This window comes from Lissotriton helveticus, chromosome 11, assembly GCF_964261635.1.
Source record: "Lissotriton helveticus chromosome 11, aLisHel1.1, whole genome shotgun sequence".
In the NCBI taxonomy this organism is placed as follows: Eukaryota; Metazoa; Chordata; class Amphibia; order Caudata; family Salamandridae; genus Lissotriton; species Lissotriton helveticus.
The window spans coordinates 504,495,795-504,639,973 of NC_136072.1; positions in this window are offsets into that span (position 1 = coordinate 504,495,795).

Consider the following 144,179-nt stretch of genomic DNA (forward strand, 5'->3'; position numbering starts at 1 on the left):
TCAGCAGCTTGGGCTGATCGATGGGGTATTCGGAATGTTTCGACTACTGTTTTTAGAGTGGTAATTGCATACGCAGCTGTCGTTGTGCCATCTGCTAATTTAAAACAAGAACCGTCCACATACAATTCCCCTTGGGGGTCAGATAAGGGAACGTCTGTGAGATCAATTCTTCCCTTCGTTTCCTCTTCTGTCCTGAAGATACAATCATGGACATCCTTCGCCTGTTTCTCTGAAGGGAGAGGTAACAGTATAGCCGGATTTAATGTAGCACAACGCTTAATGGTCACATGTGGGGCAAACAGAGTCAATTCATAACCCGTGAGGCGCGCGCTTGTCAGATGCTGTGTCTTTGTTCTGTTTAATTATGCGTCCACAGCATGCGGCACCATCACGGTCAAATTAGAATTTAGAACAAGCCCTTCTGATTGCCTGATGGCCGCCGCCACAGCCGCAGTGGCCCTCAGGCAACTGGGAAGTGCTCTGGCCTCATTATCCAATGTGGCCGAAAAATAAGCACACGGTCTTTGCCTACCACCAAAACCCTGTGTTAACACTGAAAGTGAGCAACCGTCGACCTCGTGCACATATAGTACAAAAGGTTTACGGTAGTCAGGAGTGCCAAGAACAGGAGCAGAGCACAGAGCAGATTTCAAGGAAGAAAAAGCAGATTGACATTCAGCAGTCAAGGAAGGGGTTCATGCACATCTTTAGTGGTTAAGTGTAGCAAAGGTTTAGCAAGAAGAGAAAAATTAGGGATTCATTGACGACAATAAGAGGTAATGCCAAGGAAAGCACGGACTTCACGTTGAGTACAAGGTACAGGCATGTTAGAAATGGTAGTAATTCGTTCAGGTGATAGACGCCTACCCTCCTTCGATAGTAAGTGGCCGAGGTAGGTCACTTCCTGTCGACAATATTGGAACTTGGATAGAGAAACCTTATTGCCTCTGTCTGCCAGATGGTGCAACAACCTAACCGTGGCCTCTTTACAACCCTCTTCAGTGTCAGATGCTATTAGTAAATCATCAACGTACTGCAAGAGCACGCTACTGTCTGGCAAAGACAGGTCGTCCAGGACCGCCTTAAGGGCTTGGCTGTAGATGCTAGGACTTTCGGTATAACCTTGAGGAGCGCGACAGAATCTGAAGCTTCGGCCAGATTATGAGAATCCGAAGACCTGCCTGCTATCAGGATGGATAGGGATACTGAAGAAGGCATTCTTCAGATCGATGACAGAGAAATATTTAGCAGTGGGAGGTATCATAGTAAGGATTGTAGTGATGTCCGAAACCACCGGGAATTGGGGTACCACTATTTTATTAACCTCCCGTAAATCGATCACAAAATGATAGACCTCAGCCTTTTCAGAGGTCTCTGTCTCAGGAGCCTTTTTCAAAATAGGCAGGATAGGACTATTACAGATGTTCGATGCAGTTTCTTCGACCACCCCTTTATCAATCAAGTCTTGTATTGTAGAAAGCAAAGCTCGTTCTCCCGCTGGGGAGATCTTGTATTGTGGTATGCGAGGCAATCTAGCACCGGGTTTCAATGTAATGCGGACAGGGGGAATGTCTAGCTTCCCGACATCCGCATCTCCTGTCGCCCATAAACTGGGCGATATGTCCGCAAATTCAGGCGGCAATGGGTCATCTTTAGCAAAACATTGTCTCATGCTTACATCGGGATTTTGAATAGTCAAATAAACACCATCAGGAGAGCAATGTATTTTAGCATTCAATCTTTTCAACATATCTAAACCTAAAAGATTCTCTCCACAACTGGAAGTTAAAAGGAATGGAGAATCCATAGTGTACGGGCCAATCGTGAAAGGGAGGGGCTGAGAGATGGGGCTGATTACAGGAACTCCTGAAAATCCCACTGAAACAGTATTATGCCCGGACAGAGCGGCCCCTGGGACCAACGAGCGAGCAACTGAACTATTCATTGCTCCTGTGTCAATCAAGAACTTATCAGTGGTCCCCATCAATTCCCCTGTCACATAGGGTCCCTGCTGATTGACCGGTATCGACACTTGGCCCCCACTCTGTCCTTGGCTGTCCTATACATCTCCGAATTTATCCTGATCCTCAAAACCATAATCTTCATTGTAGTACTGCCTACCTGTGCCTCGTGCTTTATCGAAATGATTTCGCTCGTGTTCTCCCTGCACTGCCTCTTCTCTGTGCATATCACTACGGTCCGTGCCGCTGCGTCCTCTACCCCTTCCTCGGACTGCGCCGCTCTGTGCTAGCAGCCACGGACACTGATCTTTCCAATGGCCTTCCTCTCTACAATACGCGCACTGATTTGGTCCCCATCGGGAGGGCTGGCCCCCTCCTCCCCCCCTGGAGACGTGCCCGCTGGACCCAGGCCCTCTGGTGCCTCTCCCTGTGCCTCGACCCCTCATAACTTGCTGTAACAACACTGGATTTTAAGATCCTTAGTCTTCTTTTCATCTTTATCCTTGCTCTCATTCTCCCTGTGCTCGTAATACTGGGCCATGCTTAATATGATAGAAGGGGAGGACGTGGTCCACGTGCTTTCAGCCGCTTGCAGTCTGGTCGAAACCTCAGGTATCAAATTAGTTACAAATCTATTCACAAATAATCGTATTCCGCCCTCACTGGCGAGGTCCTGACCACTAAAGTCGATGAAAGTTCCCTCGAATCTGGTAAAGAAATCGGAGACACTTTCATCCTTCTTGTGTTTACAAGCAGTCAGTTTATCCCAATCCACTTTTCGTGGAGGGATCAAGGTGTGCATGTAAGCTATAATTTTTGCTTGTAGGGCAATTATTTCAGCCTTCGGCTTATCTCCCGGCTTACGATCTTGATCCCACGCCTTAAGCTCATCCCAGGTACCCCCCAACTCGGCCGAGTGGGGAGTATCATGGACCTGTCGCCATATATCTACGGGAACCAATAATCCGAAAAACAACTCAATATCTGCTAAGGTCATGACAGCGGAAGACGCTGCATCTGTTAATTCCTTATAGTAGGCAGTGGGATTTTTACGGGGGTCAGGAAGTTGTACTTTTAAAGCCAACACTTCACTTCGTTTCCATGGGTGTACACCCATTGTTCTCAAAACCTGGCTTTTACTCGGTCTTGTGTGATTGCATTCTGATCATTGCGCAGTTCGGGAATTTCGGGATGATAGATAGGGTGTACCTCCCTCATGGGATGCTGGGAACCCAACTCAGGGAACCGTAAGAAGAGTCTACCTCGATAACCCACCAGAGTGTCAACATTCTTATAAACTTCCTCCGGACTTAATTCGAATCTATGGGCGCGATCCTTTATGTCATACAGAATTTGTGGGGCTAATCCCCTTTCTCCGAAACTTTGTTCCCAGATTTCAATGAGAAATCGGGACATGTGTTGTAGGGCAGTCTGTTGCATCACCGGTTCAAAATCTTTCATGGTGCTCCATATATCCGTCAAGGTGTATATGTCTTTATACATCCATCTAACTGATTGGTCAGCTATTGCTTCCTTTTCTCCATAGCCTGCAGACCCTCTCGTAAATAACGGTCTAATATACGAGCCCTCTGGATCCCCAATCGAAACCCGACCCCGGCACTCGGGTGTCGTGCTAGCTGACTGGGAAGTTCCTACGGGGCTAGACAAGGGTAATAGCGTTGGGGAGACACCCGCCGCCCCTAAGGGGTGGCGCGTGTCTGGGAGCAGGGTGGCTAAGTTCCGAGCAGAGGAAGCAACGGTGCCTGGCATATTGGTGGGAGCCCGGTGTGGGGTTCCCTCTTGAGCCGATGCCAGAGGGGCTGTGGGCGCCGTTAGAGGCACCGCTGGATATATCCGCTGTGGGGCATATGGCGGAGGGGGGCGAACATCCAGCAGATCCTCTATCTCATCCTCAGCTTCCTTACGGACAACATAACTCTTATCTACCTCTAACCGAAATTGTCTATCTAGGTACTCGATGTTCTGCTCGGTCTGGTTTTTGTCATGCACAATTGCTTTCTGCGTAACGGTCTGTCCTTGCTTCATTTTTACTAATTTCTCGGCCCTCACTCTTCTGCGGGTGGCCTCTTTCTGCCATGTCCTCAGGGTATCGAACATGGACTGTCTGCTGCGTTTTGTGAACAGACGTTCCTGTAAATAATTAATCTTTTTCTCATCGAATGACCCTGTCAAGGGCCACTGCAGTTCTACATTATCCTTGGTGTACTTGTGCCATAAACGATTGAATATCAAGGGGCCAATCCTGTGCTTACAGTATAAATCCTGGCTGGGAGTACCTTCCGGAGGGGCCGGCTGGCTTTCGTCTAATCTAGTACTATTTGGACTGGTACAGCCAAAACATAGCTTACTGAAGCACGGCATTGTTTTACTACTGCTCTGACTGTAGCTGTGGGAAGGAAAAGGCAAGTTATTATTTTACAATACTTTCACGCAATACATGGCCATGTCCAGTTATTCGTTCAGTCACTCATTCATAACCTAAAATCGTAATACAAATAAACGAACACAGAACACAGATCGAACTTCAGACAAGACAAACCAATATGAACCAATGCTAGCCCAAATCAAAAGACGGAGCCCGTCGACTCTCGTCTGTGGAGAACCGGTATGTTCCAAAGTCAAAGAACCAAAGATCAAAACAGCCTCACCATAGGGGCTGCCTAGAGATAGCCACACAGGTTTTTTACAACCACAGACCGACCTACCGACCATCCAATGGCCTTCTTGGTTCACCTCCCGGACTATGCTGGCTTAGTCCGCTTTTTCAAGCACCGCTCCAGATCTGTCCGAGTGCTACCCAAGCATGACCATCGGCGTTTCAGAGGGCGATCCGGCCAGGTGTGAACGTTTCACAATTCACACTTAGGCATGGTAGTCATATCTCTATCAAATACAAATTAGAGGTTTCCGCCCGTGCAGTCTCACTACTGCCCCGTCAGACCACCTCTCAAAATACCGCGATCTCCGTGGTCTATGAACACCAAATTCCAATCCAAATGCAGAAGGATATCCAACATGAAACGAGACAAACACTCACCTGGTGCACTCAGGTCCGGTTGCAGATTTCTCCACTGCCAATCGATCTATTCTTCCGGGTTTCACCCGTAGGACTCCGGCGTGGGGTCACTAGCAGCCAAGGCTCTTCCCGATCGGAAAAGCGGAGCAAACCTTTTTCTTTGGTCAGTCCACCCCCCGATCGAGAATACCCCTCGTAATGTCCCGTTACTTTCCAGATACGGAAGGACGACCCCAACGCGGAGTCCCGGCGGAGTCGCCAACTGAAGTACCGAAATTTACAAACCCCAGCTTATTATATGCACAATTATCAAATCACATTCATCAATAATCAGTCGATTGGCAGTGTAGAAATTTCAAGCGTTTATTAAACAAATAATACTCTGCCAGAGGAGCTCCCAACGACCTCACACCCCGAGGACCGCAGAGAGACTGCTGGCACATTGTCAGGTCTTCACATATATACTATCACAATTTGCAACCGTTACTTAAGATGGAAAAATACAAGTTGGTACAGGAGGTGGCCAAGGATATGCCCATATATGGCACACAAAGCATCTATCTACGTTCAGTATAGCAAGGTCACGCTGGTCGACTCCCTTCTGGTAGTTTCGATGAGAGTCCGCACAGCGCTTGCAAGAATGTGCTTATCTGGCCGGCACCCTCCTACAACCTTGACGGGGCCCATAAGCAGAAGCAGCTGCTCGCTACATGTGTTTAGCTATTTCTCATGAGAACGGGGAGATGCGAAAATGCAGAGCCAAGGAGGTTTCATAAACAGTGCTGTGGGTTGACTAAACAAAATGGCGTCGGTCCTGTGGACCGACGCTAACCTATTTACAAGGAGAGCAAAAAGGGCAGTGATTATAAAGGATGTTACTGAATACAACTAAAAGCGGGTCACATGTCATAGGGGCGTCTCAGTATGGTAATTAGCTACACCACGCTGAACACAGTGGAGAAACTAAAATCTATTTCCCCGTGCGAGGCCTAATCTAATTCTCGTTCCTCAGCAGTTCCCAGTGGATATCACCACTCCTAACACATACTTAAATAAGCACTGTGTGCGCTGCGGGGCTCAGGCTGCAGTTCGACATCATGATAAACTGTTAGGAGTCTGCGGTATATTTAATTAATCAACGCTGATCCTCCCCTCCACCGTGACCGGACCCAACCCCATGGACCGCGGCAGGCGGACTGGAGTCCACAGCACACCACTGAGCTGCTTTTCTGAGGCGAGTCTGAATTCCAGGCGGTGCGACATATTGTTGCGGGAGTCAGTCGGTGAGGCCACGAGGCAGCCTGGTAAACCGAATTAGCAGCGGCTCCCCTCGCAAGTTGAGTCAGACAGTTTGTGCGTGGAATCTCACTCTCAAATAAAAATATGTTTTATTTGAAATTATTTGACCACCTATCACCTATAATGTATGCAGACGCGCCGTACATGCATGGACCGAGTAGTGCGCACACCTTGTCCATTGACTGCAAGATGCGTATGCATTACAGCCACCCGCGTCAGTTCGCATTGAAGACAATGGGCTATGCGTGCGCACTGCTCGGTTCATGCATGTACGACGCGTATGCAATGTGACCCGACGTGGGTGACTACTACAGACACGCGTCGTGCAGTTCTGGACCAAGCCGTGTGCACGGCTTGGCCATTGACCACAATCTGAGCCGACACGGGTGGCTTGTAAGCAGACACGTCGTACAGGCATGGACCGAGACGTGCGCACACATAGCCCATAGAATCGTATTGAGACGGATGCATGTGCTTTTAAAAAATACGCGTCGTATAGTCAGTTTACCGAGCCGTAATGGAGATGGACGCGAATTCAAAAATCGTACGAGTCGTGCGCTGGAAATTCAGTTGGATGCCTACAACAATGTTGCAATCCTAGGGTATACTGAAGGTGAAATTTTGAACGATGCGGAAGACGTGTAGGAGTCTTACATTTCCAAGGATTGGACAAATACATAGAATGCAACTGTGTCAGGCCTATCAGTAAGGAGCAATGCCACAGATTCTGCCTCTGCAGCACTAATTTAAGGCTGGCAGGCAGCCAGGGAGCTCACTTGCCTGCACTACATACTACAGGACCACATCTCTGAGACCACTGCTGCTGTCTATGCTTCCTCTCGATCCTGCAATGTCACATACTCTGGAGAGGGCCCCAGCATTCACAGAGGAGGAGAACCAGGCCCTGCTGGACGGGGTCCTCCCAGAGTACAGCAAGCTGTATGGGAACCCAGGGGAGCAGGTGAGTGTGCAGTCCACTACCTACCAATTCTGCAAGTTGTCTGAGTAGCAGTAATAGAAGTGTGCACAGCAGTGGGAAGCATATGCAACCAATTCATGTGGGTACATGTAATCAACAGGCGTCCTACTGCAAAAGTGCAGTAGTGCTAGCCTTTAATTCCTAGGCAATGTTACCTTGTCAGACCTGCAGCAGAAATGCACATTTCTATGCGTGCACTACCTGTGTACCTCTTTTAGCTTTGTGGTGACTACATGTTTTTTCAACTGTATGCAGCACAATTATGTGGCATGTGTGGTAATGTCCTCTTCACTTTGTCATCCTCACAGGTTGAAGCCCACCAGAAGCAGGAGATCTGGCTGACCATCGCCTGGGCAGTAAGATCAGTGGGGGTCTACAAGCGCCGGATCCGCAACTGCCAGAAGAGGTGGCAGGACCTATGTGGCTGGACCCGGAGGATCGCAAGGGTCCAGCTGAAGCTGTCGCCTCCTCGCCATAGGGGCGGACACTGGACCATGAACCCCCATATGCTCCGGATGCTGGTGGTGGTCTTCCTGGACATGGATGGGCAACTGAAGGCCAGACAGCAGCAAGGAGGGGGTAAGTCCATGCCCAATCTGTGAACTATGTCTGACATGCTATTTGCAGTCTTTTGGCCTGGTCATGCTTCCACATTACGTTGGTCTTGTAGTCATAGACTCATTTCCCTCAATCGTGTAAATCACACTCCTCATCTGATCCACAATTGTGGCCCCTACAGTGTGTGACTTTCTTCACTTGGGCACTGTGTCCCTGCAGTCAGTCATGCTGAAGGTCCTGTACAGCATATGTTACTGGGACTGAGATGTGTGCTTTGCGGGTGGGTCTATTGTTTGCACTATGCCTGGTCTCTGAAATGTGCTCTGTGTGTGTGCCTTTCATATGTGTTCCAATTGCTGGTCTGGCTCACCACATGTGTGTGGGGTTTTTAAAAGACACACATGCAGCAGGTGAGTCCATGTATTGTCCTCAGGAGTATGTATAGCAAGTGTGTCACACTTGCCCAGACACCTGCCTACTGGCCAGGCCTATACACTGTTTCAGGTTTACCTCGGCACTCATGCCCACTGCATGTCATTGGGATACTCTGTACTCACACTACCGTGTATCAACCTACTGGTTGTGCTTCGTGAAATGTGCCTTCAGGTGTCTGACACAATGTCATTGTGGTGTGGGTTCCTTTTTGTGACAACTGATGTGTCGATGATTATAGTGTCAGCAGGACATCTGAGAAGTGACTATGGGGATGATACTTGTGCAAAATATAGGGGTGTGCTCATTTGACTGTGCACAATGTTGTATGCAACAGTGACTTCCACGCAGCTGTGTCACATTCGCAGCAGACTGTGAGGTGCTCATGTTCAGGTAGTTGTGTTTGCAGTCACTTATATGTCTGATTTTAGTGATGTGGGTTCCTCATAGTCCAAAAACAGTTTTTGGCAGGGGACGGACAAGTGCACCTGTCAGCTGCAGAGGTTGCTATGGGCATGACCTATGATTGTGACACAGTGCAGACTGATGTTGTCCGGATGCCCTGCACCTATGACATGTGGCAGTGAAGACTTACTTACCATACATGCCTGTGACAAGGGCATGGACTTGCTAAGAGGGATCCTGCATTGGAGTCAAAGGTGCTCCATGCACCCCATAGTGTCATTGACAATCAGGACATGAAGACATCATTGTGTTTGGTGCTGCTAGGCAACGCAAGATTGTGAAATGTGACTCTGCCCATCCATTCATCCTGACACCTGTACTGAGTGAGTGGCATGTGATGTGATGTGTTTGTGTGTAGTAACAAACTTCTACATGGTCACTTGCATGTCCAACAACTGGGTAGGTGGTGCATGTGTGCATTTTGGGCTATTACCAGCCAAGATGCAACAGACATATGGGTACAGGTCCAGGAGGGATATGGGTGCCATGGTTGATGCTGAGACTGGCTATTGCCTTATGTACTCCAGTGTGGGAAGTTTGAGCAATAATCAGCTGACGATGCCAGTGCATGCCCTGTAATGTGCTGTAATCACTGTTTGTGTTCAGTTAGTGCAGGCGACTAATTCGGGTCTTGTTTTCCTAAACATATGCAGATACATCCATGGGAACAGGAGGAGACAACGCCACGGAACTGGAGGAGCTGCAGAGCCTACCTGGGCCAGAATCCGAGGAGTCGGAGGGACCCAGTGGCAAGGAGGGTGAGGGGAGCCACACTGAGCAGTCCTCAGCACCATCCACCTCAGCTGAGGACCACAGCAGCTCAGAGGATGACTCCCTTGTGGGGGTGGATGTCAGCAGCCAGCAAACCACAGATAGTGAGGCTGTTCCCGCTACCACCACCACCACCCTCCCCTCGGCTCCCATCTCAGAGTTCCGTGGCAGCTCCTGTGTTCAGGAGCAAGTCTCCTTCATGCCAGGCACCGCACCCCCTGCCCCTGTGTCCCCTGCTGCCCTGACTGTGGAGTCTGTGGACTTGCTTAAACAGATCCATGTAGGGCAGACACCAATGCTGAGTGTCCTCCATGAACACACCAGTCTGTTGACACAACTGGTGTCGTTCATGGAGGGCATCTCATCGGGCATGTCTGCCCTATAGAGGACCAATCAGTCCATGGTCTCCTCCCTGACGGCAGCAGCATCCCTCCACCAACAGTCCCTCACTACTTCTGCCTTTGCCCCATCAACAAGTCCTAGCATCCTACCTGCCCCCAGCACACACACACCGGCACAGTCACCCAAACACACACACAAAGACAGCCCACAATCACCCAAACCAAAGTCAAGACGTGCACGCAAGCAAAGTCAGGGAACTGATATCACACTCCCAGGGGATGGTTTGCAAACACAATCACACACAAGCATCCACAACCACTCCGCAGTCCTCTGATCCCCCTCCCTCCAAGAGCCCTTCCCTTACCGCACCTGCAACCCCATTACCAAAGAAGCTCTTCCTGTGTGACCTTGGCCTCTTCCACTCAGATCCAGCAGATCCAGACTACAGGGGGAAGAGGAAATCTCCACACACAGAGGGGAGTGCCCCTCACACCCGGAAACCCTCCCCCAGGTGCAGGCAGACTGAGGACCCCACCCGCAAGTCACCCCGTACCCGGAAGAGCAAGACCCCACCCCCACCGCACAGCTCCACTGCCCAGTCTCCTTCCTCCATCCCCAGGTCAGCACTCCACAGGTTTCCCCACCATTCCCTGTCCCAGGTTCCCCCACCCACAGATACATCATCCCCAAAATGCTCAGGCCCTCCCCAACTCCCACTTGCTCTTCCACTGACACCACCACCAGTCTGCCGGTCGTGCAACTTGTGTGGGGACCGTGGCCCCCCAGCTGTCCTGCCAACCTCACCTGGACTCCTTTCCGCTCCCATGGAGTTAGGCACTGCAGTGGAGTCCACGACCACCCATTCTGAAATGGGCACGGCAGTAGGGACCCTGTCCACTACACCTGACCTGCCCACTGCAGTGGTTCCGGCACCCACCCAACAGAGTTGTGCCCCACAAATGTGATGGCACACACCATGTCAGACACCTCCACTGCAGTTGCCACTGACTCTACTGCACCCACCACCCCTTCACAGCCTCCTTCTGCTGAGCCCTGATCCTGTCCCTGCGGTGCCTGGCCTGCCCCATGTATGCCCCTCAGTTTGGATTTCCCCATTCCTTAGCAGTGCAGGCAAGCAACGGGTGACAGGTGTCACTCACACCCTTTTTGGACTTTGCATTTTGACAGGACATTGGCCGTTGTCTTTTTCTGGCAGTAAGATCAGTGGGGGTCTACAAGCGCTGGATCCGCAACTGCCAGAAGAGGTGGCAGGACCTATATGGCTGGACCCGGAGGATCGCAAGGGTCCAGCTGAAGCTGTCGCCTCCTCGCCGTAGGGGCGGACACTGGACCCTGACCCCCACATGCTCCGGATGCTGATGGTGGTCTTCCTAGACATGGATGGGAAACTGAAGTCTAGACAGCAGCAAGGAGGGGGTAAGTCCATGCCCAATCTGTGAACTATGTCTGACATGCTATTTGCAGTCTTTTGGCCTGGTCATGCTTCCACATTACGTTGGTCTTGTAGTCATGGACTCATTTCCCTCAATCGTGTAAGTCACACTCCTCATCTGATTCACAATTGTGGCCCCTACAGTGTGTGACTTTCTTCACGTGGGCACTGTGTCCCTGTAGTCAGCCATGCTGAAGGTCCTGTACAGCATACGTTACTGGGACTGAGATATGTGCTTTGCGGGTGGGTCTATTGTTTGCACTATGCCTGGTCTCTGACATGTGCTCTGTGTGTGTGCCTTTCATATGTGTTCCAATTGCAGGTCTGGCTCACCACATGTGTGTGGGTTTTTTAAAAGACACACATGCAGCAGGTGAGTCCATGTATTGTCCTCAGGAGTATGTATATCAAGTGTGTCACACTTGCCCAGACACCTGCCTACTGGCCAGGCCTATACACTGTTTCAGGTTTACCTCGGCACTCATGCCCACTGCATGTCATTGGGAGACTCTGTACTCACACTACCGTGTATCTATCTACTGGTTGTGCTTCGTGAAATGTGCCATCAGGTGTCTGAATCAATGTAATTGTGGTGTGGCTTCCTTTTTGTGACAACTGGTGTGTCGATGATTTTAGTGTCAGCAGGACATCTGATCAGTGACTATGGGGATGATACTTGTGCAAAATATAGGGGCATGCTCACTTGACTGCACAATGCTGTATGCGGATGTATGTCAGTACAACGCGATCTAAAAGATCGCGGCACTTGACAACGTGGACATTACAGCGCAAGTCGTTACAACGACTTGCGTTAGAGGGTGCGGATTCTGGAATATTATAATTTTATATTCCAACACCAGTCCACGTAACAGTAGGGAAGGTGTTGGAATATAAAATTACAACATTCCTTGCCCAACAGCGCCATCCAGTACAAGTCGTAGTAACGACTTGCGTTGTAATGGCATCGTTGTAAACACCACGTTCTAAATGATGTTTACCCTGTATGCAACAGTGACTTCCATGCAGATGTGTCACATTCGCAGCAGACTGTGAGGTGCTCATGTTCAGGTAGTTGTGTTTTCAGTCACTCATATTTCTGATTTTAGTGATGTGGGTTCATCATAGTCCAAAAACAGTTTTTGGCAGGGGATGTACAAGTGCACCTGTCAGCTGCAGAGTTTGCTATGGGCATGACCTATGATTGTGACGCAGTGCAGACTGATGTTGTCCGGATGCCCTGCACCTATGACATGTGTCAGTGAAGACTGACTTACCATACATGCCTGTGCCAGGGCATGGACTTGCTAAGAGGGAACCTGCATTGGAGTCAAAGGTGCTCCATGCACCCCATTGTGTCATTGACAATCAGGACATGAGGACATCATTGTTTTGGTGCTGGTAGGCAACGCAAGATTATATAATGTGTCTTTGCCCATCCTTTCATCCTGACACCTGTACTGAGTGAGTGGCATGTGATGTGATGTGTGTGTGTGTAGTAACAAACTTCTACATGGTCACTTGCATGTCCAACAACTGTGTAGGTGGTGCATGTGTGCACTTGGGGTTATTATCAGCCAAGATGCAACAGACATATGGGTACAGGTCCAGGAGGGATATGGGTGCCATGGTTGATGCTGAGACTGGCTATTGCCTTATGTACACCAGTGTGGGCAGTTTGAGCAGTCATCCACTGTCCCAGGTCCCCCCACACACAGATACATCATCCCCAAAATGCTTAGGCCCTCCCCAACTCCCACTTGCTCTTCCACTGACACCACCACCAGTCTGTCTGTTCGTGCAAATGGTGTGGGGACTGTGGCCCCACAGCTGTCCTGCCAAACTCACATGGACCCCTTTCCGCTCCCATGGAGTTAGGCACTGCAGTGGAGTCCACGACCACCCAGTCTGACATGGGCACTGCAGTGGGGACCCTGTCCACTACACCTGACCTGCCCACTGCAGTGGTTCCGGTACCTTCCCCATCAGAGTTGTGCCCCACAGTTATGATGGCACACACCATGTCAGACACCTCCACTGCAGTTGCCACTGACTCTCCTGTACCCACCACCCCTTCACAGCCTCCTTCTGCTGAGCCCTGATCCTGTCCCTGCGGTGCCTGGCCTGCCCCATATATGCCCCTCAGTGTGGATTTCCCAAGTCCTTAGCAGTGCTGGCAAGCAACGGGTGACAGGTGTCTCTCACACCCTATTTGGACTTTGCATTTTGACAGGACATTGGTCTTTGTCTTTTCCTGGACTTTCCCTTTCAGTTTTGAATTTGCTGAATAAAGCATTTTTTGTTATCCTTGTGCATTTGATTTAGCTGTACATTATGTTGATGATGTTTACCATGACCTTGCTGTGATGATGCAGGATTTTCAATGTTGGATACTCAGGTGTTGATGTGATGTACTCCTTGTGGTACATGAGATATGTATTCTGTTCTGTTTGGTATACATGTCATTCTTTGCAGCTAACTGGGTGTGTCATGATTAACTAATTTAGCACAGGGATGTTAACATTTCATTTGTACGGCCACATCTGTGGCTTGTACCCATGCACATATGATGGGCTTCATATTGTACAATTTGTCTATTTCCCTGACCGTGGGCCCATCTCCACTGGACATGCATGTGTGGGCGTCATTGGTGTAGGAGTCAACTGTGTCCTCTGTGAAACTTGGTAGACATATGTATTGTGTATGTGCAGATGACTTAAGGGACAGTACTGTACCCAGGCAGATGTGACCAGTGCCTACATTGGATGGTACATGATGGGTGACTGTACCAGTGTTGTGCTGACATGACTGTAACCTGCTGGAACTGTGTTTGGCACAGATGTGCTTCCACAGGAGTTGAGTCCCATAGAGTTAGTGTGTTGTTCAATGACATTGCCTGTGCCCATGGTGTGGGTTGTGTGAGCATGTCTGTGTGTGTTCCCATCCCTTTTTCTACACAGACTATGTTCCCTTCATAAGTTGGTGTGGGTGATGCTTGCTGAGTTCTCCTGTGTTCATCACACATCTTTGTCTGGGCCTCCCAGATATGTGTGTGCACGACACGCTACAGTTCATCTGTGTGTCATCATTAGGATTTGTCAGTTCTGAGTGGTGATGTTGTGGTCAGACGCAGATGTTACACAGTAAGGGCTTCCCTGAGCACTTGTTTGTTCGCAATATCATGTAGATGCCCATTGGTGGTACCTTTCAGTGATTCAGACGTGTGTATGTGTGTGGCTCTGCTCCCACCCGTCAGGTTCAGAGGTGCAATGTTGGCAGGTTTCTGCATGTGTGCCCTGTGGTTCTCAATTGGCTTCTGCATTGTCCTGGAACTGTGTTAGGGCTTGCTAAGGTCAATGAAGGTCTGACATCATGGCCATGTACTGCATACTGTGCAGTGTGTCTGTCATTCACCGTGTTTGTAGACTGTCCTTTTGTGATGAGTCTGTGCACCTTAGATCCTCACAATATTACTGTGTTTATCACGGGTGCCAGTGCAATGTTACTGGTCCATGTGGGCTTCAGTGATGCACCTCAGTGCAGTTCAGGGTGTGTGGTGTTGAGGGTGGACAGATGTGAATTGTTGCATGTCTAGGGCCCTAGCTCCCTTTTGTCCCTGGCTGACGTGCCATGCAGAGTGATTGGTGCTTGTGTAGGTGTGATGTACATTTGTGTCACAAGACACCAGTCTTTGTTTCCCTGTTTGCACGACATCTCCCTTTGACATCACAGTGGACCTTTCATGCAGGCTTGTGTCACCCCAATATATGGTCCCTGGGGGGTAGTGCTGTTGTGGGTCTTTCTCATGCTGTTTCAGTTGATGTTCATTCCAGCTTGTGTCAAATGTGTCTGTTGGTATCCCTATCATATCACAATGCCTGATTGCCCACTAAGGGGTGCACAATTGATGGCTTACTTTTGTGTGGCACTGTGTCCACATCTGTGTCATTGTGGTTCAGCCACCCTCATGTGTTGTGTAGTTGCCTGGGGATACTGAGACAGACACACACACACATGCTGGGTGAGATGTGCAGTGTGAGGTTGCCTGTTGGTGTTTGTGCATCTGCACAAGTGCATTGGAATTGCTGTTGTGGGCAATTGTCTGGATGTTGTTTAGTTTATTTTCCCTGCTGTCCCTATGAGTCATATGTCATCATTTTGCACATTGTTCCTGGTTGTCCTGTCCCATTGCTGCCATGGAAATGGTGGCATTTCGACAACTAGAGAGATTCGTCGAAACTTCCAATGCCCTCCACCCGGCCCAGTCGGGCTTCAGGGCTGCTTACAGCACCGAGACAGCCCTCCTGGAGATGAGTGAGGCCATCCGGGACTGTTTAGACGGAGGCGGCAGAGCGGTCCTTATCCTTTTGGACCTCTCTGCCGCGTTCGATACCGTCCCCCATGAGCTTCTTCTCGGCCGGCTGGCGGATATAGGCATTGGCGGGGTTGTGTTAGACTGGCTGTCCTCCTTCTTGTCTGACAGGACCCAGCAGGTCTGGCTGCCCCCCTATGCTTCCAAGTCCGAGCCTCTGCTTACAGGTGTCCCGCAAGGTTCCACCCTTAGCCCCTTACTGTTCAACGCCTACATTACACCTTTGGTTTATCTAGCTGAGCAGTTCGGGGCTAAGATCATAGGGTATGCAGACGATACCCAATTGCTGTTTACCTGGCCAGATGACAACCTCGAAACCTCTACAGTTCATCTTTGTTTGTCCGCTGTATTTCGTTGGCTGACGAGGGCCCAGCTGAAGTGCAACGAGGACAAATCTGAGGTTCTCTTTTATGGCTCTTTTCCCTCCTCGTTCATGAGCACACTATGGCCGCCTGACATTCCAGGCCCTAAAGAGATGGGGAGACCTGCCAAGAATTTGGGCATCTGGTTCGGAGAGGACCTGAGATTTGAACACCATATCAAAACACTTACCGGCACCTGTTTTGCGACCTTAAAAATGCTTCGCAAATTCTTTCCCCTGCTTCCTAGAGAGGCAAGGGAGTCTGTTGCGCGAGCGCTTATACTATCCAGGCTGGACTATGCCAATGCCCTGTTCAGCGGAATCCCTTCTTATCTGGTAAAACGCCTGCAAGTCATCCAGAACGCGGCAGTCCGCCTTTTATTTAACATTCCTAGATGGATGAGTGTCCGCGCGGAGTTGCGCTCACTACACTGGCTTCCGGTTGCACAGCGCATCCGGTTTAAGGCGCTAGTTTTGGCGTTTCGTGCTATCCACCAACAAGGCCCCCAGTACCTGAGGAAAAGGTTTGTTAGCTACATTCCCACACGTACTCTGAGATCTTCCACTTTGTTTCAACTATCCCTTCCCCGTTTCAAGCGTGCCAGGCTTGGCGGCCAGTCGATTGCGGTGGTCGTGGCGCGCGCCTGGAATGCTCTTCCTCTTCAATTGCGCTCCACACCCAATGTAGCCGTCTTCAAAAAACACCTAAAAACTCATCTGTTTAACAGTGCTATTTGAGAGTCCGTGTCTGAAAGCACGTGGTTTTGCTGTTCTTTTCCCCGCGCCAGGATACTCCTCAGTAGCAGAGCGCGCTATAAAATGGTTTAATAATAATAATAATGGAAATGGATTTTGTGGACTGACACATACAGTTTACTCAGGATGTATTGCTTTGTGTGTCTAGTTTCAAGATGTGTGTATGCATTATGATGGTCACTTATGCTTTTTTGTCATTGTACACTGTATGCAATGTCAGGCCCCATGGGTGTTGCTTGTCTGCACCTGGCCGAGTGTATGTTGTGTTTTCACTGCACTGTTTGCCTCACCACAACTCTGTGGGTATGTGACACAACCACTACTTTGGCACAGAATGCGTGTCATTTTCTGCCACCAGGACTTACATGCTGTTTGGCATTTGAAGCTATTTGGATGACACTTACCTTTAGGTCACTGTGATGATGGGGGGATTTACACCCTTTCCCAAAATGCTCAACTTTTGCTGTAGTTTGTGCCCACACATTTTACATAGGATCTTCACAGTGATGGGGATTTGGATCACATTGGCACAGTGCTATTGTGAAGCTTGACTTGTGTAGCCCACACTCTGGTGTTGGTCACACATGTGATGGTAGTTACAATGTGTGTTCTAACTCATATTTACTATTGGGGGTATTTGTCATACATTACACACTGTTATCATGATGTTATGGGGAATGTATTTGGCTGACATACCTGAGGTTGATGTATGATGAATGTGGGGCTCATCACCCATCCTATGGGTGGGGGTGTCAATGTTGTTAGACACACAGACCCCTATGGTGGGGGTAGCAGTAGTGATAGGCAACATGCCCCTATGGGTAGGGGTGACAGTAGTGGTGGGAAACATTACACATATGGGTGTGGGTGGCAGTAGTGGTGGGCAACATGCCACTATGGGTAGGGGTGGCAGTAGTGGTGGGCAACATGACACCTATGGGTAGGGGTGGCAGTAGTGATAGGCAACATCCCCCTATGGGTAGGGGTGGCAGTAGTGGTGGGCAACATGACACATATGAATAGGCGTGGCAGTAGTGGGGGGCATCATGCCCCTATGGGTAGGGGTGGCAGTAGTGTTAGGCCACATGCCCCTATGGGTAGGGGTGGCAGTAGTGGTGGGCAACATGACACATATAGGTAGGGGTGGCATTAGTGATAGGCAACATGCCCCTATGGGTAGGGGTGGCAGTAGTGGTGGGCAATATGCCCCTAAGGGTGGAGGTGGCAGGTGTGGTGGCCATGAGACCCCTATGGAGGCCTATTGCTGGTGGACAGGGTCTGGACACCCTGGGTGTGTGTGACATTTGGCAGGTACATGTCGTTGATTTGTATGGTGGGTGTCCAACTTACCGTCTGCACCGTCCACGTCTGTTCCTGATCCGGTCATACATGTACAGGACTGGTATGACCTGCGCGATTGGTTTCAAGACGTGTTTGTGACGTAGCCGTTGCTGGCTGGTCTGTCTCGAAGCTGTGGATTGTGTTCTGGCGCGATTCGTACCTGATATGCAGTTCTACCAGATGCTGTAACGTCCTGTACGTTGCGATCAGTCCGGAACGTAGGAAGTACGCATCGTACTTGACTGGCCGGAAGATGCAGTGTTTATGGTGCCGTATGGCACGAATTGTGTGTTTCCGGGTCAGGCTCGTACGGAAGTTGTGGATGGAGTTGGAGCGTACGTGTCGGTCGGGAATTTGGCACCTTTCCACATCGTACTTTCTCGCCCGGACAGTCACGTTCTGGTACGATTCGGCCGTAAGGTAAGGCTACTGACGTCTCAGAGGGCTGACCGACCGAGATCAGAATCGGCCCCATGGTGTTATGTTAGGCCACTTTCCCATGCAAATCAGAGTTAGTGTTGGAAAGTAAATCCCAACACAACACTTTCCCTGGGTTTGTGTCACTTTTGTGAAGCAAACCTAGAGAAAAGTGTTAGTATATTTCCTCCTAAGTCTTTTTGCACATTTTTTTGCAGCCTTTCATATACCGTGAACAGCCTAATACATTTTCTTTAAACTGACCTATGTATTTACAATGCTTTCTCTCCCAGGCTGGGACATCATAGGTCTATAAACACAAAAGTCAGTAGTCCCTAGTGCATGAACCAGTTATACACACAGATTTCTGAAGTAATCATTGTTAACAACTGAGCTTTCTTACCAGAAGAAAGCACTTTCACTGAATAGTTTATCTTTCATTTATTTTTCACTTAAGGTGTCTGCATTATATTTCACATGCAGTTATCTCCAACCCTCAGGGCCACTGGTGGTATGTGGTAGAGAGGACCAAATTATGTGGTAGGGTTGCCTAAGGTATACAGCTCAGTTCATACGTATTTATTTCGATTTAGTTCATCATAAAAGACAACACATAAAAACATACATTTATAACTAATTACAAAACACTCCATACTGAGTATGAATAGAGGCATGAATAACCATCAATGCCAACACATCACTGCAATACATAAAAACAGCCTTATATACATTTTTTTTAAACTCAGTTAAAATAGATGTTTGAGAAACTTAAAAACAGATTAAATTAATCGAAAAGACGTCCATGAATAAGCACAATAAAATGAATCATTCAGGTGAAAAACTAGCAGGTTTCAATGTCAGTAGGGTACCTAGCTCAGATGACCCATGTCCAGCCTAAAAATGTTGCTACTGCTATGGCCACAGGGACCGATGTTCTCGTCCTCAGCAGCCATAGGGCCTCCTGTCCCACCCTAGTTTTTAGATTTTTACAAGTTGGTATCAACCATTTTCTCCGTGGGGCAGCATATGCTGGGCAGATAAAAAAGACATGACCCATAGACTCTTCCTGGTCCTTACACCACATGCAGATGTTCCTAGACTCACCCCGCCATTTATGTGTAAAAGATCTTAATGGTAAAGACCCTACTCTAAACTGATGGTAGAGCTTCCTGTCACTGCTCTTATTGATGGCATCCCAATAGTTTTCCAACAAGGGGTCCAACTTGTGACTTAAAAAACTACCAGTGAGAGTTAAAAGATTAGTCAACAATAAGCTTATTCTTATATACTGCCCAATAAAGATCCTTAAAGTCCTTCTTAGACGGAAACGCATTATTTTTTTAAAAATTTTTTTGTGTCCTCATTAGCCACCTAATCGTTCCAGGGACGCTCCAGCTGCAGAAACAGCTGTACCATCAAGAAACCAGAAAATGGTTTCATGACCCCCAGAAAGGCGGACCTGATGTCTCAGCAAGAAAGAGCCCCACACATAGTATCTCCATTCGAGCCCATTATTGGCTGATAGTCCAGTAACATTATGGCACGGACATGGATATTATGGACATGGATACTTAGGCTTAATCATCGGACCCGGGGAAAAAAAAAAACCCGGGTACTCTAGCTGTCCCGTCTCCACTCAACTAAGAAGTTCCAGAATCTCACAGTACGGGGGCTACAGGCTCTGGCTAAATCTACTTTCGATGTTGCATAAAGTGAAGACAACCACTCTGCATGGATCGGTGAGTTGATGTTAACCCAATTTTTGCATATTTGTCTTCTTGCTAGTAGAATAGCATAATATAGAAATTCTCTTTCTAGCCCCTTGATGTTATTATTTAGCCCAAAGATGATTAAAGGCCATGAGAAAGGGATGGAGATTCTGAGAATTGATTCAAGTGATATCTTGATTTCTTGCCAGTATGTAGTGATGTTCGGACACACCCAAAACATATGTGGATCTGAGGCTGCTGGGAGGAGGCATTTACTACAACACTTCCCTGGTTGGAACTTAGAGAGCTTTTTTGGGGGAATAATACGCTCAATGTAATGTAAATAGTTGGTTGCGCCTCAGCCAGGCAGGTTTTATAATTTTGTAGAGAAGGCTAAAGGATTCTATCCATTTCTCTTCTGCCTGTGGTTCTCCTTCTCCTCCCCATAGTTTTAACGGAAGGTTAAATTCGCCCTCTGCTTCTTCGATGATATTCCAATAGTAAAAAGCCACCTCTTTACCTCCATAGGGTTTCTCAACTAGATTTTTTTCTAGAGAGCTGTAACTTCCAATTTTGACCTTTTTCTTAATTTGAGTTCGCAACCAACTGGACAATTGTATAAAAATAAACCAGGATAGTGGTGAGGCAAGAAAGTCGGATTACCCTGTCTGAGAATACGTCCCATTCCATTAAGGATCCTCCTGCCACTAACTCTCCCCATTGTTTTATTCCTGCTTCCAATAACACGGTTTTGACAGTCTCAGTGTGTTGCGAGGAGAATCCTGTAAAATCACAGATCGGTGCGTGATTGGAAAAGTATGCTATCCCAGCCTTAGATTTAATTTGAATCCATTCTTTTAGGGAGCTATATAATGTCTTTAGCCTACATTTTTTGAAAAATCTCTGATGGCCAAACTTAAATAAGAAACCGTCCAATGGAAGATCAGAGCCCAGTAGCATTGTTTTGAACATACGGCCATTTGAGTTATCTAGCGGGATCTTTAATAGCATCCTAGAGTGGGTCAGGTGGAAAGCCCAAGCATAGTATTCTAGGTCTGGCAAGGCGAGGCCTCCATTTTCTCTCCTCCTTCTCAACTTCTTCCATGCCAGCCTGGTTGACTAATAGCACCAAATAAATGAATTGATGTTTTGTTGGCATTTGGAGAGTTGCTTGGTATCGAATGTTAATGGGATAGTATTAAAGATAAATGTGAATTTGGGGAGGATGGTCATTTTCACTAAGCTAGTTCTCCCATAGATGGTAAGAGGGAGAAAAGACCAAGATTTCATCAGTGCCTTGGATTCACAGGAGATCCGATCCAGATTAGTCTGGGTCAAAAGGTTTAAGTCTTTTGTGATTTTGATCCCCAGATAGCGGATTGAAGGTTTCACCGGAAGCTGAAGATTTATGATGTTCCAAGCCATTATATCTGTGTTTCCGGCATTTATTTCATAGCCTGAAAATTTTCCAAATTCCTCAGCTCTTTTAATTACCGTAGGAAATGCCTGGACCGGGTCCGTAGTGTAAATGAGAATGTCATCGGCATATAATCCGACTTTCTTCTCCCATCCAGAAAAGGAAAAAGGCAGATTATTAATGTCCTCTCTTATGATCTGAGCAAATGGTTCAACATAAATGTTAAATAAAAGAGGGGAAAGAGGACACCCCTGTCTTGTCCCTCTGCTAATTTCAAAGGAGTTTGTGCGAGTACCATTAATTAACAGGATAGCTCTCAGGTTTTTATATAATAAACCTACCGCTCTACAGAATTTAGGGCCAAATTGAAACTTTTCCATGACCGCAGTTAGATAGGACCAATTGACCCTATCGAATGCTTTTGTTGCATCGAGTGTCATAATAGCGAGAGGCAAAGCAAAGGTTGAGGCAATGTCTATCGCCCCGACTAGATCGTAGGTTAAGTCAGCCAATTGTCGGCCTCTGATAAACCCCTTTTGATCTTGATGGATAATTGTTCCAATCTCGCTTCCCAAACGTGCAGCCAAAACTGTTGAAAAGATCTTATAATCGTTGTTGAGAAGCGAGATTGGACGGTATGATCCACAATCTGCAGGGTCCTTACCTGTTTTTAGGATTAAGGCAATATTTGCCTCTCCCCAGGAGCTAGGTGGTGTCTCCCCCCTAATTAAGATATTATTAAAGAGAACCCTTAGAATCGGGGTGAGAGTTGAATTAAGCACTCTGTATAGTTCCCCCGGAATACCATCCGGTCCTGCAGCCTTTCCCTGTTTTAGTTGTTTAATAACTTTTTCAACTTCCGCCTCGGTTATTTCAGTATCTAGGTTTTCACTCTGTAACCTGGACAGCTTTGGAAGATTCACCTTTTCCAGCCACTCCGTTCTTTCCTCGATGTTAACATTAGTCTCATCTGTATATATGTTTTGGAAAAAGGCACTGAAAGCTTCTCCTATTTCGAGGTCTGTCTTCCTACTATCCATTTCCCCTTCTAGCCTCACTTCTTTTATAAGGTTCCTGGTCTGGTCCGCTTTTATTTTCCAAGCCAGCAGCTTTCCTGCTGACTCACCATATTCAAAGTGGGAAAGCTTACTGGCCTGCCATCGTTTATTCAGTCTCTCTTGCAGTAGTGTATCTAATTTATCTCTTAACTCCCTTTTCTCTTCTAGATTTACCGAAGGCCCTTGATCTACAGATTCTAAGAGGACCAGATCTTGCTCTATTTTTAATATCTCCTCTCTGTATTTCTTTTTTCTGTAGGAAGCCCGGTTAGTGATACAACCCCTTATATATGCTTTCCAGGACTCCCACACACTGACCAAGGAGGCAGACTCTATATTCCACTCCAGAAAGGAGGCAGTTTCGTATATAAGATGTTGTCTTTCCTGTTCCTCCAATAAAATGGAGCGGTCAAAAGACCAGGAAACATAAGTGGGTCCCTGATCTAAGATTATCGAGAAGAGAATAGCTGAATGATCGGAAATATGCTGAGGTAAGTATGTTAAGTTCTTTATGGAGTCTTTTAAGGAGAAGCTAAATAGAGCATAATCGATACGCGATTTATGTTTGTATTTATAATTGTGAAACGAGACACCCAAGGTTTTCCCAGCTCTTTGTCTCCACAGGTCTTCCAATCCCAAGTTGGACATACAGTACAGAAGTGTATCTCTCATTTTATTATGAACTACAGCTCTAGAACTGGGGGATTTATCCAATTTCGGGTCAATCACTAGATTGAAATCTCCCATCCATATTATTGGGTCTGTAATGGTGATCAGGTGATTTTGTAATGTGTTTAAGTAAGAAAGATCATCCTGATTGGGACCATAGTAACCCACCAGGGTGAATTGCCTTACATCAAGCTGAACATTGACTATCAGCCATCTACCACTCGGATCTGTCCTCCAATCCGCAATCGGAGCCCTGGCTCCCTTTTTAAAAATGATTGCTATTCCACGAATATTTTTTTTTTTTACACATAAACAAGGGAACCCAGAAGGTATAGTATAGGGACCTTGGGCAGTAGCATAGTTTATAAAACAGTGGTCCCTATTTTAGAAACGAAATAGTCTGTGAGGACAGACAAAACAATTTTCATACACTTGATAGGTGAAATGACTTTTGTCCAGCCGGACAAGAATTTTTTTTTTATTTGATTTAGAACGATAATTATGAAAATGGAAGAACCATTTAGTATCAAGTGGGCACAGCCGTGACCCATACAATACAAGACAAGACAACAAAACAATAGTGGCCAAGAGGGCAAAGCAAAAATTGCATCTGTATACTATTAATCAGTTGTTACAGATTTTAAATTTCATTATAACACTCCACTGCAAATGATAATATTTCAGTCATATATTGCATTTGGGGGTTCAGAGGTCGACGACGTTTCGATGCCGTATTTTAATCTAGGGCATCATCATCAGGACAGGAAATGACAGTTGTTGTCTTAACCATTATATTTAAACTAAGCCTTTAGTCACAATACTAGGTGGAGGCTTAATGTTATCATTTGCAGTGGAGTGTTATAATGAAATTTAAAATCTGTAACAACTGATTAATAGTATACAGATGCAATTTTTGCTTTGCCCTCTTGGCCACTATTGTTTTGTTGTCTTGTCTTGTCTTGTATTGTATGGGTCACGGCTGTGCCCACTTGATACTAAATGGTTCTTCCATTTTCATAATTATCGTTCTAAATAAAATTAAAATAAAAATTCTTGTCCGGCTGGACAAAAGTCATTTCACCTATCTAGTGTATGAAAATTGTTTTGCCTGTCCTCACAGACTATTTCGTTTCTAAAATAGGGACCACTGTTTTATAAAATATTCCACGAATATTGGCATTATGATCTGTGCTTATGAATTTGTTCACACATTTCAATTTTTTCAGTATATCTGTGATCTCTTGTTTATTTAGATGTGTGTCCTGGATTGTTATGACCTGCGTAGGCGAGTCTCTAAGGTACTGCATGATTTTATGTCTCCTTTCTCATACGCGCAGGCCATTTACATTCCAGGACAAAAATTTAATATCCCTCATATATCTTTATCATCCAGATGTCCCGCTTTTCCCATAGTATTTTTTCTACTGTTATCTGTCTATTATGATTTGTTCCACCAGCCGCTTTATATAACTCTCCCTGGAATCGGCAACATTTAATGATTTGACATTTTGCTTATGAGGACTTTTTTGTGCTTTCACCCCCCCTCCCCCCTCCCTCCCCTAGAAACCCCCCCCCCTACTTACTCTGGCCAGATGACTTGCCAGGTTGCCGTCACAGACCTACCCCCACCTGCCGCCCCATCTATCTCGTTGGTCGATATTAAATAGATGGCATAGTTGTTATTTTAGGAGGTGGACACAGTATCTTCTTAACAAAAAGTAAAGCTAAAGGGAAGGCTAAAGGGAGAAAAAAGGAAAACACTTAAAATGTTAATCCTATAGCCCTGTGTTCCTCCTAGTGTTACCCCTTTTTTTTCTTTCCCGTTATTTCCCCTTTTTTTTAAAGTGCGATTGTTTATAACCCTTTTTTCTTTTGTTTTTCCCCCTTCCGCTTTTTGTGTGATATTATGTCTGTGTAGTTTTAAAAAAAAATTTTTTTATCCCTTTTCTCTTCCTTTATATATTTTTTTTTATTTCCTTTGTCTGTATTTCGACAAACAGCTCAATTAGGTGACTTCCACTGTCGTCTTATGTAAAGAGGCGTTATAGATCCAAGCGTTTTTTATCCCCCTTTCCTTTTTTTTCCCCCCTTTCCTTAAATCCCATCCTGTGTCAAGAGGTTTGAGAAAAATTGCTGATGGAAGCAAGTAGTTCATCTGCCTCAAGAGGAGTCTTGATGTTGTGCATTTTATTATTAAACATAACCTTCAAAAAGGCGGGAAATCGCATCTGTACAGTGGCTCCTAGAACTCTGAACTTTTACATTCGTTGTCCGAGCTCCCATTGTCTTTCCAATGTAGTCTTAGATAGGTCTGATCTTACTTCGAAGGAAAAGTCAGAAGCCTTCAATGTCTTAGCTTTTAGTGCTAGATTAAGTATCTTTTCCTTCATCGCATATGTTAGGAAGTTTACGAGGATCTTTCTGGGTTTGGTTCTGGCTGGGTTGAGTCGAAAGGGGTCACGGTGTATCCTCTGTATATCCGATTCTAGCTCCGTTGTTGACTCCTCTAAGTTAAGAGCACCTTTGAGCAGAGTCACACCGTATTTCTTGATTTCACTTCCTTCTTTGCCTTCTGGAACTTTTAAAATCCTGAGATTGTTCCTCCTTGAATAATTTTCTAAGGACTCAACTCTTTCTTTTACAGCATCTCCCTCTCTGCGCAGAGACTGGATCTTTATTTCTGCATGGTCTAATTTTGCTTTAAGTTCGCCTACCGTATTCTCTAAACTCCCAGTCCTCTCGAAAAGCCCATCCACTTTAGTCTCTAGCTTTTCGCACATAGCCCAAATCTCAGATTGATTTTGCCTTGATTCAGCAAAACTCTTTTTTGACTAGGCAAAACCACATTTGATCTCATCTCTCATATTGAGGAGTATATGCTGGAGAGTGCTTTCACTGTCTTCATTGTTGCCCCCTGAGCATAATTCCAAATCATTTGCTACACTTATAGTTTCTGAACCCTCTAAATTAGCCGCAAGGGGATCTGATAAGATCTTTATGGCTGTGCTCAATTCTACGGTATCATCATCCGTCATTAAAGTGTTTTCCTGCTCCATTTCCTCCACTACTGGAAACTTGGTGCTGCTGGATGCGACTGGCAGGCTTATTGTGACAGGGACTTCAATTGGAGTAGGTATATTTTGTACGGCAGTGGAGTTTTGAGGACCCTGAGGTTCTTGGTTGATGTTTAAAATCTGAGGGAGGGGCTTGAAGTAAGACCTCAGAGAAGGCGTGATCAGTGTAGCCTTGGGTTTTTTGGGTTTACTTTTCTTCTGAGATGACTTCTGAGGTGACTCTTTTACACTGTTGCTAAGTCCCTCGCCTTCTGATTTGGTAGTATGTGGTATTGAGTGACTCCTTACCCTAATCGGCGCTTTATCATGCAGTGATTGTAATGTGTCTAATTCGGGCTCCGTCTCCGTCTCTGTTTCTATTTCTCTCTCAGGACTCCCTTCAGGCACGTATTCCAGTTCTAGCTCTAATTCTGGACCCACAGTTTCACCTCCAAGAGCAATGTCCTTCTTTTTACCCTTTCCCTTCCCCTTCTCCTTTCGCTTCCCCAGGTTGTCGCTGGTGGATCCCTTCCTCGCTTCTGATCCCCTCCTCTTAGTCTGTGCCTTGCTACTTCTTAACACTGCACTAGAAAGGGCGTGCAATTTGCTCTTAATACTAATCAGGTTCGGGACAGGCACAGGTACGGGGCAGAAATCCTTTACGGATATTTGCGCAACGCTTGTACCTTGATTTACGAGCGTCAGGGGTCTTATCAACTTCTGTGTCTACTACTGTGTGCTTGTAGTCACATTTGACACTTGTAATCACTGTTTTTTCATTTAGGTTTCTATTTAATTTTGCGTTCTTTTCTGTACACTGGGCTTCTAATATGACATCCCGAGAAACCCCCTTACTGCTCCGTTTTGCTGTGCTTCCGCCTCTAGCGAAGGAGCAGTGTGTAGCCGCCCTCCGACTTTTCCGCAGCTCCACGGCTGCCTCGTACCAGCGGAAGGGCGCGGGGAGAGAGTCCCGCCCCCAACACATCGGCTGTTTTGCTCGCGGCGTACGGGGCAGCCTGTAAGCCTGGAAGTCTATGAGTCGCTGAGACGCCGCCGAGGAGAAACGCTGGCCCGAGATCCAGATGCTCGGCGTGCAGAACAAAGCCTTCGCAGCTCCACCGCAACACTGGCTTGTCAGGTATTGAGTCCAGGCTGAAAGATGCTGTAATCAACCAAGAAAAAGGAGGTTTTCTATGTAAATTGAGGCATCAGGGCTGGAGTCTCTGCCGGGACGCGCGCGCCACTCTAGCTGACGGCCTCATTATTACCGGGGTCAGACCATAGATGATTAAGGCCCATATCAAACAAGGTTGTTTTTACGGTTTTGAACCATGGGAGGTTCCCACAACCCATTATAAGTCTGAGATCATCAATTTCTCTAGCAAAGGATGCCAATTCAGGTGTTACCCAGATCCTCCTCCACAGGGCAACAATCCTACATTTTACCATTTCTTCAATAGGGTAATAACCCAGATCTAATAGCAGTGGTAACATGGGGGTGGATTGTGGCAAGCCTACCAGACCACGAAAAAATTTATTTTGTATTCCAACAAGTTGGGTCAGATCCGTATAACCCCATAGGTCCGCTCCATATAGTATTGCTCATATTATTTTTGCATTATATATTTTGAGGGCTGGCCCAATTCTTTTTGTAATTGAGGTTCTTTGTTCCTTAATAAGGGTCCCACTCAACTGTGAGAATTTTAAGGAAAGTATGTCAATCTGGGCTTTCCATTTAAGACTATTGTCCAGTACCACCCCCAGATAGGTCATCACTTCCACCTGCTACAACCCAATTCCGTTCATACAGACATGGCCTACTCTTGGTCTGTTTTTAGTTAACACCATGAACTTGGTTTTGCTTACATTCACCTGAGGGTCATTTACAGTACAAAACTCTTCAAATTTGGTTAATGCCACTTGTAGCCCCTTTTGTGATTTAGAGAGGATAAGCGTATCATCTGCAAAGATGAGGAGAGTAAACTTCATACCACCTAAGGTCAGGGCATCAGTTGGTGTATCCTCAAAAAACTGGACAACTCTATTAATAAACAATAAAAACAGAGTCGGCGCGAGTACGCACCCCTGATGAACTCCACGGGTCACCGGGAATCACTCAGTTACCTGGCCCTGCATACCCCATCTAACCCGTGCAAAGTTTTCCTCATGCAGTCTTACAACTAAGTTCAGAAGTTCACTCGGCATACCCATAGCTAGTAAAGTTTCCCATAATTTGGCTCTAGGTACAAGATCAAATGCGGACTTTAAGTCCACGAAAGCCGCATAAATTGTTCCTCCACCCAGGAACACCACCTTCCAATAAATAAGGATGAATCTTAGGACCTGGTCGATCGTACTGACACAGGACCTAAAACCAGCCTGCATGGGCGATAGAATTTTCTCAGCCTCCATCCAGACCAGAATTTTTGACTGCACCATCCTTGATATAATTTTCTGGATTGTGTCAATTAAGCTGATGGGGCGGTAATTTGCCGGGGATGAACGATCCCCCTTTTTAAAAATCGGTAAAATTTCCGCCCCCCGCCAGGAGTCCGGAATTGGAGCTCCATACGCAATGGCATTCGCAAGCTTCGTAATATACGGTACCCAAGCCACAGGGTCATACTTAAAAAGATCCGCCGGGATGCAATCCATTCCAGGAGCTTTCCCGCCTTTTGTCAGGCTTAATGCAAGCTCCACATCTTTGGAATCGAATAAGGGAGTGGAGTCCAGCGATCTTTGTACTGTAGTTCTCATGACTGGGCAACAATTGGCCACTACTTCTGGACTCCTGAACTGGGACTCAAAGTGTTCAACCCAGTCTTCTGCTGCAACATGGTTAGTTGGGGATTGAGAGTCAACTGTACTCCCCCATTTAACAACCTGCCAGAACTTAGATTGATTAGAGGACAAACTGGCCTCGTAAAGTTCCTGCCAATGGCGGTCATCCCAAGCTCGTTTAGCCTCCCTTTGGGTCTTTTTATAATCCAACCTTCCCTTCCTAATAACTTCACTATCACGTGTTTTAAGTGCTGCGATAAGACTACTATGTGCCTGGCGACAAGATTTGTTATACCATTTGCCCCCAGATCGCCTAGACTGATTTTCCACTGACATTATGTTTGTGAAAAAAAGAGTTCTTAAAGTATTAAAAAGATGCTCGTGTAGACCACTTACGTCCATAGGGTTGGTCAATGCCTCAATGGCATATGTTGTGCCTACAACTTTACCAGTGATCGTGTTAAGGACAGCTGGATCCTCCATCACCCTACTCCACCGTACCCTCCTCCTATAATTAGTTAGAAGGACATCTGCCGTGGCACATTCTGTCGGTCTCACCTTTGATAAATCACTTCCAATGTTAAGGGTGAGAACCAATGGGTTATGATCACTCTCTGGACGGGCCAAAACTGACATGTCGACCAGAGATGCCCCACGCTCAACCTTAATAAGGATATAGTCAATACGACTTGTCCTAAGACCATTATCAAATGTGGCCTTGACAGTTTTGTCTGATAGGGAACGCCCATTTACTGCTCTCAGCCCCCATTCTAAGCAAAAACCTAGCCAATGCAGTGCTGCTTTTGTCCCTTTCTTTATAGGTTCCAAATCAAGAGATGGAACCCTCCAAATTTTGTCCACCTCACCCCCCACATAGGGCTCAAAAGTTCAATTTAGATCCCCAGCAACCACTACAAATGTATCCCTCCCTACAAGATTAAGTATAAAATCTAAATCATTTAGAATACTGTCCGGGCTCCGACCTCCAGCGAGGCCACGTGCTTAAACATTAATAATGACAATTTCGTTATGATTAGGCCTAGAGAGCTTTATTGCAAGAATATCAGGATTATTTATAAGCACCTCTGTGGCCCGGTAGTCTAGTGTCTGCCTGACCCAGAAACATAGACCTCCTGCCGGTCTGCCCACTCTTGCTCTTATAGCTGGTTTGTAGAAATTAAGAAACCCAATATGATGAATGGGATCAGTCGCCCAGGTCTCCTGGAAGATTAAAATATCCTGATTGTCCACTAACTCAGACCATTCATCTATTATCACCTTACTTCTCAGCCTTGCTATATTCCAGGAGGCTACCAACTGGGACTGAACTAATACACTCTGACTAGAGCATAAAGACTGCATATTCTCCAGCACAAGTGGCTCTCCTTCTGCTTCCTTTACTAACAAGGCCGAAGATGGACTACTAGCTCCATGGTCCACCTTATCCACCTCTTTTGTTTTACCAAATTCCTCTGTGACAATCCAAGATTCTATACGCCCAACTGTGGGTACTCTATCCTCTGGCTGGCCTTCCTTCAGTGGTAATCTATCTAGTACCTTATACCAAGAACTACCACGGGGTGCAGTATAAAGTCCATCCACCCCATCCAAATTTGTAAGAGGCTCAAACCTTTTATATAGAGGGGGATAATGAGCCACTTGATCTATGCGATTTTGGCCATGGGCTCTACGCCAATGTGGCTGTGCATACAAGTCAAAATTAGAACCACTACAAATCTCTGGATAAAAATATTCCAAGCCCAACGATTGAACATCTCCTTCCCTTCCAAATCTTGGAGTCTTCTTATATGATCTACAACCCAGGGATCCCTAAAATTCACTATAATACAGTCCCCACCCAGATCCTTAGTTGTTTTTCCCAACCAGCTTACTCTTCTTACACCCAATATCTCTGTATTACAGGAATGAGGGAGTCTTCTATTTTTGTTCAGCCAATATATAACCTTATTTTTCAGGTCCCTGTTTGATTCAAATTTCTGCTCCTCCTCCCCTAATGCACGTACACCCACCAATACAATCGTATAAGGTGCGGACTCTGGGGGGAGGTTCACACAAAGGGGACGTACATTAGGAATTTCCTTCTCCACTCTATGGTGACCATTTATCCTGCTGTCAAATGCAGTTGCATGGAGTGTAGGCTGAGGCTTATGTGCCCCCTCTTTTACTCCCTCCCCAATTATAGGAATAACTAGAGATTTTCTACCAACTAAATTCTTCTTTGGGCCTGCTTTAACTGGCTATATCCTAGGTTTAGGTGCAGGCTTCATATTTTCCACCATAGGATCGTTTCCCGGTCCATTGCCCTCTGCATTAATAATGGGTATTGCAGTATTCCCCATACCAGTTAGTATACTATCTAGTTTGAGTGAATTCCCTGAGACCTGCTTCTCAATCTGTTCTAATTTGGAGGCTAACATCCTAGTTCGTTCTAATAGTGGTAACATCAATGTTTTAACTAAATTTTCAATGTTACCCAGGAGCCCTATGTTGCCATCCAAACCGCGGGGAGCTTCATGAAGCGCTCCAATTGGAGCCAAATGAGTACTCGGTGGATGGACAACCGCATGAGCAGATGGAACATTGCCATTTTTCTTAAGTATTTTAGCCCGGCCTCCCTTCAATACACTACCCCCTCTTTTCCTTTTATTATGCAAGCCATCAATCGATGGCCCCTGATTCTGTACCAAATGAGGAGGACTAGGTGCTGCATCTGTGTTGGAGGCTTCAGTATTACTACAGGAATCAGAAACTGTACTTACATTAGAAACATCCCCCAGCTCACCATCCACAATACTATGGTCATCAACAACAACTATTGACTCGGTTTGTGTACCACTACTTATCTGGGAAAGCGGTAGCGGGGAGATTGCGGACCTAATAGCACCCAGCAATGAGCGCATCCCCGTAATTAAGTCCGAAGATAGTCTCTTCTCCGTAAGAGCTATTTCCTTTGCAACAATTGTGGTAGCCCTTTTGAAGAAATCGTCCAATGTGCCAGTAAGCACCCCTCCCAATAAAGAGAGTGTAACATTCCTTTCTTTCCCTGCACGCAACGGCATAATAGCTGCCTTCCCAGACCACTACACTCAGAATAGATATATATACTTTATGGGTAAAGAAATCACACTTAAATTAAATTTAAAATGCAACTAACCTTAGATACTATACATGTGCACTCAAATTAAAAAGGGGGTGGCCCAGCCAGGCCTTGATTGGCCTTGGACGGCCGTAGACGGCCCGCCCTTTGCCCGGGCTTAGCCCAGCGCTTCGTCCCGCGCGCGTCCCGTGGTAGCGTTACGGGCGTACCTCAAATAAGAGGAGGAGGGGGCGGGAAGAGGCACCAGGTGCGCAAGGTTGCAACAGCGCAGAGACCTCTGGGCCTCGCAGTCCCGCACCCCGTGAACGCCCAGATGCTAATTTAATTACGAGCAAAGCAACAGCAGCTCCTGGTCCCCCGGTGCAATGGCGGCTTGTGAATCAGCAGTCCCGGTCCCAGCACGAAAGAGGGCTTTAAAGAAAAAGAACACCAGTCTTTAAAAAACAGAGTCCACGAGTCTACGATTAAATTATACAGCAATATAAGGCAAATGATGTGGTATAATGGTTAAATTTTTTAATATTACTTGTTTTGACATTTTTTACAAATATTAGCACTGGGAAAGGTTTCACATCATTAGTACCAGTTTAAAAGCTAAATACAAGAACAAGCAACTGAAAGGTTGACAGGTCAGCTTGCGAATGGCTTTCCACTGTGCTGCAATTCGTGTTGCTGCAGTTTTAGTAATTTTTCATAAAAAACTATTTTTTGGCAAACTCCGAAGATCATGACGCAGAGGATGGATTATGTGACAAATGCGACAAATTCAGCAGCTGCAGAATTGTATTATTTTGATGGCCCTACTTATGGCGAACTGCTCGACTTGATATTGGTAAAGTCACAAGCTAGCCCACGAACATGTGTACAAATGATTAGCACAACACAGGATGATATTACTTGTCAAGACTGCTTATGCTCAGTCTGATGTGAAAATAAATCACCATTAGGTGACCCAAAATTGATTCCAAAAGCAGCAGATGACATCTTTGAACAGTAAATGTGGAACAGGAAAAAACATTTTGTGGAAAGTAACAAAATGTAAAGTTTCGGGACAGAAGTACTGGAGATCAAACCACTAGAAATTCACATGTACTGTGTTTCAGGGAGAGGGTTCATTCACTCACACCACTCCACCTCTAACAGTGTCATCCTAGCATATGACTGAATCACACACATATCCAGGATCTTGCTTAGGAGGCTCTCATAGGTGCTCCTTGAAAAAAGCCATGCAGAATTGAAATCAGGGATTAACATGATTAATTCAAGGGATTTTGTTTTCGGGTTGAGCTCCATATTGTTTAAATCAGAATATGTTTATTAAATATTTAATAAAACAGAAAAAATACAGAATCTTGACATCAGGGTAAAAAGTCAGCTGGGTCTACAAATAAATCTGTTGGTCAAATGGCAGCAAAATGATTATAAAAGTGTATTTGTTTTCCACATCTCTACCCCCACCTCTATTCTAGTCAGAATCACAGAGTCCATGCTTTTTATGCACTCATAAATGAGTGAAGTTAAAACAGGGACTGCATTACTGTCTCTATTTAAACATCAAACGTTGAAGTAGAGTACATGGTTTCACTCTAACAATATTTTTGTACCTCCTTTTAATTTACCATGTGGTGTGACGCAGGGCTCTTCTCTTAGCCTGCCATGTTACCACTCTGGCACAGTTGATCAAATTCTTTGGATTTGCCATGGTCTCATACTCTGATGAACCCCAAATTATTGACTCAGTTACCAGTAACATTCACCATACTGCAAACAGATTACACAACTGCATGCAACAGATCAGCAAGTGGATGCTGGAAACCTGCCTGAAATTAAACTCAGAGAAGACTGAGGTCTTGCTGTTTGGTTCCAATATCGCCTTTTGGTCGCCCAATTGGTGGCCTCAGGAACTTAGGAATATCCCCTGTCCCTTAACCAAAGTTAAGTAAGAATCTGGAAGTAAATTTTGACACATCCCTCTTCGTCAAACACCAAGTTAATTCTGTTACTTCTGCAACCCTTTTACACACTGAAAATGCACATGAAAATTCTTCCCTATCTAATCTACCTCGGGCTCTTCAGAAAACAGTTGTTGCAGCACTTGTACTTTCGAGTCTGGATAACTGTAATGCTCTCTTCATGGACATTCAGAAAGGTCTTCTTGCCGGGCAGCAGGTCATACAGCACGCTGCTGCCCGTCTTTTGTTAAAACTTCCTATTCAGCAGTCTGAAAAAAATGCCCCTTCCTCCCTCCATTGCTTTCACATGAAGAAAATTATTGATTTTAAAGCCTTGTGCACTGCCTTTAAAGCCCTGCATAGGGTCGGTCCTGCCTTCTGTGAATACCAAAAGTCTTAAAGTTATGATTTTTCTCAGTTTAGGAGTAGTAAAGTTAGGAGTCCTACCTTTAGAACTTCTTTTTTTTTTTTTAAGTTTGAAGTTTATTGAAATAAAAAGAAGCAAAGACAGAAAATGAAGAAACAGTCAAAAGTTATGAGAAACATGAAATCTCTCTTACATAATGGCGAAACGTATTAAGGCTATCTTATACATAAAAAAATAGAATAAGCAATAAATGTCAGGAACATAGGGGAGTGAGGGAACATCTTGAATTATAAAAGTATATAATGATATGATAAACAATAGATGCAATAAAGAACAGTATAAGCAAATAAGAAAATGCATTCACGGTGGTTTACGAACTTCAATATTACGTATTGGAGAAGTGGGAGGAGGCCTGGCAATCTTAGATAAGTATTCAGTAAGGGGGAGCCATAAAAGATCACGTTTGATTGCTAAGGAAATGGGGGAAACAAAATTAGTGTCTAGACGGTGATTAAAGCAAACTGCGTTCCACCAAGCAGTAAAAGAGACATCTTTAGCCTGTTTCCAATGTGATGTAATATGGTGAAAAGCAATTGCTATTAAGAGGTCAATTAATTTATGTTTGTGGTGTGACCCGGTAAAAGCAGGAGAAAGGGAACCTAAGAAAATGTGTATGATGGAAAAAGAAAAAGTAAAGTTGAAAATCTTTTGCAATTGGGACCAAACTAAATGCCAGAAACGTAAAATGTGAGGACATTCGAATAACATATGTTTCAAATCAGCCAAAGGGCATGGGCAGGACCAACAAGTGGAGGGAGTGTCTGGGGAGAATGATGACAGAGTTAGTGGAGTGAATAGTGTACGATTGTAAATAAAGAATAAAGTTTGTGTAGTGTTTGCAGCTCTGGATGTACTGTGAATCTTAGACCAAATTTTATCCCATAAAGTGAAGGACCAAATTTGAGACAAATCTTTTTCCCAAGCCAACTCAACTTTAGATTTAGTACGATCGTTAGAAGACTGCAGAGATTTATAAATAAATGAAGCAGAAAGAGATTGGTCGAAGGCATTAGAAATCGAAAGATGTATGACAGGGATAGAATTGGTGATCGGGAGCGAAGAAAGGTATTGGGTAAGGGATGGAATCAGTGATAAATACTGTTTATGAGAAGAGGAAGGCAGCGAAAATTGCATTTGAAGGTCATGAAAAGGAAGAGGTTGAGTGTCTGAAAGAAGTTGGGAGATCCATTTTAAACCAAGAGAATGCCAGGTATTCCAATATAAGGAGCGGTTACGGATTTTGAGGAGCTTATTATGCCAGATAGGTTGGGTGTGAGTGGAGGAAGCAGAAGGGTATGTGGACAATAAATAGGGACGAAGAAGAGAGCAGGAATGAGAAATGATAGGGGAACGAAGGGATGATACCTTAGAGGAAAAGGATAGGACTTCTTCAAATTCATAAGGATGAAGAAAAGAAGATTCTAACGTGAGCCATAGAGGAGGAATATGAGGAAGATCAGAAGAAAGCCACCGCAGGGCTTGTTTTAAGGAAAAAGCATTATGATATGATTTAAAGTTAGGGAATTTGACGCCGCCGAGGGATTTATCCTTTTTCAAAGAAGAGAGTGCTATTCGAGATTTTTTACCCTTCCACAAAAATTTTAATAAAAGAGAGTCTATCGACTTGAAATAGTGGTCCGGGATATGAATGGGAATCATGGAAATAGAGTAGAGAACTAAAGGTGCTAGCATCATTTTGATGGAGTCCAAACGACCCCACCAGGAAAGGAAGAGAGGGTTCCAACGATTGATCGATGTAGTAATTTTATTAGAGAGAGATTCGAAATTAAATTTAAGAGTGTCGGAAAGACGAGGAGCGAACCAAATACCCAGATATTTAATCTTAGAGGGTTGCCAGGAAAAGCCAGAGGAGTCAAAGAGATGTTTTTGACATAAAGGATTTAAGGGTAAAATTTCGCATTTGTCAGTATTGAGGCGATAACCTGAAACATTTGAGAAAGAAGAAACTTGATTAAGGAAGGAGGGAAGAGTTGTTTGGGGGTTTGAACAATAAAATAAGATATCATCTGCGTAAACCGATAATTTAGCTTGTTTTTGAGAACCATAATGAAAACCAGTAATATTATCATCGAGTCTGATTTTAGTTAAAAAGGGTTCTAAAGCTAGAATAAACAAAAGAGGGGATAGAGGGCATCCTTGACGTACCCCTCTTTGAAGGGGAAAGTAATCGGAAGTCATACCATTTGCAAAGATTGAAGCATGGGGGCTAGAATAAAGTAAGGAAATAAGAGAAATGAATTTAGGGGGGAAACCAAACCAACGAAGTGCCAGAAACATAAAATCCCATCCTATTCTATCAAAGGCCTTTTCAGCGTCTAGGGAGATGGCGGCAAGGGGAGTAGAAAGGGAGGCGGCCTTACTCAAAATGTTAAAGAAGACACGAGAATTGTCTGACGATAAGCGACCTTTAACGAATCCAGACTGCTCAGGGCCAATAAGTTCCGGTAGTAGAGGATCTAATCGAAGGCCTATAATTTTGGCGAAAATTTTATAATCAGTGTTTACTAAGGAGATCGGGCGATAATTTTTACAAAGGGTATGATCTTTATCTGGTTTAGGTATTAAACATATTAATGCTTCTTGGAAAGTACCCTGAGAAGAACCGGAAGCCGCAAAGGATTGAAATAGCAAAAGTAGTTTAGGGAGAAGAAGGGAGGAAAAGTGATTGTAGAACTCAATGGTAAAACCATTGGGGCCAGGTGCTTTACCTCAACGAAGAATAGAGACTGCATGTGAGATTTCAGAAAGGGTAATATCCAAATCTAATGGTTGGAAGTCAAGATGAGATGAGTCCGGAGAAGGGATATCTTGAAAGTATGTAAGAAGATCAATAGGGTCAGGATTAGATTCGGGAGTATAAAGAGTTTGGTAAAAAGAAACAAATTGAGCTAATATGTCTTTGTCTTTAAATAAAGAAACACCAGCCGGGCCTTGTAAGGATTCGATTTTTGTTCTTTCTTTTCGTATCTTGAGATAATTGGCTAGAAGTTTGCCCATCTTGTTCTGTCCACCGTAATAGCGGGAATTGCATTTAAGAAGTGATTTTGAGGCAGCATTGGTGGTATATTTATTAAAATCAAATTTGGCGGCTATAAGTTCACGAAGAGAAGATTCAGAGTTAGAATGATAGTAAGCATATTCTAGCTTCTTAATTTTATCTAAAAGTTGAGTTGATTTAGAGATTGATTGCTTTTTCTTTTGAGAAACGAAATTAATGGTGAATCCCCGTGCAGCTGCTTTAAATGAATCCCATACCATGACAAAGGAAGATTCTGGAAGATGGTTAAGTGTAAAAAATTCAGTGGTAAAATTTTTAAATTGGGTGCAAAAGTTGGAATCAAGAAGTAAGGAGTTATTAAATCTCCAGCGCCCTGAGTGAGGGGAGAAGGGGATAAGGTCAATATCCACAAAAACGGGAGCGTGGTCTGAAATTAAAATGGAGCCTATGTCTGAGTGAATGGCAAGTTGTGCTAAGGATTTGCTGAGGAAGAGGTAATCAATACGTGATTGGGAGTGATGAGTGGGGGAATAGAAAGTATATTCTCTGAGATCCGGGTTACAGAGCCTCCAAATGTCAACTAGAGCATTGTTCTGTATAGATGTGACAAATTGGGAATGCATTTTGGAAGGAACAAATTTAACTTTTGAATTCCTATCTATAAAGGGATCAAAGACTTGGTTGCAATCACCGCCAAGAATAACATATTGTTCATTGAGGGTAACAAGTTTATCAGAAATAGCAGGCCAGAATAATTTATCAACACCTGTAGGAGCATAAATATTGAAAATAACTATAGGTATTTTATCAATAAGAAGATTAATAAGAACCCAACGACCATTAACATCGCATTCTTGAGATATAACTGAAACACTTAACTTTTTATGACATAATATAATCGTACCATTTTTCTTACCTAAAGCAGGAGAGTGAAAAACGTGACCCACCCAACAACGCTTAAGTTTGGTAGCCTCCGATGCTGTAAGGTGGGATTCTTGGAGGAGAGCTACATCTGCTTTAAGTCTGGTCAAATGTGTTAAAACTCTTTGACGTTTAATGGGGTTATTTAACCCCTTAACATTCCAGGTAACTACTCGGAATATAAAGTATCAGGAGAATGATAAAAAAGAGAAGATGTATTAGAAAATAAGTCGAGAAGAAGGGAGAGAAGTAGTAAGAATGCAAAAAAGAATCTGTAAGAGAAATAAAGCAAGAGAAAAAATTGAGAGTAAGGTAAGTGAAAGGTTGAGAAAAGAGTAAAGAAAGAAAATAGTAAGAAGAACATTAGAAAAAATAGATAACATAGAGAAAATAGAAAGGAGTGGGAAGAAGAAAGAAACATACCAACAAATACAGAAGAAGATAGAGGGGTGACGACGCCAGAAGAGGACGACATCGACAACGGAAACTCACGCGACCGAACACTTGAGGAACCAGCATAGGAGCAGTTGAAGAGAGCGAAAATACACCAGGGTGAGGAACATGAGGAGGGGATCTGTAGGAAGAGAAAAATTGAAAAGGGGAGGTTATAGAGACATATGAGAAACGAAATATGTAAATGCACAGTACTAGGCACAATAAATGAGGACTAGATGTAATCACTGGGATGGAGGAAACAAAAACTAGATACGGTAGGATAAGAAAGAGATAAACACTTTAGTCAAACAGGGTAAAAACATAAATAATTAAACAAGTCTTGCAGTGTCCATGTGTTCGGCTTCATGATGACGGAGAAACTCTTCAAGGACGTGTGGTTCTTCGAAAGTCGTGGTCTTATCTTTGAAGGTCACCTTGAAGAGGCACGGATGAAGCAAACCAAACCTGGCACCAAGATCTCGAAGTCGTGGACGTAAATCAAGGAACTGCTTCCGACGGTCAGCTGTTACTTTAGCTACATCTTGAGAAAGATATAAACGGTGACCTTCCCACATAAGTTGTTTTTTAGCTTTTGCTGCTGAAAGTACTTGAAGGAGGTCAGTATATTGCAAGAAGAGCATGATGACTCCGCGGGGCTTGGTGGAAACTTTCGGACCAAGTCTATGTGCGCGTTGAATGTTGAGTGAAGAAGAAGGAGGAAGATCTAGAATTTTCGGTAAGAAGGTTTGGAGGAACGCAGTTGGATTTGACCCTTCTGTGAGTTCCGGAAGATTATAAAGGCGTAGGTTATTTCTACGATTTCTATTTTCCAACTCCTCTGTTTGCCTTCTTAAGAGAGAGACATCCTTCTCCAACACCGAAATTTTTGCACAAGAAGTCTGAAGAGATTCCGTAGATTGTTCCACCAAAAGAACCCTTGATTCAAGAGTAGACCATTTATCATGAAGAAATTGCAGAGTTTTAGTGGTTTCGGCCATGAAGGGTTTAAGCGCACGAAGTTCTTCAAGGATAAGATCCATGGACGCTGAGTGCGACAAGGAACCTGGAGAGGGAGGATCTTTTTTCAGACGTTTCGTAGAGCCAGGTTGTAAAAGCTTACTGGAAGTATTAGTTTTAGGAATTGCCCCATGTGTAACCTCCGGTTTAAGGGGAGCCGGGTCATTCATGGTCTGCGTCGTGGAATCAGAGTCTGAGGAATGACGAGAAATGGTCTTGGAAGCAGTGAGCTTGAGGTTGCGCAGCTTCCCCATATAAAGCAAGGGAAGAGTACAGCAGTGCTACTACAGAATCCAAGAAAAAATATTATGTGAGGAATGCAGTCTTTGAAGTGATATTTTAGAAGAATGAAACAAAGATTGCGTGAATCGAGGAGCAAAAGTCAGTTATATCACATAGCCTCTTATTGTATGAAAATCCTCTTCAAAAAAAATAAAATAGTATAGAATGTGCCAAAAGCATGAATGCCGTGAAAGAAAAGGCGCCAACCAAGTTGAGAAGTCACTGAGGTGAGGAGGCAAGTTAGTAAGAACAGCGTGGAGCCTTGAAAACGTAGAAGACGAAAAATTGCAGCTTTATGGCATGTCGCAGTAATATGAGGCTGATTGAGGAGGAGGATTCATATGACAGTCTTTAGGAAGGGAAAACGAGGCATACATAGGCGAAAACCGCTTGTGAGAGGATCGCGGTAAAAGAAAATGGCGGCCGCCAGAATAGCGGTCCGCGTCATTTGAAAAAAGAGCGCATTCCGGCGGAATTGAGAGACAGGGAATATAGCGTCCTGCTCACCTCACATTCCGACTTCAGATTCTGTGCAGAGGGCCAGGGAAGTCCCGGTGTAGGCTGAGAAAATTGCCGGCGCTCGCGTTCCGTCAGCGGAGCCTCGCCGTCAAGCCGCCATCTTGTGCGGCGCTCAAGCCACGCCCCCTACCTTTAGAACTTCTAAATGCCTTCTGTGAATACCGAAAGTCTTAAAGTTAGGATTTTTCTCAGTTTAGAATTTGTAAAGTTAGGAGTCCTAAATTTAGGACTCCTAAATGCCTTCTGTGAATACCGAAAGTCTTAAAGTTAGGATTTTTCTCAATTTAGGAGTAGTAAAGTTAGGACTCCTAACTTTAGGACTCCTAAATGCCTTCTGTGAATAACGAAAGTCTTAAAGTTAGGATTTTTCTCAGTTTGGGAGTCCTAAAGTTACTTTACTACTCCTGAATTGAGAAAAATCCTAACTTTAAGACTTTCGGTAGTCACAGAAGGCATTTAGGAGTCCTAAAGTTAGGACTCCTAACTTCTGTGAATACCGAAATGAGTAAGTGCCTTCTGTGAATACCAAAATGAGTAAGTGCCTTCTGTGAATACCAAAATGGTAGTAAGTTTAGGATTTTGTCTTAAGTTAGTTCGGTGAATCAGGCCCACTCTATCATCTGGTCTTCAGTTGGTCAGCGCCTAGATGCCCTTTGGGTAATAGCTCGCACTTTATAAATATAAAATCAAATCAGTAATCCCTTACCTGGCAGTAGCAGTCTGCAGGAACTGGGCTAGGTGGCACAAGATAGTCCTCCTTTTCAGCATGAAGCTAAGCTTCAAAGTGGTAAGCGTGGTAGGGAGGCATAGCTAGCAAGTTTCCCAGGTCCATACATGCTTCAGTCGAGGTTTTCTTTAATTTACATTCTGGGACTACAGAGTATAGGGCTGGTTTTATAATAGAATAAAGAAGACTACATGTCCCAGAATTCAAAGAAGTATTACCTGGACTAGAACAGCTCATAATGCCTTGACCTGGGAACCTTGGCAGGGCTGTTGCTGAGGAGGGCCTGTGGCACTAGACGACCTGGAGCCTGGGCCTGCCAGCGAATGAACAGTGTGTGTAGGCTCTGATTCTCATCCCTTGGCAGACTGCAGGCAGTAAACGGTATACAGCAAACAGCTTCCACCTGTTCTTTTGTCATCAGCGGCATAGGACAGTTTGAAACTGTGGGCTAGAAGGTGGATGAACACACAAATAATGGGCAAAGCCCTGAAGTCTAAATAAAAGTGCAGTGGGCTTAGGGTGGAGGGTGGCCTTATGGGGGCTGCCTCCTTTTGTGACCTGCATATTGGTCAAAAGTACTAAGGGTAAGTCAGAAAGTCAAAGGCAAGGTCATCATAATTTAGGGTGACCATATTTTGAAAACCAACAAGCATTAAAAAAACAAAATAGGTCTCATCCATGAGAGAGCTATAGGCTTTGTCAATGACTATTAGCCATGTTGTACAATGCAGCATGACTAAAATTTAGAAAAAAAGTGCTATGACATAGTCAGCACTGGCCTCGTCATAGCACTTCTTTTTCTGGAGGGAAGACGAGGGCAGACAGCACAGTGCCGTCCCTCTGAAAAAATACCAGAATAAAGGCCATCGCATTACCCAAAGAAACAATGTACCGACACTTATAGTATGTTGCAAAAATACAATAAAGACCTTTTAAAATGTTACCTGTTGTCCAATAAGTGGAGAATTGAGCTAGTCAAATTTACAATAAGGTGGATGCGCAGATTTTTCTAAAAAGACCATTATTGGAAGTGGGATTATGAACCACACAACTATAAATCTGTGACTTGAGTTGCAAAACGCAAAATAAATATTTTGAGGTATTTTATTGAAAATGTCAAAAAGGGATAGTAGTGTTTGACCAAAAAGCACAATATAAATAAAAAAAGAAGTAACATTCATTGTAAATAATACCGTCGCTAAGTCCCCATTAAGTTTAAGTTATCAAAAGATCTCACAGGCAACAGTGCACACACTGTCTTAGGCGAGACATAAAAATGGGACCTTAGACGAACAGATATGTAGGACTAGAATGTTGCATCGACTAAGAGCCATAATTTAAAAAAATAGGATTCGGTGAACTAAAGTATTTGCCTAAAACCACACAATTTGGTCAAGCAGGTAAGCTGTGTTTGAGCCCAGATTTTCTAGTTTCACACTGTGCAATTAGCTGCTAGTTAGGTATCTCTTTCTGACATCAAAGCGTAATGCTTTGTCCATAATCCATACAGGATGAGATTAGGGTGTGGGTGACACGCAGAATCCACATTTTATTTTGGATAGTTTTACATAGTACACATCTTGTTCAAGGACTTAAGAGCTCTTCACACGAGGCAGACTGGAAAACACACTCTTTTTCGGCACAGTGAGATTTGCCAGGGTTGACAGGATAAGGACTAAGGCCAGTATTCAAATCCTTTTCCCCATGTTACATGGTCAGCCGTTGTAGCCATGAGGTCACCACCAGTGAAAGCTTGGCTCTTTCTGGATTTAAGGTTCCAAAAGGTCCTCGAGCTGAGCCAGAGCTAGGAATCAGGCGGGAGCCTGACTCTAGCATGTATTGGCTTGTTCCCGTCTACAGTTTGGCTGCATCCTGGGAATTGTAGTTTTGCATCTATAAAAGTTAAGACAGAACAAAAAATTCCTGAAAGCAAATGATAAAACCAGGACTTAATAAGTATAAATATGTGCCTACAAGACAGATGGGAAGGTGGTGGAGAGAGGCACAAGGATACATACACAAAATTGCCTTTTCTACAATATGAAACAAAAAAACATGCATGCCTTTTTTTAAACTTCATAGAATATCATAGTTTTGCTAAATTCTGTTACAATTCGAACGGAAATAGTGCAAATGTGTTTTCATTAAATATCTCTTCGTCTTTTTAAAAGTTTGTTTTGAAGCTGAGGGAAAACCTCATGAGATAAATTAGCAGATGGTCTCCTCCAGGACTTCAAGTGAAATGAAAAAAGTGTGGGGTCGCTGAATGGTCTTGGCCTATGTAGCTAAGGGCTTGGCTTAAACATCTAAAGAATGGATCAGATTCACCAAAGTTTTGTGTTGCCCCTGCGTCATGCACGTTATCATGCAAGTTAACACAAGGGCAACGCATCACTAAAGTCAGATTTACCAAGCCAGGCAATGCCACCTTGCATGGCCCTGTGGGGATTAGTAAATCTGGAGTAATGCTAGGCAGCCCAAGTCACTGCCTTGTATGACCCTGTCCCGGGGAGGCGTTCCGTGGGAGGAGCTTGGGTGTTCTCCCACATCCACCCATGGATTTTGGTGCATTCCCATATTTACCATGAGTGGTAGACCTGGGAATGTCCCAGGGGAGGTGTGACGAGTAGAAATATCTTTATTTCTCCCCTTGTTTTCCTCTTTCTACATGTGTGCTGCATTCTGCAGCACACATAGAAAGAGGAAAATGCCTCATGGGATTGTTTTTGTGCAGGAAGGTATCTTTTCCTGAACAAAAAGAATACTACCTGCAATGCAGGCACCCTACCACTATGATGCAAGGGTGCATGTGTTTGGCACGAGGCAGCCAAAAGTGGGCCTGCGCAAGGAGAGGACAAGAATGAACCATATAATGTTAAATATGACGCATTCCTGCCCTCTTCCTTTCATGCAGCTCAGCGTCTTGCTTTGTTGCATTGCATGAAATATTGACAAATCTGCCCCTAAATTTCTGTGATTCCTATAGTGTTTCACCCAGCCAGTATTTAGGTTCCTCGCTGTGCTTTCTGTTATCACATCCAGATCTATATTGCAACAACTGACATACACCTAAAACCAGCCAGGGCTCTTGACTTTGCCAAAGGGTGTTAGCTCCTTAAGATTACTGAGTAACAACAATGCTTTTGTTTTATATAATTAATATTGAAAATGTCTCAGTTCTGAAATTGTGAGAATGTGAATCAAACATTACTGAGGTCTGTGAATGGGGGTAGTTTAGTTGCCTCTAGCATGTTACATTCACTCCTGTTAGGTTCACTTTATGTTAGACATGTCCACCCTTTTACCATCCATCTGCAAATCATACATCTCATGTTTCCTCTTCCACACTCTCTTCTCCTTCTCTTGAATGCACTCCCTCCCAACTCTTTCACTTCACCACTGCCAAACGCACAAGGTACTCACTCATGTAAGCTCCTCATTTTCTTTTTCTTTTGCCTTGTCAATATTTTGACAATTGTGACCACCCTTCACACTCATTTGTACAGAATCACAATTGCAACTGAAATATGTGACAAGTTCTCTTTTTATTCTGCGAAGATGACAAGGATTGGATGCCCATGTATTTTTAACACCTTTTTGACCCACTGACAGGCATTGTGAGAAACTCTAGGTTCCTTCAGTCTAAACTACAGAGCTCTCTGCTGTGACACAATATAAATACACAGAGGCGACTCAGTTGAAAATATGAACTATATAAATTTAAAATAAACAAAAATAAACCAGAAACATAATGTCCTGGAAGTAGCTAACACATTTAGGGAATGCAATATTAAGTAAAACCAAATCGCCGACATAGATTACCTAAACGTTTTTGACATTTAGGGACCGATTACGATGTCACCTGGAAAGGCTCCGACTGTCAGTCGGAGCCTTTCTGGGCCCCATCTCGGTTTAATTTCCTACCTCTGCATTATAATGATGGTGGTCAGAAATTAAACTGGCCGGTCATTCCAGCTGGCTTCCAGTGGGCTCAAAGAGCTCGTCGGCCAGTCGGAGGATGTTCCATAATCCCAAAGTGAGGCCTTTTCCGCCCTTGGGATTATGATATTTGGTCTCCGTCAGGCTTTCCATGTTTGGCTTTCCAACATGGACTGCCTTTCAGAGAGCAAAAATGGGGGCCGTGCTTCTTGCCTCTGTGGCCTCAAGTCGCCGTGGGGGCACCTATGGTGCTCCCCTGTTCAACCCTGCACCATAAGGCAGGCACCCTAAGGTGCCTGCCACATGGTGCAGGTATGAACACAGACTCCATTCCTCTATGGGAGCTAGTGTCACAGCTGGTTTACAGCCGTAACACAAGTTCCCATAGAGGAATGGGAGTATGTATCCGAACAGTGCTTGGTCGCCTCATAATGAGGTGGTCAGGCCCGCCGACCAGAGGTCGGTCAGTCCAGTTTCCGAGACGGGGTTGGGCGGACATTAGCCTGACATCATAATAGACCCCTTATTGTGATATGATATGATATGAATAGATTTTTATATAGCGCGATAGTTACCCGCAGGCGTCCCAGCGCTCTTAGCCGAATACAGGAGGGTGAGTCGGGCGAGGTTATCTGTTAAAGAAGAAAGTTTTTAATTTTTTCCGGAAAGGCAAGATGTTAGGATCCGACCGGATGGAAAGTGGAAGGGAGTTCCAGATCCTTGCAGCATTCGTTGAGAACATTCTTCCTCCACTTCTTTCTTTTTTGAACCTAGGAATGGTGGCTTGAAAGGCGAGGGTCGATCTCAGCTGCCTGTTGGGGTGGTAGGGGGTAATCAGAGTATGATTAAGAATTGCTCCCTTTCTCCAGTAAGCACGGTGGGCGATGCACATGCTTTTGAAGCTCACTCTGTCTTTTACAGGTAGCCAGTGCAGGGCTCTTAATTCGGTTTTCACTGATTGCCGGCGAGGAATGCTCAGAAGAGTCCGTGCAGCGCAATTTTGGATAACCTGCAGTTTTTTCAGGGTGGATTCTGGGGCTCCTAGATATAGGGCATTTCCGAAGTCCAGCCGGGAAAGAATTAGACCCTGGACCATGATCTGTCTGGCCTTGAAAGGGAGGAGTGGTAGAATCTTACGTATGAGTCTGATGATGCTCATGCAGGTGGCTGCTAATTTGGTTGCCTGGTGGCCAAAGGTTAATGCATTATCCAGCCAGATGCCCAGGCTCTTGATGGTATCTTTGGCTAAGGGAGCAGGGCCTAGTGCTGACGGCCACAGTGAGTCAATAGATTTTTGAGGGGAGCTGCCCAGCACCATTAGCTCAGTTTTATCGCAGTTGAGCTTTAGGTAAGACAGGCTCATCCATGTGTAGACTGCTTCCATACAGCCTCTGAGATCACTGGAGTAGGAGGAGGGATGGGTGAGGGTAACTACCAGTTGCGTGTCGTCGGCGTAAGACACGACTTGAACGCCAAAAGGGCGTATTATCTCTGCAAGGGGGAGCATGTAAATATTAAACAGTGTGGGGCTCAGGGACGAGCCCTGAGGAACCCCACAACTGAGAGTTTTGCTAGGCGATGTGGTCTTGCCCTCGCAGACTCGGAAGGAGCGGTCAGAGAGAAAGGAGTGTAGCCAGGCTGCCGCCGTAGAAGTTATCCCTAGCTCCGACAATCTTTGACATAAAATGTCATGATTCACAGTGTCGAAGGCGGCACTGAGATCCAGTAAAATAATGGCCGCAGTGCCGCCTTCATCCACAATCCTTCTAGCTCCTTCTGTTACTGCTAGTAAGGCAGTTTCAGTTCCATGCATGGGACGGAACCCGGTCTGCGAGGTATCCAGGGAGTTGTTTGTTTCCAGGAACTCAGTGATGCATTTATTTACGTGTTTTTCTGCAATTTGTGCAATCCATGGCAGCAGGGAGATCGGACGGTAGTTTCCTGGGTTCATCTGATCTAAATTCAAAAATCGATCAGTGTTTTTACCACTATGGTTAAGGACATGAATACAGGGCCTGATAGGAACCCATTTCAGTGTCCGTTCTTTAATACTACCAGCTCTGAGACCAGGCAGGGCTGGCCCACTCAAAGGCCTGGTCTGATCTCAAAAGCTGATTTGCCTCTCTTTACATCCTGCTGTGATGCTTCACTGAGACACTGCAGCACAGCAGGAGAAACTATAAAACAATTGTAAAACAATTATTTCTGTCCCCTTTGTGATATCAAGGGAGAGGAACAGAGGAAATAGCCCTGCTAACACTTCAGGTGCTGAGGAGATTTATTTAACCCCTCAGCATCCCCCCACCTTGTCCCAAGCGTACCCCTCATTCCAAAATCTGGAGAGATATATCCCCTGCATCAAACACACTTCATACGCCAATGGGTGGGAGGGCTTATGGTGGGCGGACAGTCTAATAGTGCTACCAAGAAGTGTTTATAAGAGGTAGGGCCTCTGTAACCGAGGGTGCTTCGAAGGATGGGTCCCTGCATGGATCTGGAGAGCAGTATCAGAGTGGGACAGAAAATAGGGTCGGCCACAAAAAATAAATGTGCCCCCAATAGTGGATTCGAAAGCTAAAAAGTGGCACTTGTTTGCAAATTGGGGCTCTTTTAAACTTGTAAAGACATGCGTCTACATGAATTTCAAGGTCTGGAGACATGCACAGATTTGAGTTAGCTACAGGCAATGTTTGGTTTAATGTCAGGGAAATCAACAATAAAAACTGACCCAGCAGACCATAAAACAGGACCACAAACTGCAATAAACAGGCCCACATAGTGACCTGTGAAACCAGCCCATCGATGCACTGCCTGATTGTTCTATAGACAAGCCCTAGCCTGCTGCAGAGCCATCCTATCCCACCTTGAGTTGCTTCCCTGAGGTAGCTGGTGTTTTTCCCTCATGAACCCTGTAATGATGTAAGCCCTCTGCTCTGAAAAATACATATACACATGTAAACACCCTACAGTATTTAAACATGTACATACACATAGATGTATTGATGAGTCCTCTTTTATGTTACTAGGTCCCGGGATGTGTGTGGTTGATTGTTCTTCCTGAGATTACTTAGGGCTTTCTCTGAGCTGGAGTGCCTTTTCTGGACTACGATTGATTGGTTCAGATGCTCCGTCCATCACCACCACCTTTTGTACCGCTTTTTTCTGGACTACATGGCTTGAATAGTAGGTTGTAACCAAAAATATGCCGATCCTTTTTGGTATCACATGCTTCCTACTGCTGTTAGGTGTTAGGGTATCATAAAGAGAAATTGCTGACCTGTGATCAAGTTGGAAAGAGCCATTTCTTGGCTAGCCTTCAGAAGGTCATACGGTTCTCAGTAGCCCTTACCCTTGCTGGAAACAAGTTTCACAGTTTGGCTACTTGGACTGAGAAAGACATGCATCCGTTATTTTTACTTGAAAACTAATATTGTGAGACGAGGTGCTAATATGAAGGTTAGGCTCCTGGGTTGGAAGTATTTTCTTCCCGAGGAACACAGGACCTTTACATCTTAGAGCCTTGTGAATGATAAAAAGCAGATTGAAAGTAGATCTTCTAGCAATGATAGCTAGTTGAGATCCTTCAGGGCAGGGCAAGGCAGGGGATACATGAGCTTAGGCCTTTAAAAGTAGGAGCATTCTAACAGCAGAATTCCGAATGCTATGTAATTTTCTCATGATTGATACAGAAGACTCATGGTATAAGCTGGGACACTGGAATTATATATCAATTCAACACCTAAATAGAGCTATCAGCAACAGAAAGGTGATCTGTCTCTGTGTGACAAAAGGCCTTCTACTGTGCTGCAACTCCTGTGATAGTGTTTTTGGTTACTTTCGCCTTAATTTGGGCGAGAAACGCTTTTTTTTGTTCAAATATGCAAATAATTCAGTAGATGATGGCTATATGAAAAGTGCCTTTTCGGAGGTGACCGTGTTTGTGGGGGTTACTGACTGGCAAGAAGAAAATCTAAAACATTTTATCCATACGCCATATGAGTCTACGTTGAACCAGGTGATAATCAAACATAGTTTACTTTTCAGTTTAGACTTATTCAAGGAAGGTGATTGTATTCCGCTTGCATATACAGGGAAGGGAAAGGGTTCTACAATAGATTTTTGTTGTTCTCCCCTTATAAAGTCCTGTACGTTCAGGACTCATATGTTTTCCCTCTATTATCAGTGACCATAATCCAATTGTTGCTAGTTTAAAATGCCCTTTGTCCAAATCTCAAATGTGTAGTCATGCCCCAGATCTTCAGTTCTTTAACCCCTTCGATGCTCATGACGGAACGGTTCCGTCAAGAGCATCGGTCGAGCTGTGCTTATGACGGAACCGTTCCGTCATGACCACGCCCGTTTTAATTAGGGCTCAGCACCGGGGGGGGGGGGGGAATCGGCGCAGCACGGAAGCGGTTAAAAACCATGATATTCATCTCAAATATGAAAATGTGGATCATGTAAAAAAGTTTGAGAGGAAGTGGTGTTTTGTCTACCTGAGGAGGCATTGGTTGGGGAAGTTCTTGAAAGTTGTGATTGTCTTTGTAAATGTGCTTCCAGCTTGCTGGTTGCCAGGAAAAAGCAAATGGCACCCCCTCCCAGTCAAATGGTTTAACACTGCTTGCAGTGTTGCTATAAAACAGTGAAAAAAGGTTTACAAAGCATCACCTTGCAATGTCGAAGAGGTTAGACATGCCAGGACTGCATTTAATTCCACTATAGGTAAGAGGAAACAGGAGGTAAGGAAGCAGATATGAGAGGATTTGCAAGCCACTTCTGAACTTAGAGAATCCAGGTTCTTTTGGGAAGTGATAAACAGGCCTTTTTTATTGATGACAACCAGCCTAGAATCGAATGTCATATTTCCGCAGTAGAGTGAGTTTGTCACTTCTCTAAAATCTTCATCCAGGACTCTCCACCCCACGATCTAGGTGAGGTTAGGTCCGCTTCTTCTGTTGAAATCCTCCTAAGTGATTCTATTGAAAGATTAGTAACTAGAGCTACATTAAAGTCACCTGCAGTCAAGGTGCCAGGGCCAAAGGGGGTGCCCATTGACATTTTTAGACCTAATCCCACTTTTTGGGCACCCCTGCTAACAAATGTTTATTGTGCTCTGATCAGAGACGATATCCCTAATTTCTGGAACAAGTCCATCATCATCCTAATTTTTACTGAACAATTTGCCACCTGGACTCCTCTATAAAGATCACTGAGAGGGTAATTCTGTGATAATTAGAAGATTGGGTTGTGGAGAAAAAATATTTCTCAGAAGTGAAATATCGTTTTCATCCATGGGTTGGTACGGTTGAACAAACCCTGAACTTGCTCTTGCTTTCTGGGAAAGATTTTCATGCCAGGGGAGGAGCTCTCCACATAGCCTTTATGGACCTCCACAGTGCATTCGACCTAATCGACAGGGATATGTTATGGGTTAGGATGGGTAAAGCAGGGATTGATGAAGCTCTATTTGGCCTATTGAAATTTCTGCACTTTACTACGATGGCTTAGATCTGATTTGGTACCAATGGTGAGTGCTCTCCTGACGTTTCCACAAGCAAGGGAATGAGAACATGTTGTACTCTAGCCCCTTTTAATGTATTTCTTTTTTAATGCTCTTGAGATGGAGCTTTTGGCCAGAGACAAGGCTATTCGCATGGCTGGGCATTGTGCAGTTCCAGTTTTACTTTATGCAGATGATGCAGTTTTAAGAGCCCTCACCGCAAATGGACTGCAGTTGCTATTGGATTCTTTTACTGATTTTATGCGGGAGGTATTTTACATTTGAAAATAAACCATCAGAAAACACATATTATGATCTTTGGTCCCAAAACAAACAGTTCGCAAACACACACCATAGATGGTATCCCAATCACTAAGGTGCTGAGTTTTAATTGCCTTGGGGGTCTTGCTGCCGGATAACTTGAGTTCAAATAAGCTCCTGAGCCAGAGAGTTTTTAAATTCGCCGGGCTAAAGAAGCAATTATTTAATTCTCCAAGAAATTAGGTCAGAAGCCCTATAAGGGGCTAACAACTTTGTTTAAAAGCAAATGGATTTCTCACGGAACTAATGGGGATGGCGTTAGGGGCAACACATCACCTAGAATCTTGCAATCAATTGAGAATACATTTATGTGCAGATTGCTGACTTCTTCCAAGAGTGCCGTCAGTCTTGCTGTCCATTTGGAACTTGATTTCCTTTTTTGGAGGACATCGTTATGGCTGCACCATAGCTTCTTTGTGTTAAGATCTAGCACTTCCCCCACACCACACTTACCTAATTGGTCGTTAAAGGCTGCTTAAGACAAGACTGTTCGGACCTCATCCCATGGGTAGCCTATGTTAAGAGGAACTTACCTGAACATGACCTATCGAAATGTACATTTCTCACCTGATGTAATTGATAACAGCACAAAGAACCTGGTAAAATCTCTTTTTTTAATAAATTTAGAGATCAGGCAAGACTCTCTAAATGTTTATCCATGAGATCGGTTTGTCGCTACCTAGATATAAAATCTGCTGAAGGAATGTAACCAAACTTATTGTGGATCTTGATCCCCAAACATAGATTTTGTTTAACTAATTTTAGATTAAGCTCTTTGCACTTTTTGGTAGCTTATCCTCAGCAGGGCACTTGGTTCTCTACTCTAACCCATTGCCCTTGCAATAACATCTCCAAGCAAATGTTCATCCATTTTATGCTCTTTTGTGGTTTTTATGCTTGCCCCAAACTGCAACTTTTCTGTCCATTTTTGCATTCTTATGGTTTTAGATCACACATTTTAAGCCTGCAATGTTTACAGATTTTAGATTTGAAGCACTTTTGGTTAGATTTTTACGTTGTATTCAACAAGCACTCAGAATTAGAAAAGTAGAGAACTTTAACCTTTCCTGAGAAACCTGAATCTTCTAACTGATGCTAGAACCACTGCCTTTGTTGTAACCTGCTTTTAAAGTCTTTGCCAAATTGAGTCTTGCCTTGACTGGTACCATTTGGTCAGTTGTTTAGTGTTAGAAGATTGCATTATGTACCCTGAGACATGTATGTATCATTTTTTTGTGGATTTTATACTGTTTATCTGTTTGCATGTACGTTTTGTTATCTTTTTATTATGGCAATTATCTGAATGAAGGTATTTGAGTGATTGACTGACAGGTGTGGCAAAACCATATCTATGGAGAAAATGCTATGGCCGCAGACCTGCTTAATTCCAATGGCCCTGCATGTAAGCCATTGATATAATCCAATATTATTTAGTTACAGGATATTGTTGCTTGAAACTTGTGCAGGAATCCCAGGTGTGGGGAAATGATTTGCAATATTTTCATGGTAACGCAGGCTCATTTTGTTAGTTAACCTTCTTGGGTGTTCTTGAACTCTTTGGAATCCATGCTAATTCGAAATTGTTGTACCTCCTTAGATATTGTAGGTGCTGGGCCTAGTTCGTCTTGCCAGGCACCTAAGGGATCATACGTTCACCAATCCCCACAGGTAACTCAGTTTTGGAGGTTTTTAATTTGGGGTGACTCCATGTCTTTCATTAGTAAGTGGCCATGAGGCAGCTGAAGATTTTTGAGAGCCAGATGTCTTGAAGATTTTACACATTATGAAGTATCTGTGCATCAGCATAGCAATTGCAGCTTATGTTAAAAATGTTGAAGACGTCTAGTAATAATTTCATGTAAATGTTGAAAAAGAGATGTGAGACGATACAGCCTTGAGAGACTTCTGCTTTTATCTTGTACGATTTTGATGAGAAAGGAGAAATATTGATCATGATTGTTCTGTTGCATAACTAGGATGTGAGCCAAGTGGTACGCCCAATACTGACTTCTTTAAATGTAAGGAATCATGTATCATGGTCAATAATGTCAAAGCAACTGAGAGGTCAAAGAGTAGTTGTGCAGCATCCCCAATTTTGTCTGCTGTGTTATTATGGTCATCCCATATAAGGGTTAGGGCCAATTCTGTGTTTCTCCCTGGGCGGCATCCCGTTTGGAAGTCTAAATCCAGTTTGGAAGTCTGAATCCAATTCGGAAGCCTGAGAGTAGGGAATTATCTTTAATTAATGTAGAAATTGGGTTAAAACCTGTTCTGTACATAGGTTTACCAAGAAATGTTCCATTTGGTATTAGTCTACTATTGCTGAGGTCTTGAGGGTCTAAAGTCTTTCTTTAGTAATGAGCACAAGTATGACTTATTTTTTAAGTCTTCTGGAAAATATGTTGATAAAGAGTTGCTGAATAGGTTTCGTACTGAGATGACAACTCATGTGAGGAACAAGGGTTGGAGGAGCAGCAGGCCTGTCTCCTAGCTTTCACAAGTTTCTTGAATTTGGTCACTGACAGTTCTTTGAAAGATATCAGAGGTGGAATCTCCATACCACTAGAGTTTTTAAGAAGAGGGTTGAGACAGGTAGTATTCTTGTGTAATAAGTGCAAATCTAGCCCTTTTGCTTTGGCTATATAGTTGGTTGTTTGTTTATTACAAAACTCCAGAGATTGAGAATTGATTCTTTTGATGCTTTTTGGTTTGTAGACTTCTGATGGTACTTTAAAAAGCTCTTTAATTGTGCATTTTGATGTATGGCTTCTGTTTGAGGTATAGCATTTTTTGGCTTTTTTGATTAGTGAACTGCACATTCTATTATGTTCATGTAATTTGGATTTTGTCTTGTGGGTTGCTAGATTTGTTCCAGGTATGTTGAAGTGTTGCAGTTTGTTGTTTAACTTCTTTAGTTCTGCGTTCATCCAAGGACTTCTTTTGCCCTGTTTTGATGTCTTCTGTGGGATTAGAATATCAAACTGTGCATAGAGCAAGCAATATAGTTTCTCTATTGAGTTTCTTGAGTCAAGATCAGCTTAAGAGGTAAGTAGTTATTCTAGATCCTCCATGTTCAGCTTGATCCAAGGTCTGTATGTGGTTGCGGGTAAGTTGAGTATGGCTGAAGTTTGCTGGGAAACCTGTGCTGGAAGACAACCATGTGATGATCTAATCAAGTGATTGAGGTGGTCCTTTAAAGGGAGACTAATGGATAGCCAAAGATGACATTTAGATGGCAGTTAGGATGTGTCCTTGCAATGTAGGAGAGGTTGAGACAAGTTGCTGCAGGCCCTGGGTGCCCAAGTATGAAAGGATGGGTCTTGGGTGAAGCATATTTGGTTTGTCAAACTAGATCTTTTAGGTCAGCGAAGATACATACATTAAAGCAGGGATCTTCAAAGTGTGGGGCGCGACCCCCAGGGGGGCCTTGGAGAGATGGAAAGGGGGTCGCGCATTCCCGGTCACACTTCTGCCCAGGCCCATAGGACTACAAGGGATTCAGGCCCCCTCCTCCCCCATAGTATGTCTCAGCTCGAGCTGCTGTGGGCTCCGCTGGGCTGTGTCTGTAGTCTTATCTCCAGCACAGCACTGCATGCCAGAGTCGTTCACAGGTCATTAAAGATCATTTGCATGTCGTGTTCCAGGGCCGGCTTCAGGCGGAGGGTTTGCTTTTGAAAATATGCTTCTCTGTACAGAGTCATCCACTCCCGAGGATGGCAGTGGGCTGGCGAGAGACTGTGAAGGAAACAAGCTCAACTCTAGCAGGGCCTGTGTTACTTCCCTGCTGCAAGCACTGCACATTTAGCTGAACTCTCAACTTCTCATGAATACTCTTGGAGGTGTTTGGGCATTAGAGGCACTTCTGCAAGCACTGCTCACCGAGCTGAACTGTGACAACCTCTATCATGAGTTTTGTTGCGGGTCTGCTGTAAACAATGCAGAGCCAGCTGAACTTCTTCAGTTCCTGTGTTGAGTTCTTTGTGGCAGGGGATTGGGGGCTTGCTGTATGGTTCACACTGTGAGCTGAGTGGGGTCAACCTATGACTATCTGGGCGGTGGTTATGTGCAAGCACTTGACAGCAAGCTGTACTGTGTCAAACTCTAGCAAGAGTTCTGTCGTGAGTCTGCTTCAGGCACCGCATAGCACAGTAATAACTTCATTTGGGTTCCGTGCTCAGAGCAGCCCTGGTGTTCGACCTAAAGACTGGAGGCCCCCACACATTGCAAGCTCGCCCCACTGCTGTCTCCCTCTACAGTAGGGGTTTATCTAAAAAAAGATACATTTAACAAGACAACTTACTGCGGCCCATGAGCATCTATCACAAACCCTTCTTAGGTGTGCATGTTGGAAACACCTCATTGGTTCATCAAAGGTCGTGCTCAAGAGACTATTGGGAGATGGAGGTAGGGCCTGTCTGTGAATGGATGTGCAGGGAGGAGGCCCTATATAGTCTCACAATGCACCCCTTACATGCATCCTGAGACTGGTGATCCTTCTTTTACTCCTACACTCACTCACACACAGAGGGCCACAGACAGGAGCATTGCTCTGGCTTCCCACTTCTGATTCCGAATGCCCTCCCGTCTTATCATTTTGCACCAGAGTGACAACTACAAGATGCACTTCACTTTAAGCATGCACTGGCAACCTTACTCACCCACACTAATGGTGAAGGAAGGGGACTAAGGGCCATATGTAGGTAACTTGGAAATTCCGATTCCTAAATATTGAATGTTACCGATTCAGTATTTAGGAATTGGTATTTCATATGTAGGGAATAATTCGGTAAAAAATACTGAATCGTTAATATTCCTTATTACCGAATCGGTAATACCAATTCGGTAATAAGGAATCACCTACCCATTCATTCCTATGGGCTTGGAGGCCCATAGGCATGAATGAGAAGAAATTCGGTATTACCGAATTGGTATTACCGATTCGGTAATCGTGGGAGGTATTTCAAGGGTGCCATGGTGTCCAAAGGACACCCTCTGGCCCCCTGAAATGTGCATGTGTGCACATGTGGTGCACATACATGCCCTAAGGGCATGGATGTGTGCCACATGGCACACTTCAAAAAGCAAAAAAGGGCTTTCTGAAAGGAAATCGCTATTTACCACCAAGTAGGAGTTGGTGGTAAATAGCGATTCCTTAAAGCTGAGGTGCACTGTTTTAAGTGCTACCTACATTGCATTTAAGGAATTGGTATTATCGATTCCTTAAATGCAAGGCCATAAGGAATAGGTATTAAGAAATCGGTATTTACCGATTCCTTAATACCGAATCCTCCCTACATCTCAAATGCCTAAATACCGGTCGGTAACGGTGAAATTTGACGAATTTCACCCTTACCAACCGGTATTGGGCCACCTACATATGGCCCTAATACCCTAATAGGTGCCGCTCAGCATGCCTGCCTCATTATCAACACAGCTGTCAATATACAGTGAATACTTCACTCTTTAAGCACAGATTTCCTACATACTTGGTACAGCTTTCCTGTTTATTCCACTCCAACAACTTCAATAATCATTGCACAACCTGTGGCCCCAGTTTACCCATCACACATATCAGGTTAGCATAAGGAGGGTTCAATAGTTAGCCTATAATGCACTTACTGTATGATTTTAATGCTTGGCTATATATATATGGAGGGATCAAGCAAAATATCCAAATATGGTTTTCATGTGTACTGTGGCAGACATGCTAATAAAATCTCTTTGTGTGATGGAGGTCATAGGCGTACATAGTTCCTATATAGAACTTATGCAATGTGGATGGTCACCTATATCAGTAAGGGGCTGTAGAAAAAGATGTTGCTGTGAATCGATTGTGGGGGCCTGATCAGTACAGGGGGCTGGGATGATGTCTTCTGGCATCAAAGAATCTTCACCTGGCAGAACAGCGGAACTTGGCCTCTACACAGCTGGGAAGGCATGGGGGAGTTTAGGTACTGGGCTCAATTAACTACTTACCTTCCCAGTGCTTCTATGAGACGTGGCAGATGGAGGCTCTGAAAGTACTTGACCAATAGGATTATAGAAGCATCTGGAGGCTGCATACTCTCTTCAGGGACTAATGAAAGAAGAAAATCACACTGTGCATCATTGGTTGCCACATTTTACCGCTGGATGGCCACACAACACTAACATAAAGGGACAAACTCATGCTGTGAGATGTAACTATCTTTCAGGCCACTTAAAGCGACCTGTGTCTTGTACATGGTTGAGTTCTTCTGATCAACTTACTCAATGAGTGTTTTTGCACTTTGGTGTGACAGAACGTTCACAATTCAGGGGCCAAGCGGTTGTATTCCATCGATCCTCAAAACATTAATCATATACAGGTGTACTGGCAATAGGTCTCGCCTTTAATTAAGTTAAAGCAATTTGCTTTGCTATACAATACCATCAGCAAAGCAAATGGCTTTAACTTAATTAAAGGCGAGATCCATTCCATTTTCAATGCTTGTTTTTTCTAGTTCCAGTACCCCCTGGGCCCCACTCTGCCTATTCCTTACATTTATATTTTACATTTACTGCTGTACTGTGAGAATGCATTTCATGAAAATAAATATAAAGTAGGGCTTCCAAAAGAAAAATACTACCCATTTGATGTTTAAAGAGCCTGCTTAGGCCTCCTCTTGACACTAAATAGGATTATAAATAAAATCATATACATTCATTCCTAATGTGACTTTTCTGTCTTTTTCCCCTTTAATTATCAGTCATGGATCATTGAGGCAGCCCTACAACACAATTAAAAGTGCCATCTATGTATATTTGCTGTTAGAAGTATGCACAGATGAGTGCTGAAATATACAGCTTTAGGTGAATGTTTATTTGTGTACTGTCCAGGCCATCAAAATAATGAGCAGGCAACCCTAACCCTATGACTGGAAGTGTGTTGCAGGATCAGCACCTTATTTATTTCCTCCACCCTCGGTCCCTGATTAATGCCATATTAGCAATAGTTTAACTTAAATATGAAACCCTACGCCTCGTCAATAACATGCTGAGTTACTTCATGTGTCTGGGAATACACCCTGCATTCAGACTACTCTCCCTTCACTTTCACACTCACCCTGCACTCACAATGCACTCAAACCGATCACCCTGCACTCACACCATTCACCCGCTCACCCTGCACTCACAGCGATCACTCTGCACTCACAATACACTTACGCTGTTCACCCTGTACCTCACCCTGCAGTCATACAAGCACACCTGTCCCCCTCACTGCTCAATCTGCAATCTCAGTGAAACAAGCCCATCACTAACCGTGCATTCATTCGTCCCACTCTGCACTTACATCTGCACGCAAATTCTTATGGTCACCTCACTCACCCTGCAGTCACTCCTCTTTCCCTACTCTCGCACTGTTGCATCGCTCACTGTGCACTCACATGGGCACTCTTGTCATCCACAGAGTGCAGAGGGTTAATGTGCCTGCTACAAAGAATATGTACCATGCAGATCACAGAAATGAGTGTGAGTAAACTATGAGTAGCGCTATAAAAAAATGAAATGTTTGTCAGAGAGGTGCTCTAGAGAGATGAAGTGCATTATTGGTGAGTGGTAGTGATGGAATTTATGGAGAAGGAGGAAACTGGGGAGGGGGCACAAAAAAAGGCTGTTGCACCATGTGTGACCAGTGCTAGGGCCAGCCCTGCCTGGGAGTGTAGGCCCTCCGCGAAGTTTGGGTTTTGTGGCTCCAATGCTTCTGCCTATTACTATTATTATTTACATTTGTAGTGCGCTACTGTTACCAAAATGTGTCCTGGGGCTAATAGCCATCTGCTACCTGAAGGCAAAGGAGAAACACACAGAAGGGGAAGGAGAACCAGACAAATGGGGTGACCTCCAGAGCATAGAGCCAGGTTTTGTGCAAAAAATGTAAAAATAATGAAGCAATTCTATCCCAAAATAACGCAGCATCACGTAACATTATTTACATTTTCTTCCCACACAATGTAGTCACGCCTGTCATGTAATTTGGTCCTCACCTGCCTCATAATTACAGTAGCCCTGCCTAGAGGTTTAGAAATGTTTGTCAGGAGGGGGCCCTTACGACTGAAAATTTTGACAGGGGGGTCTCGGCACCCAAAAGTTTGAGGACCTCTGCATTAGAGTATTTATCTAATACTGTGTCTAGAAAGCTAACCGAAAGTATTCCAATGCAGTGCGGTGGCTTGTAGAAGATGAGAAATTTGCACAAGAAGGTGGGGAAGGTTGCATTGGGGTTACATCTGACAAGGAGAGATTCACAACCTTGTAAGGAGACATCCTAGGCTTTGATGACAGTAATGCCTTCCTTACATACAGTGGCAAAGCCACCTCCTCTTTTACCTATGGTTCAGCATAATGGTGTGATAGCCTGGTAAGATATTTTTATGTAGTATTGGGGCCATGTATTTCCACAGCCATGATTCCATTATAAGGGGGATGTTGCTTTTCTATCTCTGTCAGAAGGTTGGAGATATTGAACTTGTCCTTGGTCATTGAGCAAGCATTTATTAGTTAACGGTTTAAACAAGCTGGTTTGTTATTGCTGATAGACTTAGTTAAATCTGCAAAAGAGTAAGTGGGGTCCTGTGAGGTAATTGGTGATGTGGTAGCGTAGATTAGCTTTGTATTGCCTTGAGTGCTAAGTGAGAGGTTTGTTGGAGGTATGACAGATCTGTTGGGACTGGTACTATCCTTCTTTAGGAGGCTTAAATGGGATTTTATGGAGGTATTATATATGGGAGGCGTGTGAACTGGTTGTGATTGTAGGAAAGGGTGGTTTGCTGTCTTTGAACGGGTAATGGGAAGACCAAGGATGTTCCATTGTTGTGCAGTAGCAGAGGGGATACACAGTTAGAAGTGTTGTGAAGTGTATTTCATTTGTGTTTCACAAATGTGGGAGTAGTGTGTGTTTCAACAAGGGGTGGAGCATGAGGGTCTATTTTCAAGGCACTGAATTCTTAAAATGGATGTGGATGAGAGATGGTGTGTGGGAACTGTTGCTGTGGCTTTGAGAGCGATTGGTTGGCCTGTTTGGTGACTAGGGGGTGTAGGTAGAAGGAAGGGAAGTGTAAGAATCCCTTTCTTAAGAATTACATTTTTGTGCACTGGCGTTAGTTGTTGAGTTATTACAAGTTGGCATTGTGGAATGAGGGGGAGTCTCGCAACGTCTGAAATGCCTTGCAGGTCATGATCTACCAGTGAAGCAAATTGCATTGGAGGGATACTAAGCTCTGAAGAGTTGGGAGGGAGGAGGGGTGGAATAAATGGAGCAAAGAGGAAAAAAGAGTGCAATATCAGGTAGCGGACGAGAGGTGAGGGCAGTGCCAGTAAGCAGAGGAAAGAGGGAGAAAGAGTGCAAGATCAGACAGTGGAGGAGAAAGAGAAGCAATACAAGAACAGGGCCAGTAAGTGAGGAAAGAGGAAGAAAGAGTGCAAGATCAGACAGTGGAGGAGAAAGAGAGACAAGAGGAGAGTGGTGCCAGTAATTGGAGGGAAGAGGGAGAAAGAGTGCAAGACCAGGCAACTGAGGAGGAGAGGCAAGAGGTGAACAGTGCTAGTCAAAGAAAGAAAGAGGGAGAATAAGTGCCATATCAGATAGTGGAGGGGAAGGAGAGGTGAGAGGGGAGTGGGGCCAATAAGTGGAAGAAAGAGGGAGAAAAAGTCCAAGATTGGACAGGAGAGGAAAAGGCACATAATGGCACAAGCCATGAGGTGAGAGGAGAGTGGCGACAGTTAGCAGAAGAAAAACTACAAAATCAGACACTGATGGAGAAGGAGAGGCGAGAGAGGAGAGTGTTGCCAGTAGGCAGTTGGCCAGGAAGTAGGAGGCAGTGGTGTTGGAAAATAGAAAGCAGAGGAGAAGCAATCAAGTGAAATGTTAGGGTGTAGTTGCAAGCTGATTAATGCAGTTGATTTTTCAATGCTAATTCACAGAGAAAACAATTGATTTTTGTGAGCGCCATCAGAAAGCAAGAAGAGGATTGAATAAAAGGTGGAATACTTTTAATTATGCATTCAAGTCAGGAAAATAAAATTTTATTTACCTTGTCTAGCTGTCTGTGTGACATGATTCACACCGTTCATGACAAAGTGTAAAGGATGATCTTGATCCCCAGGAGGCAAGGTTAATGCATGGATAGTGTTATGTTTTAGAGTCCCTAACAGGGAAGACACTGTTGTCCTCTCTGTCGTTTGCAGCAACACCTGAACTGAGAGGCCCCAGGAAGAGGAGTTTTATAGGCGTCTGTCTGTTTGGTAAGCGGTGGAGGAGAGTGGAGAATGAAGAGCAGGTAGGGAGAAATAATATATATCTGCAGCAGAGGCCTAAAAACTAGCTGCAGATTTGGATCTGCTTTATTTGCTTAAGGGGTTAGTTGCCCTGACCTGTATATTTCCATATTAAACTGTCCCAAAGTACCAACGTCTTCCTCTTTAGCAGGATTCAGGCCGTCACTGTAATGGGTAAGTAAAATTATTTACAAGTGTGTGCAGCTCTGAGAAAGACCGTGACTAGAGGAGGCTGTGAAGAGATGAGAGAGATCATGGCAGAACAAGAGGGAGAAAGAGTGCAAGATCAGATAGTAGAGGAGAAGAAGATGCAATAAATAGGAGATCACAGTTGTTCTTCTGGATCAGGTTGTAAGGCCATCAACCATAGAAGTAACCATGGTTCTTACCAGAAAGCACCCAGCTCCCCCCCATCTTCGTGCCTTAGTCAGTAAAGGATCTGACTCCCCTGACTGGAGTGTATAAACATTGTTTCTGCACCAGCTGAAACGGATCCAGTCGAAGGTACAATTGATCATGACCTATGGATGCACAATCATGCAGTTACATGCCTTCTAGGATTGGAGGACCTCTGTGCCTGAATCAAAAGGTTGAAGAATAGTTCATTGATTAGTTAAGACCATAAATACAAGGTCTCTTTACCACTATGTTGCTCTAGGATTTCCAAACACCCAAAGCTGAGCATCACACCAATGTAGCAGAGAAGACTGAGGGGCATATTATCAAGGGGGTTTATCTCCGCTTTTTTGGCTTTAAAAGCCAAGAAAGTGGAGATAAAATTATCTCCCTATTACCTAGCTATCGCTAACACCAGTTAGCGACAGCTAGTAGGAGATAACGACCATCTTGGGCCCCACTGTGCATGTCAGTGATATTTATCACTAATGACATGCAAAGTGGGCGTGCCAAGATGTTAGCGAGTGGAAACAGTCGCTAACATCGCTATCTCCTATTACCAACTTTTGGAGATATTTGCGCTAAGCGCGAATATCTCCAAAAGCTAAAACCTGCCCTGAGCAGTTCTTAGCCATGTTATCCAATGGGAGGTGGATAACATGGCTAAGAGCATTAGCTCGGTAATGCATGAATATCGCTGACTTTACAGCGATATTCATGCATTGCGGCCGTTTTTTATCGTATTTGCGATAAACCTTGGTAATACCAAGGTTTATCTGCGATAAAAATCGCCGCAGCTCAGCGGTAAAATTTTGTCTCTAACCAAGCAATAGCGATAATTATCGCTATTGCTTGGTAATATGCCCCTGTGTTCGGGTGGTAGCCCACTCCTTTTGATTATGTTACTTTCAGTCTGGGTACAAGTATGGACCAAATGAGGAAGTACTGCTGAGATGCTCTGTGACATCTGTCTTTGGCAGAAGACATTGAACTGCAAGATGCAGGAGAAATGCATACCTGTAACGGCTGTTCAGAGCCCAGTTGAAATTAAGATGTGTGACAGGTGCTATGAGATAGCAAGAGTCCCAGGACATGAGTTTCCCTCCAGCAAGCTGCTTACATTTGTCAAACATTACTAACTGCTGCTGCACATCATCACTAGATCTCAGTAAAAGAGTTGGACCCGGTGCAGAAGTGAGAAAGGCCAGCTTCACCCCAATGCCACCAGTGCAGCAGGAAAGGCTGTGTGCATCTTGCAGTTGGTTCCAGAGACCTAGAGGAATTCCTCTGCTTCAACACCTGCCCTTTGGGCTCAGAGAGGTAGCAGATCCATTGACTGTATCTTTAGACTAAGGAGTTACTGAAACACCTCAATTTTAGCCCACAGCCTCAATCCCAGGTAACACATTGTCTGCAGCCTTCTTTTTGCTGGTAATTGTCCTTTTAGGTATACACAGGGATGTGTAGATGCCACTGCCTCTGGAATAACAAGACTGCCACGAGTAGGCACAGAGGTACAGGCCCCTGAATGGTTTCTGTGCCATTATGTGGCTATTCTGGTGAACTGGCAGCAGAACCAACTAAATGCACCCTATGGTCCATCCTCACAGCTTGCAGCACTCTAGTGGCCTGTATCCCGTCTTGTGGGATATGGACACTTCCTTTGTCTTCTCTTCAGATATTGCTGGTGCACGTCAAGACTAGGTGGACACTTTGCCTTCTTTTAAGCGGTGGTTCACAAGCTGTCTTTGGATCTGGGAAGGGTTTATGGCAGGTACATCAAACCTCATTACATTTACAATACCAGCACCTGAAAATGAAATCTGAGGAGTACACACATTAAGGATATGGTTCCCTTTTGACAAGTAGCAAATTGAATATCTACCATACTTGAACCAACACTAAAATGTATTGTGCTTTTTTAGTTACACAGTTGCTTGGAGTAAAGTCAGATGCTGGCTATGAAGTTCGGTGCTTGTGAATGTGCTCATGATCTCATTCTTTGTGAATAAAATTGGCCAATGGTCTACAAGTTAACTTGGATTTTAGTGACAGATGTATAGAGATTTTTCCAGGTCTGAAACAAATCAGGCCATTTGCGACCGGAAAAATGCCTTTTTCTATGTACCTAACCTCATCAGGAATAAAATCACCAAATACATTCAACAGAGGAACCTCCGCTCCAGATTTGCACCTCGCCTCAAAATCCCACCATACAAGAAAAAAAACATAGGTGACATTATTTTCAATATAAGATTCATGGATAGCTATCTTATCTTCATAAGACTACTCAAGAGTTGGCTTTTTCCGACATACCCAACATACTCAAACACAAATGTACATCATATCCCTGTGCACATAAGCATTTAATTTGATTATATGCATGTATCTAGATATGTGTATTTCGTTGTATAGATATATATATAATAATTATATTTATAACTATATGAATATTCTCTAGGTCTGCTCTACATATATAAATATTACTTATGGTTATATTATTCTATGCTTGACATGTATATAGGTCACTGCATAGTTTCATATAAATAATTTGACTGGATACTTATGGTTCTCTGTTTATCCCAATATGTAAATTCTATCATAACTATTTATCTACAGATGCTTCCCTATTGAATTATTAAAACAAAAAACACGCACACAAATAAATTAGTTTTAAGTACAGCAACACTTAAAAGACTGAGTTTATTAAATACAACTTAAATCTTGACATATTACCTTCTTATACATGTATACTTTCCATGTACATATGTGTCTATATATTTATTTCTTTACTCCTAATGTTGAAAAACATGTTTGTGTCTTGCCAATACAGTACCTATGTTTTCACCCTCTACCTCTCTCAGTATATCCTCTAATACATGTGGATGTTTGTTATTTATTTGCACACTCATGAAATATTCATGTGACCTATGTAATCCTCAATTGTTTCATTATTTTGTGTTTTCCTTGCTATTTGACATGATTTGAATGCATTTAACTTTTCTGAAAAAAGTTTAGGAAAAGTGGAATAAGTTACACAAGCTTGTGAATTCAATACATTGGCTCGTCATTTGAGTAAGATTGACTAAGGTGTCATCGTTGAAACACATAAAAAACTTGCCTTCCTCTGCTTTCCATCAAACCTCTGAAGTACAGGAAGTGCTATTTTTTCCAGAATTCTGCAGGGAAGGGAACTGGTTTGGTGTGGCTTCTCTTTCAAGTACCTCTCTACACAGTTCTGTAGACACAGCCTTTGTGTAGTGTGATGCTCTTCACAGCAGGACAGTCTCCAGCCTGGAGCACCCACAACACAGGCACTAGGAGGTGTGAACTATCTGCACCTGACTATGAACAGCCCCAAAGACAGTGATCAGGAAAGAGACAACAGAGTAGTTTTACCTTAAAGTCCCTTCTCAAGCTGAACAACAGACTGCAGCCTCATCATCCCCTCCATCTACCAAGTTGCAATGCTACAGGAAGCACCTAATCAAATTTCTATAGGAAGCTTGTCTCCTTAGTTCTCACTTCTCTGTCTAGGTCTCCTCCCTCCTGAATCGTGGTACACTTCCACTGTCTGGGAAAAGTACATCACCCCCAACTTGTGAACAGGAACAGGCCCGAAACGTTCAAAATGAAACACAGAGGCTTTCATTACCGTGCTTGGCTTATACATAAAAGTTCATATATTACAATAGCCACATACACAGACATGCACACATCAATCAGCCTGCAAAACACTTAGCCAGTGCCGAATAATTTTTTTTTAGTGAGTGTGTGAAAAAAACTTTAGCTTACAGAAAGATCTGTCCTAGACTTGGCACACAACAGGCTAGGACTCTTAATGTTTTAATGAAGTGTATACTCTGAATCATATGTTTAAGCTGTCTGGTCCGGATATGCAGCACTAAGTACAATGTTGTTTCTTTGTACAGCTTACATTCTCTGATTGCTTGCTATCTCAGAACGTCTTCTCTCAGCAAACTCAGAGGTTCCCTCTTCTCCTCTTCTTACCTTCCATCCTCTGCATACCTTCGATTTCTGAGTATAACCTCCTCTCAGTCTCATGTCTGCCTGCACTCCTTCTTATTGTAATTCAGGAATTATTTCATATCTCATTTCAAATATAACCTCTGCTATTTAGAACTCTATTCCTGTAATCTAACAGAAATTAATCTCAGCCAATCTATCTATCTCATCAACTATTCACCTGAAATCACATTGCCCCGACTAAGGATCACACCTACCCGGTATTTATATATCGCAAACTAAATGCAGAAAATGTTTTCTTGTGAGCACATGACAATCACAATAACCACTAGATTAGCCACTAATCTTGGTTTAAAGAGGAGCATGCTACTCACCCTAAAGCACTTTAATGCCTCGTCAGGGTAGTAAGGGCTATATAGATTCAATTACAATTGTTTGCGGTCGCTTCAGAGGCCGAGGTACGCTGGTCTGCACTCAGTTCCAAGTACACTAGTCTGGGTGGATAGTCTCCATCAGCATGTTCTAGTTCTTAATTGATCCTGCACGCCCATCACCGGTCTATGGCTATCATGCCATATGCGCCTAGTACCCTCATTTATCTGCGCATTGGATAGCGTCAAACACCTTGTTCCAGCTAGGCTGGATTATTAGTTTGTTATTCTGAACAGAAGCCAAGCTATAACTTGAGCTCAAGATAATTCTTCCAACCAAATTGGGTGTCGCCTTAAATCAACATTGCCCTGAAGAAGTCCTATGTAAAAAGGACGAAATGCGTTGGGTGATGGTTTTGTACAAATTAAAAAATAAAGAAGAGAAGCATCATACAATTTGCATTAGCAGCGACTTTCTTCTTTGAATTAGGATTCCGTAATATTTATAGATAATGGTTTATGGACTTTGTTGATAAGTGGTGATGCAGTTCCAATCTGGCTTTTACATTACAATTGCAGACTTCTTTGCATCCCTCAGTGACTTATGCACCTTCTTCCTCCTCAGAAACCTAAATTTCCACCTAGATTACCACACCCATCCGAACACAACCGTACTTCTCGAAGCCCTTGAAAACCAAGGACTCACCCAATGAGTGAAATTACCCACTCACGATGCCAGATACCTTTTGGATCTGATCTTTACCAATTTCAATAACACCTCAGTCAATAAGACCACGTCAGTCACCTAGACCGAACATACCCTCATCAAACTCACCATTCCATCCCACATAAACACAGAATCTCCACCGCCAAGCCAGCCCGCTGTGACTAATACAGAATCCCAAGGAAGAATGGGCAGCCAAACACGCGGAACACTGGCCCTCTTACAGCAGCAGCCTACCAAATGTCTTCACAAGCTTCAACAACTGAATTACCTCTTACGCTGACACCCTAGCTCTCATCAAACCTACTAAAGTCACAAGATCAAGGCAGCATGGTGGTACACTGAGTAACTCAGGATGACAAGGCACTGTTGCACACAACTGGAGTGCAGCTGGAGAATGAAACAGGATAATGTGGACAAAAACACCTGTGAATCCCTCTCTGATGCTACAATGAACAGAGCTGTTGCACCAAATGTTCTGTGCTTACCAAGCGTATCGCCATCAGCACAAAAGCAGCAAGGAGATCTTCACTATCATGAAAAATATCACCTTTTCAGCAATCTGCTATGCCAACATCACCCCCTCACTGGACTTCGGCAGAAGCTCTCCTAGTTCTTCTGGTGCAAGATAACAAGTATATATTACAATTTCGACCCCAAACTGGAACTGGACCAGGACCAGACTGACTTTTCTTAATAATACCCCATTTCATTCAAGGAAACCACACTGGACATATGGCCCACCATCTCCACGGATGCCACCACCTCCACCATGGAGTCCAGCTACTCCAGGGCACAATCGGATTCCTGCCCCATCACAGAATCACCAAAGGCCGTAAACTCATTAGCTAAGCACTTACCCTGATCCTGAACACCTCCATCTCTACCACCACCTTCCTGGATGGATGGAAACATGCCACATTACCCTCCCTGCTCAAGAAGCCTTCTGAGGACCCAAAGACTCTAGCCAACTACAGATCCATCTAATTATTTCTGTATATCGCAAAGTCCTGAAGAAACTAATCAAAATGCACCTAATCAACCATCTCAATGCACAACAACTCTTTGATGCCACCCAATACAGTTTCAGACCCAACCACAGCCCTCATTGTCACCATCTATCTACGATACTGGACAGAGGAGAAATAGCAGCCCACATCATACTGGACCTCTCCACAGCATTTAACACAGTATCCTACCCCAACCTCTGACTACGCTTGCATGAGATTGGATTCCAAGAATCCGCTCTCTGCTGAATAAGCTTCTTTCTGATGGAAGGAACACAGACAGCCAGTCTGATTTACTACTTCTAGGACACCTGCAACCTCATCTGTGGGGTACTGCAAGAACCCATCCTCTGCATGACCCTCTTTAATGTATACACAATCCCACTCACCAGCATCATCCTGTCCTAAGACTTCATTATTCTATGCTGACGACACTCATCTCATATTCTCCATCTTGGGCAACATTCACAACATCCGGGCAAAGTTTGGTGCCTGCCTGACCTAAGTCGCTGACAGGATGAAGCTGACAGGATGAAGTCTTGATCTTTGGGAAAGAACTGAGCCTCATGGGATTCCACCTCATGGCTGGCTGATCCCGGACCCACTCCCACCCCCGCCACCCAGTCCAAGAACCTCAGGATTGTTATCGACAATCAACTCAACATGATATCTCAAGTCAATGCTGTCACTGTTTCCTGCATCCACACCTTGAAGTTGCTGAGGAAAGTATTCAAATGGCTCACAGCCAGCACCCATAAAACCATCACCCACACCCTCGCCACTAGGAAGCTGGACTGTCGGAATACCCTCTATACTGTCATCAGCAAGCAACTCACAAAACAACTCCAAACCATTTGTAACTCAGCAGCCAGGGTCACAGTCAATGTACTATGCCATATGCACATCACACTGCACCTAAGAGAACTTCACTGGCTCCCAGTACACATACAAGTCAAATTCAAACTCATCACACACTTTCGAAGCCCTACACAAAATGGGGCTGGCCTACCTCAACAACCAAATCTCTTCCATAAACCCACAAGACACCTCTGCTCATCCTGGACTACTACAAGCGCACATGTCATGCATACGCAGAGCCGGTGATCATGCTTTCTCCTACATCATTCACAAAGCCTGGAACTACCCACTAATACACATGAGAGCTGCTTCATTCATCCTTGACTTTCAAGAAGCTGATGACTTGGCTCTTCGAATAGATCAACTCGCCATCCCTTAGTCAGGCTAGATTTGCACTTGCTTTCAGGATAACCTCGGGGTGATAGTGCTTTTTACAAATACAACAAACAAAAAATAACAGAATATAGAATAACATGGAATAACATAGCATAGCATAGAATAGCACAACATAACGCAGCATACCATACCATAATATATAACATAACATAACAAAATAACATAAAATAGTTAGGGGAAGCAACAGGGAGAGCGGAGTGAATTCGATTGGGAGGGAAGTAGCACATGAAAGAGAGCAACAAAACACATGCATTTTCATTGAGCATTTAATGAAAAGAAAAATGGAGTGCTTAATAGGTGAGCAGTGGAAGGATACAAGCAAGTCAATCAAACATATGGTAAATAGGCTATGCTCCAGGGGAGGACCAACAAAACAAAAGAAAGGCAAGCCCGCAAATGAGAGTACAAATAAAGTCAACCAATCGTAAACAATGGGTGGGCTCTAAGCCGATTGTAAGTTTTTTTATATGGCTTACAAGAGGAATTTGCCTACAGACAGCTGAAAGGTATCTGGTAGGTGAGATTTAAAAACGGCTGTGGTCCCTGTATTTATTTATTTTAATTTGTATAGCGCGAACATGACCCAGGTGGGTATCAGAGCGCTTTACATACGGTATAGGTAGACAAAGGAAAATAGCTAGGGGAGAGAAATCATGGAAACAGTGGCATACTATACAACAGGGAGATGATGAAATTGAGGTGTGCATAGGAAGCAAGTTGGGTGAGAACGACAAGTAGGGCAATATGCATCAAGAGCAATATAAGCGAATTAGACACTAGACAGAGTGAAATAAACAATAGAGCTTCCAAAAGACGTCATAGTGGAAGACGTGTAGTCCTAACACATATATATGTGTTTGATTCTGTCATAGAAAATACAACTTTGCTCTTGCACCAACGCTCTAAATTTTTTTCTCCATTTTTAGATAACTTTGAAAGCCAGGTTTAAAAAGACAAATGTCATAGTATAACATAAATATAGTACTGAAAGATAATCATTTGGAACCTATTTATAGAAAAAGTATGAAAAACCATTTTCAATATAATATCTAGTTCTCTACTCATCAATTATAGGCCTCTCTGCTATGGTTGGAATATAAAAGTGCGCGGTGATACCTTAAGGGGCGCGAGGACAGAAATAATCGCTTTTGTTGGCCTGACACTTCTCTCTCCTGTTAGAGTGCGTCTCGCTTGAGGATTCTAAGTGTTCACAAAGCATCACCAGTGAACACATATTTAGATAGTTTTCCTGTCTCTTGGCATCGAGAACAAAGTCATTTCACTTGTACTCCGGATGTCAAAGGAGACAGCTGAAGACAACATGTAATTAACCAACGGGCTGACTTCAAAGGCACCCAGAACAGCGACAGCGACTGCAGGTTTCACAGGAAACAAGTCAGGATGACATGTGAGAGCGATGGCGGATGTTGAAAGCAATAAACACAACCTGGCACTGACTACAGGAAGCTCTGTGTCGAGAGGCAAGGTTAGTGGTGACATTCCTTAAAAACACTGTGATTAAGCCAATCGGATTCATATCTGCATAGTAAAACAGTTCACCAACTTCAGCAACACATACTTGAGATGCAATATATGGGAAGCAGCATTTCAGCCATCCCACCCCCAGATCAGGCACAGCGCGGGCAACAGCATAGTATCTCCATCGGTACGCCGCCACCCACAGCCCCCAGAACCAAATAACACACAGACAAGTTATTGGAGTAAAGAAGCTGCAGGTTTATTTGTTGGACAAATAAAAGGTGGGTTAACTTACAGGCGACCCCGTCCGCCCCGCAACCCCTCGTTACAGGATACCTGAAGATGAGCCAAAGAAACACCAGCGGCCATAGCCCGGTGTAGAACCTGGGAGAATAACTCCTCCCACCGGTAGACCTATCGTCCACCCACTCCACCCTCTGAACAAGGGAGAGTTAACTCACACCTTCCCCAGGCGGGCGGAGCGCTATATGGCAAGTCCCCGGTCGCTCAGGCTTACAACAGCCCTAAGGACTAACGGGGCGCCGTCGTACCCCAAGTCCCCAAGAAGGACCCCTTGGAGTATGTATGACTCTGTGCGGTGCGCTTAGCACTGGAGGCTTCAGGTCCATTTCCTGCGCCTGTCTTGTATAGGGATCGCCCTGTAACTCCTCCTGCAACAAGAGACAAACATGAGTACATCACTACTGTCCCCCTCCCCTCTTCCCCCCTTTTCAGCGGGTGAGCGGTAAGGAGGGGAGATGAAAACACGATCTACGATCCGGGAGGGGAAGGGGGCAGCCTACGGCCGGACCGCGACGGGAAGCATGTGGCGGACGACCTATCTAAGGGGGTGGGCAGCAGCAAAGAGGGCGCGTGGAGGGAGGACGACCCATATAAACCCTCCCTTGGTCCCACCCCTTATCCCGCCCCCCTTGGCTTGCAGCTGCCCACGGACATACTACGGGGTCTCCCCTCCTATGGGGTCCCCTGCAGGGACCACGGGTATTCTGAAAAGCAACAGTTTGCTCTTCACATAGCAGGGTCAGAATGAGAGGCAGTTGTGCACACATTTCTGTCTCTCAGAACAGGTATAACATGCACCAGTGCAAGCTTTGCTCAGTCACAGAACACACAGAGCTCGGGTAGCAGCACTTCGAGCTTCTCTCCATCACAGAACAGGTAAAGAATGGTCCCAGCAGTGCAAGCTGCCTGCCATGATCGAAAAGGTGCAGATTAAGCAACATTGACATTGGGGGTTTCGGACAGGGGGAGTGAGGGGCAGCTGATATGTGAGTTATGCCATCGGGGAAATTTGGGCGATTGGTACAGTCGAAAAAGGATTGACGTCGCTTTGGACTCTTTTTTGGTAGAAGGGTGGGGGAGCATAAAAGGATTAGGGTTTGATTTACCAGCCACCATTTTAGATAAAAGGTATACAGGATGAAGACCAGTTGTCTCAAACTAAACACCGACAAGACAGAAGACGTGATCTTTGGGCTGGCTGATCCCGGACCCTCTCCCACCCCCACCACCCAGTCCAAAAACCTCATCGTTATCGATAATCAACTGAACATGATGGGGCATATGTACAAGGAGTTAATGCCGCCCAAGCTGCACTTTTTTCACTACGCCCTTCTTGCGACACCATGGATGCCATGTATTCACTGGACAGCGCTCCATGTTGCAAGTAATGACAGATACGTCTGGAATCCTGCCATATTAGTCAGCGCTACAGTCACGCATTGCTGCAGTTGTGTCACAAGCATGTTGCAACTCCAGCAATGCATGGGACCGGCCTATCCCTGTGGCACTGCGTCACCCTTACACCTGGCATCAGGCAGGCATAAGGTACTGACATAGTCACAGTGAAATCTGATGGATTTCACTGTGAACTCTCCTATGAGGCCTTGTCGCGTGGGAATGCACATCCTGCATACATCATACCTGATGCAGGTATGATGTGGCACAGGGCATCACAAGGCCACGCATATGCCTACATGCGTCACTTTGCAAATACAGCGCAATGTGGTGCTAGATTTTGTCTGGTCTTTTCATGAGGGGTGCCAGGGTGTCGGTGCAGTTGGAGATCCATTGGTGGTGTTTGTGCGCTGCGGTTTGTCTGTAATCGTTGGCGGAGTGGTGGTGCTGAGGGAGTTGACGAGAAGTTCTTTGGTGGCCTTGATCCAGCTGTGAGGGCGGGGCGCTGATGGTGGTGGTGTACGGCGGGCATGGTGAAGTCGTGATGTATACAATGATGGTCGGTTCAGGAGAGTCCGGTGGTGTGGCTGTAGTTGAAGTTCCCGCTGGCGGAGGAGACGTGCTCAACCGCGTGTCCTGCTATATAACTGGGTGCGATGACTAGCTGCTTGAGTCTGATGTTGGCGAGATTCCCCAGGAAGGGGTGGAGTTCTGGTCACTGGGATTGTCCAGGTGGAACTGGAGTTCACCGAGTAGGACTTTGTCAGTGGATGGAAGAGCCGAGGGTGCAATGAGTTCTACAATGATATCAGCGAATGGGGGCCCATGGCTCAGGGGCCTGCAGATGAGGGTGAGTCAGAGGATGGGCTTGGGGTCGGTCCAGATCTGGAAGTTGAGCTGCTCCATGGTCACCGTTGGTTCATTAGAGTGCGTAGTCAGTTGGAGTGTACTTTTGTAGGTGATGGCAATGCCTCCTCCTGGAAGGTCGGGGTGGTCCTTGCTGATGATTTAGTAGCCGTCAGTGATGGCGAAGTCCGGTCCGGAGCAGATGTTGACCCTGGCAGGCGACTGAGGTGGAGTGTCCCAAAGTAAGGGTCCTTGGTGCTGAGATCGGTCCAGGGGCAGACGGACGCAGACGGCCTTGCCTATGGCTTACCTTTGGCACAGGAGACATTCATTACAATGCAGGCATTATATCGTAATGCCTGTACAACGCATCTCCAACAACTCAGGTGCCTTTACATCGCATGCCATTCCAACGCATTGTGAGGTTAGTAATGGAGATTTTTAAGTTTCATGGTGAGTGTGGGTTTCTGGGGTAAGAGATTGAATTTGGGGTGTGTTATGGGATCAAATATGACATTTTGGGTGTGTTTTGGGGGGGTCAAAGAAGATTTTTAGGGTTCAGGGTGTGTTGGTTTGGGGTGCAAGGGTTAGTTTTAGGGATGAACTCACTGAAGTGGGAATAGTAATTTTTTCTTCACCGCTATCCAGCACTTTCCGTACTGTTGCAATATGCTTGGTATTAGTATGCATTATAATGGAATGCGATGTAATGGTATGCGTTTTAACGTCATATATACCTTTGGCACACCAGTGGTACACCCGCTGCACATGGGCACACAGCGGCCGCCATTGAGAAGTGCTGCGGGAGGTACTGGACAGCTGGGAGGTGGGAAACGCGGGAAAGGACACTGGATGGGGTGGAGTTGTGTATGTGAGCGGGTGTTGTAAATATTTTAATGAATGAAATCTTACCTCACGGCTGGGTCCTGTGTCTTCGTTGCTCCTGCTCTCCAGAGTCTGCTTCCAGGAACAGGCAGCAGGCAGCCAGGCTCCCTCCCCTAAGCCAAATTACAACGCTGCAATGCGGCGTTGGGATTGTTCTTGAGCGCCGTAACAAGGCTTTCAGCCAGGGGCTGGAGTGGGCATGTTCTCCTTGCAGGCTGTAATGCAGCCTGCATTGAGAATAGGGAAGTGCGCATAACTGCTTTGGGCAGCCTGAGCGGGCAGATCAAACAGTCATTATGCACATGAGTGGGCATATCACTCCACGCCAGTCCTGTTCCGTGAGTGGGGCAGCCCTACCCACCCTTCAGCCCGCAAAAGAAACATAGCACGATTACATCAGAAAGTTATCATCATGTGATAATATTTCCTCTTGTTGCACTGCTTTAAAGCAGTGTGGTGATGCTCTTCCGTCATTGCGGATGAGCTGCCACAGGGGGTGCGTCACACCAGGTGCTAGGCCTGGGCGTCTTGACCCCCGGGCTTCCTCTGCTACGCGTCCCACCTTCTCCTTACCTAGAGATTGACACTGTGGCACATTCAGCTGCACTCTCTCCAAATCTGTGACTCAGCCAGCAGGAGCCTCAGCCAGGTGGGATTTCACAAGCCTGGGTAGAGCAGTCGCCGCCAAGTCCGCTCAGGAACCTCCTGATGCAGGTGATGCAGCAGGGCCCCCTTAGGCATGAAGTTGCAGCTCTCCCACCACACAAGTTCGGCGCAGCTCAGGAGCATCACCCTCCACAGCGTCTGGCCAGCGCAACTTCATCCGGCCTGTGATACAAAGAGGGGCTACCTACTATTGGTACTCCACTCTGTGGTGGATCATAGCATGCGATGCAGACCTCCCTACGCTGGTGCGCAGGAGCACCTCTACCATTCAGAGCTCCAAGGGGCTCAAGGTGGTCTTCTCACACAGGTCAGCAATGTGTCTCCATACAACCTGCCAGACTTCACCACCAGGTAAGGGTGATCGCTACGCCTCAATGTCTACTGCCGTGGCTCATGGACTCCACAACACCTCCGCATCCCGCTCCAGGCTCTAGACGCAGGTCCAGCGAGGCATCCAGGCTCCAGATCCATGTCCAGCCAGGCATCCAGGATCCAGATGCAGGACCAGAGAGGCATCCAGGCTCCAGGTGCAGGACCAGCGAGGGCTCCGGGCCCCGGGGACTGTCCAAGCTTTCAAAGTTTTGGATGCTATGGTTTTGCGAAGAGTGCTCAATGAGAAGTGATGCATCACTGGTGTTGCACCGCAATGTGCATCTTTTCATGGATGTAGCCCTACATTTCATCTTCCCCTGGACTCTGTCTGGTCATCCTGGATGTTGGAGGGCTGGAGGTGGTTGTTGATCTGTGCTGCACTTGGCCCAGGCTGCTCCATTCTGCATTCCATTAGTTTTTTGCCTATTTTTCATTGGAGGTCGACTGATAGGCTATTTTTGCATATAGAGGCCCTCACGTTGGGCTGACTAACGTGCTTTTTTTTGCCGTTAATGTGCCTTTCATTAGTTTTCGCCAACTAAGGCCGGAATTCCTATTGCAATCTTGCTAATGTTACTGGCAGTTTTCACAGCTGATCCCTGAAACTATCACCATCTAGCAATGTCTTCTAATTTCGTGCTAACAAGGCGATAGTTTTTAGCTGCACACGGTGGGGAGAAAACTGCTGCTATCTAGCTTTAGCGGTAGTTGTCGCCAGTCCTTGTACATAAGGTGCTATATATTAAGTCAATGCTGTAACTGTTTCCTGCTTCCACACCCTGAAGTTGCTGAGGAATGTCTTCAAATGGCTCCCAGCCAGCACCCATAAAACCATCACCCACATTCTCGCCACAAGGACGGCAGTGGCACAGCAAGCTTGCTATATGCCCTAGGGCATGTGGGGAAAACAAAACCACTGATTACGGGTTGGACAGTAAATTACAGCAAGAATCATAATTCTGGCCTCTCTCCCCAGTTTTGGGTTCCAGTGCTGCTGAACCTGCTGTCCCATGCATAGCTATGCCTCTGCAAGGCACATGAAACAGGGAATACATTGCAGCAATTGAATTCCTGTGGGACTCAAAATGAGAGCCTCAGGGTTTTTAAATAAGATGAGTGATCATAACTCAACTCAATGGCAGCCCTTTTATTGGGAGCAATAAGATGAAACTTTGGGATGTCTTACGGCGAATACATACTTCTACAGACAGCACTCAACCCACAATAGCAATGGCAGAAAACCTGCAGTGTATCATTGCAAGGGGAGGTATAACTGGAGCCACCAAGGGCCAAAACAGTAGCGTATGTTTGAAATGAGTGACTTCAATCAACAACTTGTTCTTCACCCTGGATACTAAGGTGCATTGCAACATGCAGCATAAACTGTTCCTAGTTCCAGATATTTGCCGTCAAAATTCCAGGCTGCCAGTAAAGTACCTGAAACACCTGACTAAGTTGACTTTGTTGACCACTGGATCCAGGCCACACAGCTGACAAGTCGCTGGACACTGAGCGGTCTGAGGTATCAATAGTGGGTCTCTGACTTGTGACCCAGGCGCCTCTCCCGGTACACAGTCCTGATATCATGCCAGGCAGCAAATATGGAGGAGCAAAGTAAGTGATGTCCCATTTACTACTGTTAATTCAGGCAGTGGGCCCAGTCAAGTTGTTTACTCCAGGGAGGGCTCACTGCACTTTTCTTGACCATCAGGGGCAGCCAGTACTGTACTTTTCCATGTTTAAGAAGCCACCGGATACCACGTGGTGATCTGTGGGCGTCCTTTGATGGTCTTCCTCTGCTGGTGGCTGTGTGTACATGTGGGGTCTAATGACATAGAAAGGCAAAGTAGCAAGATCTTCAGAAGAGCTCTTCGGGTTTGGTCCCAGCCTTAGGAATAGGCCAGGACACAGCGCCAAGTTCCAAAAAGCCCCAGCACGAACAACAGTTTAGGAGTGCTGGGATTTTGATTTTATTTATTTATAAAGTTTTATATAGCACGAACAAGATCCCGAAGGATATCAGAGTGCTTTACAAAGGGAGGGAAGGAAGGTAATAATGCAATATTGACATCAAAAAAGCATAATAAACATGAATAATTACAGTACAAAGGGGTCAAAGGAGAAAAATACAACAACCAATACATATTGGGCGAAGAAGGGGGCAAACGATGAGGTAAAGAAGAGTGGCATCAAATGAAGGTCTAACGGTTGTAGGATCAGAGACTTCGAGAGGATTATCATAACCCATTTAAGGTAAGAACTTGTTCATTAGAAATCTTTTGGCTTCCAGTTTGAAAGCAGCCGTGGAGGAGATTTTGCATACTTCCGGTGGAAGAGGGATCCAGATCTACAGGGCAGCGCCGGAGAAGGCTCGTTGGCAGGTTTTCCTTTTGCTATAGATTTGTGGTTTCAGGAGGAAACAGTTTGCACTTCTTGAGGGTCTACCACCCCCAGATAGTTCAAGTTTTTGCGCTAGGTAACTGGGGGTTTTGAAATGTAGGGCTTTGTGTACCAGACAAGCCATCTTTAGCTGAATTCGAGCTTGGTAAGGCAACCATTTAAGGGATTTTAGAACTGGGGATATGTGCGCGTTTCTTTTGGTACCTGTAACTAGCATAGTTGCAGCATTCAGAGAAGCCCTTAGAGGAGCCAAGGTATTTTTGGGGAGTCCACAGAGCCTAGCGCTGCCATAGTCAAGTCTCGGCAATACAAGCGCTTGGACCACCTGCTTGAAATCAGATTGTTGAAGTGGTTAGATATTTCTGAGTGTCCTCATCAAGTGATTAGCTCCCTCACACACATTGCCGATATGAGTCTTCATGTTCAGATGCTTGTCCAGGGTGATTTCATGAGATTTGGCTGAGTCTATAATGAGGGGGGAGCAGTTGAAGGCAGTTAGGTGATTCAACCAAAGGTCTGGCTTGAGGATGTGGTTCAGAGGAGAGATGGGAAGGAATTCAGGGGCATATTATCAAGAAGGGCGTTAAAATTATCGGCGCTTTAGTGACAGGAAACTGCCGCTAAAGCGGCGATAATGGGCTTCATAAGATGCCCTTGAGAATTCCCAAAAGAAGCCCATGTTCACACCAGAACATGGGCTTCTATGGGAATTCACAAGGGCATATTATCAAGCCCATTATCGCCGCTTTAGCAGCAGTTTCCTGCCTCTAAAGCGGCGATAATTATAACGTCGTTTCTTGATAATATGCCGCCCAGTTTTGGAGCTGTTGAGCAGGAGGTAGTTCTCGGTTAACTAGTTTTGAGTAGACGTTAGGATAGAGTTGACTTAGATGATGTTGTCCGAGAAGGAGAGTTTCAAATCGAGATGTGTATCGTCCGCATACATGTGGAAGAGAATGATATGAGGATACGGGGAAACTGGGCCCCATTGTGTATTCAGTTTAGAAAGTAGCTCTACAGAGGGTACAACTTTTTACAGGGCAAGATTAGGATCTAAAGTTTTTGCAGCTGATCTGGAGGAACTGGTTATGGCTGGAGCAAGATTTGGATTACATTTCCAAAGCCAAACATCTGCTCGTGTACTGCATGGACCCAGATAAAAAGAAGAGCCTTTCTTCTAGAAATTGTATGGAGCAGAGTAAAAACCCTGCATTAACTGCCACCGACCAGGCAGCCACCCCATAGCCAGCAGAAGAATAGTATTATTCACTGGAGTAATAACAAGCATTTGCAATGCAATATCACACATTTACATGAGTTTAAGCAATTGGCATTGTAAATGACAATACCTTTTCAGACCAGCAAAGCACAATGCACTTTATGCTCTTTTGCACATTATATAAGGATCTAAGGGCCCACTTTATTTGGCCAATTTTGAAGTAAATTTGTTCTGGTTCTTATCAAGAGGGTTTTAATTATTTGTTATTTCTGTCTTCGGCTGCCAACTGTAGTGCTGTGCTTAATTTCATCAGAACTGCATTATTAATTAGGAAACGTTATGAATTGCGTTAGGGAAACCGGGCAATGTGATTGAAGGGTTAAAATCCATTCTGTTACTTTAGGATAGTCATAGAACATGCTGAAAGTTTAAAATCATGTTTAAAAAAAATTATATTGTGAAATCTATATATTTATCCAGCCCAAATGTTGTATTGAAAATTTTTAAAGATGTTTTAAGTATGATGTTTACTTTTATGATTCAATGAATCAAATAAAGTTATTTGATGAGGACAATGCCTTTTATTTATGTTTCAAAAACTAAAACATAAATAAAAGGCATTGTCATTTACAATGCCAATAACTCAAACTCGCGTAAATGCAAGACCTCTCGCATTGCAAATGCTTGTTTTCTTTGTGTTCAGGCACTCCATATGAATGCTTGTGTTTTCATTTCATTTCCCACATCTCAGTCCTTAAAGCTTCTTTTCTTCTCTCCCCCTACCCTGTGTACTCTACGCCACTGCACTCTATTTAATACCACTGAACTACACCCCACTGCACTCTACTCTGCATCACTCTACGCCACAGCACTTTACACCACTCTACTCTATGCCAGTTCATTCTATTCCACTCTACGTAAAGCTAATGCACTCTTTATGTCACTCTGTTCTTCTCGGCACCACTTTGCCACTTCACTCTATGTCACTGCACTCTACTTCGCACAACTCTATGCCACTGCACTCCATTCCACTGCACCCTACTCTGCACCACTCTATGCCACTGCTCACTATGCCATTGCACTCTGTTACTCTGCTCTTCTCTGCACCACTCCACACCACTGCACTCTACACCACTGCATTCTGTGTCACTGAACTCTATTGTATGCCACTGTCACTACATGCAACTGCACTCTACTCTGCCCCACCCTACACCAAAGCACTCTACTGTGCATCACTCTATGCCACTGCACTCTACTCTGCACCACTCTATGCCACTCTACTCTATGCCAGTCTGCTTCTCTGCACCACCTAACACCACTGCCCTCCACTGCACTCTATGCAACTGCACTCCACACCACTCTGCTCTTTTCTGCACTACTCTACTCTACTGCACTCTATGCCAATCCACTCAACACCACTGCACTCTACGCCACTGCATTCTACGCTGCTGCACTACTCTACACTGCTGCACTACTCCATTCTGCACCATTCTACTCTGTGCCACTGCCCTCTAAAGCACTCTACTTTACAGTACTCTACTCTGCACCACTCTTCACTATGCTTCTGCTCTCTATGCCTCTGCACTCTACTCCACTCTATGCCACTGCACTCTACACTACTGCACTCTATGCCACTACGTTATTTTCTTTGCCACAACACTACACATCACTACTCTCTACTCAGCATCGCTCAACACCACTGCATTCTATGCCATTGCACTCTATGCCACTGCACCACTCTAAGCCGCTACACGTGATGGCACTCTACTCTACAGCATGGCACTCTGTGCCACTCTGCTGTTCTCTGCACAACACTATGCCACTGCAAACCCCACCACTGCACTCCACGCACCTCTTCTCTTCTCTGAACCACTCTATGCCCTGCACTCTATGCCACTGCACTCTACGATGCTGCACCACTCTACTCCACTCTACTCGGTGCTACTGCGCTCTACACCACTCTACTCTATGCTACTCTACTTTACACTACTGCATTCTATGCGAGTCCACTCTTCTCTGCACCACTCTACGCCAATGCACTCTGCACCACTGCACTCTATGCCATTCTACTCTGCACCACTCTGCTACACTGCATTCTACTGTGTACAATGCACTCTACTCTACTCTAATCTCCTCTGCACTACTGCACTCTATGCCACTCTACTCTACTCCTCTGTATTCTACACCAATGCACTCTATGGTGCACCACTCTACGTAGACCATGCTATGCCTCACCACTCTACTCTGCACCACTCTATTTTATGGCGCACCACTCTTCTCTGTGGCACCTCAATCTAGGTCACTGCACTCTTCTCTGAGCCACTCTATACCGCTGTACTCTATGACACTGCACTCCACATCACTCTAATCCACTCTGCACCACTCTACTCTATGCCACTACACTCTGCACCACTCTACTCTGTGCCACTGCACTCTAGCACTCTATGCCACTGCACCATACGCCACTTCACCCAATGCCTCTACACTCTACTCTACGCTACTGAACTCTACACCATTCTATTCTGCACCACTGTACTCCATGCCACTCTACTCTGTGCCAGTGCACTCTCCTCTGCAACATTCTTCTCTGCACCACTGTACTCTATGCCACTGCACTGTACACCACTCTACCCCTCTGCCCTCTGTGCCACTCTACTCTACTGCACTCTACCCCAGTGAACTGTACGCCCCTCTTAATTGCACCACTACACTCTACACTACTGCACTCTACGACACTTCTCTCTATGCCACTCCACTCTATGTCACTCTATGCCACACCACTCCACACAGTGCCACTCTATGCCACACCACTCCAAACAGTGCCACTCTACGCCATTCTACTCTATGCTCCTCTACTGTATGCACCACTACTGTACACCACTCCACTCTGCTCCATGCCACTACGCTTTATTGTAGTCTATTCTTCTACACTTACGTCACGCTACTCTATGCCAATCCACTCTACACCTCTGTTCTCTACACCACTCTAATTTACGCCACCCTGCCACATTGCAAAAACCTATATGTGTTGGCCAAACATATTGGCTTTGCTAATGCTTGTTTGTGTTTTTGGTGAGGGTAGAAGTGGCAGTGCCAGGTTCAAAGCCCCACCTCTTACCATGGCCACACCCCTTCTAAGCCCTCTATGGTTTGGTAGGCAGTGATGGGCACAAAGTACGCTCCCTTCTCCACACTCCTGCTCCTTCAAATATCCTCTCACTATAGGCTCACAAGGTGAATTCAAAACTTCAGGCAAGCCTTCCATAGATTAATCACGGAATCTACATAAGGCTTGACTGAAGTTGTGAATTACTGGATGAATTTCTGCTCTGAGCAGACTGATCAATTCCAGCTCCTGCTAAATTCTAAGAATCCAACCGGACGGTGGATTTTGCATCTTTAATTCTTTTAAGGACCACAAGTCGTACCATACACCACTACTACTATATGTTCACATCTTGTCCTGAAGAAGGCCCGCTGTGACTTTATCGCCTTCATGAACATTCTTTGGTCGAAACGTTGACGTATCCTCACAATCCATATCCTACGGTCTTCACCCCACGACAAATAACATACTCCAAAGGAGGGCTACTGAGGATTTGCGCTCTTAGGGATAGATGTCTATTGATTCAAACATTTTATATGCTGTTTTTATACAATTACACTGTATATATTGCCTTCATGTAAACACCTTGTCACTTTAGGATCACTTATTCACTTGTAAGTCACTTCTTTGTCTTTTCAACTACGAACTTGTGTTGGTGACAGCCTCACATATGCAAAAAGAAAAAAGAAAAATAGTAAAATATCCTAACTTTGATTTATCTCATCTTTTTGTGTTTCTTAATATTTTGCACATCAATGATGGAATGCTAAGAAATTGCTCGCCTGACAGAACCAGCTGTAGTATATTTTCTAGACGCCAGAGTTCTGAGGGAAACTGGGTAAACCCATTATATTTATATCTGCTCATCTGGTACAAGGCACAAAAAAAGAGAAGTCTCCAGAGCTCACATGTCAACATTTCTGTCTATTCAGTAAGCAATCAACATTCCAAAAGTCACCCCTGTAGAGCTAATAACTTGGTTGGGATCCTGCTTCACCGCCCTGGGATATAATCTTCCCTCAACTTTTGCCTACATCCATTGATTGAAGTCTCATGCTTTCTGGAGGGTAATGCTGATCTTTGTTCGATAGTTAGATGGACTGTTGTGCAGTTTATGAGTGACTGATTTCACACTTTTTTGTTTATTGATAATGTAGTCTCATCATTTTGTGCATTACTGCCACAGAACAGATGTAGGACACTTCTGTATGTTAGACTATCAAGAAAGAAGGAGGAGGGACCCCAGCCAATAATGAAGAAAGATTTCAGTAATGGTACCTCACATATATATGCAGATGTGACCCTTAAGGCTTAGAGTGCAGAGAACAGGGTGTATATGTGTTTTCCTGCGAAGTTGAGTGTATGTACACAACTGGTCTGCAGAGCCTTAACGCACATATTGTGTAAGCCTTGCTGGAGAAGGGGCAATGTCACTAAACTTCAGAGTATTAGACACAGCCTTCTCTGAATTTGATTCTATTGCATCGGTTGGGTATGTATTGTTTCCTGGACAACAAGAAGTATATAAAATACTGACTCCCTGAGGCACAAGGCAATCTCACTAATATACAAAGAAATCCTCAATAACACCCCGACCCACTCGTGACATTAAAGACCTGGTGGAAGGGAGAAGGGAGACATAGGGCAGATTGATGATGAAGAATGGACAGAGGCCCATTAGAGCCCCCGCCTGATCCAACTAAAAGTCATACATAAAGTCTACTACCCCAGACCACAACTCCACAAGCTAGGCCGAGTAGGGAATAGCATTTGTCAGAGGGGCTGCGGACAGGAGGGGACCTTCATGCATACACTGTGGGAATGGGCAAAGATACAAAGCTATTGGACTAAAGTAAGAGATGCCATGGCTGGGGTGGTGGGAGTAGGGGTCCCGCTGGAACCCAAATAGTTCCTGTTAATGATTTCAGGAGAAGAGAATGGCCTGGACATACAAGAATTTGGTTAACTCTGGATGCTGTGCTCGCCAAGTGCAATATAGTGAAATATTGGGGAGCAATTCAACCCCCAAACTGTCAGAGTGGAAAACCGACTTGGATTGGTGCCAACAAGCAGAACAGACTGTGTATAAGTCTAGGGGTCATCCACGGAAATGGGAGAAAGTATGGGGTCCTTGGAGGGTTTGTAGGCATGGGATGGGGGAGGGGGGACATTTTATTATTTGTGCTTTGTGTAACTACTGGAATATTCTCCACGTCCACTCAACTTCTTGTAACCAAAGAATGACTCAAACATTTGAAATGCATAATGTATCTACCAAAATATTTATTGAGCACAAAATAAAAAAAAAGAATTTATAAAAAAAAGAATTATATAAGAACCACTAGGGATTTTAATTAGATTTAGAATAGCCTACCTATGGAATACACACAAATCTTGATCCTTGAGTCCTCTAACGATAATACATTTGGAAAATATACAAATCCAATTGGAATAGAGACCATTTCATCCTTTGATCCAATGAAGAATTGATAGAGCCTCGAAGGCTTCAAGGATCCAGGAAATCTGATTGCCTGCCAGCAACTTAAAAGCATGGCCCATTACAGGGTGTCAGCACCCAAGCCTTCACCTTGAAAACAGTGACATAGGGGACATAAGGTGCTGAGAGATTTTTCCCTGATTCTAGAGAGGATGTGTGGAGGGTCACAGAAAAGTTGCTACAGACCCTAATTCGACGTGGCTGCACCAAGATGGCTGCAAACCTGTGAGACTGGCTCAGCTAAGGTATCTGATATATATATTACCTACTGGCGGTCGCCAGTAGGTATATATAGTTAGGATTTTTTCTCTATGGGATTTTTGAAAATTCTATGTCTAATAACTTTGGCGTTTGTGGACGGAATTGGCTGAAATTTTCTGGAAAATGGAACATTTTGTTTCTGAGCAGCCCCTGGAAATTTGGGGGGGGTTCGTCCAGGGGGGGGTCGAGAAAAAAGGGGGGTCCCAAAACGTGTTTTTAACATTGAGTTTTCCATAGGGCGGTTGGCCTCACTTTTAGCCCGAACGGCTGAATGGATTTGCATGAAACTTGGCAAAATTGTAGGGACTGGTAGCCCGATGTGCCTTTTGTAGGTCTCAATATATGTGCTCCAGTGGATTTTGAGAAATTAACGTTTAAAAAAAGATATATATCTGTAAGCGCGCTCTGGGCAGCGCTCCGGTCCGCGGACCTTAAGCGTACCGGAACTTCGCGTAGCTAAGCTGATTGGCTCTCCGGTGTCTGTCAACATTCTAAACAGTCCGGAGCGGCCGCCATCTTGTCTCTCGGTAGGATTGAGAGACAAGAGGAGGCCAAAACAAAGGGGGAAATAACCATAAGGGGGCATACTAGATCCTCCCTGACCCCCTAGGTTTAATGTGGAGGTTTTAAAAGGGCCCCGCGGGGCAAAAAAACCAAAATTTTTTTTTTGTTTTTTTTGCGTGGGGAGCGCCCGGTCCGCGAACCGGGAAGCGTTCTGGGCAGCGTACTGCAATGAAAAATGAATGATAGACTTTTCAAATGCTGTATGTTAATTGATTGTTGGTTTTGTTGATTATTTTTTATTTTCTTTATTTTTTAAGCATTTTTTTTATTGTGATTGTGTTTCATAATTTATTAAACTTTCTAACATTTCATTGTCAGAAATTTCATAATTATCATTGAATATACATTGTAGTCTCTGAGGGTGTAAAATGTCCTCATTTTCAAGGAGGTTATCTACTGCTTGTACACATTGCAGTAGTTCTTTGTCTAAAGTTTCATCGAAAAATTCAATATCATTTTCATCATTGATTTCTTGGCTGCTCTCTTGCAGGACAATTTGAAATTCAACTTTCTGTTCGCCTTCCATTTTGCCTGAAATTTAGATTAAAAAAATATATATTAGTAGAGATAGGGCACTGTTGGGATTAATTTTGGGCAGTGTATAGTATCAGAGTGGAAGTAGGAATATAAAAAAGTGTATGTGATTTAACGTAAGTAAATTCATAATTATACAAGAGAAGCCTAACTCCATCCATAACTATAACAGAGAAGTCTATCTAAATCTATAACTACTACAGAGGGATAGTATATAACTATCAGAAAAAGTTTACCATATTAACTTATAGTGCACAATATACTTCAGTTTTAAAAATAAAAACTTACCTTTAGAAAGAAGTTGAAGGAATTAGTGAAAATCCTATTGAAATGTACACCAAGAAGTAGTAGTCAAAATGGCTGTGTTTTCTTCTCTTCCTTTATATATATTCAGGTATATAACCAATCAAATGTCAGGTAAAAAAATGAAAGTAACATTTTAATTGGTTGTCAATTCCAACACTTCAGATGTGTTTTGTGAAGTAATTTACCTCACGGTATTTAGAGAGGTCTACAGGCTAAATGGCTAAATGGAATTCCAATCAAATTTGTGAAAATGGTAGGGATTGGTATGTAGTATGAGCTAGTCTATATTTGGTGAAATTGTCTCCAGTGGCTTTTCTGTGAACTACTTTCCCACCTTTTTTGATGGTGCGCTTCCCAGGGAGCGACCCGGTACACGAACCGTTGAGCGCCCCGGTTCGCGAACCTTAAGCGTAACGGGAGTCCACCATTTTGTGTTTCGGTCGAATTAAGATACAAGATGGAGGGCAAATAATGTTCAGAATGGGTAGAAAGGGGCACGGTAGACTTATCTTGACCCCCTAGGTTTTGTGAGGGTGGCTGAGGAGGCTTATATGTGCGGAAAAAAAACATTTTTTTTAAAAATTTCGCGAGGTTAGCTCCCGGTTCGCGTACCGGGTAGCGCCCCAGGGAGCGTACTTTGTTGAAAATTAGTGAAAAATGTTAGAGTAAAATAATAATTGTGAGTGATCAGATGTAGGGTAGCTCTGAGAAGAGCTTTTGGGTTTATGGTACATTTAGGTACTTATAAGTAGGTACCAATGCACATTCTTAAATTCAGAGTGAAAATTCTGTTGCCCTCATCTGAGAAGTGAACTCCATCTCCTCTGTAGATATCTTGCATGTAGTAACGCAAGTTATTGTTGTACAGGGAGCCCATTCCATGGTCTCTCATGTAAGCTGAAACAGATTTGTTTACATGCTTCCTCGACTTCTCAATTTGTGGACAAAATTGGTTTGACCACCTCCATTTCTGTCTTTGGCATATATTTGAATATACCAAGGCAGTCTGAGGAAAAAGTGCCATTAATTGCTCAAAGGTGTCCTTTAAAAGCATTTCCAGACCTACACCAGTCAAAGTGCCCAAGTCATTACCTCCACAGTGCACAATTAACAGGTCAGGTTTGGGCAAATGCATAAAGGTTTTCACCAATGGTATCAATTGGTGACATTTTAATCCTCTGTGGCCAAACCACTTAATTTCCACATCTTGTAAATTGAGGTTAGGTAAATTCCTGTTTTCAGCGTACCTTTGAGCCCAGTGAATATAACTATGTCCAACAATCCAGACAGAAAACATGGTGAGAGAAGGTTCTCCTGCAGTCAGATGAAGTGTGGCAATGAAATGGCAGTTGAAAAAATGAGAGTTTAAAATGAAAAAAACTGTGGAGTTTCTGTGTTCATGAAGCAGTAACAGTGATTGGTGGATTTTGATTGCTGAAAACAGAAAGTTAGGGTGCACGGATGAGTTATTTGAAAGATGTATTTTGAATGGTCAATAAAAAATCATTAAATGAAAGAATGCACTGGATATGCAGGTGCACTGAGAGTTCAGAGTTCAATTGCAACATTGTTGTGTGAACTTGCAAACACCAGAAGTCTTCCAAGAGGTGGTTGCCATGCAGAAAAGGCAGAAAGGGCAGAGGGGGGAAGGGTTTTCATTTGAAAAAAAGTGAGGGAAGAGTTTTGATTGGGTGACATGAGAGATATGTGTGAAGAATTACAGCATTTCTGTGATTTTGATAGCTGCAGACTCTGGAGTGCATACCTTTTGCTCTGCTGAAGACAAATTGGTGTGTTTCTGAGACTGTTTTCAAACTCAAAGTATTTGCTAAGGTGAGAAAATATTTCTTTAATTTAGATAGAGAATAGTGTGCTTTAAGGAGAAAATTATGAATTATGTGGCGCAAATTGCTTGTAAATATGCTCCCACCTGTGCATGGAAAATTTAGATTTTGAATGTTTGTGTTACATAGCCATGTTAAAAGTGATACAAACATGCTGCAAAGGCAATTAAAAAACGCTTTTATGTGTCTTAAGGACATTTTAAGTAATTTTCCCATGTGCAGTGTTTTGAAATTATGATTTGAAAATCGTTTTTGGGGAAAAGGAATTGTTTTTAAATTTATGACAAGGACATAATGGTGTATGCTTCTTTATAAGGCAATTGACTGTCCCTGATGTTATTTTTCTCATTTTAATGTAAGACCTTTCTCTGTGGCGCAAATTGCTTGTAAATATGCTCCCACCTGTGCATGGCAAATTTAGATTTTAAATGTTTGTGTTACATAGCCATGTTAAAAGTGACCCAACCATGCTGGAAAGGCAATAAAAAAACACTTTCATGTGTCTTAAGGACATTTTAAGTAATTTCCCTGTGGGCAGTGTTTTCAAATTATGAATTGAAAATCGTTTTTGAGGTAAAGGAATGTTGTTAAAATTTATGTGCGCCATATGCCCCCAAATTTCTTTTTCAAGGGTGCAGCAGGGTGTTATTGAGACACCCCTGCACCTTTGGAAAAATTCCTAATTTGCGATGAGCTAATTGCTAATCGCAAATTGCACCTTCTTTCATATGGGCATCCTGGCGCATGGAAATGAATGGGTAATTTGCAATTAGCAATTTGCTCATCGCAAATTTGGAATGGTAAAGAATCGCTATTTATTCAAAATAGCTCAAAATAGTTATATGATACATATGGCGGTTGATGTCTAACAAGATAAGAAGCTTAGGGATACATTTATGATGACTGGCGCAATGAAGTGGACATCACTTACTTCATTGGTAGAGCTTTACATGTATTATGTCCTCTGTATTCTTCATCAAGCGTAACTTTAATCTGCAATCCTGAGTAGGCCTCACCTTAAACAAACCTCTGGATAGGCCACATCTTATTGTCATCCTGAATTAATCATTTAAAATGCTAGGGACAGATTTATGATAGGTGTATGCCTCTTTTGCGCCACTTACAAAACACTGTCCATGGGGAAATGACTTAAAATGTCCTTAAGACACATGAATGTGTTTTTTTAAAGCGTTTGCATTTTTTTTGGGTCACTTTTAACATGGCTATGTGACTCAAACAGTCAAAATCTAAATTCACCATGCACAGGTGGGAGCATATTTACAAGGAATGTGCTCCATGGGGAAAGGTCTTATAATGTAATATGGGAAAAATGACATCAGAGACACTGAAATGCCTTATAGAGAAGCATACACCATTATGTCCTTGTCATAAATTTGCAAACCATTACTTTTCCCCAAAAACGATTTTCAAATCATAATTTGAAAACACTGCACATGTGGAAATGACTTAAAATGTCCTTAATTCAAAATTTGCTATTCCTTATTTTGCGATTGCACTGAAGGATTTGCAAATTTTGCGATTCCTTAAATGCAATGTATCAAACAAAAAATATGTAAAAAATGACATTAAGGATTTGGAAACTACCACCAACTTCTAGTTTGTGGTAATTTGCGAATTCTTTTCAAAAAGCATTTTTTTCCAAAAAACAAAAGGTGCCATATGACGCCAATACATGTCCTTAGGGCATGTATGTGTGCCATATTTTATTTATTTATTTTATTTATAGGTTTTTATAGCGCTATGAATAAACTCCCGAAGGAGTATCTCCGCGCTTATGACACCTAGAGTGGAGAGCTTAGATGGAGCTGCGGGGAGATATTTTAACACTTTAATACCAAAGGTCTAGTAAAAACCAGCGGATAAATGCTTAGCATAGGCTAAACAGAAAAGTTTTCAGACATTTTCTGAATTCTAGATGACTCCCACACTGTTTTAAAGAAAGCGGGAGGGAATTCCAAAAGCTTGGGCCTACCACAGACAAGGTCCTACCTCCTTGCCTTGCTTTGGTGATTTTCTTTTTCAGGGGTGCAGCAGGGTGTTCTTGAGATACCCCTGCACCCTTGAAAAAATTCCTATTTTGTGATGAGGTAATTGCTAATCGCAAATTGCAACCTTCATTCCTATGAGCCTCCTAGCCCATGGAAATGAATGGGTAATTTGCAATTAGCAATTTGCTCATTGCAAATTAGGAATGGTAAAGAATTGCTATTTATTCCTTAAAATTCGTTATTTAGGAAATGCAAAATAGTTTGATGGTACATATGGTGGTTCATCTGTAACAAGATAAGAAGCTTAGGGATACATTTATGATGACTGGCAAAATAAAGTGCAAATCACTTACTTCATTGGTAGGCCTTTACATGTATTATCTCTTCTGTATTCTTAATCAAGCGTAACTTTAATCTGCAATCCTGAGTAGGCCTCACCTTAAACAAACCTCTGGATAGGCCACACCTTATCGTCATCCTGGATTAATCATTTAAAATGCTAGGGACAGATTTATGATAGGTGTATGCCTCTTTTGCGCCACTGTGCGTCATTTTTATGATGCAGCGGCGGTGCAAAAGATTTGCTATGAGGCGACAAAATTACAAATTGATGCATTTAGGCAGATATGTCATGGTGTAAAAAAAACGTACCACATGAAACCGATGCAGCAGTGATGCAAAAGATGCACCATGTTGCAAGACAGGCCTCACTTGGGGCCATATGTATCAAGCTAATTAGCATTCGCAAATATCAAAATTCTGCGAATTTCGGCCTTTGCGAATGCTAATTAGACAAATGGTATGTATCAAACAAGTTTGATGCAAAATAAGGAATAGCAAAATTTGCTATTCCTTATTTTGCGATTGCACTGAAGGATTTGCAAATTTTGCGATTACTTAAATGCAATGTATCAAACAAAAAATATGTAAAAAAATGACATTAAGGATTTGGAAACTACCACCAACTTCTAGTTGGTGGTAATTTGTGAATTCTTTTCAAAAAGCTTTTTTTCCAAAAAACAAAAGGTGCCATATGACGCCCATACATGCCCTTAGGGCATGTATGTGCGCCATATGCCCCCAAATTTCTTTTTCAGGGGGTGCAGCAGGGTGTTCTTGAGACACCCCTGCACCCTTGGAAAAATTCCTATTTTGTGATGAGCTAATTGCTAATCGCAAATTGCACCTTCATTCCTATGAGCCTCCTAGCCCATGGAAATGAATGGGTAATTTGCAATTAGCAAATTTCTCATTGCAAATTAGGAATGGTAAAGAATTGCTATTTATTCCTTAAAATTCGCTATTTAGGAAATGCAAAATAGTTTGATGGTACATATGGTGGTTCATCTGTAACAAGATAAGAAGCTTAGGGATACATTTATGATGACTGGCGAAATAAAGTGCAAATCACTTACTTCATTGGTAGGGCTTTACATGTATTATCTCCTCTGTATTCTTCATCAAGCGTAACTTTAATCTGCAATCCTGAGTAGGCCTCACCTTAAACAAACCTCACCTTATCGTCATCCTGGATTCATCATTTAAAATGCTAGGGACAGATTTATGATAGGTGTATGCCTCTTTTGCGCCACTGTGCGTCACTTTTATGATGCAGCGGCGGTGCAAAAGATTTGCTATGAGGCGACAAAATTACAAATTGATGCATTTAGGCAGATATGTCATGGTGTAAAAAAAACGTACCACATGAAACCAATGCAGCAGTGATGCAAAAGATGCACCATGTTGCAAGACAGGCCTCACTTGGGGCCATATGTATCAAGCTAATTAGCATTCGCAAAGATCAAAATTCTGCGAATTTCGGCCTTTGCGAATGTTAATTAGACAAATGGTATGTATCAAACAAGTTTGATGCAAAATAAGGAGTAGCAAAATTTGCTATTCCTTATTTTGCGATTGCACTGAAGGATTTGCAAATTTTGCGATTACTTAAATGCAATGTATCAAACAAAAAATATGTAAAAAATGACATTAAGGATTTGGAAACTATTGTGGTAAATTGGTGGTAATTTGTGAATTCTTTTCAAAAAGCTTTTTTTCAAAAAAACAAAAGGTCCCATATGACGCCAACACATGCCCTTAGGGCATGTATGTGTGCCATATGCCCCCAAATTTCTTTTTCAGGGGTGCAGCAGGGTGTTCTTGAGACACCCCTGCACCCTTGGAAAAATTCCTAATTTGTGATGAGCAAATTGCTAATCGCAAATTAAACCTTCATTCCTATGAGGCTCCTAGCCCATGGAAATGAATGGGTAACTTGCAATTAGCAATTTGCTCATTGCAAATTAGGAATGGTAAAGAATTGCTATTTATTCCTTAAAATTCGCTATTTAGGAAATGCAAAATAGTTTGATGGTACATATGGCGGTTCATCTGTAACAAGATAAGAAGCTTAGGGATAGATTTATGATGACTGGTGCATCACCAGGGATGTGTCAGTCATCCTGCGCCGCTGTTCCGGCACCCATGGTGTGCTGCATTTACAATGCGGGGCATCATGGGGCAAATATGGCACAGATGCGTGATGTATCTGTGCTGTAACGGTAGTGATTGCTGGAGTTGTATCGCAAGTGCGATGCAGCTCAAGCAAGGCTCAGGGGTGCCCCATCTCCACAATGTTGCGTCAAGACCTATGCCTGCTTAAAGCAGGCGCAGGGTTTTGACGCAGCTTTCTCCTATCTGATTGTAAATACGGCACACCATGGGTGGCAGAGCAGCGGTGCACGTTAACTGGTGCATGCCTGGGGATGTGCCATTTAACATAAATCTGCCCCTTTACATTTAAGTATGTGCAGGACACACAGAGTCGGTGAGGCTTATCCAAGGTTAAGAAGAGATGAGTCCTGTTCACTGAAAAATTAGACATAGGCTTCACCTGCTCAGCATCGCTGGACATGGCTAAATAATAGCTGCAAAATATTACTCTTGTTAAACAATTTTACTATTATAATCTCTGAGATTTGTCTCTTACTCTGCAACATCTCATTGTTGTTATCTTTCTTTAAAGATAAAGACAACATCAACATGAGCGACAATCTGCAATCAGTTGATTTTGACCTCATCATTGAACTTGTAATTGAAACATCAGTGGATGTTGATCCCTTGGATGATTTAAATCCTGAGGATGAAGAAGAGCGTGATGAGGATGCAGATTTGTCCGAATTATATGACATAGGGTGGGAAGCTGACCTGCTTGAGCCTATGGAACTATAAACATTTATTTTTAAAATTTATAATAAATAAAAAGTAAAAGTGTAAACTGTTTAATTTAAAAATAAAGACACCTTCAAAAATAGGTTATGTGTAGTGTCTTCAATAAAATATTAAAATATGCTCATAAAATTAGATCAGATTCACATATAAAATAGCACAGGTAACATAAATATAAATGTCATTTCTTTTCTGCTATTTCTGTATTGTAATTTTGCCAAGGACTAAAAAATCTTCTATTTAAAATGTCAAGTAGTGTGTTAAGTTTTTGATCACTGTTATTGATTTACTGTTTGGTAATAATGGTTAATAACATTTTTTATTATATTTTACCACAGATTCAACTGCAGATCATTTCAAGATTTCACCATGCCAACAATAGAAAGACAGAGAAAGGCTGCAAAACGTCAAAGACAGCAGGTGAAACAAAATAAGCAGCAGTCCTCTAACAAAAAGATTTGTCAAGTCACGAAGAAAGCACCGGGTAAGAGCACAAAATATTTCATAAGAAATATGTGTAGTAAAAAAAATATTACTACAGAAAATGTTTCAGTCCATAAAAAGAGAACCAATTCAAATGGAAAGGAAAGGCCAATCAAAAATGTTACTGCTAGAGCAAGAGATAACTCTGTGCATGATAGTAGAAGGAAACAACAGTTTAGGGACATTCGTAAACGAATGTTCCGCAACAGGATAATTGGCAATTTGTTAAAAAATATTAAGAAAGGTCAACAGAAAGTGCTTTTTTATAAGAGAAAAAAAAAGTTGAGAAAGTTATTGATCAGGCATTTGAAATTAAACGTAAGTTATTTATTTTGATAATCAATAGAATTAGGAAGCTAAACAAGGCAATTTATGATTTCAAAAGAAATAGTAGATGGAAGAGAATAGTTAATCGTAGTAATTTTTGTGAAGTTTTTTCTGGAGAATGGATGCATAGTTCAAGCTGTGAGGCATTTTTTAATGAGGAGAGTTATTTCCAGGATAATGATTTGGTGCATGCAGTTGACACCAGTGGTCGTGCTTATGAAGTGAAAGATGGTTGTCCAGTTGAAAAAGAAAAACTTGTGACAACAGAGACAGAAGAGGTGTTAGGTAATGAGGTTTTAGGAAGACGTGCTAAGGGTCCTGTGTACACCTGGAAGTGTAGTAGTATTTGCAGTGTGCGACAGGATTCCATCAATTTGCTTTGTGATTTTGTACGGTCATTTAATAAGAAAAGTTTGAAGCAGAAAATAAGGTTGTTGCAAGAATTAGATCCTTGCAGAGTGAGAGAAGTGACAGGTTTGCATGGTCATTCACTGGCTTGTCTTTCCAGGAGAGTATGCCAGAGTGTTTTTCATTATTTCAGGATGCTAGCAGTGCATCATAATAAAGTGAGAAAATTAGTTAGAATGTTGTATTATGCTAAGAGTCCAGCAATTATGCTTAAACAATTATGCGCTGCTCTTTTGCATGGTTCTGAAATAGATGTGAAGAACATATGTGAAGAAATTGAGTTTTGTTACTTTGGAAGTAAAGAGGAGAATGTTGAAATTGACCCAGAAGAAGAGGGTAATGTGGAAGATAGTGTACAGGTTTCCAGTACAGATAATTTCCAGAGGGAAATTGCGACGTTTCAGGTGAAATCAAGTGAGAGGCCTAATTTCACTTGTGTGTGTTGTCGACGCACTTATTATAAGAATCAGACTAAGTTAGTGGATTTATATGCAAAAAGTGAAAGGGAAAATAATAGTGAATGGAAGGATTTTGCAACATACTTGATGGTAGAAAATTGTTTTGATTTGGGATTCGATCAACGTGTGTGTACTTATTGTTGTTGCAAATTAAATCAAAACCAGATGCCTGCTAGAGCAGTTCATAATAATCTGGAATTGGTTGAGATTCCTTCTGAATTGAAGGATTTAAATACTTATGAATCTATTTTGATTCAAAGTATCCATCCCTTTCAGGCTATTGTAAGAATGGAGCCAAAGACAGGGAAATTGCCTCCATCAGATTTACAGAGAGGATTAAAGGGAAGAGTTGTTTATTTGCCTCTAGATTTGAAGAAAAACATTAACACAATTGGAGTAGAAAAAGTGGAAGAGGAACCTCTGGTTATCTTAGTTAATGGGGTTCCGACAAAGAATAAGAAAATATGGCAAGATTTAGTAGATGTTAGGAAAGTTAAAAAGGCAACATTGTATTTGAAAAAAAATAATAAATACTATAAGAATGTATATGTTGCAGAAGAGGAAGTAAGTGAGGAAGAGGATAGCGATTTGTGTGCTGGTCAAATTGAGAAAGTAGAACCCTCTACTAGTGAAGAAATATATGAACATTATAGTGTTCATCCTTTGCATTCCAAGGAAGTCATGGGGAATGCTATTGAGTTGTTTCAAATGAAACAAGCCAAAGGGAGTCCCATTAGTGTTTGGGAGGAAAGTTTGGAAGCTCGGTGTTTCCCACAGCTTTTTCCAACAGGTCAGGGAGGAAGATATGATGAGCGACCTCATCAAATTCCTGCTTCTGAATACCGGACTTTGCGATTGTATGCAGGAGATGCTAGGTTTCGACAATGCAGTCCTTATTTGTTTCATCTCCTGTTTGAAAGCGATCTGTCTGGACTGTCATATGCAGTGAACCACATCTTGAAAAGTGGTATACACATGCAAAACATCTCGGCAAGTGACTTTATGGATAAAGTCAATGTCCAAGACAGTATTTTGGATTCTCACCTGATTAATCTCATGGCGTGTCAGCGTGGTACTAATGAGTACTGGTACCATCGTCATGGTGATTTAAAATGTATGCTGAGGAACTTAGGTACTCCCACATGGTTCCTCACTCTGAGCTGTGCCGAGTATGGCTGGGAAGACTTACTTGAATTTCTACGAGAGGCAAATGCTAACGTAGATAACATCGAATTCAAGACACCCGGAGAACTGTGCTCTTTGGATCCAGTCAATGTATGTAGGTACTTCAATCATAGATTTGAAGCTATGATGTCTTTCATCATGAATAAGAAGAATCCACCTCTTGGAGAGGTGTTGGATTTCTTCTGGAGAAAGGAGTACCAAGCAAGAGGTGCTCCTCATATACATATGTTGCTGTGGATCAAGGATGCACCTAAATTTGGAACGGATCCAGAAGACTCAGTGATGAGTTTCATCCAACAGTATTCTACGTGTGCTGTTCCAAACGCAAAGGAGAAGAAAAGCCTAAGAGAAAAAGTTCTGCGTTTCCAAAGCCATCGATGTGGAAAGTACTGCCGTCGTAAATTCCGAAACAAGGACAAGTTCTACACCAAATGTCGTTTCGGCTTTCCACGACCGGTGATTTCTAAAGGAAGAGTAAACAGTTTGATGTCTTCGCTGCGACACAATGTCATGAAGAAATCACCTAAAAACACATACAATTTGAAGAGGAACGAAGAGTCCAAGAACATCAATGACTACAACCCGGTGATTTTGTCCATGTGGAATGCTAACATGGATATCCAGTTTGTGGCTGATAACTGTATGGCTGTGGCTCGGTATGTGACGTCTTACATCACCAAAAAAGAGAAGACAGAATTGAAGGATATGTGGGAGGACATTTCCCATGAAAAGAGCCTCAGTAAAAAGTTGTACAGTTTCAGTCTGAAGATGTTGTCGCATCGAGAAATCGGAGCGTACGAATGTTCTGACCGGTTGTCTTCAGCAAGTCTCTATGCCAAGTCCAGGAGTATCGTTTGGGCGAGTCTTGGTCTTGCTGCAACGCGTAATCGAGTTCTCAAACCTGTCCGGGAAATTGAGTATTTGGCGGAAAAGGAGCCAAACAGTACCGACATTTTGAAGACCAACATGTTGGATACATATTATCCAAATCGAAGCATTCACCTCGAGAATGTTTGTCTGTATGAGGTTCTTCAAAATTACATATTTAAGAGGAACATCAAAGAAGATACTGAGAAAGGAGTGTATGCTGTAATAGGAAGTGAGGGATGTCTGGTCAAGCAAAGAAAATGCCACTTGATAAACCATCGAAAATTGAGTGGCGAATCTCCTGAAAAAAAGGAGTTTTTCTATTTAGCACTTTTGCAACTTTTCAAGCCTTGGCGTGCAGAAGAGGAACTGCTTGGAGATTTTCTCTGTTACGAAGACTCTTTCAATGCCGCCAAGGAGACCATAGAATGTCCTGCTTTTCCCAAATATGTAGAAATGTTGAATGCGGAAATTGAGCAGGAAGCAACGATTGCAGCCGAGATTGCCAGAGACAGTTCTCAGGACAGTCATAGTTCTGCTTCATTGAGTCAGGATCCACTAGGAGGACCTGTTATTGAAAATGAAGCTGCCACTGCTATGAATGAAGTGGAAAGAGCCATGGCACATGCTCAAGAGGATGCGGTTAACTTAGAAGAGTTGGAAAGACAACTCAACGTTGAGCAGAGGAAAATATATGACGAAGTTACCATGCAAATTGATCATGGATTAAGTCATGATAAGAAAGAGTGCTCATGTACGTCGTTGAAGCCTGTCCGACTGTACGTGAGTGGAGAAGCGGGAACTGGAAAAAGTTTCCTCATTAAAGCAATTTCATGCTATTTGCAGGAAAGGACAGAGTCATCGCTGTCTTGTGTTGTCACTGCTCCAACTGGACTGGCAGCACATAATATTAAAGGGATTACTTTACATCGTTTACTGATGCTGCCAGTGGAGCATGACAACAAATTACAATATCACAAGCTATCTGGAGATGCTTGTTTTGAAGTTTCAAGAATCTTGAGGAAAATGAAACTTCTTATCATTGACGAAGTAAGCATGGTTTCCAATGTCATGCTTGCCTTTGTGCATTTGAGAATGCAAGAAGTTCTCAAAACAGAGTATGATGTGTTATTTGGTGGCAAACACATCATTGTTTTCGGAGATCTTCTGCAGCTGACACCAGTGAAAGGGCAACCTGTGTTCAAAATGCTCACGCATGAAGATACCAGGAAGTGCCTAGGCAGCATTGGCAACGTCAATATATGGTTAAACTTCAATTATGCTGAACTGCATGAAAATATGCGTCAGGCGAAGGATGAAGTTTACAAGACTATTCTACAAGATGTTAGAATTGGAAAAGTGACCGAGCATGGGAAAGAAGCTTTACATGCACGATTACTGTCAAATTTATATCCAGAACAAGATGTTGTGCCTGAGAATATTTTTCAGAAAATTACTGAGAAGAAATCTGGAATATGTTTGATGCCAACTCTTGCAGAATGTGCCAAATTTAACAACAAAATGTTGCATTTAGAAAAGCAAGAGATTGTGAAACTGGAAGCTATTGACAGAGTAGAGCATATGGGATCAACAATTATTTTGTCTGAGAATCTGAAAACAAAATTTGATTCATTAGAGAAGAGTATATCTAAAACTGCAGGTTTTGAAAAGACTCTGAATGTGTGCTTAAACTGCCGTATAATTTTAAGAAGGAATTTACATGTTGAAAGAGGTCTGGTAAATGGATCAATGGGTAATGTTGTTGATTTTGTGAAATACAGAAATAGAGATGGAATTGAATTTTTAAAAATTAAATTTGATGGCATTGAGGAAGTACAGCTAATTGGTCGTTGCTCTGCTAGATTTTTGCTTGTAAAAGACTTATATGTTCGCCGTAAGCAGTTTCCTGTTTGCTTGGCATATGCGGTGACAATCCATAAATCGCAAGGTTTAAGTGTAGACTGTGCATTGGTGAATATTGGCAGTTCTGTGTTCAAGGAGGGTATGGCATATGTGGCATTGTCACGAGTTAGAACTTTATCGGGATTGTACTTGATTGAGTGTGATGTCACAAACATTTGTGCGGATCTAGATTGTGTTAAGGAATACAATAGGTTAAGAAGAGAGTATGCGCCACATTTGCCTCAGTATCCTTTGTTTGAGAAAAGTGTGGTAGGCCGGAAACGAAGAAATGTGACCAATACTGGGGAGGTTGTAGCAAAAAGACGAAAAGTCGATGAACCTAAAATTACAAGCAGAAACAAAAGGATTCTGTTGAAGATGTTGTTGGTTTTCAATTTGAAAACAGTTCTGGTGTCAACTGCTATGCTAATGTAGTGGTTAATGTTTTGTTTTCTCTAGAAAATGTCAAAGAAGAGATTGTGGTCAATTCTGATCAAAGATTTTGCAGTTTGTTAAATTCTGTGTTAGAGAAATGTAGCACTGATAGAAGAAACATAGAAAGTGTGTCTGAAATTCGAAATCTGTTAGACAGATGTTCAGGCCAAACACAATTCTCTCAAAATATTCAGCAAGATTGTCAGGAGTTTTTAATGTATATGCTTGATGTATTGCATGCTGAAGGTGTAGATGTAGATCAGCTGTTTGGGCTTTCTTATCAATGGCAGCATGACTGCGAGAACTGTATGGTATCAAGTACTACTAGTGTAGACTCAGAAAGATTTATATATTTAACTTTGCCAGACAGTAAATCAGTCTCCTTTAATAAGCTAGTAAAAGCAGCTGATCACAACATGGAGTGTAGCCAATGTAAATCTGAAATGATGTCCACATTATTTATACGAACGTATGGCCAGTATGTCATTTTAATGTTCCAACGATGTAGGCCTGATGGAACAAAATTGACAACTTTAATTAAAAATTTTGTAGCTTCGCAGTTGTCAATATCAGGAAGGACTTTTGTAACTGCAGCAATTATATATCATGACGGCCCTTCAATAACATCAGGACATTACACAGCTTATTTAAAGTCTAGAAATGGCTGGTCATTCTGCAACGATTCTGTTTTAATTTTCAAAAAAAAATTGCTGTATGACCTTAAAAACTCTTACCTGGTGTTTTTAAAACCAAAATTTTAGGGAAATAATCTCGGGATGTGCTCTGTGGAATTTCAAGAAGTTCTAATGGCTCCTACACAATTTGGCCTTGAGGATAAGTGTAGTTCAGAGACATAACTTCTAACCATAAGACTGGACGTCATGGAGAAATAAGTGCACTTTGAATGAGTTCAGAAAAACTATTTCTTTTTATAAGCTAATTGAAGCAGCCAATCAAAACATAGAGTAGAGGGAATGTAAGTCTGCAACGCTGTCTACTGTTTTACATTGCTTTGTGATTGAAAGTGATGTAGAGAATTAAATCATTGTAGTAGTCATAGAGTTAGTGTAAGTCTGCTTCATAGTAAGCAGTATCAGTGTCATAGGAAATGTAGAACATGACTGAGCAAGAAGGGGAAGATATTACTATTCCAGGATTGTGAAAATGATCTTCAACATTTTAATTCTGAAAGTTGCGGAAATGCCAAATGACGGGATTGGCTTACAAGAAATCCAAGAGTTATAAATGGGTCTGACAAGATTTGGCCTTGTGGAAACTTGTGGTAGAGAGCAAGAAGTCATTTATTGCATGTAACATGTTTTTAAAAACGATGGAGATTTTCTTTCAGAAAGTGGCGGGCTGAAAGTAATAACAGCACAAAAGAGTGTAAGCTGTTCATAGGACATCCTTTGACGTCATGGAAAGTAAGTTAACTTTAAGGAGTTCTGAATTCTGATTTCTTATGTTGTATGGGTTTTTTAAACACAATCATTTTGATTGTGTTTTTTTTCCCCCGCTGTTATATGATGAATACCTTCAAGTCACTGTTTTTAGTGAATTTTGATACATTCTGAGAACAGCAAAAATAAACCATTTAACATGTATAATTAATTCTGTACTGTTTGCATTTATGATGTATATGTAGAACTGTGTAGGAGGCATGGAGAAGGTGAGGCTTCTGTAAGTGTCAAAGTTGTTGCATGCAGTGCTGCACTTCTGCGTATTCTTTCATATGCTAGACTACATCTGCACAATGAGATACCTAAGCAAAGGAAACACAAGTGATGTGATTGTGAAATGAGCAAAAGAAATTGCACGTATTTCAATTACATCACCTGTGTTTCCTATCATTACGAATCACATTGTGCAGATCAAGTTTAGGTCTGTCCAGGGAAACATAGGAGGTTTGGACTTTGTTCAAGAGTGCAGTGGACATGACTCACTTCATTGATAGACCTTCACATGTATTATGTCCTCTATTCTCTTCAACAACTCGAAATTTCATCTGCAACCCTGATTAGCCTCACCTCAAACAAACCTCTGGATAGGACACATCTTATTGGCATCCTCAAGCAATTATTTAAAATTTTAGTGTCTTGCGACACTTTTCTGAGACAACAGCAATGCAAAAGATGCACCATGTTTTAAGATAGGCCTCACTTCATATGCATCAAGATACTGTTAGTTTAAAATGTATATCTTTATGACTGTTTTGGGGGCCTGGAGAAGCAGAAGCTTCTGTAAGTGTCAAAGTTGTTGAAAAACTGTTTGTCCTTCAATCTTTTCCCTTGTCTTTTGTAATTTTTAAATACATGTTTTAATATTTTTGAAATGTTTGTTCTCTCTTTCACAGATTGAAAGTATAAAAACAAAAAGTGAGTAATTTAACGACAATTATAAGGTAAATGCTTTGTACTCTTTTCGTTACATTTCTATCACATTCACCTACTATTAGTTCCACTGCTTCATTTCTTTAACCCTCAGTTTCCTGCCTTTGCTACTTCCATCATTCCTTTCTCTATTACCTACTTACTCAACTCCTTCCATTCTTTTTCTCAGTCCCTCTCTTCTCATAGTTCCTCACTCTTGTTCACTCACTCCGTCTCTATTACTCTTAGTGTCTTTGACTGATCACTCTATCACTACTTGTTCATAATGCTTTCTCTGTGTAGTTGAAGCACACTAAGGGGCATATTATGAACACAGCCAATAAAATTATTGCTCTTTTTATTGGCAGAAAACTGGTGCAAAAGTGGTTTTAGCGGCAGTTTTCTGCCGCAAAAGCAGCTTTAGCGACACATTTCTGCCAATAAAAGCTGCAAAACGTTTATTGCCTATGTTGATGATATGGCTCTATGTTACTTACATTTCTTTGCTGTTTCAATTAATCTTTTTCTGTTATTTTTTGTTTTCTGTTTTCTATTTTTTCTCTCTGTTATTCCTCATGTTTTAATCTTATTTTGAACATTCACTCACATTCTCCAAGAAACTCTTCTTTGTTAATGTTATACTCTCTTTTTTTTTCTTTCACTTCGTTATCTATTTTGTTTTACACAATTATACCCTCTTCCGTCTTTTCTTCGGTAAATAGATCTATTAAACAGTATGTCTTCTTTACTCCCTATAGCTGTCTTTCTTTTAACATCACTCTCTGTTTACTTTCCTTATACTTACTCTTTTTTTTTTTTTTTTGGTTAGCTCCCGGTCCGCGTACCGGGAAGCTAACCGGGGAGCGAACCAAAAGAAATAGAGCTTGCCAGAGTGCTAAACATTCTAGCAATTTTTTTTGAAAGGGAAGGTAGTTCTGAAAAGAACTTTTTTTTAAATATTTTTGTTGTTTTATATTTTTTTTTTATTTTTTGAATTTTTTTTGTTTTTTTTGTATTTTTTGAACGATTTTATATTTCTTTTGGTTTTTTTTGGGGGGGGGAAACAACAAAAAACAGGCGTTGAAAAGGGCTCAACAGGAGCAAAAAAAAAATTACTGGGGGCGGTTAGGGCAATCATGGTGTTCATACGCCAGGTTTATAGCGTTTATGCTCATGTTGCCACATGCTAACAACGCCCGACAGTGCATACAAGAGTGTATCATGTGGCCAAAATTTTCTTGTATATTTGGCACTGTTTCCCGTGCCTCTTCTGGTGTTAATGAAATTGGTAATCTTGGTCTGGCCACAGGAGTTGGTCTTGGATTGTCCTGCATATCCCTTATTTCCGCCCGGCTGTAATTGAGCGGATGCTTCCTTGTCATGTGCCTGTGCATTGTGTGATTTCCGTAACTATATTTCTTGTCCGTCCCTCTGGATAATTGTTCTTTGCATATGAGGCAGGTGACATACCTCGCATTGACTTTTCTTTGGCCACGAGGGATCGAATAAAACTGCCAGATGAAACTGGCTTTCTTTCTGGAAACCCAGGGCACCTCTTCTAAGAACTGTGGTTCTTCTCCCTCCTCATCCATTTCTTCCTCTTCCTCCTCAGTGTTGGTCATGACCTGGGGAGGTGGTCCTCTCTTCCCATGAGGAGGTGGTGGTGGTGGTGGGGGTCCACCAGCTGAAGCTACCAATGAAGCCATTTCTCATATAGTAGTAAAGGTCTTCCTCTCACAATGATGAAAGTCAGAGTGAGGAAAGAAGGAGGGGTTTTCATCATTTGGGAAAAACAATTCTTCTCAACCAATGAAAAGTGTTATTTTTAGGTCACCTGACCTAGCCTTACATCATTATGAAACCAAAAGTGAAATGAACCAATGAAAAGTTTTATTAACAAGTCACATGACCTCTCACGCTCATGTTACGCGCTCCGGTCCGCGCCCCGGATAGCTTCCGGGTCGCTGCGCTTCGCGCCTCGGTCCGCGCCCCGGGACACTTCCGGGTGCGCTAACGCGGTACGTCACAAGACGCATTACGCGGCAACGCGATACGTCGCGCTTTCGTGACGTGCCGCGGATCGCTTCCGGGGAGCTGCGTTTCGCGCCTCGGTCCGCGCCCCGGGGCACTTCCGGGTGCGCTAACGCAGTACGTCATAAGACGCATTACGCGGCAACGCGATACCGTCACTATGTTGATTTCTTACCGGTTCGCGGACCGGGTCGCGGCATTAAATTGAGCTAACGGGAAGCTTCCCGGTTCGCGGACCGGGAGCGAAACAAAAAAAATATTTAAAAAAATTTATTAATAAACATATAAAATATATTTTTGGATTTAAAGAATACATTTTACAGCTATAGATATTAGCTTTTAAAAAACCAATGAAATTCACTGAAAAAACCATAGGTTATAGACCATATATAGTTAGGAATTAGCATTTACAAAACCTTGAAAATTCACTGAAAAAACCATAGGTTATACACCATATATAGTTAGGAATTAGCATTTAAAAAACCTTATTTTACTCACACAAAACCATTGAAATTCCATATATAGTTAGTTGTACTAACTATATATCGCGCACCCGCAATCCACTGCTGATCATGTCACATATTACATCATTCATGACATGGTCAGTGACATCACTGATGACATCACTGATGACATCTCAAATGACATCACTGATGACATCACTGATGACATCTCAAATGACATCACTGATGACATCACTGATGACATCACTGATGACATCTCAAATGACATCACTGATGACATCTCAAATGACATCACTGATGACATCACTGATGACATCTCATTTGACATTACTGATCACATCACTGATGACATCATTCATGTGATAATACGATGAACCTCTTCAGACTCTAATATAACCTTATATACACTCAGTGAAAACAGACACTCACAGACTGTCACTCATCCATGGAGTTACTCACACACCTAGTCAGTCATGCAAAGAATCAATCACACCTCCATTTCCTCAACTATACAGTTATACACACCTTACTTATTGAAACATATACTAACACATATTTACTCACTTATACAATCCTGGATACAAGTTCACAATGATCCATACAGCCACTCACACATTCACTGGCTCTTATGCACAGTTATTTATATATGTCAACTCTCACATGTACTGTGTTTTACATATGTACTTACTTTGACATGTAGCACTGAGATATCCATTCACTCACCAATGCACTCATGCACACAGTCAACCGCCCATACAGATGTTTCCACATGCACTTTTGAACCCATACACCTAGTGAATCAACTGCTCACACATCTATGCAGAGAGTCATACACCTCCCAGCCACCCATAAACACTCTCAGTCTCCCATACAATTAATTGGGCAACCAATCAATGACCCATATAGTTAATCATATAGCTACTGATCAACACATGCAGCAGTTTACAGAACAACAGACATAATGATGCACAAATTAAGACAGTTTAGTCACTAACCCATGCACTCAGTGAGACACATTTAATCACTCACTCATACAGTCAGTCATGCACCTACTAAATCCTTTGTTCAGACACTTATACATCCACTCATTCTTCAATATGTAAGACATATGTTAACTTTACAAAAACATACAGTCACTGGATGTTGATATCAGTGATGTCATCAGTGATGTCATTTGAGATGTCATCAGTGATGTCATCAGTGATGTCATTTGAGATGTCATCAGTGATGTCATCAGTGATGTCATCAGTGATGTCATTTGAGATGTCATCAGTGATGTCATCAGTGATGTCACTGACCATGTCATGAATGATGTAATATGTGACATGATCAGCAGTGGATTGCGGGTGCGCGATATATAGTTAGTACAACTAACTATATATGGAATTTCAATGGTTTTGTGTGAGTAAAATAAGGTTTTTTAAATGCTAATTCCTAACTATATATGGTGTATAACCTATGGTTTTTTCAGTGAATTTTCAAGGTTTTGTAAATGCTAATTCCTAACTATATATGGTCTATAACCTATGGTTTTTTCAGTGAATATATATATATATATATATATATATATATATATATATATATATATATATATATATATGAAGAAACCCCTTTCCCGGAAAAGAAAGGGCGGAGGCCAGAGGGGAGTTCTTTGGAGGTTCTTTAATTCACAAATGCATAAGTTAATGGCGGCGAATGCATTTCGGCATATCTGTTGCCTTCCTCAGCGCCCTGCATCAACTGGAAGTCTCGCAATGTTTCCCACAATCCTGCTTCGCTAAATGATGCGGTCGGCATCGGACTCCTCCCCAAGTTGAGTAAGCTCACCTGTTGGAGGTCATGTGAGCATGAATGAACTTCAACTCCCAGCAGGCAACATGATCATGCTGCTGGGCCGGTGGTGTGGGGGCAAGTAAGTACAGCCACAGTTCCAATGTCTTTTGCAGGTTGGGGTGATCCAACTCCTTTTACTGCACCAGTGTCCCAAAGCGCCTCCTCGGGTCCCCTCGGACCGCTGTAACCTTGCAAACAGGGAAATCCATGTGCGGGGACAGCCGTATCGCTATACAACGTCCTAACGGGGGTAAAATACCACCCACCGCACTTCTCTTCCTCACTTGCTTCGGTGGACACCGGACATCTCGATCCCTCGAGACAATGAATTCACTGCAAGCAGTGCATTTGCCAGTCTTGTCCGGGTCACTTACACAGCGGGGCCATCCGTGACACGCTCCTGGCTGTGTGCGGAATACATGAAGAAACCCCTTTCCCGGAAAAGAAAGGGCAGAGGCCAGAGGGGAGTTCTTTGGAGGTTCTTTAATTCACAAATGCATAAGTTAATGGCGGCGAATGCATTTCGGCATATCTGTTGCCTTCCTCAGCGCCCTGCATCAACTGGAAGTCTCGCAATGTTTCCCACAATCCTGCTTCGCTAAATGATGCGGTCGGCATCGGACTCCTCCCCAAGTTGAGTAAGCTCACCTGTTGGAGGTCATGTGAGCATGAATGAACTTCAACTCCCAGCAGGCAACATGATCATGCTGCTGGGCCGGTGGTGTGGGGGGCAAGTAAGTACAGCCACAGTTCCAATGTCTTTTGCAGGTTGGGGCGATCCAACTCCTTTTACTGCACCAGTGTCCCAAAGCGCCTCCTCGGGTCCCCTCGGACCGCTGTAACCTTGCAAACAGGGAAATCCATGTGCGGGGACAGCCGTATCGCTATACAACGTCCTAACGGGGGTAAAATACCACCCACCGCACTTCTCTTCCTCACTTGCTTCGGTGGACACCGGACATCTCGATCCCTCGAGACAATGAATTCACTGCAAGCAGTGCGTTTGCCAGTCTTGTCCGGGTCACTTACACAGCGGGGCCATCCGTGACACGCTCCTGGCTGTGTGCGGAATACATGAAGAAACCCCTTTCCCGGAAAAGAAAGGGCGGAGGCCAGAGGGGAGTTCTTTGGAGGTTCTTTAATTCACAAATGCATAAGTTAATGGCGGCGAATGCATTTCGGCATATCTGTTGCCTTCCTCAGCGCCCTGCATCAACTGGAAGTCTCGCAATGTTTCCCACAATCCTGCTTAGCTAAATGATGCGGTCGGCATCGGACTCCTCCCCAAGTTGAGTAAGCTCACCTGTTGGAGGTCATGTGAGCATGAATGAACTTCAACTATATATATATATGTCAGCCTGATGAGTGATTGAGCGGGGCCAGTCACCGGGTTGGAGGTCAAGCCCTGAAAACAAGGAAGATCTGACACTGAAATTTGACCACTCTGCCTGTGACTTGTCTTCTAATGTCAACTTACTTTGTTGAGACCTGGAGTTTCTAAACACCAGAATCTCAGGGGTTAGGCAACTGAGGAGAAGGCAGTCGGTGTTAGTGGTCTCCATGTGGCTCTGAGCACAAGAGAAGCAGCCGCCTGCTACCCTACCAGGCACACATGTAGAGTGACACACTTTAGTGAACATAGGATTGATTCACAGAACAGCACTGGGAGTCATAGGGGCTGATCAGGGACCGCAGAACTTGTGAGCCTCTAAAAACCTGATGACAGTAGACCTTAATCACTAAAACAGGGAGGTACTGTGACTATTGTGGAAACAAAGAGAAAAGACAAGGTTGGAGAATCCTAGGAGATTCTAATGATTATTTCTTAGTGCCCCCACACATCCAAGAGGATGTCATGCTTCATCATAGGGGGTGCTCCTCGTAGGGCCAGCACTGCAATGCCCTATGAGCCCTGCGAGAGGGCTCTTTATTGGAGATCATTTTAGGTTTAGCCATAAAGATGCATGTATGTGCGAGGACGTGAAATATATAGGGTGGAGTAGGTGCAAAAGTGGAATGAATGAATAAATTAAAACTGCCCAGGGGATACAAATCTGTGTTTATTGTGATGGTTCCCTTGACAGAGTTAAACCAATGAAGGGAGGCAAATATAAGGCTCAGTGGACCAAGATAGCCTTAACAAGTGTGTGCATTGAGGTCAACAGGTTTTGTGCCTATTGGTCCAACCGGATCCCCAGCGTTTCCTCAGGACCTAAAAAGATCCCTACCCCACACCTAGGATGTGACGTGTAGTGCCATGAGCTCCCCTATAGGAAAACACCTAGTTGTCTGATTGCACGACCTAGATAAAATGTAGAAAGACATTATAAAAACAGTTTTTATAATATATGGCAAGGTGCTTTTCAAGTAGCACACTCATTGCTCGCGTCTCCTCATAGTAAACATACTCATGCTTTTAATGACGCAAAAAAGTGCCCGCAAAGTGAGGATTCATACGTACAGCATGCTAGGCAAGTGAACACACATGTAAAAACAACTAATAACATATGTTTGGACGTACAAGACATGACACAAACATAAATGGTTTGGTGAAACCTCCTTAGATGAGAATTGGGATCTTACCATTTGGATCAATCTTTAAGTCCCCTTATGTCAAGAGCAGTAGGTAGCACACTGCTGCTTAACAACTTTTAAACATAGGAACTACACAGCTGACATGCCGTGACCGAATATGAGTAGGAGGGCGGTCCTCTTTGAAGAAATAAAATCTTCATTCTCAGGGAATACTTACTAATAAAAAAAAGAACTTGGCACAGAAGCTGAAAATATGAAAAGACATCTTTAATGCATTTAATAAGTGAGGCCACGTCACACAGAAGCCGTAGCAACTGAATGAGGTAGTCGAAAGAGTACAGAGCACAGAGGCATTTTATATGCTAGGGTTACAAAACTCAGCATAAAAGAAATAGGCAGTCCTTGCTTTTACAAGCATGCAAAATGCCTAACATTCCTTCTTACACAAGCCGGACAAACCCATAATAAAAGGACCACAACCCATATCATAAATAGACCATAAAAGAAGAAACAGAAACAGATAGAAGTAGGATAAGGCATGTTTGTGTGCAGTAAAACTTTATGATGTCCTGTGCTCTGATCCTTAATCTTGATCAGCTAAAGGGCAGGAACTGGTTTAACAAGGTCAGCTTCAGCCAACAGGGTCAGTTCACTCAGGTCAAACAGGAGTCAGCACGAACTCGAGCTAAGGTGTACATGTCCTAAAAAGACTAGTTCAGCCACAGTCATCGGCCTATGTGAGAGCAACCACAAAATGGCTGCCATACACAAAATGGAACCCACGGGTTCAGAATTCACAGAACCTCAGACCCTCCTTTTGCCCTGTGTCTGAATCGATATCAATATTATCCGTTATTCCATTCACTAAGGCATTAATACTTGAGTTATCTTTCATGGAATGTAAGGGATAGACTTCGTTGGCATAAATAAACATCGTCTGATATGCCCATACAGACCCATTGTAACTAAATGGCAGAACCAAATAGGGAATACCTCTATCTGTAGTATGTGGCATAAGACCACATACCCAACAATTAGTGGTGTTCATTACTAACTGGTGTTGATGCAGAAGCTGTGCAAAGGAATTATTAGTAAACTCTGACCTCCTAACCAGTTCATGTTCAGGTAAAGTATGGAAAGAATGCAAAGAAGTAGTAGTAGGAAGAGACATTGGTTGGGAGGTGGGTACAGATGTCAATTGGGTAGCAAAAACAATTAAACCCACAAAAGACAACGTCATGCTTAAAACACTAGAGAACACGTTATTAAGAACATATAGACAACAGGAGAAAGTAATGACCACTATTACAAGCAAATTATCATTTTTCACAACTCTAAGCAGAAAGCAAATCCTAAAATTATCTAGTAACAATTTTATGGCTCCTATGCATTTCAGTAACTTATTATATGTTCAGGTGAAACAGTGGTGATCCTCATCAATGCTCTGAGGTGAAAATGGATACTCTTCCACAGAGAATGGACTTATTCTGCTTTTACTAAACAGAATACTACTTTAAAATAATGCCAGCAAAATAATAAGACTCAGTCTCATAACACCCATTTTATGCAATCGCACGGGAAATACCCAGAGTCCGTCCAAGCCTCTCCTGCAGGCTTCTATTGTTCATCAAAACCTCTTCTGTTGTTTTCTTCCGCATGGACCTCTTCATTCAGGCCTTTCATGAAAATGGTCCTTCTCAGTATCCGTTGGAGTGCCCTCCTGGCAAACACTTGCAGCTTATTTGAAAGTCTCAATGTCTCAAGGCAGTGCACCAATATCTCTCCTCTGCGGCAGGCACTACAGATAGTGTGCTCTCCATTGATCATGGGCACAGATCATCTCATGCAGACCCAAGTACTATTAACCAGGAAAGAGCAACAGGCTTTCATATTCAGCAACACTTTCAGACTCCAACACTCGCTTTTCAGTGTCAGAGGATGCTCGGGCTGCTCTTTCATTTAATCATAGGTACCACAATGTAGTGCCTTTTGCCGGTCTTGGATCCTCTGGTGCACTGCCTTTCCGTTGGAGCAAAGAAAAGGCGTATGTGGCCAAAACTCAGGCCAAGGGGCTCAATGGACTGCCTACTGTCAGAGGTTACCAGCACATGACAGGTGAAAAACTAAAACCTTAAAATAACTGGAATCCTTCTCTTTCGCTCTTTTGCACTGAAACTGGTTCTGTGATGTCCAATGCTGTCTGATGGAGCAAGTTCGATGCTTTGGAGATACCATTGATGGCGCGCTGGCGATTGCTTGTCCAGCCTTACTGCTTTCTGGGTGCTGGGACTTTAGCTGTCACTGATGGGAATTAGACTTTCATCAGAGTTCCGCAGGTTATTATGACCTAATCCCGCAGAACCTAGTGACTTAGGAAATGATATAGTTGTTATTTTCCTTCAATTCAGTACAAAAACAGTTCATTTAACAAAGGGACTGCAAACAGGTGGCCTGCAATCTTCAAAGGAGTGGCTATACGCCATGGAACTATTGTGATCTAAAATACACTGTCATTCTCATAGAATACAAAGACAAAGGCAATAGGCAAAACAGTGCCTCTAGCCTCTTTAATTGGGTTTCCATGTGAGAGCATATCCTCTACCATCTAAGGGTAGATAATGTAGAAACAAAAGACAAGAACTAGAGAGTCCTGGTATTTCCATGCTTTGGAACCCATCTAATCCACCAAAAATTAAAGCAGCAGAAAAAAGGAACTAAAACCCAAATTAGAATAGGCATTGAATTTGTCATATTAAAAAAAAAACGTAAGGTGTCTCCTATTGAGGTGGAAAACGTATCTTACTATAGTATTGAGTCAGTTAACCAGTCCATCACTACCCTGACAGTCAGACTGGAAAACATCAGAGTAGGCCTAAAGAAAATTCTTTAAAAAAAAGGTCTGGTCATACAAAAGGGAATTATACATAATATGGGGGTTCCTAGTACATTACTGCAATCAGGAAGTGTGAACCTAAACAATACACCTACAATAATAAAAGGGCTGACTGGTGAAAGAAATATGGAAAAGGGAAATGGGACTAGGTCACAGCTAAAATCCCCAAACGCTAGGCACTATGCGACATCGGTCAGGGGAGAAAAAGAAAAATCTATAGGAAGAACAAGAAATTACTTGGGTGATAGTCAAGCATGTGACACAATACCAAGAGTATGGATGATACACAAAAAGTCAAAATAGTTCACAAATTTAACTCTACCGCTGGCCGCTACACCATATACGGTAATCTTAGCTAATGTTCCAGTTCCTTCTTCAGGGACAAAAATGAAACCTTGTTTCCTTTATGGTACAAAGCCATACACTACTTAGGAAGCAGAACAAAACTGACTACTGTAATATAGAAATTAGGTCACCATGTACAAGAGTCACAGATCTATAATTTTATCCTTACGTCCAATCAGGATACATAAATGTAGGGCTGCCTGTTCCTTAAGGGGAGGGGCAGTACGTGACTAATAGCATGTGACACACTTTGATTCTGTATATCTCTTTTTTTATTTTCCTTCAAATACCATTAAAGCCAAATTTGACATACACTGATGAAGTGTTGTCTGTCTTTCTGTGAAATTTAGTGTCAAAGCAAATCTACCCAACTGTTTGCAGGATACACATCGTCATGTATATCCCTTCACAACACAGGTAAACTTGTAATAGTATCAAAAACAACAACATAAAACAAAAAACATGCAAAATAAACCGCACAAAAACGGACATGTCAAGCCATCAGATATACTTGCTGTATATCAAGCACAAAAAAAAACATGGACAAGACAATAGCATATGTAAATGAGCAGCGACGCACACACTTCAAGTCCTTTACTTTATGCACTGTGAACCTGCAGCCCAAAACTCAATATTTTGGCTTGCTTAATTTGTCAGGTTTAAAATCCTCACCCTCCTTTTGTCGGCAAATCACCATTTAGTGGACATTTGGCTGTCAAATACAACCCACTATGTCTCTTCTAACACACAGGACCCGCAGGAACAATTCATGATAGGACCAAATACACAAACATTAAAAAAAAACACATGAACATTTCTTCCCAAAGGCTACGCAAAAACACATCCCTTTTTAACCAACCAAACTTGCGTGTCTTGTCAGCCTTAAAATCACCCAGGACGATCCATGAATGATCTGTGGGCAGAAGCAAAAAAATAAATAAATACACAACACACAAAAGAGAGACATTTCTCATACCAAACAGACATCAATTATAACTTTTAATCAGAAGACAAAACATAATACACATGAACAGACACAAAAATAAATTTCCATTACTTAACTGTTACCATCTTGTCAGTCAGCTTGCAACATTAAGCCATTTTAACTTTCCAAAAGTAAAATTATTTCACTGACACTCCATGTTATCTTTGGGCCACAATTTCCGCTGTAAAAAATAATTCTTAATTGGAAAATCGTTCTCACTTAGGCATGTAGCCTTCAAAATTTCAATAAAAAGCTTTATCTTATTTTCTGTCTAAGACTTAATGCAATGCTTCATTTTCGGTCAAATAAAAGCAACTAGCAGACATTATTTTTTAGAGCAGAAATACAAATGTATCAGTTCTGCAGAGCATTTAGCATGATATTGGAACTTCCAAAGAAACCCTTTTTTATATTGTCTCCTTGGAATTAAGTTCTTTAATTTTATTGATGTTCTTATGGAGAAACCAGAAACCCCGCTCTTTTAGAGGCCCGTCTAGCAAGGCCATTCTGCATTCCACAGAAACAAGGCCCTAATTTAAAAGGTCATTTAAAAGCAAACCCCAAATGGTGACAGCCTGCAAATTTGTATTATACCTAAATGTATGCATTTACTGAAGCCTAAAGCACTTTAAAGCTATTATAAATGGCAAAAATACCCAAATTCGACTTTGATATTTGGGGCACTTAAAAATAAATATCCTATAAGTATGTTACATATTAATCATCCTCAGAATGTTCTTTACACATTACAGATATTAGACATTAGACATATCTCATGTAGATCCTTAGAAAAATGAGTTTTTTACGCCTGCGCTAAGTGAGATGTCATAAGCTAATGTCCTCATTATGCAGTGCAACACAACTCAAATTAAATTTTAATGCTAGGGGGTCATAGCATGAGTATTAAGCTTCATGAATAGTAAAAAACAAATTTTGTAGCACTTATTTTTAATAATTATTTTTCATAATTTAATAATTATTTTTAATAAAGAAACCCACGAACAAACATTGAGCTCATTTCAGACATAAACAGAAAGGGGTCAAACACTCAGGACACACAATACAGCGCGCTTTAGCCATGCATTTCGTGAATAGCGCCAACGCTATTCACTTACAGAAATTGCACTAATAGAAAAACCACATAGACATTTAAACACACATTTAACCCACAAACCAATACTCAGAACAAAAACAAAGGACAGCCCACAGACTGTACTTAAACCAAACCATTTGTAAATACTAGTTGTAAGTCATATTTACAAGAAACGCTTCTCAATTGTGTTTCAAAAGACTGTAAAAACAGCCCAACAGACTGATGTATGTCCAAGAAGCGAAAATACACTCAATTCACTAGCTTTGGCTAGCAGAACACCAAAAACTCGCTCTGCATATCTTTCTTCATAACATTGCGCAGAACAAAGGATCCTTATATGTATTATGTCATATTTTAATTCCCTGGGGATACAAAATCACCAAGGAAGAAATATGTTTGTAAATCTAAACCTATATAGATATTTCCCGCTAGGGGGGCAGGCTAATTTACTTCACATCACACTATGGTACCTTCCAAAAAAGCAACACATTTTCATGTGAGCTTTGAAACAGGCATGCCAAAAATATTGCAGAATATACAATATTATAATCAAAGTAGTGCTTAAGGTACTTTTCGTACGTGCACCGTTCAACTAAACCAAATGGAGAAATATCTCCTCATTGCCTGCCTACACAAATTGCAATTCGCATATACAAACCTATACAAATCCAAAAGTTGGCCAACACAAATTCCAAAGTTCCAAAGTTACAGTCCTAAATTTGCTAAGACCAGGCATCTTATAGCTCACTAATCTAGCTTCAAACTTCAAGGGGTTATCAAAAACGATATACTCGCAAATATACGAGACCCTCAGCTTTGGTAATTGCAATAACCAAATCAAAACCAAGAAACCAACCCCTCGGCTTTGGTAATTGCAATAACCAAATCAAAACCAAGAAACCAAACAAGGTTGTGGGAGCGACCCACTTGTACTTCTTATTCTTATTAATCAAAAGGTTATCCAAATTCTAACTGTCAAGTTCTACATGACCTAACGGTCTTTTTTAGAATACTCACGCCAAAAAGGTTCTCAGTCAGGAGTGACATCATGTGGAGGATCAAAATCAGGAAGATCAGAAATATACTGGGCTGCAGAAACAAAGAATCTCCAGAATTCCTGTGCACAGAGTAGTAGAGTCCCATCCTGTCCTCCTCAGTAGATTTCAGACTTCTGACAAGATCACTCCCACAGAAAGTCAATTCTATGATGAAGCCCCACGTTGGCCGCGCCATTTGAAGAAATGAAATCTTCATTCTCAGGGAATACTTACTAATAAAAAAAAGAACTTGACACAGAAGCTGAAAATATGAAAAGACATCTTTATTAAATTTAATAAGTGAGGCCACGTCACACAGAAGCCGTAGCAACTGAATGAGGTAGTCTAAAGAGTACAGAGCACTGAGGCCTTTTATATGCTAGGGTTACAAAACTCAGCATAAAAGAAAGGGGCAGTCCTTGCTTTTGAAAGCATGCAAAATGCCTAACAGTCCTTCTTACACAAGCCGGACAAACCCATAATAAAAGGACCACAACCCATATCATAAATAGACCATAAAAGAAGAAACAGAAACAGATAGAAGTAGGATAAGGCATGTTTGTGTGCAGTAAAACTTTATGATGTCCTGTGCTCTGATCCGTAATCTTGATCAGCTAAAGGGCAGGAACTGGTTTAACAAGTTCAGCTTCAGGCAACAGGGTCAGTTCAGTCAGGTCAAACAGGAGTCAGCACGAACTCGAGCTAAGGTGTACATGTCCTAAAAAGACTAGTTCAGCCACAGTCATCGGCCTATGTGAGGGCAACCACAAAATGGCTGCCATACACAAAATGGAACCCACGGGTTCAGAATTCAAAGAACCTCATCAATGAGCTCTGCTGTCTAATGTGACAGGAACCTTCTACATGCTGGTGTGGCGATTGTAAGTGTTCTCTCTGGCCCAGATCTGTTAAAAACCTTCATATTGGACCAGTGTCTGCAAATTTCCGGCAATCAACATGATCCAATTGGGATCAAAGATTTTTCCCATTGGGGCTGCGTCTGTCACAGCTAGTGACGGGCTGGAGCTCGTGAAAATCAATGTAAAGTGGGAACATACATTGCGCCATGATATCACCACACATCTGGGGAACAGTATATTGTGATTCCCACTTTAGATTGATTCTCAAGAGCTCCGGCCCATCACTAGCTGTGACAGACACAGCCCTAATGGGAACAATCTTTCATCACTATTGGATCATGACGATTGCCTGTTGACGCAGACACTGATCCAACATGAAGGTTTTTAACAGTTCTGGACTGGGTAGAACACTTACATTGTCCGCGCCAGTACATAGGAGGTTGCTGTCATGTTAGACAGCAAGCCCCAATGAGGACCGCCCTCCTACTCATATTCGGTCACAGCAAAGGGATTACTAATAAAATTCTACTTCATTTGTACACCAGGGCCCATTACGGCATGTAGAAATCTCCAATTGCAGTTTTCATGGACGAGGGTGAGTGGTGTTACCCCAGTCTGAAGTCAATTCGCACTTCCCCTCCTATCCGCCCAGAATCCAGTTCGTGTTTTCGCTGCACCCGCAAGAAACGACTGGCTGTTTGAGGTCAAAGAGGATGCGGCTCCCACTCCCACCTCTTTTCCCACCGGCGGCATCGTTCCAGCATTGTTTCAGCCTTGGCCTCGGCTTCACCCCCCGCTTTCAACAGTGGTCGGTGGGGGTCGGCTGGCGGCTGCGGCCCTGGTGAATTGCGGTGGGCAGCAGTGCGTGATGGGCCGTGGCAGTGGTGACTCCTGTGATTCTCCTGTGGCCTGGGGGGCCCGGTGGCAGTCAGACCACCCCTTCTCTTCGCCCTTTGCCCTTCACCCTCAGACGCCAGTTGCCGCTGTGAGTATGGCTGTGTGGAGGTGAGAGGAGCTGCAGACTGCAGATGAGCTGCTCAGGCCGAGAGTCAAGTCGAGACCTAGCTGAGAATCGGTCTTGGTGATTGCTGCATTCCATTGCACCGTAGTCAGCAGCAGAGCAGAGCAGCGGCGAGGCAGCCTTGGAGTGCGTGGGGCAGTGTAACAAGACCATCACCTGATCGCAATTTCTTGGATTCATGGGCCTGACCCCCCGCAAGCTGTCTTGGAATAGCCCCTGGAGAAACAGAATGAGGTGGGGCTGTGAAGTTGGACCGACGGCAGTTCTTAGTCTGCTTGTTCCGCGGGACTGAGCCCGCCATCTCGTGGAGTGCGGTGGTGCCACGAAATTAGATCTGCGGCGGCTTCCGGCTTGCGTGTTACACGGGCTCGAGCCTGCCACTCCGCAGAAACGGCCCGGTGAACTCTGGATCAGGAGCGGCTGGAGGAGTGAGACGCGAACAGCCACATTGGTTCACCCGCGGTGTTGGATTACCCGCCGTTCCCGCCTGGAAACTCCAGCACTTAGGTCCCCACAGCCATTACATATGGGAAAGAAGGCTTGGCAGTCAGCTCCATATTCTTTAGCACGACGCAGTTATCACCTGGAAACAGGCAGTGAGTTGGGGCAGGAGTTGAACTCAGAGCTAGGGTAGAACCTGGCTCGCGGGTGTGTGCAGCTTAATAGTTTACCCGCTCAGCTTGCTCAGTTTGTTCTATCTGCTGGCCGCTGGCTGCTTGGCTGCTTGGCTACATACTGCGATACCATGCTCTGCTTCTCTACGCTTCCTCGTGGCTTCCCGTTAGTCTGCCCCAGCCTGCCTCAACCCGGCAGCGCTAAACTGCCCCAGCTGTCCGGCTTCCTTTGATACCTGCCAACAGTTTGCCTGGGTACCCATAAACTGAGTTCCAGCTCGTCCAGCTAAGCGGCTGACTTGTGGCGGTCTTACGGCAGCACTTGGGATGCTTGGGCTTGAGTCGACAAGCATGAGAGAAAAGTGTAAATGACAACAAAGCGCCAAAGAAGTGAGAAGCAAGGACAGTAAATTCAGCAAAAAGATTCCTCAACAAGCAAGGCGAAAGAGTAGAAGTAAGGGCACTGAGAGAGCGCCAAGGAAAGTGAAATTTGTAGGGGTGCGTCATATGTACAAGTAGTCAGCACCCGTATATATAGAGGACTTTTAATCATGTTTAGATGCAATGTGGGATAGAGTAATAGAGAAATTGGTTTAGAAAACCTGAAGAGCCAATGTTGTGAATTACAATTCCACACTTGCTGTTTAACCTAGAGATGTTGTTAAAATGAAATATTTCACTAATGAGAAGTGCGTTTAAACAAGCACTATTGTGCATTTAGATCTGCTTATTGGAAATAACTGTGCCTTTATATTTGACAACTAGCTTAAAGTAGAAAATGCATTTGCTGTTAAGGTTGGAGGCCTAGTGAAACAAGGGATTGCTAATATAAAATGTTGGGCCTTTAATCAAGCCGAGGCCTAGTTCACAGAATTGATGCAGGCCTGTTCGAAAGTTTTGCTTAACGTTTAAATTGTAGACATGCTTTATAAAAGAGGCTTTTAGAAAATGTTGCAACATTATTAGACTGTGAGCCTATTTGCGTATATTCCTTTGCAGGTGCATCACCAAGTAGATTGTAGAGTAGAAGGGCCCATTGTGTATGAGAGTTAGAAATGCTAGACTCAGACATGGAGGAGTAGACCAGGAATTTGAAGAAGCAACTAGAAGCGATGAAGAGTCTGGGACCCAAGGACGTCTGCATGGACAAGGATGGACAAGTGCCATACTGGAAATTTTTGAAAGTTAACACCTTCGAGAGGGGCGTACCTGAAGGCGTGTCGTTCGCATTGTGGGGTTTCGTATTAGGGTCAGCGCCCCGAGGGTGGAGGGAGAGCAGATGGGCTGAGGAGCTAGAGAGAGCGGTTGGATGGTCAAGGAGCTTAGCTGCGAAGAAGGAGTCTCTAGTTTAAGAGAGAATGTGGGCGAACTTCTTTGGGAAGTCACCACAGCTGACACCTTTTGGTTAGGTTGGGCTATCGTTGAGTAGGGATGTCACTCAGTATAGTGTAGGGACAGACTAACCTGAATTTATGTCTATTATTCCGATGAGTACCAGAACCCAGGTTATAGCAATCCTGTTTAGTCTGATGATTCTGGAATTGATATGTTTGTATTAGTACCTGTTTATCTTTTGAACCTCTTGCTGAGGTGTTTTTACCTTCAGTTATTTTTGGTTATGTAATAAACCTTCAAACTTAGTTTTTGGTCAGTGGTTCTTGGGGGAAGCTATTGGGATTTCTAAAAATCGTTTGTTTCCATATGAGAAGATTGCCTAATTCACTCTATGACAGGTAAAAAGGTCTAGTCGACCTGTGACGGGATTCTGGAGAATGGTAAGCAGACTCTAGAGGTGAAATCCCGCCTTTCCAGTTGGTAGCAGAGTAGGATGGTTTACCTTCTGGAGTGAGGGTAATCTAGAAGTAAGTTGAGATTTCCCCGAGGCCCATAGAGAACCGATGAAGAGTGCCCAGAAAGCTGCGGACGGATGGCGTTCCATGGAAACTGACGGAGAGTGACAGTGCGGCAGAGAGAGCAGCAGGTCGAAGGAGAGTGAGTATGAAAAGGGTCATGCGTTGTTAGATTGCGGTGTTATGTTGTATTGTGTGTTGTATTGTCTTGCGGAGTTGAGTGCCTGTAGTGTGAAAGAGGAACAGGTTGTGAGCACGCGCAACCAGTGAAAATCTTAGGCTCAAGGGGAGTCTAAGTGGTCCGGGTGTATCGAACACCCATAGTAATTGTAGACCATTGTTAAGGGGGTCATGAGGTACCATTGATCGCCCTAAGGACCGAGATAGGGGGAACGAATGTGTGAGTGCGTGGGTAACGGACGCTGGTCGGAAGTTGCCGTGAGGTTGTAACCTATCAGTTGAGGCATGCGAGACCGCGAGACGAAGGGAGCGAGGAGGGGAACTGCTGCGAAACAGAGGCGAGTGACGTCAGAAAGAGCCGCGCTGGGATTGGTCGGTTGGCGTGGAGCTGCGCTGGGATAGGGCGGTTAGTGTGAAGCCGCGCTGAGATTGGTGGATTGTCATCAGGAAGTAAACGAGTGCAGTAAACAAGAAAACGTTGTGGATTTTCATCATGAAATGTTTTAAAGTATTGCAGAAATGTTTCAAGGGCGACAACATGATAGAACCTCGGGGTGGGGAGGAGGCTCCGCCCGAGGATACTCCAGCTTATTATATGGCAACGAACGTTGGGTTACATACTATAATGTGGCTTGATAATTGGTGTAAGATGACAGACGGAAAGGAAGAATTGACATTCCCTAAATATGGAACTTTTAGATTAGAGGTGTTATATCAGCTGAAAGCGATTATGGCTGCGTTGCGACCTTTGCCCAGACCAACACAGTTTGAAGCGTTAAATGCGTGGATCAGGGCAGCCCATGAAAAGAACAGGGATAGGAGACAAGAAAGAGTGAAACGATCAGTTAGGGCGGTCCAAGATGCGAGATGGGATGCCATGGCCAAGAGATGGAGGGTACAGACCATTGAAGGGGATAGGTTGTACCCGCTGCTGGAAAATACAGGGGATGCACAGAGGAAAAGTACGGAGGATGAGGACAGTGAGACAGACGATAGCCTGATAGAGAGGCTGTTGTCAGAGAGACCACCTCTATACAATCCTGAGTTGGGGGGCACGCCAATATCAGCCAAGAACTGGGAAGTTACTGTAGGGGTTGGTGGGGTTCAAATGGTGAGTGGTTTGAGTACCTCAGAGGACAAGTTTTGCCCGGCGGAGGGAGAAAAGGCACCTCCACCTTCCCCAGTGACGAGAGTAGTGGGAAGATTCACAGTACAAAAGGTTCGGGTGGAAGAGGGTGTCCACTCACAGAAATTGCCAGATGCTCTTACATTACCTGTTACCATAGGTCCCATAGTATCAGTGTACAACCCAGAACAGAAACGAGGCGAGAGTCCGCTGCAAATGGGGAGTGAGAGATGTGCCAGCGAGGACAGGAGTAATGGGATAGAAGGGTGGAGGCAGATGCCAAAACCTGTAGAAAGAAGCACTCCTTTGGCAGCATCGGCAGACTCCTCGGCAGAGCAGGGGGGTTGGAGGGGACCAATGGACCTGAGGGGACCGAGGCCGAGGTCGATGAGAGAATTAAGGCCAGACTTGAGAACTTGGGAAACCATCGTGGACACTCAGAGTGATAGATCAAGGAATGTCTTTGGGTCAGAGAATCTGGAATATAGGATGGTGTCTCACTGCGTGCCTAGTGAAAGCAGGCAGGAATGGGAACGAGAAGGGGTGGGGAATAGGGGGGCGTCCCACCACACCTCTGGCGACAGTAGACAGGAGTGGGTTCGAGAAGGCTGGGAGAACAGAAGGGTTCCCCCAAACACACCTGAAGAAAACAGGCGAGAGAGTCAGGTCAGTGGCGGGAGGGACTCTAATGGAACTACTAGCCAAGGTACATTGAGGGCTGCGATAAAAGCAAGAAGGATAGATGTGCTGAGATTAAAAACAGAAGTGGAGGAGGTAGTGGAAGGTACATTGCCACTAGAAAGGATCGAACTCTACGAACCAGATGAGCTATTGTTTGTGGCGAAGGATGTTACACGGAGGGCTAGGACAGCTCATGAGAAACTCTCTGAATTAGCAAATAAGTATACGGTAGACTTGACGAAAACAAAAGCACTGCAGAGTGGCCACCGGTTACAGTATTCAGATCAAGATCTAGAAGAAAAGAGGGTGATCGGATTGAAAACTCACATTAGGGAACTGATTGTGGGAATCCGAACGTGGACCCCGTTGGAGAAATGGGAGGAAAGGTGGTCAAAGAGAAAGAGCGTTAGACGGAGTGTTAGTGAGACACCACCGGGAGGAGGGTTGATGCATACAGAAGCGTACCCCTTGCTGGAGGTGGCTCATGGGGGATATGTACATGTACCCTGGAGTAGGGGAGACCTGGTTGCCTTTACGAACACATTTTCAAAATTGCGTGAGAGTCCAGTGGAATGGTACAAACAGGTAGAGAGGTTCGTTAAAATCTCAAAGGTGCTGTGGATTGATTTGAACACGCTGTTTGACATTGTGGTTCCAGGTGATTTGTGGATAGCATGCAAGGTCAGTGTTGAATGGCCCACAGCGGAGCCAGAGCGAGATGCTGCCACAAATGGACCGTCACCCAGGGTGATGGCAAAGTATGAGCAAGCGATCACATGGTTAAAAACCAAGGTACCACCACAGGACATAGATTGGGTGAAAATAGACCGGACTAGGCAAGAACCAAAGGAGACAGTACATCAATATTATGAGCGACTGTTGCAGATTTTTAAACAGTACAGTGGGTTAGATGTGATGGACCCAAAGGACATGGGACAGTTCGTATCCAAATTTGTTCTGGGACTGAGGCCTGATATTTGCCTTATGATACAGCAACATTTAATCTGTTGGCAAAACAAGCCTCTGGATGAGATCTTGAGGTATGGGAGGTATTGCAGTGATGAGATAGACTCGAAGACAAGGAAGCTAAAGGACAAACTGATGTTAGTACAGATGCAATCGGGAGGACAGGGTCAGTCAGGCAATGGCACCTTGGGAAGGAAATCAGGGGGACAGAAGAGGGACAACGAGGAAGGTCCGAGACCAAGGATAGATATAGCAACTCTGAAAAAGACGACCAAGTGTCATCAATGTCATGAGGTCGGGCATTGGAGACGCGAGTGCCCCCATAACCCAGACAATCAGGTACAGGAGGAAGAGGAGGAGGAAGTCCAAGCCCCTCCGGTACGAAAAATGACAGTGACAAAACTCCAGACGACAAAAGGAGGGACTTCAGCCCCTAGGGCTCCGGTTCCCCAGCCACCGAAGATTTCAGCAGGGAACAAGGTTTACAAGCAGATGCCTTTCATAGTCGAAGGGGACGAGTGTTACCACTTTTACCCAGTGACAGGACGGTACTTGGATGGGGAGGAGGGCTGTACTCTTGGAGCAGTACTGGAGGTAGATCAGAGAGGACCGTTTGTAGAGGCAGATGTAGATGGTCATCCCACCACCTTTTTGGTTGACACTGGTTCCAAGCTGAATGGTTCTCTGTGATTGATTTGTGTCAGGCATTCTTTTCCATCCCTTCGCATGAGGAGAGCCAATTCCTTTTTGCGTTCAAAATAGAGAACCGCGTCTTAACATGGTGTCGTATCCCTCAAGGGTATACAGAGAGCCCATCGATTTTTAATCAGCTGCTGAAAAGGAATCTTGATAGTCTGATCCTGCCGCACAACTCCGTTCTTGTGCAGTACATAGACGACCTCCTTGTTGCGTCAGACACCAAAGATGCTTGTAGGATTGACACCATTGCCTTGCTGAACCATTTGGGAGAGAATGGACACAAGGTGTCCCCCAGCAAGTTACAGTACTGCCTGCCTGAAGTGCAGTATCTGGGTCACAGAATAGAGAAGGGAAAGAGAAAAGTGTTGCCTGACAGGATTGAGACGATCATGAGAATGACTGTGCCCTCGACTCAAAGAGAGGTTAGGATGTTCCTAGGCATGGTTGGCTATTGCCGACAATGGATTGCTAACTTTTCCCTGAAGGCGAAACCATTGCAGAAACTGACGCACAAGGACGTGAGTGATCCGGTACCATGGGACACAGATTGTATGATGGCCTTTCTCGAGCTGCGAGAGGACCTGTGTCGCACTCCGGCTCTGGGAATGCCCGATTACACCAAATCATTTGCATTGTTCTGCTGTGAGAGAGAGGGGTGTGCATTGGCAGTCTTAGTGCAAGACCATGGAGGAGTCCGTAGACCAGTTGCATACTTCTTGGCTACTTTAGATCCAGTAGCCGCAGTGTTGCCCGGATGTCTCAAATCCGTTGCCGCAACAGGTGTCAGCATTGAAAGATGTGAAAGTATAGTAATGGGATATCCACTGACCGTGCATGTACCTCATTCTGTGGAATAGTTGATGACCAGGACCAAGACGCAGCACTTGACCAACAACAGGCTCACACGCTACGAGCAGGTTATACTTGCTGCGGAGAATGTGACTCTCAGGAGGTGCTCTGTCTTGAATCCTGCTACCTTGTTGCCATTACCAAATGATATAGAAGATGATTGGGAAGACCATGATTGTCTTGACGTGACTGAACTATGCACCAAACCTAGACCGGATATTGTTGATGAGCCATTGACGGACCCTGATGAAATTTACTTTGTGGATGGATCATGTGTAAGAGACAATACTGGTCAGTTGAGAGCAGCGTTTGCTGTCTGTACTATTTCTGGAATAATTGAAGCAGCCTGCCTGGAAGGAGTACACTCTGCGCAGGTGGCTGAGATAATTGCATTGACGCGTGCCTGTTTGGCAGCCAACGGGATGCGGATCACCATATTCACTGACAGCCAATATGGATTTGGGGTGGGTCATGATTTCGGCCAGTTGTGGTCTCAGAGGGGCTACATGACATCATCGGGCTCCCCAATCAGGAATGGCGAATTTATCAGGTTATTGCTGGAGGCATTGCAAGGTCCTGCAGAGATAGCCGTGGTAAAATGCTTCAGAAAAGGGGGTGGTGATGAACAGAGTGTCTGAATTAAGCAGACCACTCTTACCCAGTCCAAAGATCAGGGCTTGATCCATCACCGTTATTTAGCTCACTGCCCCATCCCAGCTCAGAACCTGGCTATATGCAAATTAGTCTGTCCCTGGCCCAGTGCATCATGGGAACAGGGCAGACCAAACTACCAAGCCAATTCTTCACCAGAAAGGAGACAAGCTACCGGGGACCGGTTTCTGGCATTTCAGCCTCGTCGGCCCGGCTTGCTTGAATCCTGATGGAGCAGTGAGCAAGGGACTCATGTCTGAGTATACCCTGCCACACCTATAGTGGCCAAAAACGATTCAGAAAAGGGGGTGGTGATGAACAGAGTGTCTGAATTAAGCAGACCACTCTTACCCAGTCCAAAGATCAGGGCTTGATCCATCACCGTTATTTAGCTCACTGCCCCATCCCAGCTCAGAACCTGGCTATATGCAAATTAGTCTGTCCCTGGCCCAGTGCATCATGGGAACAGGGCAGACCAAACTACCAAGCCAATTCTTCACCAGAAAGGAGACAAGCTACCGGGGACTGGTTTCTGGCATTTCAGCCTCGTCGGCCCGGCTTGCTTGAATCCTGATGGAGCAGTGAGCAAGGGAGCCATTGACGGACCCTGATGAAATTTACTTTGTGGATGGATCATGTGTAAGAGACAATACTGGTCAGTTGAGAGCAGCGTTTGCTGTCTGTACTATTTCTGGAATAATTGAAGCAGCCTGCCTGGAAGGAGTACACTCCGCGCAGGTGGCTGAGATAATTGCGTTGACGCGTGCCTGTTTGGCAGCCAACGGGATTCGGATCACCATATTCACTGACAGCCAATATGGATTTGGGGTGGGTCATGATTTCGGCCAGTTGTGGTCTCAGAGGGGCTACATTACATCATCGGGCTCCCCAATCAGGAATGGCGAATTTATCAGGTTATTGCTGGAGGCCTTGCAAGGTCCTGCAGAGATAGCCGTGGTAAAATGCACAGCCCATACTAGAGGCACAGATTTTGTGACAATGGGGATTCGTTATGCTGATGAAGTTGCACGATATTGTGCAGAGCAGGGATACTCCTTTACTGAACAAACAATTGAGGGACCAAGGGAAAGAACCGAGCTAAGCATGATGCTTGAGGTGGCAGACACATGGGAAGAGTTGAGAGACATGCAGGGACAGGCGTCAGATTATGAAAGAAGGGTGTGGGAATCGGCTGGTTGTGTCAAAGGAGATCTGGACATGTGGGTTTCGGCTGATGGAAGAGCTGTGTTGCCGAATGAGCTGGTGAGTGCGATGGCACTACAGATACATGGTCCTGTGCATCTGGGAAGGGATGCGATGATGCGTGTGTTCAGGCAAACGTGGTACAATCCGAAATTTAGACAGGCTGCAGAAGCAGTATGTCAGAGATATGTAACGTGTCAACAGATGAATGTTGGGAAAAGAACACCAGTTACATTGAGTCACATTGGGAGCTCCGGCGGACCTTTTTACAGGATGCAACTGGATTTCATTGAGATGCCGAGGTGCAATGGCCTCAGGTATGTCTTGGTGATTGTGTGTGTGTTCTCTAGATGGGTTGAGGCATATCCCACTCGTAGGTGCGATACACTCACAGTAGCAAAACTATTGTTGAGGGAGCTAGTGCCACGATTCGGGGTTCCGACCTTCTTGGAATCGGACAGAGGAAAGCACTTTAATAGCGAAGTTGTGAAGATGCTCTGCTCTGCCCTGAACATTGACCAGAGACTGCATTGTAGCTACCGTCCAGAGGCTTCTGGCATAGTGGAGCAAATAAACGGAACGCTCAAAGCCTGAATGGCAAAGGTGTGCTCATCCACATCCCTGAAGTGGCTCGATGCGTTGCCGTTGGTACTAATGAGTATGCGTAGTACCCCAGACAGGAGGACAGGGCTCTCACCTCATGAAGTGCTGATGGGGAGGTCTATGAGACTGCCATCTATTCCTACAACTGCCTTGCTGAATATCACAGATGACCTGATTCTTGATTACTGCAGGGGACTTTCTGATGTCATACGTTCTGTGTCTCTTCAGGTGCAGACTGCTGAAATCCCGGCTTCTAGCGACCTTTGTCACGACCTGTGCCCGGGTGACTGGGTCTTGGTGCGGAAACACGTCAGGAAGAGCTGCCTGGATGTGCGCTGGAGAGGGCCTTTCCAAGTTATCCTGGTGACTACTACTGCTGTGAAGTGTGGCGGATTGCCAAACTGGATCCATGCTTCTCACACCCGACGAGTCCCAGCACCCTTGGAGGGAACAGCTCCTCTCGTAGATGAAAATAATAACGAAGAAGAGGATTCATCAGAGGGGACAAGTCAAGCTGTGGGGGTGCCGGTAGAAGTTGGGGACTCCCCTGATCAGGCAGGAAACGACCACGACAACAGTGACACTGAATCTGCCTCAGAAGGAGGAAGTGGCGGAGAAGGTGATCTGAGCGCAGAAGAGGCTGACAGTGGGGACAAACAGGGTGTGCAAACGAGAAGCCGAAGAGCAAGAAGTGCAGAGGCTCATTGGCCCGAGAGACGGAGGCGAATGAATGTGAGATTGGCTTCCGAGAAAGATCTTGCCCCTGTGTCCGAAGAATCAGTTCTGGAAGAGGGAGAACAAGAAGCAGAACAAAGGGGTCCGAGAAGGTCAAGGAGGGTGAGAGTACCGTGCCGGAGATACGCCACTCCAGAGTGGACTACCCTTTCACAAATGCCAGGTGTACTGAGGTCCGGGAGGGTGAGGTCAGTGGCGGTGATTAGTACGATCCCAAATGTTACGCTGGAAGTGATACTGTTGGTACCTGGACTTGAAATTGAAGGCGTACTGACACTCACAATTCCTAATCCCCCTCTCCTGAGCAAGATACGTGATTTACTCCTAGATAGACTGATTTTTCCTACATTTGGTCCGGATACACCATCTTATGACGCAGTTGTGCTCCGCATGGAACTTTTGGACTATGTGTTGCAGGCAATCGGAGCAAGTATAATTATAGATTATTAAGAACTTTGAAAAGACTTTGAAAAGACTTTGTAAATAGCTGTTGAACTTAACCTAGAGCCGAGTGGAAGAAGAACAAATTTAGGGTCTTTCCACAGAGGACGGAGAAGGGTTAGGGCTGTCTATTGTTGAAGCAAAAGAAGAACTGAAACAGGGATTTTCGCTTTTCGAGGTGGTTCGAGAGACTCAAATAACAAAGAAAGAGACTTTTGGGTGCTTTCCGAGAACGAACTACTTTGTGCTGAGACCATGGCGCCTGGAAACCCGAATCATAGAGCCAAGTGCATAGTAGGCACTCTTTTAGGAGGAGTGATACTCCTTATAGCTATAGTAGTTTTAGTTTCCTATTTTGCACCACACGAACAGCTAGTGAAGGCTGAGGGGACACCTACACCTACCACCCCTAGCCAGAAAGAAGATAGAGAGCGAAGAGAGAAAGCCTTGCTGGCTGCAGAAAGTCATAGGTTACATACGGATCTGTCTAAAGGAAATTTTGGGCAGAATGCGTATGCAAAGTTGTTGTATGAATACATTGATGCGATGGATGCGAAGGACTGTTATGTGTGTATGCAACTGCCAGCTTCAGTAGATGAGGGTATTAGATACCATCACCTTCCTTTGACATATGGAATATCCTGTAGTTTGCTGATTAGTATACTTTATGGGCGAAATCATTTTGAATATTTCTTTTCGAATTATGATGCTGTGTTGCCAGAAGTCCCGAATTACAAGCACTTGAACAAGTGGGATTATTATAAGTCAGAGGACAGACTTGGATATTTTTTCATTCCCACACAAGAGCTAGACACCCCGTATGCACATCGACACAACTTGACCTGCTGATTATCTGAGACGGAGAAGAAGTCCATTGAACAGGTGGAAGATAGGTACACGAAGCAAAAACAGTTGCGAGATTCAGGGCAAGACAAAGTAGATTGGACGGAGGAAGAGAAGCAGCATAAGTCAAGAGGGAGTTATGGTTCAATAGCTCTAGATGAAGTGCAGAAAGGGAAGTTGTGTCTTCACCGACCACAGACGTATTATGAAAATGTGTATGTGGCTCATACTACGTGTGAACACACCTTCACATTGGAATATTACACCAAAGATTTCTTGAAGAGCGTGGTCCAGGTGATTCCTACTGTGTATTTTGTTTGCGGAAGGAATGCGTATGTGAGATTGCCAGAGAAGTGGTATGGAACTTGCTATCTAGCAATTATCTTTCCCAAGATTTATCATACTGAAGATTTCGCGCTCTTAGAGGGAGGGCCTCAAAGGAGGGTGAAGCGAGGGGAAAGTGCTGGAGCAATTGTGGGAGATGTGTTTGGAGCAGCGATACCTATGTTGGGAGTCATTTTGAATGATGTGAAAATACGGAGGTTGGCAACTGTGGTGGACGAATTGTCAATAAATACTGCTAAGTCATTAGTGTTGGTTGAGGGTGAGATGTTGTCGATCAGGACAATGGTTCTACAGAACCGTCTTGCCCTAGACGTCATTCTAGCAAAAGAGGGCGGGGTCTGTAAACGTTTGAAGGTCCAAGAATGTTGCACCTATATACCAGACAACTCTAAAGATCTGGAGAAATATATAAGCAACATTACTGCAATCCATTATGAAATAGAGTATTTGACTCAAGAGAATGCATGGGAGACAGTTGGCAAAGGGTTTGGAAAGGTTGGAACCTGGTTTGCAAACTTAGGGAAAAGTTTTCTTGGGTTTGTACTGAAACCCCTTATCATAGCAGTGGCGTGTGTGATTGGATTGTGGGGTTTAGTGAGATTGTACAAGTGGTACAAGTCCACTAGATTGGCGAGATCAATGAGAACGCAAGAGATGCGAATGGAGAGGCTGCAGGACAGTCAATACCGCAGCTTGAGGGCGTTGCAAATGCTCAAGCGAGGGAAAATGGCCACGAGTTCAGTTTAGATCGGTTCTTACCCTGAGGATGGTGTAAGGGTGGTGATGACACGTGTCATAAAAGGGGGGAACTGAGAGAGCGCCAAGGAAAGTGAAATTTGTAGGGGTGCGTCATATGTACAAGTAGTCAGCACCCGTATATATAGAGGACTTTTAATCATGTTTAGATGCAATGTGGGATAGAGTAATAGAGAAATTGGTTTAGAAAACCTGAAGAGCCAAATTACAATTCCACACTTGCTGTTTAACCTAGAGATGTCGTTAAAATGAAATCTTTCACTAATGAGAAGTGCGTTTAAACGAGCACTATTGTGCATTTAGATCTGCTTATTGGAAATAACTGTGCCTTTATATTTGACAACTAGCTTAAAGTAGAAAATGCATTTGCTGTTAAGGTTGGAGGCCTAGTGAAACAAGGGATTGCTAATATAAAATGTTGGGCCTTTAAATCAAGCAGAGGCCTAGTTCACAGAATTGATGCAGGCCTGTTCGAAAGTTTTGCTTAACGTTTAAATTGTAGACATGCTTTATAAAAGAGGCTTTTAGAAAATGTTGCAACATTATTAGACTGTGAGCCTATTTGCGTATATTCCTTTGCAGGTGCATCACCAAGTAGATTGTAGAGTAGAAGGGCCCATTGTGTATGAGAGTTAAAAATGCTAGACTCAGGCATGGAGGAGTAGACCAGGAATTTGAAGAAGCAACTAGAAGCGATGAAGAGTATGGGACCCAAGGACGTCTGCATGGACAAGGATGGACAAGTACCATACTGGAAAATTTTGAAAGTTAACACCTTCGAGAGGGGCGTACCTGAAGGCGTGTCGTTCGCATTGTGGGGTTTCGTATTAGGGTCAGCGCCCCGAGGGTGGAGGGAGAGCAGATGGGCTGAGGAGCTAGAGAGAGCGGTTGGATGGTCAAGGAGCTTAGCTGCAAAGAAGGAGTCTCTAGTTTAAGAGAGAATGTGGGCGAACTTCTTTGGGAAGTCACCACAGCTGACACCTTTTGGTTAGGTTGGGCTATCGTTGAGTAGGGATGTCACTCAGTATAGTGTAGGGACAGACTAACCTGAATTTATGTCTATTATTCCGATGAGTACCAGAACCCAGGTTATAGCAATCCTGTTTAGTCTGATGATTCTGGAATTGATCCTCGTATTATTCATCAGCCGCTTGAGACTTTTCCGTAGGATTATGTTTGTATTAGTGCCTGTTTATCTTTTGAACCTCTTGCTGAGGTGTTTGTACCTTCAGTTATTTTTGGTTATGTAATAAACCTTCAAACTTAGTTTTTGGTCAGTGGTTCTTGGGGGAAGCTATTGGGATTTCTAAAAATCGTTTGTTTCCATATGAGAAGATTGCCTAATTCACTCTATGACAGGTAAAAAGGTCTGTTCGACCTGTGACGGGATTCTGGAGAATGGTAAGCAGACTCTAGAGGTGAAATCCCGCCTTTCCAGCACCACAAAGGGCCAAAGGCTCAGAGGCTTTGCCTGGGCGGGGCATGGCAAGTAGTGAATTCCACCCTGATCCTACTCCCCCTGCCCTGCTTGAGTTCACCTGCAACTTCCACGTAGCTTTCACGTTGCCCACACAGTCATTTTGAACAGCCTGGACAGGCCACCCAGCTCTCCCCTTCTTTCCCTTCTCCGGCTAAAGCAAAGGATGAGATCTGGGAAGCAGAGGTCTACAGCCCCACAAAAGGAAAGGAAACAGAGAGAAAAACTAGATATATCTACTATGGACACAGACCGGTTACTTAACCTGTCGCCAAGCGTTTCTGGAAGTACTACAGTCAGTAAGCTCCCGGTGCTATCGAAGGAAGCAGGCTTGCTGTGCCAACATTTATTCAGTAATTAACCAAAAATAACGACAACATTTGCCTTCCTGAAAGACATAGGGTCGGCAGTCTTTTCGAGCAATATGAAAATTAAGGGACTACCCATTCCTCTGAGCCCCACAGTGACCATCAGCAAGGGTAGCTCAGGCGGTAATAACGAGATGGACAAATCTCAAACCAACCAAGGGATAGTCACCAGCCAATTTGACGAGTGACCACCTCAATACAATCAATGCTCAGGTGAGACTTTGCAGCCACTACTGTTGTTAGTTCAAATCCAATTTTCAATAACATTGACCCCTCAACAGAATTTAACAGAGAGACAATGAGCGACCCAGTAGCCAATAATACTGATCCCCCAGACGTCAGCTCAAACACAATGGGTAACCATGCTGATCTACTAACAAATCCTGCCATAAAGGAAAGTGTATCTGAAATGGCAGAGGGGGGAGAAGTTATCTACATTTCTGCTCTCATACCATCCGTACCACAAGTACTTGCACCCTCCGGGGAGAGGAAGAAAGCGAATCCGCCCAAAGCGCACAACATGATTCTACTGGGTCAGCGGCTTTGCAATATAGGGAGGAAGCTCGCGCCGTGGAGAGAGATTCCTCCTTTCTTGAATCAAAAGAATGGGAAAAAATGCTGTCCTCATACAGTAAAGACGCCCTTGACCATTCTCGACCATCATCATCTCCAAACGAGGAGAAGAAGGAGGAATTTAAACAAGAGAAGGCATGGGCTACTGCCTTGGACATCCTACTAAGGTCAGCTGACGCAATGACCTATCAAGCAAATAAAATGGACATACAAATCAGCCTTTTGAACACACTAGCTGTGTACGTAGCCAAAATAGATGACAAATTTACAAACTTGAATAACCTGATCAGATGGGCCCAAGAGGTCGCGGACCACCCGCAACAAGGATGCGATTGCTCACCAATAATCGAGAAACTGAGCACGCTCCCAGTAATGATGGAAAAACTGTTGGCATACCTAAAAGAAATGACAAACTCCAAGCCATCCCCCTCAAGTAATAGCGACGGTGTAATCAAAGAAAAGGTTGCAGCATATCCAGGGGTGCGAAGGGGTGAAATCAATGCCTTGTCCTCACCCATGGATACATCAGCCACCGGTAGTTCGAGGAGCAACCAACAAAAGTCCCCACTTGCGGGCAAAGCTAAGTCCACTTCACCATCTCAAACTGATCAGGACATGGAAGATCAGATTGGCAAGGTGAAAAAACAAAGGAAGCGAAAAGGCCGCAATCAAATCCGCAGGAGAAAACAAGATCTGAGCCTTTACCCTTTGTTTAACACCTGCAGACGAGCTGCTGCTACAGAGCATAACAACCCAAAAAGAATTGGTGAGCCAAAAAACCAACAAGAGGTGCAAAAAACCCCACTGGAAAGCGGGAAACAAAAAAAGACTGGCACTTTGTTACCTGCAATAGAAAATGACGCAGCTGGGGCAGATCAAGATCACTTGGCTAATAGGGGAAAAAAGGAGTCAACCACCCAAATGGCATTTTTTGACCCAACGCCGTTGCTAGAGGCCGAGGGCCAAAGTTTCATCGGGCCCACGGATCCTCTTGATAGCGCCAATTCAGCGTATCGGACTCAAATCAGTAGTTCACAGCAAGATTAGTCGGGCAATTTTACTATATTGGCGAAGGGCAAGGGAGGTGAAGTTCTAACCGCCCGTGGCACAAACCAAAAGAGCTCTAGTGTATGGAACATGCTACCACACACACCTGTACACAAAGCAACGAACGTGCAACTATCAGGACCCCCGACAGGAACAGATCCAATGCATTGAGCCCAAAGATCAAAGCCACAATCAAGGCTTCTAGTGGCCCCCTTCCAGGGAGATCCAACTTTAACGCTTTTTTACCCAGAGTACAAATCCAAAGGCAGCTGCAACATATTAAACCGCGGGAATATCATCAAACTGATTGAAGCGATAGGCCTGTCCAATGTCATAACCTCACAGGACATTAAATCAATACAATTCATCCCACCGGGTCAGGGTCAAATAAATGAAAGCATGAAGGTCACTTGGAGCTCGATAGAGGCAATGAATAATATCTTATGACATACACAAACCTTCAAGCAGTGGGGCATACTCATACTACCCGGCAGGGAACCAGGCTACCCACAGTTTATGCAAGAAACTTGAGGCCTTGAGCGTCCACACGCCGAAAAAAGAGCTGTCTATTCAGTCTTGAGGAGTGCCTGTGATAAAACTCCCTCCTCCGTCTCAAAAGCACCAAATGCAAGAGAGGATCAGATCACGCTCAAAAGGGACTTGGAAGAGGCCGGCACATGGTCATGGCTGGCGGGCTCCCTAAATTCAACCCGGCTGCTCCCCTGACATTACAACAACCAAACGGGTCATGACATCTACCCATTAAGGATTTGCTCTTGGAACATCAAGAAAATTGGGGGACACAGTAACAATCTCCTACTTACGATCATTTGAGATAATACTACTTCAGGAGACATGGCTAGTGGATCTACAGCACTTAGAAGGGTTCAAAACACATTACATCCCAGCCCTGAAACTGAAATCTTCAGGAAGAGGCAGTGGTGGCTTAGCAATTTATATATCAATAAAAAACGCAATCACCTCATGGGACCTCGCGAGCCCTTCCCATTTTCTCCAGTCTGTAGGAATCTCATTTAGCACAAACAACGGCCAGCTCAGGTCCATCACTCTAATGAATGCCTATGTTCGTCCGAATTCAGTGTCCAGACAATCTTTCTCAGATGAGGTGACTGAGTCAGTGTTAAGAATGAAATCTGGTCTCTCGAACACAGACATGATACTATCTGGCGACTTCAACATGTGGCTAATGTCTGACCTACAGAAAAACGAGGTTACCAAATCATAGGAAAGCGTCTGGGTCATACCACCACAGGACCTCCCCCGATGGCACAAGGAAGACCGGAAGGGACGCTCCTTACAAAGAAACCTGAAACATCTTGGTCTTAGAGCCCTTAACGGGCACTTTCTCCCTGAAAAGCCACCCGGCCTCTCATACTTATCGAAAAATGGTGCATCCTTAATTGAGCACACCTTTGTAAGCCTCTCCCTTTTTCATCAAATATTAGGTTTCGGATTCGGCAACAGAACAGAAAGTGACCACAGCCCTCAAGAAATATTGCTTAGCACTAGTCCAGTGCAACACGTAGAGGCAAGGGCTCAAGCTTTCAAAAGCAATACGATCAATTTAAAATGAATCAAGTGCTCGGTTAACAATCTACTGCAGGTAACAACGGAGGCAAAACAAATTTTCGAGTGTACCAGTAGGACAACCGATGATTACATTGCTAACTGGATGACATTTGCAGCAAAATTGACAGACAGACACACAAAACCAATAACGTACGCAAAATCAAATGGGTCGAATCAGTCGACCTCTTGGAATCCAGCGATACGATCAGCAAAAAGAATTATGGACCGGCAATGGCGGGAATTAAAAATAAAGCCAATGGACCCACCAACAATAATCAAATTGAGAGAAGCCCGCAAACACCTGAAGATAGTAAAAAGCGAACATCGCAGGGCTCACTGGAATTCTTTCTGGGCTAAATTACATCAAGACATTAAGTCAAATAATTCTGCAAGGTTCTGGCGTACCATCAATAGCTTTGGAGGGAATGTTCCGAAAGCCGCTTCATCAAACATACTGGAGTCTGAGTGGTATTCTTTCTAGCATGTCCACTTTAACGATCAACAAGAAAACACAGTTGATCAACGCCCCGCAGAAGAGGGCAGCTAAGCTCCAAAAGTGGCGAACATGTCTCCAGAGTGATTAATTAAAATACTAACCATGGAAGAATCTTCCTACCAAGGCCAATTACCTATAAAGCAATCAGTGAGATTAAATCATCCAAGCAGCGTCGTACAAAGTATAGTCCCTTAGGACCAAATTGAAAAACAGAATAAAAAGGGCCGGAAAGATGGAGCTCCAGGCCCTGGGGGCATCCCTCTAGCTTTGTTTAAGGAAGATTCAACCTTCTGGGCTTCCAAGCTATCTCCACTCTTTACCTCCATTTTACAAAAGAACACCATTCCGCCTTCTTGGCAAGGTTCAATTCTTGCGCCAGTATTTAAAGGTGGGGACAAAAAATCTCAGGGAATTACCGATTGGTGGCCCTTATCGACAATGAAGCAAAGTACTGCGCTGGGACACTGCTCAACTCACTTCGGGGCATTGGCCGACGAACATTCAGTAATTCCTCCAAACCAAACTGGCTTCACAAGTGACACAGGTACCACGGTTAATCTTATGACTCTCTCTTGCTTTATAGACCAGACGGTAACCAGTTCTAGCCCGTTGTACATGGGATTTATAGACTATAAAGCTGCGTTCAACAACGTCAACAGGGCCAAACTCTGGCAGAAGCTTTCTAGATTGAAAATCCCAAATGGTCTTTTAAGAGCCATACAGCTACTGCACCGGGACACATGGGTCAGGATCAAGATCGGGGACGGCTCAAGACTGTCATGCCCGATCGCATCAACTAAAGGACTAAAACAAGGATGTGTCCTGGCCCCCTCACTTTTTAATCTATTTTTATCAGATTTCCCGGAAGATCTAAACAAGGTAAATTCTCATGCTCCTAAACTAGCCAGCTTTCAGCTGTCAAACCTCTTATACGCCGATGACATAGTCCTCCTAAGCAACACAAAGATTGGCCTGTAAAGCCTTATGGACACCACTGCTGAATATTCAATAAACAACGAGCTCCAGATAAACAATAAGAAAACAAAAATCTTGGCGGTCCATCCAGGAAGGCCCCAGAAGCTGGCATGGGTCCTAAATTCCGAAAGCATCATAGAATCCAAGTGCCACAAGTACCTTTGAGTTCTCTTCGACAACAATGGTAGATACAAAACCCACCTACAAGAGCAAAAAAAGAAGGGAGTGGCACTATCATTCGCACTCAGTTCTATTCATAAGAAGCTATTCGGCCCAACATTCGCCCAATATTGCAGGCAGCACAGGCAAAAGTCATTCCTACACTAACTTACGGAAGCGAGGTGCCAAAAGGGCTTGACAGTGGCCAATTAGACAAAATCATTGCAAAAATCTTCAGAACAGTTTTCCAGTTACAAACACACACGTCACCTGCCCAAATCAGGTTGGAACTGGGCATTTGTAACCAATCACTGGCTAGATTGATGAGCTTCTTAATGTGCTGCCACAAACTGAGGTTGTCAAAAGAAGGCAGCTTAGCGCAACATCTATGGTCAAACCTGCATACGTAACGATGGCGGGCAGGGTACGATTATTGGGCGTGAGGACTAAAAACTTAAAACCTGAACAAAGTTTGCGATTTACAAGTCAGCCAAAATTAATTTAAAAGGCTAGGAAAAATAAGCGTAAAAAAACTCTCTTCACTAAAAGATAAGGCATGTCTTGCAAGAAGAAGTCACGGCTGGATGACTCTTAGATCGTACGACCAGCTGACGACTCAGGGGTATCTAATTTGGTTGTTTATTTATTTATTTATTTATTTTTGATATTTATAAAGCGCATACAAAGGCCCATGGGCGTCTCGGCGCTGTTCACCGCACGCACTAAACTTTGTTTCTTAAAACTAAGAATGGGAGTGATCAACTTGTCCTACCATCTTCCCAAATGGAAAAGAGAACAAGCCCAGCAACACTGTCGGCTTTGTGGAAACCATAGGGAAGACATAACGCACGTCCTTTGCCTGTGTCCAAGTTTGTTGAAGGAAAGAAGGTCCCTTTTACGGAGAGGCTGGATCATCAACGAGGTCAGATCGTGTAGAGCCGCAGTACTAGCCTGCTTTGATTCACGGAACACCAACCTAAACTGTGCTCTAGTAAGGTTTATGGATCGTGCTGCAAAAAAACTAGGGGAGGGGATTCACTAACAGCAACCTCCACAAGAAAAACAACCGGCAGATCCTCCTTGCAGGAACTCTGTCAAAGGAAAAAATAATTGTCAGAGGCACCAAACTAACTGACTAGAGGGGATCAGTGCATAGGTTGGCACACTCCGGGACTCGATTTCCAAATCTTGGATACCACCACCAATGCCCCAAAGGGTTTTTATTAACGTGTCGGCGTAAGGGCAATTATGATTGTGGATCCTGAAAAACGGGGGCCTGGGGGCCTTTTACCAAGAACTGAGGTTATATCTTCTTTTAATGCAGGATTCGATTTCCAAATCTTGGACACTACCACCATTGCCCCAAAGGGTTATATTTAACGTGTCGGCGAAAGGGCAACTACGATTGTGTACTCTGAAAAACAGGGGGCACGGGGGTCTTTTACTAAGAACTGGGGTTTTATCTTCTTTTAATGCGTAACACTTTTATCTTTTGTAACTTGCAAAGGTTTTTTTTTTTAAATCATGCAATAAAGTTTCTTTCTTTTCAGTTTTCATGGACATATTAAATGCCTTTATACATGAGGCAAGTGTTTCTAGAATCCTTCGGCACCATTCAGCTGAGTACCTCACTGATGTTCAAAGATGGCGGCCAGAATAACCCTTCTGATCTTCATATCACCAGCATATGTGTGCTCATGCGTGTACCCAGCCCCCTCTCCCATTGGCTATGACAGCAGCTCCACCTACCAATTACTGAGCGGCCACGGCCGGGGCAATCACTACCACATGGAATATAGACGCTCTCACTCACATTTGTCGACACATTGTATGAATGATAACCTGGGGCAGTTGGGATGCCCTTGGTTAGGTTTAACAGAGTGAGAAGCTCCAGGGAACACTCACTGTCTTTTGGTGGGAAGATTGAAATTCTACATTTAGCAGTAAAATAACAATGTTCAGATGGTGTGGCACAGTGTCAGTTCAAAATGGAAAACCATGCATCTTCATTTAGATTAGCGCACGTTCGATTTCAAGCAGTTTAAAAGCATAAAGGATGGAACAACGTTCACACGTGCACCCTCGGGTACTGCCTTACTACAGCCTTACATATCCATGTAAGGTTCTAGAATTTCTCTAAAACTACTTTCCTCCCAAAAATGGCTGTCAACCAGAGAATGTAATTGCATCAACCTGAGAAAATGATGACAAACACTTTGGAAACACTGCAATAAGGACTGCAAAGCATTTAAAGATCAATAGGTGCAGTAAGCCAGTCAGCTACTTAAATGTCCAGAGAAATGAAATCAATGCAGTAGGATCTATTGTCCTACACGAATCGACTAGAAAATACAGAAAAAAGCTGGATAAAATGCAAGAACAAATACTTGCCACCTCTGATTGCTGCCAAGACATTTGGAACCTCTAAAAATGGTCAATGTTATGGATAGAACTGACAAGATAGTTATATTTCTGCCATACCAGGGAAAACTGAACAGGGAGACATCACTCTTATTAAGTATATTGCCAGAAAAGCTAGACACTATATGTTTACTGCTATTGTAAATTCAAAGAGCACCCAGTTTGATCACCTAGTCAGGAGAGGACATATGGTATTATGAGTACAGTCTGAGTATGGAGGCTTGGATTAGAATGCAATGACACCCTTGTTTTAATGGTTACCATTAGCCCGATACTGCAAGTCATTTGGACTGCTGACTGGGATTTAGATGTTCATGTCTTGTGATATGTGCTAACAATAAAAGTGCATGGATCCACTTTGGTGACAGCCCTCATTACTTTAATTTGACGATGAGTACCACTGGCGGTCACCAGATCACGAAGAGATGAAGCAAGATGAAGTTATGAAAGTATAAAATGTGATAAAGACACACAGCAGTAAGATTCAAAGTGTAACCTTATCATCAACAACTGCCAGGAGTCAAGTACCAAACCGGTCTGGCTCAAAATGCAGAAGTTACAATGAGGTTTTACAGATTACAATGCATACTGCACAAATGATACACAGCCAATGAGATTCAGTTGTGTGGCAAAACAATAAGGGTTTTCCAATCATTTATCAAATCATTAATCAAAATAAAGCCTCTGGCTATACATTGGAAATGATTTATGAAATGAAGCATAGCAAGGATTTGTCAAGTACACTTGTGCCATTATCATTTCTCAAGACCTTATGGTTACAGCAGTGGTACATAGAGTTCAAGTCCACATAGAGGTCAACAGGTTTTTTTCAGGCCTCCTTATTGAATGTCAAAAATGGAACCTGAATCCAAATGGATTCCACAAAGGTAGGGAACCTATCACAGTGCAGGCGAAAGGATTAATACCCCCAGCCATTTCACTTACTAGGTGGGATAAACTAAGCAGCAGTTGTTTGGACCTTAAATTAAAGTTTACACTGCTGAGATACTTTGGGAGAGTAACGGCACCTCCAAGCACAAGCCACCTAGATTGCTAGCAGTTTTGCGTCCCTCTCACAGTGGACATCATTTATGAGAAGTGACGCATTCCTGCGTGAAAGCAACGATGCGTCACTTCTCAGTGCGCCCTCCTTGCGACATGATTGATGTGTCATATTTACTGTATGACGCATCATGTCGCAAGGAGTTACAGATACGTCAGTATTTCTGACGTATCTGTTTGGCGCAAAAGTGACGCATTGCTGGAGTGTGTCACAAAAGTGACACAACTCCAGCAATGTGTCCCTTCACATGGGGCAAGCCCCATGTGAAAGGGCCTGCATCAGTCTTACGCCTGCTGTGAGGCAGGCGTAAGATATTGACGCATTTGCACCCTAGAAGTGGCGCAGTGTAATCTGGTAGATTTCACTGCATCACTTCTTCGAGGCTTACTTACGTAGGAACGCCCAACCTGCATACACTGACGCAGGTATAATGTAGCGTAGGGGTTTGCAAAGTGACGGATCTGCTTAAATGCGTCACTTTGTAGATAGGGCGCAACAGGAGGCATGTTTTAGGCTGCAGATGCTTCACAAAAAGTGACAAAACGGAAGCGCAAAACTGTTGCAAGGCCTCATAAATAAATCCCATAATCTGCAGCTGAGTCAAGTGATTTCAGCCTCGTGCCTAACCCGCATATTTACAGCTGATTCACCGTCTCCTCAGCTATGCTCACCTGAACTATGGATAGCACTCACCGGTGTGTGCGTTCATTGTGCCGCCTCCAGCAGCGTGGCATTTTCTATTGTCTGCAATACCCAAAATATCCCGAGAGTATCTGGGTAGTGTGGCTTCCAGCTGGTGGAACGGAAGTGAGGCCTACTGTAAACAATGGATTAAGCATCACCAGACTTTTTTACCACCATCAGGTGGCTGGGACATCCGCTGCTTTCCCTTTCTTCAAAATTAGGCCCTAAGTTTTCAATAAAGGCCTCCCGGTCCAATAAAATGGCCCTTCTCGTGTTTGCTTCAGTAGAGTGACGCGCCATTCTCAACTTCTATTGCAGGAGAACAATTACGAAATTCTTCACAAAAATGTGTTACTCAGCAGTATTGTGAATCTGGCGGAACCGAAGAGCTTTCTAACCTCCCAAACATGTCCACAAATGTATCAAACTCAATACAAAATAGAATTTCTGGTACTGATAGTACAAGTTGACTCGAAGTTTCTAAGCCCCTCGCAATTACCTCTCATCCTTACATATGCATACTGAGTGCATTTTCTGAACATCTCAAAGCCGTCTCCGAGAGCTGTGCTTGATCTGTTTGGCACCGGCTACCATGACTACGGCTCTGTATAAAGGAAAGAGGTGTATTTATGTGTTTTAAGCTGCGCTGGCAGACCGCTGTGTCTGTGACATTCCCTTCAAAGTGCAATAACCAAGCTGTCATGCTATACAAGAAGTGACAACAGAGCCTTGTGTGTGGTTTACTTAATAAACCTCATTGACATTCACTTTGGCTTACTCGAGCTTTGGAAAACATTTCACAGAACTGCTGTGAACATCTTCCAGGCAGAATAATATTAGCTGACACGGTAGGAAATGGCTTAACCTGTGAAAATATGCATGGCGGATTATATGAGCACAGGGAATATTAGAAACCTGGCTGTAGCAAGAGGTCGGAGATTGCACTCTTATCTACACGTTTAATACATTTGGGCTCCAGAGGGCAGTGGTAAGCATCCATTGAAAATGCAGTCTTGCACAAGTTATCACATCTCGGCCAGACAGCCACATCTGCCCTTGGTTCAATCTTGTTTTGTGTCTGTGATTGGCAGGCAAATAATTGAACAAGATACATCACAAATGCTGGTGAACGTGTGCACTGAGGTAGAGCTAAGATGACCAATGGCCCAACTTTATTTCCATGCATGCGTGCACACATACAGAGAGATACACATGCACATGCACACACACGCACATATACGCACACACGCACACCCACACACACACGCACATACACTCATGCCTGTTCATAGGAGCAAGATTAAAGCAGGACATATAACTAGCACCATGCTGTTGGGCTGTACAGGTGAGTTATTGGTAGCAGTAGAGGTAGACATAGAGCATTCAGTACTGAGTGAAGCTCAAAGGTTTTTAGGACATCCCATTAAAGACGAATGCGACTGACTATGGCTGCATTCCATACAATAACGGGAGCATAATTCACTAAATTGGGTACAGAGGGTATACAGGCGCTCATATAGTATTCACACTTATGTTTTAGTGAAACACAACAATGTACGGTGCATCCAAAAAGGGAGTAGGACACCCTACCTCCCCAAAACTCAATCAAAGATTGAACAAACTATTCACAATTTTCGGAGCACTCGGGCCTTATATAATAGATAAAACAGTGATCACACAATAAAGCAAAGAATAATCGATTGGGCTCTTGTTTGTAATGGCTTGCTGGATCGCTCCACAGGAGCGTCAGGAAACTGATGAATAGTCCTCAGCCTTCCCCTACGGCCTCTCGACTCTATCAGACTCTAAAGTATCGAGTGACACGCCAGGGGAAAACAGGGAAACAAAACAAGGAAAGTTGGGGGTAAGATAAAACAGCTTTCTGACGATGGCACCACAGTAAAGGATCTTTGTGAGTTGAACAGGCTGTAAGGAAAGGACAGGATTATTTCTGCACTAGCGATGTAACACTATAAGACATATGATGGCAATACCAATATTTAACCTACCACTTTGATATACCCAGCTAGTAGTTAACGTAGAGGGATACATGCAGAGTAGTCCTACTCGGCTTCTATATGTCAGTATAAAAAGGAAGTCTCTTGTAAACACCTGTATAACAGACAAACAAAGCATATATATATATACTATCCCAACCTTACTATTCACAATTCTAAATGAGGAAAAAATAGGCTCACCAATTGGTTCAGCGAGAGCAACCAGGAAGGGCAAGTAGGTTATAGGCTATAGGGTCATGTTAAATACTTGTTTGTTCATAAGGTGTATGTAGCACTCTGTTAGGAATATTGTCAGACTGTAAATATTGTAAAGAAACCAACACAATCGGAGAGTAATCAAAAGGTAGCTAAAACACGCTGTTACCGTGATTCAGAAGATATGAGCCGTAAATAAACACTGCACAGGGGTGTGGTCCACGCAAATACTCCCAGGTAAAATATGCTCATGAATCAGAGAGAGAAGCCGAGGAGCGACTTCAGCCGCCAAAGTGAATACCTCGTAATGCCAATGCCAAGCCGAGCAGCAGGAACAATTCCGGTTATCCCACGGAACACTGGGACCGAAACTAAAAAGGAATACAATGATAGGCAATACCCCGCTGGGCAACGGGACAAAATCCGGCCACCCAACAAAGCACCAGGGAGAGGATAGGGCAATACAACACTGCGGCGGGAGGAACTCCAACCGGACAGCGGAGCACCAGGGAAGGGAAGTGGATGTTTGCAAGGCAGCGCCCGGCTGCGTGGCGGTAGACGATCCAACCAGACAGCGGAGCAGCAGGGAAGGGAAGTGGAAGTTAACAAGGCAGCGCCCGGCTGCGGTGGTGGGAGAAGCTCCAACCCGACAGCGGAGCACCAGGGAAGGGTAATAGAAGAGTACAAGACACCGGCACACCTCAGCACAGTACAGAGAGTACGGAGGCTAACGTCCACACACGGAGAACGCCCAAAACACAGGAAATGACGAAAACGGAAGTCAGGCAAAGGTACAACAGGACGGAACCGGGGATAGGAGCTAGAACGCTAAGCAGCGTTCGCAGGCAGTATTGCTGCTTATATAGGAGAGGGGAATGGCTCGAGATTCGAGGCATGACATTGTTTTCTTCTTTTTAATGTCAACAGATCCTCCAGTCCCTTATGCCAATGCATTTCGTCTTCATAGGGGTGCCCCTACGACTTCCTCAGGGCTTATGGCTTCTTTCAATGTGATTCTCTATAAAGGTAAATCCTTTGAGATTCAGGGGGGTGATGATTTGGCTCAAGGCCAAAATCAAGTCACTGACCAGCATGTTGCCTGGTGCCTTCCTGAACCTAGTCTTTCTTCATCAGCACTTCAGCCGTAGAGTGAGCTCTGCCAAGATTTTGCTTTTCTTTTTTAGCTTGTTCCCTTATGAAGGTCTCAGATCATTGCACTGGTGACAGAGGTAAATAAATGACGTACTGATCTCGAGCAAACTACGACAATAACCGTTAAGGGTAGTTTCCTATGCGTGAATTGCATTAATTGTAAGTTCATAACAATATGTAACCAATGATTGAACCTATAAATGGGTAGAGTATTTGTGTGTAATTTTAATTGGAATTAATAACATTGAATTCAATTAAATGGGAATTAAATCCTTTCACCTATTTGTGACATAACAGAGCTCAATGTAGTTGCAAATGAATTAATGGTGCTGAAGAAACATTTTTTTGAGGTCATGATCAAAAGAGGTATTTTTGGAAAGGTATGGTATGTTCCTGCTGACGCATTAAACTAAACTGCTGGAATGATCAGCAACAAGGCCAAACACAGACATTTTTTGAGTACTATAATCTTCTACACTCGTACCACTTGGCCTTGAGGTTCCGTGAATTCTGAACCCGTTCCATAAAGGTCAT